A 144,179-nucleotide genomic window follows, 5' to 3' on the forward strand; every position below is an offset into this window, starting at 1 on the left:
GTTTGGATACCAATGGAGTCAAGGGATATGAGGATGGGCCACGAAAGTGGATTTGACATAGATGCTCTGCCAATGGCCTTATTGGATGGCAAAACAGGATCAATGGATTCTGATCTTATTTCTTATGTTCTCGTGGAATACCAAGGGTTGGAGGGTAATTTTATAGGTTTCTTTCAGGATTTCTTTCACAGTTGTCAAAGTAACCTCAGGCCTCGAGGTCAAAGGCTGGTGGCCATTCTTGCGCTGCTCTAAGCCTTTGAGGTGCATCTCTGACTGTCTCCACTCCTTGGGGTAACACGTTGCTGGGGCATGGTGGCATAGGGAAGAAACTGTACTGGGTGGCACATTGGGAACATGATAATCACCTAATCCCAGATATGTGGGCGGATTCAGGTCACTGCGAGTGGAATGTAACTTCACTTAGCCCATATGTGCCAGTGTCAAGGTCAGTGGAAAGTCAACTCGAATGTTCCACTAGGAGCTTTTTATTCAATTTACTGAACTGGGCCTGACCCTAAGAATAATTGGCCACTATCAAGACAACAAATGGAACAGACAGAATTTCCACCTTGCCAAAATTTGGAAAGAAACTTGGGCCTAGTGTTCTTTCTTAGAATAAAGGCCTTATTTCTCTGGGTGGTGTCAAGTCAGAAAGGTCAATCAAAGTGTTCCTTCAAGATCTAAATTAGATGGCCTTATGCTTAATTCTTTTTAAAGCATCAAGGTAAATCCACATTTGAATGCTCAACTAGTTCTTCAAATTCTTGCCTTGAATTGCACATGATTGGATCATGATTAGGCAAATTTACAGTGAAATGAAAACCCCACGAGAGTTTGGCCTGGAACTGCAAAGAAACGAATGCCAAGAAAGGAGCTTTTAGCAGTTATTTTTTCCCAATTCTATCTTGTGGTTTTTGCAAAGATAACAAGAGCTTTGGGAACAAAGCAGTTAATTGAAATTCAATATTAGGTCCTGCAATGGTTTCATAAACATTTGCAAGCAACAAACTGAGAGATAATTGCAGGTTTATTCAGCTAAAGAAGCTCCTCTATCCAATAATTGCACACTTTAACGTGTTTGTTATGCTTTAAGTTGGAAGCCTTTTCGAGGGCTGAACTACTCGAAGGTTCAGCTTTGTGCACCCAACTGAACATCTTGAAAGGCCTGAATTCAATAGATTTGCAATAATTTGTTTTTATCTCATTTTAATCTGATTTCAGCCCCTTATCAAAAAACAAGTAGATAAGTATCTCTCCACACATTGATGTTACAATTTTCATTCTTGGTCACCATTAATCTCAGCAATTAATGGGCAGTGGTGCATAAAAGGAGGCTCCAATTACCCTAAGAGAAGATGTTGAGTGGAGTACTTGTTCCCTGACGATAGGGGGTCTTTGCATATGGAATCCCTCTTTACTATATTGGAATGTTTGCCTTCAGTGGTTCATTGTGGGAATGACTTTCAGCACAGAATGAGATGTCCAATCTTTTTGCATTTTACTTGCAGCATATGAGTTCATTGTGTATCCGCATAATTACAATAACTTGTATTTATACAGCACCTTTAATAAAATGTCCCAAGGCACTTTATAGGATTGGTATAAACAAGATACAACACTGATCCACATCAGCAGATATTAGGACAGCTATAAAAACAAAAACAAAAAACTGCGGATGCTGGAAATCCAAAACAAAAACAGAAATACCTGGAAAAACTCAGCAGGTCTGGCAGCATCGGCAAAGAAGAAAAGAGTTGACGTTTCGAGTCCTCATGACCCTTCAACAGAACTGAGTGAATATTAGGAGAGGGGTGAAATAGCTGGTTTAAGTAGGTTTGGTGGGGGGGGTAGCGGTGGGGTGGGGGGAGAGAAGTGGGGGGGTGGTTGTAGGGACAAGCAAGCAGTGAAAGGAGCAGATAATCAAACGATGTCACAGACAAAAGTACAAAGAGGTGTTGAAGGTGGTGATATTATCTAAACGAATGTGCTAATTAAGAATGGATGGCAGGACACTCAAGGTACAGCTCTAGTGGGGTTGGGGTGGAAAGACTAACAGGGCATAAAAGATATAGATTTAAAAATAATGGAGATAGGTGGGAAAAGAAAAATGTATATAAATTATTGAAAAAAACAAAAGGAAGGGGAAAGAAACAGAAAGGTGGTGGGGATGGAGGAGGGAGTTCAAGATCTAAAGTTGTTGAATTCAATATTCAGTCCGGAAGGCTGTAAAGTGCCTATTCGGAAGATGAGGTTTGTTCCTCCAGTTTGCGTTGGGCTTCACTGGAACAATGCAGCAAGCCAAGGACAGACATTTGGGCAAGAGAGCAGGGTGGAGTGTTAAAATGGCAAGCAACAGGGAGCTTTGGGTCTTTCTCGCGGACAGACCGCAGGTGTTCTGCAAAGCGGTCGCCCAGTTTACGTTTGGTCTCTCCAATGTAGAGGAGACCGCATTGGGAGCAACAAATTCAATAAACTAAGTTAGGGGAAATGCAAGTGAAATGCTGTTTCACTTGAAAGGAGTGTTTGGGCCCTTGGACGGTGAGGAGAGAGGAAGTGAAGGGGCAGGTGTTGCATCTTTTGCGTGGGCATGGGGAGGTGCCATAGGTGGGGGTTGAGGAGTAGGGGGTGATGGAGGAGTGGACCAGGGTGTCCCGGAGGGAACGATCCCTACGGAATGCTACCGGGGGGGGTGGTGAAGGGAAGATGTGTTTGGTGGTGGCATCATGCTGGAGTTGGTGGAAATGGCGGAGGATGATCCTTTGAATGCGGAGGCTGGTGGGGTGATAAGTGAGGACAAGGGGAACCCTATCATGTTTCTGGGAGAGAGGAGAAGGCATGAGGGTGGATGCACGGGAGATGGGCTGGACACGGTTGAGGGCCCTGTCAACCACCGTGGGTGGAAAACCTCGGTTAAGGAAGAAGGAGGACATGTCAGAGGAACTGTTTTTGAAGGTAGCATCATCAGAACAGATGCGACAGAGGCGAAGGAACTGAGAGAATGGGATGGAGTCCTTACAGGAAGTGGGGTGTGAGGAGCTGTAGTCGAGGTAGCTGTGGGAGTCGGTAGGCTTGTAATGGATATTGGTGGACAGTCTATCACCAGAAATTGAGACAGAGCGGTCAAGGAAGGGAAGGGAAGTGTCAGAGATGGACCACGTGAAAATGAGGGAGGGGTGGAGATTGGAAGCAAAATTAATAAATTTTTCTAAGTCCCAACAAGAGCATGAAGCAGCACCGAAGTAATCATCGATGTACCAGAGAAAGAGTTGTAGAAGGGGGCCGGAGTAGGACTGGAACAAGGAATGTTCCACATACCCCATAAAGAGACAGGAATAGCTGGGGCCCATGCGGTTAGCATGACATAGCATTAGGACAGCTAGCTTGGTCAAAGAGGTAGGTTTTAAAGAGTATCTTAAAGGAAGAGAGCGAGTTAGAAAGTCAGAGAGGTGTAGGGAGGGGATTCCAGAGCTTGGAGCCTAGGCAACCAAGGGCATAGCTACCAACGGTGGAGCGATTAAAATTGGCCAGAATTAGAGGAGCACAGATATTTCAGGAGGTTGTGGGGCTGGAGGAGATTACAGACATAGGGAGGGGAGAGGCCATGGAGGGATTTGAAAACAAGGATGAGAATTTTAAAATCAAGACCTTGACCGGGTAGGTCAATGAGCGTAGAGGTGATAGGGGAACGGAGTTTTGGATGATGAAGGGTGATAGTGTATGTTTCCTTAAAGCATTCTCCAGCATCACACTGTTGGATAGATAATCTGCCAAGGCATTTGTTCGCTGGGGGGATGCACCTACTCTGATAATTTCACTTTGGAGGATGTTTTTTATTCTTTCATGGGATGTGGGTGCCACTGGCAAGGCCAGCATTTGTTGCCCATCCCTAATTGCCCTTGAACTGAAGAGCTAACCACATCACTGTGGGTCTGGAGTCATATGTAGGCCAGACCAGGTAAGGAAGGCAAATTTCCTTCCATAAAGGACATTAGTGAACCTGATGGGTTTTTACAACAATTGAAGGTAGACTTGGAGGGAACATCCAGGTGGTGGTGTTTCCACACAACTGCTGCCTTTGTTCTTCTAGGTGGTAGGGTATGCATGTTTGGAAAGTGCTGCCGAAGGAGCCTTGGTGAGTTGCTACAGTGCATCTTGTAGCTGGTGATGGAGGGAGTGAATGTTTAAGGTGGTGGATGGGGTACCATTCAAGCAGGCTGCTTTGCCCTGGATGGTGTCAAACTTCTTGAGTGTTGTCAGAGCTGCACTCATCCGGTCAAGTGGAGAGTATTCCATCACACTCTTGACTTGTGCTTTGTAGTTGATGGGCAGGCTTTGGGGAGTCAGGAGGTGAGCTACTCTCCACAGAATTCCCAGCCTCTGACATGCTCTTGTAGCCACAGTATTTATATGGCTGGTCTAGCTCAGTTTCTGGTCACTAGTGATCCCTAGGATGTTGATAGTGGGGGATTCAGTAATGTTAATTCCATTGAATGTCAAGGGGAGATGGTTAGATTCTCTCTTGTTGGAGATGGTCATTGCCATTGAGATGATAATAACGTGTAGCTGGATGGCCTCATGTAGAGAGAAAGTGTGTCTTAAATCTGACTATGTAAAAAGTTTTTCCTGAAGTTTTCCTCAAGCCTTTTCAAAGCAAATTCAATGAATGGTGGTGTGCTATTGATCACTCAAGTCACCCAAGTTGCTGTGGCAACATACACTTTTACAGGCATGTTGCAGCCTGGAACTATGGACAGTGATGGCAGAGGCTCCAACATTCTTTCCGTCTCAGGAATCTCTCCCATTCTTACCGCCTGCCATTGTGTGCCTCAGAAGGACTTGCAGGTTGACAATTAACCTGTTTGACTACGTTATGAACACACATTCTTTGGCGCTCAAGTCCTGGACTGTAACTCAAACCTAGAACTTCCAGACAGAGGCACTACCCACTGTGCCACACGATCTCATTCAATGAAAACACTAGAATAGTACTATTCAACCTTGACGGGTGGATGTCATGGTTGGAAATCCATGGTGTTAACAGTAAACGCACAGCTCCCTTAAGATTATGTGATCATCTATTTCCATACTTTTCCTGGGATAAGGTGGATTTACATTGATCCCAGTGTCTTCCGGTGCCTTCTTTTACCAGGCAATCTGCCTGTTTTCTTGTCATCTTCAATTCTGAGACATGAGGCAGAAACTAAACCTTGTTCTGCCAGTTTACAGAGTGTGAAATGGCCCAAAATCATGGGACAGTATTCTGCCCCCTAAAAGTGCCTGAAATATAACTGATACCATATTAGCTTGATTGATCCTCATGTTATCTAGCTTAGCAAGCATTAGCGCCCTTGTATTAGCACCCTAATACAGGATTCGATGCTGTTTTAAGGATCTCATTCTATAATTGGTCATTGACGAGACTATGTTTCCAGTGCACAAGTTCTGATTAGCTTTTCCTGCTCCATGGTGGCCTAACCCAGCAGGCATTAAAGGACTGCTGACAATAAGAGAAGCAAACCATTTTTGTTCACCATGTGGAGTCAGAGGAGTAGATACATTGCTGGCCCACCCTCGCCCACCTCCTGTTTGTCTTCCTGCACACTTGCACCAAGTCGAGTGGAATGCCTGAGGCGGTGGCTGCGGCTGTGGCTAAGGTCGGTGCGTCCCACACAGCGTTGAAGAAGTTGCTGACTAAAGTCACCAAGAAGCTGCCCAAGAAGCGGAGGAAATCTTGCAAGCAGAGCTATTCCACTTACATGTACAGGGTACTGACCCAGCTCTAACCTTCCACCAAGATCTCGTCTAAGGCCATGAGTGTCATGAACTCCTTCGCGGTCGACATTTTCCAGCACATCGTCTCTGAGGCTTCGCACCTCATTCACTACAACAAGCGTCACACCATCTTGGCTAGGGAGATCCAGAGCGTCGTCTGCTTCATGCTGCCAGGGGAACTGGCCAAACAGGCTGCCTCTGAAGGCACGAAAGCTGTCACCGAATACATCAACTCTGTTTAGGTCGACCATTCTAAAGGTTAAAAATACTCACCCAACCATTAACGGGCCTGACAGAGCAGATGCTGAGAAAATGTTTGCCCTGGCTGAAAAATCTCAAACACAGGGTCACAGTCTCAGAATAAGTATTGGTCATTTAGGACTGGGCTGAGGAGAAATTTCTTCACTCAGAGGGTGGTGAATCTTTGAAATTCTCTACCTCAGAGAGCTCTGAATGTTCCGTCATTGAGAAAATCCATGGCTGTATTTGATCAATTTTTATGCACTTAGATAATCAAGGGGTGTGGGAATAATGCAGGAAGATGGAGTTGATGCAGAAGATGGGCCATGATAGATGATAGAGCAGGCTCAAAGGGCCAAATAGCCTACTCCAACTCCTACTTATTATGTTCTCATGTGAATGAAAATGGAATCTGCATCAATCCCCACTCCAAGACTCTCAGTCTTAGAAAGCTATTTCTCAGTGCTACCATGCTACGCACACAGTCTTAACATGTTTGAGTCCCGGGAACATTCTTGCTCCGCTCTCCTTGCCCAAAAAATCAAAAGGTTTTTTGAAGTTGCCCAAATTGCACATAACATTTCATTCCGACCTTATCAATGCGTTAAGCAAGGTTAGATTAATCTGTTTGGACGTTTCATCAAAAGTCCTTGAGCTACATCTCTATAACTTGATTAATCTCCTTGACAACAGTCCCATCGATTGGATACTTTCAATGAATGATAGGCAATCACACAAACCCTTTCCATCTTTCCTGTACCAGTATGAATTAATTTAGACTTTTCTGGATTAGAATCTACTGCACAACTAATTTATCTAATTTATGCAGCCCCTCAAGCTTCAAAGAACAGGTGCTCACGCTAAGAATGAAGACGGTAAACCTTTGAAGGGAAGGCAGATTAAAAGTTTTTGCAGATTTGTAAAACAACTCACCAGGAAAGGCACTGGAAGCAGGTAGTGTCAATGGAATTCAAGAAATAATTAGAATATAGTTTTCATTCTGGATGATATTGTCATACTATTGGTTAAATCGTTCATAAGGCATTCTCTGCTTTTTTATCTCAATGGAAGTGTTAACCCATTTACCTCAAATGGATTAAAGCCTTTTTTCAAAATTGTAAGCAGGCACGGGTACATTAGTGCGTAAAGCAGGTGAACGTTATACGGCAAACACCAAATTCTAGATTTAAATGCATTTCTGAAGCTAGGTGGATTGAGGGTTAAAGTGAGCAAAGAAGCCAATCAGCAACACCAAGGCACCAATTTATATTGAAATACCATCTTTAATGGGATAAAACATGCTGCGGCACTTCACAGGAGCATTATAAAACTATATACAGCACCAAGACACATAACGAGATATTAGGGCAGATGACCAAAAGCTTGGTCAAAGAGGTAGGTTTTAAGAAAAGTCTTAAAAGTGGAAAGGGTGGTAGGGAGGCACAGAGGTTTATGGAAAGAATTCCAGAGCTTACAGCCTATGGAACTGAAGGCATGGTGGCCAGTGGTGTAGCGAGGAAAGCCCGGAACCATTGAAGCTAACTGCACAGGGGACTGTTCAGCCTGATGGCCTACCTTTCTTCTGCAGTAATATCTGCACTCAGGTGCCCCTGGGGAGGGAGTGTATGGTAGCTGCCAATAGGCTTGAGGCCTACTGTGGCCAATGAGCACCAGAAGGGCTGGAGGACACAATCAATGTGGCCAAACACATTTTAATTTAATTTGCTACGATTCCTTGACGTGATAACTTATTGGTGGCAATTATCATTCTAATTGGCAACATAAAAGACTTTTACTGAACAGAAGGAGGCCATTCAGGATGTCAGACCTGAGTTAGTCTGCTGGAACAAATACAGGGTGAATGTCCTTTTACTAATTGTGATACTTTCCAGATTATTGTTGGTGCACTAACAAGGAGTTAACTTAGGTTATTGAGAATTATACTAGCTTAGCTGTGCCTTGCCCCTGCCCAAATCCTGCAATCCTTCCATTTAATTGTTCCTTGGAACTGTACTTTAGCACCTCTGTGGTGTGTCAGCAAGCAAAGGAACAGAAACCCTCATCTGACAATCAGCTGTGAAAACTTATTATGGGCAGAATTTTCCCATTGGTGAGCGGGGGCGGGACCCGCACGCCGACACATAAAATGGCGCACGGTGATATCGGGCGAGCGTACCAACGTTACCAAGCGCCATTGCGATATTTCGTTGGGCGGTCGCGTGATGATATCTGATGAGCGCCCGTCAATAATTAACAGGCCACTTAAGGCCCTTGAGGCGCCAATCAACAGTGATTTTTCGGCGCCTGTGCGACCTTCAGGTTAGCGCACGGACGCAATGGGCAGGCAGGTAGGGCACATTTGTATAAACCTCATCCACAGACGGGATAAGAGGGGTCTGTGGGGTCGCGAGTGTGCACTGTCAAATATTGATTTCTCTAAGCTACTGAAACTTGCCCGTGGAATCTGCAATACTTCAAAACACATACCAGCTGCTTTTTCTGGACTCACAACCTTCAGGTCAGCACTCTGCAGAGAGGAATCTTTTCTGGGCCTGCAGGTTTCAGGAAGCCTTCCCTTAGCCTGGGAATGGGAGCTGAACTCTCCACTGGAGGCACCCCTCTGAGGAGGGATGGGAAGGCTAGAAGGGGGAGGAGGCCAGGAGTCAACATTCAGCCTCCAAGATAGCCACCTTTGGGAGGACAGGTGCTGGCATAAGGGGCGCAGGGCCAACAGGAAGTCCAAGGCGGAAGAGGCCGCAGAAGACGCCACTATCCTGCTGCCAGGATATACAGGCAGCGAAGCAGCTACCTTAGTATGACTGAGGTGCAGTGCCAAAGGAGGCTCCGGCTCTCAAGGGAGACAGTCAGCTATATCTGTCAGATGATAGGCCCTGAAATCTCCACTAACTGTGGACACCCTATGCCAGTGGCTCTAAAGATCACAGTTGCCCTCCACTTCTATGCCTCTGGCTCCTTCCAGAGCTCGGTGTGTGATCTTTGCGGTGTCTCCCAATCAGCTGTCCACACTTGTGTCAAGCAGGTTACAGACGCTCTGGTCAGACGGGTATCCACCTTCATCCACTTCTGTTGGGACCAGGCAAGCCAGACACAGGGAGCCAGAGGCCTTGTGGCCATTGCTGGCTTCCCCCGCGTCCAGGGTGCTATAGACTGTACACATGTGGCCATCAAGGCACCAGCAGGTGAGCCCGGTGCCTTCGTCAACAGGAAGGGCTTCCACTCCATGAAAGTGCAGATAATGTGTGATCACAGGATGCTGATTCTACAAGTCTGTGCAAGGTACCCAAGCAGTTCCCACGACGCCTTCATCCTCAGACACTCCCAGGTGCCAGGTCTCTTCAGTGCTCCAGCCCGGCTGGATGGATGGCTGCTGAGTGACAAGGGCTATCCCCTCAGAAGGTGGCTCATGATGCCTCTCCGGCATCCAAGAACAGAAGTTGAGCAGCAGTACAATAGGAGCCATGGCATCACAAGGTCTGTGGTGGAGAGAGCCACTTGTCTCCTCAAGATGCGCTACTGATGCCTGGACCACTCGGGGGCACACTCCAGTACCCCCCAGATCATGCCTCAGTGATAGTGGCTGCATGCTGCGCTCTCCACAATCTTGCACTGGAAAGGGGGGACACAGTGGACGATGAAGATGTTGACGCAGTGGCTGCGGCTGCACACAATGAGTCCAGCAGTGAGTCCGAGGATAAGCACGCACAGGGAAATGCTGAGGGGGTAGACACTGACCCGGGCATACTCCAGGGAGGCAGGGACAGCCGGGAGGCTTTAATCCAACGAACCCTCAGCTAGAACACCGCAGATGGATCACCAGGACAAGCCTAGACTGTCGGCTCGATACTCGACACCTAAGTGCAAGATCTGCCTGGATAGGAACATTAACTAAGGGCCTTGTTAATAAAGCTGAATGTCCCACAAATCACTCATAACATTATTGGTAACCATCCAACTGCAGATGAAAAGAGGCACCCTCAGCCATGGTGACATGTCTGAATTAAAGATTACAACCAAAGGAACTTAAGAAAACAAAATGAGAAAGGTGTTAAAAATCACACCAACTCATAAAGACCTCATCTCGGGCCAACACAAAAGCACCACCTGTTCCACAGCTGGCATCTCCCCAGTCGCCGCAGCCTCACCGGATGCAACAGACACTGGCAGAGGGGCGGAGGTGGTGCCGCCCTCATCCGGAGCACCCAGCGAGATGCCCACAGAGACGACAGGCAGCGGCTGCGCCAATGTGAGGTCGTGAGGTCTCTTCAGACCTTCCTGCTCACCATGGATGGGTGGGCATCGAGCTGGGCTACTTGGTGTCCAAACCAATTCCCACACTGGCACTGACCAGCTGAGGTCAATGTCGGTCTAAGGGCTTGCTGGTCTGAGTGCATCCCCAAGAAGTCTTGATGGGTCTCCTGGAGTAGCAAATCCAAAAGAGTCACCATTCTCTCCATGGAGGATGCATGGCGCTCGGCCATGAGGCTTATTGCTTCAGCAATGGTCCACATAGACTCCTCCACCACGGAGACCATGCCAAGCATAGCCTCATGTATCTCCCCCAGATGATCCCACACACCTGGCCATATTTCCTGCACCTGCTACATCACGGAAAACTCTAGAGGCGCATCATCAGGTACCAACTGAGCATGTACCTGGTCTCCTGCAGTCCTCCAACTGCTGGGGCCATGGGCACTCTCTGTCTCTGCTAGCTCCTCCAGTGACTGTGAAGTGCCCTCATCGATGTGCCCCAGGACACTAGCCGATGTTCTAATTCCCACCGAGGTGCTAGTATCTGCGCTGGTGCCTGCCTGGCAGAGATGGTGTGACACTGGTGAGACTTCAGGCCCCTCAGGTGTGAGAGGGGGGCCTCTGCTGCTCCTCCTCCTGGCCCTGATCCACTGATGCTGAAAGGAAGAACAAGGACATTGGATCAGTTAACGTGCAGACAATGACAATGTGCATCCCTGTTCCCCGGATCATTATGCGCTCATCCTTCCATAACCAATAGTCAAGCCACGTTGCAAACTTCAGTCACTGAGCATTCAGCACTGCCATGGCTGTTGGGAGAACAATGATGACCTCACTGTTGGGCATATATACCTGGACATGGCACCCCAGCCTCACCGACACCGGTGGACCTGGGCGCATGGCGCCTCTCCAAATCCAGGGCCTCCTGCTCAAAGCAGCTGAGAATCGCTAACTGTACCAGGCTGCCACAGTCCTCGCCCATTCGGTGGCATTATGCGCATTCTTCTCCTGAAAAGGAGAGAACAGCATTGATTAGTGCAACATGTACCTGGACTCTCTTCGCGGAAGGCCCACCCCAACCAGAGTGGGACATATCAGGGCTCGAGAGCCTCCTCATCCTACTGCTACTGAACACTCACACAAAGATGCTAGGCCTGTCTCCACTAACCCCACCCCCACCACCCCCTTGACCAAATGCTGCCTACATCACATTAGGCACCACACAATATATTCTTCCATAGCAAGGAGGCACAAGCACGTGGAGCGCAAAGGGAAGCAGATCGATCAGTACCAACGCCACCTTGAAGCTCCTTTCCCAGCATCACCTTGACTTTGACATGTCCTGGATTCCAGCACTGCGCCCAGGTGCAGCTCCTCCAGGTTGCCCCCAAAACAGTCATGTGGGTCTCAGTGTACCACTTGCTGCGGAGACAGAACCCATCTCTTCACCACCCTCTCAGGGTGACCTAGGCATGGGCAATATCTGCTGGCCCACCCAGCGGAGGACACATCCCGTCAATGATTCAATGCAGTCACTAAACTCAGACTTGGGGTGGGGGCACCGGGGGGAAGCCGACCTGCTGGGTTAAGTGACCAATGCCAACATGGTCCTCACTCTTCCTGAACACAACAGGTCATTGAAGCGCTTGTGACTGCACCACGCCGTGGGAGCTCATCACCTCCACCACCTCCTCCCAGGCAGATTTGGTCATGTGGAGGGGGGCCTTCTCCACCCAACCTGGGGAACCAGCACCTCCTGCCGTTCTGCCACCTCCTCGAGGAGGGCAGCAAGGCAATCATCAGAAAAACGAGGGGCACAGTCCTCCCCCGCCCCACCTTCCTGCCTGTCCTGCCCCCCCTGTCCCACCCTCCTGCCTGGCCTGCCCCCCCCACCGCCCCACCCTCCTGCCTGGCCTGCCCCCCTGCCCCACCCTCCTGCCTGGCCTGCTCACCAGCAGTGCTCTGGGAAGACCTTCCACTGACCGGGATTCACAGCCTTGGAAAGGCTGCAGCAGCTTTTTAAACAGGCGGCCGGGTCACCATTGGACCCGGTGGTCACTGCAGTCTCACCGCTGCCCACCCACTCCCACTGTCCTCGGGAGCCGCGATTCACACTGGGCGAGCCCTAATTGGCCTGTCTGTGTAAAATGGCGGCGCGGACCTGATCGCGGATGGCCCGCACCCGCCTGTGCCCGCTCCCGCACCACCCGCCCGACAGATAGAAAATTCCGCCCTATGGGTCAATACAGTCACTGATTACGGCCGAGGAGGGCAGGCAGATGTTTAATGAGGCAACTCTGCTGAAGAGTAGAACGCTGCAGTGTGAGAAAACCCAGCTTTATCGACCAATCACCAAAAGTCATACAAGAGGAAGTCATGGAGAGAAAGGACGAACTTTATTGACAGTCCACCCACTCCTGCCCTGGAAGCGCCTGACGTAGCTGGATTTGGAGGGGGTGCAAGCAAGGCTGGAACGAGGAACCAAAAGAAGCTTCCAAAGAAAGTGCAGTTTCAAATCTCAAATACTTGCCAAGATAAGCTAACTGCACTGTTCTACATGCAAAGCCTCCGCCCCAAGTACATGCAAGAAAGTGTGAGGGAAACGCTTGCCAATGTCAGGCCATAATCTTCCGTGCACTCAGTGATAGGCGGCTGCCGTATTGGACCAGCCAGAGGTGAGAAACTGGGGCAGGAGCAGGCCACTCGGCCCCTCAAGCCTCCTTCCCCACTCATTAACGCCATGGCTGATCTTCTGCCTCAACTCCACTTTAGCCCATCCCCATGTCCCTTGATTCCCCTGGTGCCCAAAATTCCCTCAACTTCAGTCTTGGCCATGCTGAACAACAGAGCATCCACAGCCCTCTGGGGTAACGGGTTCCGAAGGTTCACCACCTTCTGAGGGAAGAAATTTCTCCTCACCTCAGTCTTAAATGGCCAATCCCTGGTTCTAGTCTCTCCGGCCAGGGGAGACAGCTTCTCGATCAGTGTGTACCCTCTAAGAATTTTATACGTTTTAATCACCCTTTGCAATTCCAGAGAACTTGCAGTCGGGTTGTGCCAACATGCAGAAACCTGATGAGAATACCTAAATATTGGTTTTGTGCCTGAGTATGGACCCTTCAGAGCCATTGATTTCTCACAGCCCCCATTACAGCCATTATTGTAACATGAACATTTGATTCCATTCCATCATGGAAGGGGAACCAAGGCCTACACTCACGCAAAAACAGCCAAAGGCTTAACACACGAGCCACTACGTCATCAGAGACTATGCCTACATGCAGTGGAGCATAAGGGCCCACATCAGTGCAACATCAGAATTTGTTGAACCCCACGCACATTATTAGAGTGTCTGGGTATGAATGCAGAAATACTGAACAAGCCCTCACCATGTCTCTAGTGATTGAGTAATAATAATAAAGACTCCAAGGATTAACCCCACGTGCTCCGTTAGATACCAGGGATTGAATCCATAAAACAACAGCACCATTGCATCAAGGAATACAGGTTCAATTGAAGTTCTGTGTGGAGACTGTGGCATCCTGATAATGTCACAGAGCTCGTCTTCCAGAGGCCCAGGTTAATGCTCTAGAGACATGGTTCAAATTGAATTTAAATTAAATGAATCAATCTGAAATATAAACTGGACTCTATGACACCTATCTGACTTGGAAATATGTCGCCGTTCCTTCACTGTCGCCGGGTCAAAATCCTGGAACTCCCTTCCTAACAGCACGGCGGGTGTACCTACACCACGTGGACTGCAGCGGTTCAAGAAGGCAGCTCACCACCACCTCCTCAAGGGCAATTAGGGATGGGCAATAAATGCTGGCCCAGCCAGCGACGCCCACATCCCATGAAGGAATAAAAAACAAAGTGACAGCAATCACAAGGAATACAAGAGTTTTTTAGGCAGTCTGGTACAGCTGGGTGATGTCATCCACATGCTTAGCAAACAAAAACACTTTTCCAAACACCTTTTGATAGATTTCAGTTGCTTAGTACGTCCGTGTAAGATCGGTGAGTTGAGGCCTCAAACTTATGCTGAAACCTAGCCCTCAATCTTTGGAGGATTAAGTTGATATCTGGCTCCTTGGCCCATGACAGCAATCTCACCTGTTATTTTAAAACAGAGATTACCTGAGCGTGCACCAAGCAAAGCCTTTCTTATTTCAACCAATCAACTCGGGATTAGTTCCAGCCTAAACCTACGCTCATCCCTACTGACAACCTTGGGTAGATCTTCTGCTCTCAGGTGCAGTGATGCACTGAACCTAAGTTGCTGCTCTGCATCGGGGCCCTGAGGAAGTCCTGACACATGCACATGCACTTGCCTGAGACGTTTGAATTTCTGATGGGATGATATGATCTGCCTGGGACCCTCCACGAATATTCTCGGGCTGGGCTAATTGTCATAGACTTGGGGCTGGATATATACCACTTGCCTAGAATTGTTGCACTGTTTAATCTCTGGTGTAACTCAGTGATTAACAGTACATCAACCCACCACTCCCAACCCAAATGCCAGCCCTTGACCCAACTACCCACCCTTCGACCCAACTACTCAGACCCCAACCTGACTACCCACCCTTCAACCCAACTACCCAGACCCCAACCTGACTACCCACCCATCAACCCAACTACCCAGACCCCAACCTGACTACCCACCCATCGACCCAACTACCCAGACCCCAACCTGACTACCCAACTACCCAGGCCCAACCTGACTACCCATCCATCAACCCGACTGCCCAGCCCCCTCAACCTGACTACACAGCCCCTGACCTGACTACCCAACAGCCAAACTGACTATGCAGCCCCTGATCCCACTGCCCATCCCCTGAACTGGGTACGCAGCCCCTGACCTGACCTGACTGCCCACCCCCTCAACCTGTCCCCCTATACCCTACCCGACCACGCATCCCTAACCCACACCCCCTCCCCCACGCCTCCTTTTCTTTGTAACCTCCTCCAGACCCACAATCCTCCACGATATCTGTGCTCCTCCAATTCTGGCTTTTTGCACATCCCCTAATTTTCATCATTCACCATTGGCGGCCATGCCTACAGCTGCCTGGGCCCTAAGCTCGGGAATTCCCTCTCTCCGCAACTCTGCCTCTCTCTCCTCCTTCAAGATACTCCTTAGAAAATACCCCTTTGGCCAGGCTTTTGGCTACCTGTCCTAATCCCTCCTTATGTGGCTCGCTGTCAAATCTTGTTTGATAATTGAACCTGTGAAGCACCTTGGGGCGTTTTACTACATTGAAGATGTGGTATAAATGCAATTGCAGTTGTTGTTAGTTAGTCAAAACAAGAGCTAAAATAGCTTAAGTATACCACTCATAGGTTGAAATTAAAGGCACTGACATCTATATTGTCAAACAGTGAAGATAGCCGAAACGACAGGAGGCATTTTTCATGCTTACTCAAGAGGTACTAATGTGATTAATAAGGGAACTCATGAAAGAAATTGAAATAACAAGCAAAAGATTAAACACATCAGTCAAGGCTATAGGACACTAATTCAACATGAAGGAAAGAATAGCTGAGAGCAGACTCATCTGACAGGGAAAATTGCGTGTTTTACGAAAATAAAAAGGTTACCCTGGTTTACATTGTTGACTGGGTTGGATCAACACTCAAGGCCTGGTAACCTGCTGTCATGCTGACAAAACAGGAAGTGTTTCTGCAGGGATCAAAGATAGATTTATTTTAATCCAGGTTTGATCTTATCAGAAAGACAATTGATTTTGTTGATCTTCTGCTCCCAGTGCTGACGCAGACAGCTTGATGTACTCCTAACATTGCACTACACACGAACATACAAATTAGGAGCAGGAGTAGGCCATTCAGCCTCTCGAGCCTGCTCCACCATTCAATCAAATGCTGCCCACCCCCAATAGCCTTTGAATCCTTCGTTATTCAGGAATCTATCGACCTCTGCCTTAAAAATATTCAATGACCCTGCTTCTACTATTGTCTAGGCAAGAGTTCCACAGGCTCACGACCCTCAGAGAGAAAAAATTTTTCCTCAACCCCATCTTAAAGGGGAAACCCCTAATTCTCAAGCTGCGTTTAAAGATAGGCCTGGGGCAGAATTTTACGGCCCCATTGCAGAGGGGGCGGGGCCATAAAATGCAGCAAGCCAATCAAAAGCCCATTGACTTCAATGGGACTGTAAAATCCTACCGGCATAAAACTCCGCCCCAGGTCTCTCCCACAAGTGGAAACATCCTCTCAGCATTTACTCTGTCAAGCCCTCTCAAGCTCTTATATGTTTCAGTCAGATCGCCTCTCATTCTTCTGAACTCCGATGGATACAGGCCCAACCCATCCAGCCTTTCCTCATAAGATAAACCCCTTCATCCCAGAAATCAGCTGAGTGAACTAATATCTGTAAAGGCGAGTCTACCAAATATGACGAATGTCCCTTGTTCATGCTGTGGGAAGGTAGCGCCAATTCTTAAGAACTCTTCCAGCATTCAATGTCACAAAGCTACTTCTGCGTTCAAGAAGTAATCGTAGCAGGAAATAGATAGCATAAAACCTAACATGTGAAGAGAGTCCAGGTATTTTCTTTCCTTAAAGACATATGAGCAGCCCTGGAAATCCAGGCACTTCCGACTATATCATTGGTGCAACAACCAAGTCAAAGGCCTCCTCCCCAAACTTAGAGCCTTGTCACGTTTCCTACTGCTGTCCCATCTCCACCTGGTCTCTCACTCAATTGTACTGTCACACCAGCTCAGATCCGTGACACACAGCATGTTGTTTCACAGCCAACAGTCAATCAGCTAACTCTTCTATTTCTTTGTGACTCCTCAGTCATACAGTCAAAACTTCCTTTCTCCACCACAACCTGAGAGAGAACAGCATCCAGCACAGTTCACAACAGCAATATCTGTTCCAATGGCACCTGTAACACAGCAAAGGTGAAATTAATAAACAAAACATGACACTGAGCCACATAAGGAGATATTAGGACAGATGACCAAAAAAACTTGGTCAAAGAGGTAGGTTTTTAAGGAATATCTTAAAGGGGGATAGAGAGAGAGAGGTGGAGAGGTTTAGGCGGGGGGAAATTCCAGAGCCTAAACCGTCGGCAGCTGATGGCATGACCACCAATGGTGGAGCGATTAAAATCTGGGATACTCAAGAAGGCAGAATTGGAGGGATGGTGAGATCCCGGAGGGGCTGTGGGGCTGGAGGAGGCGACAGCAATTGACAGGGAGCAGGGAAATTTGAAAAGAAGGGTGAAAATTTTGAAGTCTAGATGCTGGGAATGAATGTTGTTCAGAGAGAACAGGGGTGATGGGTGAACAGGGCTTGCGTGTTAGGACACAGGCAGCAGAGTTTTGGGTGACCTCAACTTTATGAGGTTAGAATGTGGGAGGCCAGTTGGAATATTCATGTCTAGAGGTAATGAAGGAATAGATGAGTGTTTCAGCAGCAGTTGAGTTGAAGTCAGGAGTAGAGTTAGATGATGTTACAGAGAAATAGGCAGTCTTAATGATGTTATAATGGCACAGAATGAGGCCATTCAGCCCATTGAATCCATGCCAGCTCTCTGTAGAGCAATCCAGACTGTTCCATTCTCCCAGTCCTGATGCTTCCAATAATTGTATTTTGAGGAAGAATGAGTCTGAAACTAGCCTGTACCTTAAAACAGGTTTATTTCCAAGACAGTAAAGTCACAGTCTCACCCTGTTCCTCCCAGACACCTAGAGTGAACTGGTTTCTTGCAATGATCCTCTGATCTTTCCCCAGTTGGGGACAGCTAGGCTTAATTACCAACTTAAATCATGTATTCTACTGCAGCACAATTTCGACATTAGTAGTCTATCCCTGTAGCTCGGCAAGTTTATTTCCCTCAAGTGTCCATCCAATTTCCTTTTGAAATCATTTAGCGTCTCTGTTTCCAGTAGCCTTGTGGGCAGCCAGTTCCAGTGTGTTGCCCTCTCATGTGCCCTCACATCCCTCCAGAAGCTCACCTCAGGGCCAAATGCGGCAACAGGGTGGCAAACAGTCTGATTCAGCCTCAGGTAGAGGGTGGAGAGCCTCCACGTGTTGCTAGCACCAGTTCAGGCACATCTGTCCCAAGGGAATTAGAGGTGGTGAAAGGAGGGTCAGGTCATGCCAGCTGCATACATCCATATTCTGGTCTCTTGCATGGACACGATGAGGCTGCTAGCGCCCATCCTCCAGGACTGCTTTCTCCCTTAAACAGCCCAACTCCAGCATAGGGGCTTCATTACAAGAGGCACAGAACACAAAAGGCAAAGAAGTCAGCCTTAACATTTACAGAACACTGGTTAGGCTGCAACTGGAGGGCTGTGTTCAATTCTGGGTGCCACCCTTCAAGGAAGCACGTCGAGGCTTTAGAGAGGGTACAGAAGAGATGTACTAGAATGATACTGAGGAGAGACTGGAGAAGCTGTGGGGTTGTTCTCCTTGGAGCAGAGAAGGCTAAGAGAAGACTTGACAGAGGTGTTCAAAATTGTGAGTGGTTTTGATGGAGTAAAAGAAGGAGAAACTGTTTCCGATGGTGGAAGGGTTGGTAACCAGAAGTCACAGATTTAAGGTAATTGGCAAAAGAACCAGAGGTGAAATTACGTGGCAGATATAAAAACAAAAACTGAGGATGCTGGAAATCCAAAACAAAAACAGAAATACCTGGAAAAACTCAGCAGGTCTGGCAGCATCGGCGGAGAAGAGCAAAGTTGACGTTTCGAGTCGAAATGTCAACTTTGCTCTTCTCCGCCGATGCTGCCAGACCTGCTGAGTTTTTCCAGGTATTTCTGAAATTATGCAGCAAGCTGTTGTCATATGAAATTCACTGCCTGAAACAAATTCAGTAATAACTTTCAATGGGGAATTGGGTAAATTCTTGGAAGAAATAAAGTTACCGATCCATGCAAGAAAAGTAGGGGAGTGGGACTAATTGGATGACTCTTAAAAAAAATCTGATGAAAGTTGAAGTGTTGCACAGTTTGAGTGAGGAATCTGGATTGGCTCCTCATTCTCCGGCACATTGCTCCTTTCTGTTTCAACGCCAATTATACGGCTGGCCTGGCACATTTCTCCCATTTGAAAGGAAAACAGACTTAACAAACGAGACCGAACAGAAAAAAATAGAGGTCCATTTCCTCTGTGTAAAATTAGGCAGAAGTCGGTTGGAGATCTTTCTGTTTGAATCATTTCAAACCACTTAAATGTTTCCTCTCAACACTTTCCGTGCATATGATTTGTCATTAAAGAAACAATGTCCAATTTTGTGGGAATTGCCAAATGTCAAGTTCTCCGCTGTCGGAGGGAGGTTCACCTGCCAAAACATATACCGACAATTCCGAGAGTAATTTTGACTGCAAATGCAAAGTCAAAAAGAATTACGCATTTAAATTAAATGTTAAAAGACCTGAAGAGGCTCTGCAAAGTGATGAGGCCTGTGAAGAGGAATAGGCTTCAGCCGCCCTTGGTAACAACAGTCATTTGGAACAATTCTTCATTGCTGACTGGATTGATTCCTTGGAAGAAAAATAAATCTCGACTAAGACCTATTTCAGGAGCTGCTAGGCAGGCATAAAAAAAAAATTGCGCTGTCAGAGGCCTTGTGATGAAGGAGGAAAAATATTAATGTGGGGACCTTTACAACCCCACCCAAGGGCCAAACTACCTTGTTGACAATGCTTGTCCCCATAACGACAGAGAAAAATGGAAGGCCAGAATTTTTTAAGTAGGTTTTATTTGTAGTCACTGATGATTTACTAAACCCTCCCAGTTCAGGTTGACTGTATATTCAACACTTTGCCAGTGCACTTAGAACGCAACGCTGATTTCCCCCTCCCTGCTGAACAGGTTTCATTTGTGTTATGACCTTTTATTAATGAGAACTTCAGACAGCTGGAGGGCTGTCGGGACTAGGTTAACCTTTGGTCCTCGAGGTATAGAAATGGGTGATCATGAATTGCTGTTTTGTTGGCTCATTTCAGACCCCACTCCCCACGAATGCGTGTTTTTTTTGTGTAGAATATTCACATGTTACTCAGGCTGTTTGCACAGCAGCTAATTTTTGCGGTGACAAAGCTAATAGAAGTACGTCTGTCACAGTTTTCTCTTTAACACGTTCTTCTTAAGATTCAGGAGCAGCAGATGGGGAGATTGCAACAACTTCAGGCATTATCCTGCAGTTAATAAATTTATACATTTTAATTATTATTATTTTTATTTAACAATAAACATTAAGCCTCATGAGTTGTTTACAAGATATCATCTTTCTTGACATTCATTCACGGGATGTGGGTGTCACTGGCAAGGTCAGCATTTGTTGCCCATCTCTAATTGCCCCTTGAGAAGGTGGTGGTGAGCTGCCTTCTTGAACCACTGCGGTCCATGTGGTGTCGGTACACCCATGGTGCTGTTAGGAAGGGAGTTTCAAGTTTTTGTCCCAGTGACAGTGAAGGGACAGTAATATAAAGGCCACTTCTCATTTTAGATTTGAAGAAGCTGGAGAGAGGGCGCCTTCATCTTGGGGCACCTCTCCCTCACTTACTTGCCATGGCGACCTACTGCTGATTCCAAGGCCTCCCATTGACCCTCCAGTTTTCAAGAGCCCCTCCTCCATCTTCCGCTGGATGGTGAGCCTGCCTCTGGCCGTTAATTAGCCAATGTGACGAAGATCACAGGCACGTGACTGTTCCCCACATGTCCTGGGCTTTGACCCCCATTTGAACCTGACAATGAGAGCCTGAATCCTGTGGGGGAAAATCGTGTCCTTGCTATTGAAGTAAATGGAACAGATTTTATTAATATATAGCTCACTTAATCAATCTAACTGTATAGGGAGAGCAGGCTTTCCGTTTCTATCTTCCATGTTCTCCAACTAATTGTTTGGGTTCATTTTGTAACTTGGCTTCCTACATAAAAGGTACATTTTCACAGATAAGACCACATGATGTATTTGCTCCTGAATCCTTTGGAAACTGCCTATTTATGTCACCATGTGTGCTGGTTTGCTTCAAGGATGCTTCATTGAAGCAAGGCTTCCTGACCTAAATGTTCTCAAACCCTTTGAGGAATGATTTTATTCATAAATTATCTTTCTAAACACTTCTGAATAAGTTGAATGAACTCTCAGCATTTGCTTATGACACTAACAACTGAAGAAATACTTTAATCACTCACTGTCGCTGTTGGCCCAATCCCTTGTTTCCATGCTGAGTCATTCTGCTGCGACCCTGTTTATTTTGGAAAGCTTTTTGCTGCCATGGCCAGCGATAGTCCTAGAGATAAGTTTGATTTTTAATCCTTAACTCTTCCAGGATGTCCAGCAAGCATCACTAATAATAGTTCCACACACGCTCAGGGTCACACTTATGATACAAGATAAAGGATGACTCACATTTAAATGGTGCATTTCATGACCTCAGGATGTCCCAAAGTGCTTTATAGCCAATGAGGTACTTTGGGAATGTTTCGTGGAATGAATCAAAAGGATTCACTGTGCCACAGGTTTCCAGCTCAACTAGGTCATTTTTTAAAAATTTGTTCGCAGGACCTGGGTGTCACTAGCTAGACCAGCATTTGTTGTCCATCCATTATTGCCCATGAGAAGGTGGTGGTGAACTGCCTAGCTGAACCATTGGAGAGCCTGTGGTGTAGGTACACACACAGTGCTGTCAGGGAGGTATCTCAAGGATTTTGACCCAGCGACATTGAAGGAACAGCAATATATTTCCAAGTCAGGGTGGTGAGTGACTTGGAGGGGAACTTCCAAGTGGTGGTGTTCCCATCTATCTGCTGCCCTTGTCCTTCTTGGTGGTTGTAGTTAGTGGGTTTGGAAGGTGCTGTCTAAGGAGCCTTGGTGAATTCCTGCAGTGCATCTTGTAGATGGTACACACTGCTGCTACTGTGCGTCAGTGGTGGAGGGAGTGAATGTTTGTGGATCGGGTGCCAATCAAGTGAGCGGCTTTGTCCTGGATGGTGTTGAGCTTCTTCAGTGTTGTTGGAGCTGCACTCATCCGGGCAAGTGGAGGATATTCCATCACACTCCTGACTTGTGCCTTTTGGATGGGCCACCAGGGTTGGGGTGGGGTGGAGGGGGAGGGGTAGGGCGAGGGCAGTGAGCTTCTCTACAGTGTGGACTAGCTGTTGCTGCACCCACACAGTGGGGGGAGGGTGTGGGGGGCCTTATTAGAAACCTGCCTGCCCCACCCACCCCCTCCCCCCAACCACAAGTCTGCCACCTAGAGGCCACCCTGATCCTCACCCCCTCTACCTGTGGGAACCTGACTGGAATATCCCAGCTGACCTTAGGCATTAATAAGCTTTTAAGTGCCACAACTGGCTATCTGCTACATGTGGGCAGGTAACACTGCCAGCACCTATCCTACCTCTAGCTTCCCCCTGTACTCAGGGAACAAAAAGTGAATTTTTACACCTGCTATCTGGAAACTAGCAGGCACCAGCTAGGGATCCAGTGCATGCATCCTTCGTCCTGTTAGCCTTGCTCTTGTGTATTTTTCAGCAGAATACTGCTCCCCTGTGTGGGCAGAAAGCAATCCCACAAAATGCTTGAGCAACAATGCAGGCAATCAGTGGAACACTGAAACCAAAAGTTTGGCTCCCTGGCCTGCCTCATATCCCAAATCCCAACATACACCTGAACGCTAGAACACTTAGAGAGTTTGACAGCATCAAACCAAACCCAGAATTGCTAATCCATGACGACCTTCAGAACCTACCGAATATGCGACTCCATTCACGCAAACCTTTCTGGAGCTCTCCGAATGCATTAAGGATCGCAGGTTTGACAAAAAGGACAAATGGCACAACACCTGAACTGACACCCACATCGTCAACAAAGTTCTGGTGAGTGATTCGACAGTAGAGCCTTTCAGAGCTCAAACTGCCTTAAGAACATTTGTCTACACCCAACAGGATCTGCGCTCTCCGTGCAAGGACACCACACCTCAAGGACAGGCCAGCGTGTAACTGTGCTCACCCAGATAAGACTGTTCAGACTTGTGAAAATTTGCAGCGGGTTTCAAGGCAATCCTTAACTGCACCCAATGCCCGCACTTGGCCGCCCAACTTAGACTCAGGCTTGCTAGGCTGCAAGCTGTCATGCATAAGAAGTAAAGTTAAAAGCAGGGGTACGCTAGCACATCGGTGTTATTACTGGACCAGTAGTCCAGAGACCTGGACTGGCAATCCAAAGACAAGTTTCAGTTCTGATGAAAAGGTCTTTGGCCTGAACCGTTAACTCTGTTTCCTTCTCTGCTGACGCTGCCTGGCCTGCTGTGCGTTTCCAGCATTTTCTGTTTTTATTTCAGGTTTCCAGCATCTGCAGTATTTTGCCTATGGGTTACAGTCATCATTTTTTATGGCTGTTTAGACCTATAGTTTGCAGTAGGACCTCAGCTGCCAGACAGCACTGTAAAAATAAGCCGCAGCGAACAGGAATCATTTTTTTTCCCCGTTGGCGATAAGGATCCAATCTTCACTCACTTTGTCTGGCGTCACACTCCAGGAGGGTAACCTTTCCTCCCTTCTGTAATAGCTCTGCTACTTTACCACAAGCCCAAAGAGAAACTTGTGCTGAAGCTCAATCACTGGCACGATATCTGAAATAAAACATCAAATCGAGCAAACAGATGGTGCTGTAATCCCTAAAGAAAATAAGATACTTGTTCGGAAGCATTGCAAAACATCTTTGTGTTCAGTAAAGTGCATGTAACATGGAAGTAGGATTAAACTCCTCTCCCACATTTGACACAGCCCTAACGCAGCCTTGATCTAAAGAAAACTATCTTGTTAACGTGTACATATGTTCCTTGAATACCAGCAACCCGTACCTCAATTTTTCACCACAGTGCATGGTTCATTTATGGCTGTAGAATCAATCCCAGGAATTATTTATATTTGTTTTCGTTTTGGATTTCCAGCATCCGCAGTTTTTTGTTTTTATCCCAGGAATTATTTGTTTTCCGGTGGATGTCCTAGTCCTAATGTACCTCAGATGAAAACAGAATTGAGACTGACGCCATCATAACTCATTGGCACAGCTTAGAAGCAGAATTTGGTGAGGAGAGTAGCTTAAAGTTGATTTATTATCCTGCAATGTTAATGAAGGCTGACCCGCGTCATGCACTAATTTATATTTGGTTACTCTTTGACAAACATTGCATTTCTTTCCGCATGGTGAAATCACTGCAAACTGTTTCTTTCAAGTAATTAAAAGCTAATGCTTAATTCCACAAACATTCACTCCCTCCAGCACCGACACACAGTGTCAGCAGTGTGTACCACCTACAACAGGGGTGGGGAACTTACCGCCCATGGGCTGGATCTGGCCCATTGCTCAATTTCATCCAGCCCAGAGCAATATTTCTAAAAATATAGACCTATGTCGGTAGCAGCCTTAAAATAACATTTACCATCATCATTATGAATTTACTTTGGATAAAAGCATCAGCTAAATTACTATAATAATACTTATCAATATGATATTGAAATTTAGCCATCGTATTAAAACAACGGGTGAGTTGAACGTTTCTGTATTCTCTCTAAAAATAACTAAATTCAGGTCATTTTTATGGTGTGTCTCGCCCGTGACTGATTTTGTGTATGAGTGAAAGGCTCATGATGGAAATAGGTTTCCCACCCCTGATCTACGGGATGCACTGCAGGGATTCACCAAGGCTCCTTAGGCAGCACCTTCCAAACCCACGACCACTACCATCTAGAAGGACAAGGGCAGCAGATACATGGGAACACCACCCCCTGGAAGTTCCCCTCCAAGCCACTCATCACCCTGATTTGGAAATATATCACCTTTCCTTCACTGTCGTTGGGTCAAAATGCTGGAATGCCCCCCCCCCCCCTAATAGCACTGTGGGTGTATCTACCTCACATGGACTGCAGTGGTTCAAGGAGGCAGCTCACCACCATCTTCTCAAGGGAAATTAGGGATGGGCAATAAATGCTGGCCCAGCCAGCAATGCCCACATCCCATGAATAAATTTTAAAAATTGAAATTCTTGTTTTCAATTCCCCTCCATATCTTTGTGACAACCTCCAGCCCTACGCCCATCCGAGATCTCTGCACTCCTCCAATTCTACTCTCTTGCATGTCCCAGATTTGGCGGCCGTGCCTTCAGCTGCCTCAACCCTAACCTCTGAAATTCCTTCTCCAAACATCTCTGTCTCTCTACCTTGCTCTCTCCTTTGTAGGCACTTCCCTAAAGCCTACCCCGATTAGGCTTATGCCCATCCATCCTAATATCTCTTAATGTGGCTCAGTGTCAAATTTTATTTAATAACACTCTGTGTTACTATGGTAAAGGTGCTACATTAACACACGTTGTTACTGAAGTGACAAACAGTCTGACTATTGTCTACTATAATTGTAGTCAAATTTACTCCCACCAATCTTGTTTAGTACAACATATGACAGTTTTTATTGGACCTACTTACTGCTAGAACTTAGGCTAGAAATTTCACTCATGTTTGCACTGAGAAATTATGAGTACCATTAATGTTTCCACTTGTGGGGAAGAGCAAAACTGGAGGCCGCCAATATAAATTAATCACAATGAAAGGTGATAGGGAATTCAGAAGGAATTTCTTTACCCAGTGGGTGGTGAGAATGGGAACCTGCCACTGCAAGAGGTGCTTGAAGCAAATGATATGGAGAAAGCTATATCAGCACATGAGAGAGAAGGGTCTACAAGGGTTTTGCTGATGGTCAGATGAAAGGAGATTCGAGTGAAGCATTAATGCCAGCATGGACTGGTTGGGCTGAATGGCCTGTTTCTATGCCATGTATCCCATGTAGAAAGACCTGTGTGTAATGCTGCTGTTTCTTCCAGGATTATAGCTGTCACGGCAACAGTGATTCACTCAATTACCCATTCCTTATGGATGGCAAAGTGCATCAGGTGATGGTGGTGGTGGGTTACAATTCACTCAAGGACTCTGAGTTGCTGTGGCAACATGCACTCGTACGTACATGTTGCAATCTGAAGCCATGGATGGCGTTGGTAGAGGGTTCAATTTCCTTTCCATCACATGGTTGACCAGAACCTCTCCTGTATTTACCACCTGCCATGGGTGTGTGTTGGAAGGATTTGCAGGTGGACAATTAACCTGCTTAACCATGTTATGAACACATAATCTTTGGCCAGCAAGTCCTGGGGTGGGACTCGAAACCAGAGCTTCTGGATCAGAGGCAGGGAGACTACCCACTGCACCACAGGACCTCCAAAAGGCATGTCAGGGGTGTCTCTAATCATGTCACCACCTCTTGTCCACATACGTACACGTTGTGGCAGGTTTCGCTGGCTGATAGTTTTATCCGCTCTCTAGCATTGTTGCTAAATGCAACACTTCAATTGTAAAAGTGTGATCTGTTAATTCAGCACAGAATGAGGTTTGAACTGTGGGAAAATGTTAATCATTAATTTTGAGCAGACACTTTATTTCCTGTTGTTACTGTTGGATTATACGCAGGAGATGCAAAGTTCTCCTTCAACAGGCACAAAGATCTATCGCATGCTATGATAGCACTTTGATAGTAGCCAAGCGTGAGGCAGACGATTTATCTCTCTCTCCCTCTCTCTGCCTTGACACTCCTCAACCATCATTAACACAGTAAAGTTAAATGATAAATTCAACACAAAGTACGGATGGGAGTTTGTTAGCTTTCGATATACTGTACTAGTCCACCGACCGGAGTGGCTATAGTCAAGGACAAGAATGTTCCCATCCCCATCGATATCAAGCGACCACCTGGTGGAAGGCCCAGTGTATGGGTGTCAGGTTCCTCCCCCAGTGTCAACTCAGAAATGATTAACAGGACTGGATTGTCAGCTCTGTCTGGGATCACAGGCGGACGGGGTGGGTGGGAGGTGGGGGGAGGGTAAAGCTAACCAAACTGGCACAATGTGCCGGTTCCCCGAACCCACCCTGCCTCCTGGCCATTTTTGTGGAAGCCAGGTCAGGGCCAGCGGAGCTAACCCACCTGCACTCGGCGGGCAGTTTCTCAGGGCCATTAAGAGCCATGTTTTCCAGTGGGCCTCCAGGTTCCCACAGGCAGCGCAGGGCCAGATTAGGTGCCTGGAGGCGGGCACTTGGCCCCTGACCAAATGGCGGGGCAGTGCTCCGGACAGGCCTAGAGGCCCTCCCTGCCTGCCTGGGGGCAGAAGCAGCTACAGGCTGCCCTGGAGAGAGATTCCACTCCCTCCAACTTCCACATATGGCAGTGGCCAAGCTGCCGAGTCTATTTTTTAATTGAAGATTTTAAAAATTGGAGTGGGGGGTGGGAGGGTGGTGTGCCTCCATTCTGAAGTGCCCTCACTTTTACTTGCCTTCTATTGCAACCTAATGCTCCTTTCAAGCTGCAAGGTCTCTGATTGGCTTTCCAGCTTCAAAAACCCACTATTGTCCTTAATTGGACAGCAAACCCATTTCCAGGCCAATTAAGGAGGCACCCATGTGAAAATCCCAACATGCGACTGTTTCACCCAGGGCGGGTTCTGTGCCTGGAAATAGTTCTGGCCTCTGTCTCCCACCCCTGGAGAGAGTATGAGTCAAAGCATCCAATGGTGCACCAGAATTTGAAACAGCACCTTGCACAACCAATGCTTGGACATTCCGTGGGAAGTATCAGGCAAGTCGTCAGACTGCCTCACCCCACCATACAAGCCTCACACTGGAGACATGTTTGGGGCAATTTGAAGCTATCTGAGAATTCTGTCAATCATGCCCTCTTTAAGACCAACGGGACACACGTTAGATGACAGCAGGTATGTGGTCTTGTAAAGGCCCAAGGAAGACACAAGACAAGAAGAAATAGATGCCTTATGGGGTGATGACCTCACCAAATATCTGCTTACGTTCCCTTGGAAACTTTACAACAACATCAGTTTGCATTTATATGGCACCTTTAATGATAAACACATCACAAGGAGCGATTATCAAACAAAATATGGCACTGAGCCACATTCGGAGATATTAAAGAAGATGATCAAAAGCTTGGTCAAAGAAGTAGGTTTTAAGGGGTATCTTAAAGGAAGAGAGAGAGGTAGAGAGGTGGAGAGGTTTAGGGAGGGAATTCCAGAGCTTAAAACAACAGCTGAAGGCATGTTTTAAAACTAAAATCGGAGGCATTCAAGAGGCCACAATTGGAAGGACGTTGCTGAAAAAGAGACATATCAAAGCTTTTCATCTTGCACTCATCAGAAAGCTTCGGAAGAATACCAATATAAGGGGAAAACAATAATTTATACTGTATGTGAAGAGAGTGTTGATTGGTTGGCAAGACATTCTGCCTATCCCACAAATGAGTATTGTAGTATATGAATTTCAGTGCCAGTATGATGCTAGGTATGTAGGCCGTATGTCCCAAAGACTGGCGGATTGTATCAAATCAGCATGTCCCAGCCGCTGTTCTCAACGTGCAGGGTGTAGACTGTACCCAACCAGCCTGTACTTGTAAAACTCAAAACACAGTGTCCAACGTTAGGTGTGATTCCACGATTGGACAACATTTGCTAAATAATCCTCAGTGTGCTAAGAATTAGGCTGACACCCAATTCAAGATTGTCATTTGGGCTCACAGTGTGGCGCATTTGCGTGTACTGGAAGCTACATATATTAATACACGGGGCCCTGATCTTTGCAGACAGAAAAATCATGTACACACATTGCACCTTTTTCAGCTAATAAAAATAAGTGACAGCCATTTGCTGACTCATTCCCCATGGCAATGTCTTGACCAATCAGCGTCAAGCTGCCTGGTTTAAATTTCAGACAATGTTTGGCAGTTAACCGTCATTAACCATCAATTGGTGCATTCCCCATGGCAACGTCTCTACCAATCAGAGTCCACTTGACAACCAATCAGCACTCTTTTTTCATACAGTATAAATTGTTGTTTTCCCCTCATATTGGTATTCTTGTGAAGTTTCCTGATGAGTACAAGATGAAAAGCTTCGACATGTCACTTTTTTCAGCAATGCTCAAATTCTGTACTGCCAAATGACTCGTTGGAAGAACATGGCTTTTGTACTGATGTCCATCATTGGCTCTTGATCAGCTTTAGGTGAGCACCACTCTGGTTTTATTTCTGGGGGGCACCCCTGGAGAATCTTTATTGGTGCAGACTGCCCACCCCCAGCCCTGAGGGGTGGACCGGGTCGCTCTTACCAAATGAAACGGTACAACACAGAAGGAGGCCATTCGGCCCATCGAGTCTGTGTTATCCCTTTCAAAGAGCAATCCTGTTGCGCCCACTTCCCCCCTTTTACTGCAATTGGCTCCCCTTCAAGTATTTCACCAAGTCCCTTCTGAAAGCTGCTGTTGATTCTGTTTCCACCACCCCATCGGGCAGCGCATTCCAAACCCTAACCAATCATTGAGGAATAAAAGGATTTTCCTCGTGTGAATCGGTCAACATTCTCCGACTCACCCAGATTAGACATGTTACTTTGAAAGGTGCCAGTGTGGACCACACATTAATGATTGCAGACATTTTTCTCATCCTTGTGATTCCCTTCATGTTTCCACTACCTCCATTCACAACCCCGGGAATTTTATTTAATGGTCATGATTTATGCAGGGATTCAAGATGGATAATCTGGCCTCCCAAGGGCTCGGTTAGCTTCCCGGGGCAGTGCATAACCACAGGAAATCTAAGGTTTTATTCCAGAGAATTGTCTCCGTTTATTAATTTCTGGAAGAATAGGACTCCATTTAGGCCAGATTTTGCAGTTGGTAGCGAAGGAATGTTCACCTTGCCTACAGCAGCCCACAGAATTTTCATGAATTTTTGTGCACCAGCACTCAGAGATCCTTCTCAGTTTAGCGCCTGCTACAGGACATTGGTGGTACATGTGAGCAGGGCAACAACAGTGTGGTTCTTCAACGAAGCTGGTTGAAGAATCCTCATTGAGACAAGCAGGGCCCAATTTTAACTCTGTGCAAATAAATGGGTTTTGATGAGTTATGATTGTACTAACAGAGTCTAAACCAGGAAGTAAAAATTAAAATATTCAATTCAATGAAATGTCATTTTCAGAAAGCAAAATAAAAAGAGTGAAAGAATGACGGGAGAGATAATAGAGTGTCACGGCTGGAATGTGTGGGCTTGGCGGGCTTGGCAGGAGCGGGCATTTTACACAGGCGGGCCAATTAAGGCCCGCCCAGCATAAGACACAACCGGTAGCGCTCAGCGCTACCTGTGCGGGTGGTGGAAGGAGGGAGAGTCGGGGCCAGTGCTCTTTCACGCATGCGGGCAAAAGGTCCGTGCCTCAGGGAGATTGAAGGGCTTCTGAAATTGTGCAATAAAAGGTTTATAAATTTATTTAAACATGTCCCCACATATGGCTGTGTCATATGAGATGGGACATGTTTTTATTGATATGAGAATTTATTTATTTATTTAATAAAAGTTTTAGGAAACCCCATCCCGCTCGTCGATGAGGTTTGCTAAAAAACATGAAGGCTGCTTGGCCTTTATGCCTGCCCCGCTAACCTTAAGGTTGGACGGGCAGCGTTAACAAGTACTTCAATTAATTTATTAATGGCCTTAATAGGCCGTTGACATATCGGCAGGTGCGCAGCCAACTCCAGCGTGTGCCCGCCGAACGAAACATCACAGGACTGCTCGATGACCGTTGGGACTGTGCCTGACATCATCGCACATCATTTCATGCATTGGCATGTCAGGCTCACCCCCGCACACTGCTCTATATGTATCCTTCCCATGACTCCAATGAGAAAGAAAATTTCCAAGGGGAGGGCCCACCATCGGTGATTAACTAAAATATGGTGTTTCCTTTCCTGCAACAATTAAACTAAATCCTTTGCTCTTCACCAAGATCTTCCTATTTCCTGCCTTTTATATATATATATAACCTGAAAGAAAACAATTATAAATCCAGTGAGTTACCTAAGTGTTGTGACATTTTTCCATTGCATTGTGTGAAGGCTTAACTATGATGCTTTACTGGGCTAATTCACAATGTTTTGTTCTTCCACAGTTTACTTAGTTTATTTAACATATGTGCAATGTGTTTGCTAATCATAGAGCATAACAAAACAAAAGCAATAAAGTACAGTGCAAACAGCACTGTTAGACTGTTGAATAAATTACCTGTTGAGTTGAATGCCAATAAGAACTTTAATTCATGAGTGCATTGAAAGTCATGATAATTAATCTCAATGCAATTTAATAGAAGCTATTAAATTATATTACTATAAATGAAACAACTATATAACGTGCCACAACTCTCTCCTTTTAATTGTAGCTACTCATTAAAAGTTTAAGCAGTGTAATGCATTTGTGACCCCACTAAATTAAACACTGACTTAATATAAAATAAATTCTGAAGATGAGAGTAACATGCAAAGTGGTATATTGCAGACAAAATACAGCCGCTCATGTTATGGACAGGAGGTGGGGGGTTAATTTAAAACAGCCCTGATTTCTCTCCTCAATTCCCGTCCATAAACAGAAGGTTGTTTCTTGATTTCCCAATGGCGGTGTACTTTCCCTAATCCCTCAGTTTTGGAGTGATCCAATCCTCTATTAATAACCTGCACAGCAAACTCAAGATAGTGCAAAGTCAGAGGGTTCGTTTATTTCGCACACTCAAAACATGGGAGGGGCTGTCGCTCTGTAGTCCCTGGTACATTCACACAATAAAAGAGGGATAAGAGAAAGAAAGAGGTACAAGGCAAAGACCACAGGCAAAATAAGAATTATTGTTTCATGTGATTCCGGAGATCAGAATCAAAAGCCCAATGGTGTATTCCTTCAGAGGATAGCAGGCTGAAGCTGATGTGGGGTAATCCACTTTTCCAATAGTCCTGACTTCCACAATGGGAGAAGCACACAGAGATGAATTAGTCTTGTAGTACGCACTGGTTCAGAAGTTCAGATGTTCCAGTAGAAACAGTGTAGATGGGGGCCAGGCAATTTAAACCTGGACAGAGCTCTGGTTCTGCTACTGTTTGGTTAATGGAAGATGGTAGACTGCCTTTTTCAGCTCCAAAAGGCAATATTACAGGATCTAATAGATTGGGGTGGAGGGGTGGTGGTGGGGGGGGTGGTAGAAGAAGTGGGGGGAGAAGGGAGAGGCCATGTGAAATAACTCCAACATTTTCCCCTTGGTTGGGACAAAGGATGTATATTCCTGGTCTGGATTCTTCAGATGGTTAATGTTTCATCCATTAATAAGGTTACCAGCGGTTTCAGGCTCCTTTGTCCTCATAGGTGGGCAGTTTCCATTGGCCAGTGCTTTGCCTCAGAAATTGCGCATTTCCTTGAGATTTGATTTCTGCAGTCATAGGGGGTATGCCTCTTTAGAGATAACAAGGTCACTGCTGTTTTCTGAAGGCTAGAAATTCATTTGTGTGAGTCATGGCTTCAGTCACTGTAAAGCCGTTGTCCATTACATTTGAAAACTAATAATAATTTTATAAAGTAGCCAGGATTTCTTTTTTTTTTTCATGTCTTCTTGGCATGACACATGGAATCTTAAAGTCAATATGGCACAGAAGGTGGCCTTTTAGCCTATTGAGTCCATACTGGCTCTCTGTGGAGCAATCCAGTCAGCCCCATTCCCCCGCTCTATCCCTATAGCCCTGCAAGTTTATTTCCCTCAAGTATCCTTCCAATTTCCTTTTGAAATTATTGACAGTCTCTGTGTCCACCGCCCAGTAGGCAGCAAGTTCCAGGTCATTGCCACTTGCTGCATAAAGTAGTTCTTGTCCAAAACCTTAAATTTGTATCCCCGAGTACTTGCCACAGTTCACCAAAATGATTTCCTTATGCTAGAATTATTTTATAGAAATTTTGAGGCTTACGAAATATTAATGCACAGTAAATGTATAAAAATAGTCAGTGATCTGCTTGGGTTACACTCCATTAAAGTCACATTGGATACAAGTTGGATGAACTCGTGCTCAACTTGAACAAGGCCTTCAAAGATTTAGAATTTGCCACTGTTGGGATTTAGTTCACTCAACAGGCTTTAATAATTGAAGAAACAGCCATGAGTTTATCCAAAGTGTAGATGAGCCATGAAAACTGCCAGGTTCCCGTATTTCTTCTGTGGTGACTTATCTCCCTCGAACACGGGAGGGGGGGTGGGGTTTGATGAAGGTGTTAATAATAAGTGTCAGTGACCCAGGGTTAATTGCTAAGGATCCCTGCCCCTGATCCCTGACTAGAAATGCGAAAACTGGGCTTGGTTCTGCCTGCCAACACTAATTGCCAAAGCCCATTTATCAAGGTGGGACCCTAGGCAGTTACCAGGGTTTACCACAAGTAAACTGGCATAGCTCTTTCAAAGTGCCAGCATAGGCATGATGGACCAAATAGCCTCCTCCTGCACAGTATCAGTCTATGTATCCCAACAGTAATTGAAGCTTTCAGGCGATAAGAATGTCGGTGGGGGGGGCGGTTGGGGGGGGGGGTGGAATAAATGACAGACAAAATTAGCCCCAGGAGTAAATCAATGTCAGAAGCCAACCTGAGCCCTCAGCTTTCCTCCTAGTGGAAAGAGGCAGGCGTTTAGAACCATGCAGCTAGACTAACGTTATACAGGTCTATCGCCTTGTATCCCAAGGTGAAAGGAATAGTTTCATAGCAAACTGTGATTAGAGAATTGCATTCAGTATCATTCAATTTTAATTTGTTTTTATAATTCAGCTGAGAAGTCAGAACATAGTGGAACGTTACAACTGCGATGTAACACTTTTAACGTGAAGCTGCTGTAATGTATATTTAAAGCAATGTGATTTTCTTTCACTCTATTGGAATTTGAGGGAAGCTTGTGGTGGAATTTAGCACTTGGAGACATTAGGAAATTGTGTTTTATGGGGTTTAGCCATTAGAAAAATGCATTCCTACATTTAATTAAAAATTTTAAACTAACATTTCTATCAGTTGCCATAATTTTATTGACCCAGAGCTTCCAGTCTCTGGATCATCAGATGCAATACAGGACCCCTTGGAAGTCCCAACACACTCCGTGGGAATTGCCCAGGAAGGTTAAACTTCCAATGGGCAATTCCCCTGCTCCACGGGACCCTCCGATAAAATTCCTCGACTCTGAGTTAGAGTTGGAGAATTCGGGCAGTTCCAACTTACCTGGATGATTGAGGACTATCAACTATCCCAGGAAATGGTAGACAGAAAAATCTTAGTTTAATACCTGGGTAACTATGCAACTGACACCCATGACTACCCCCCTTGACCCTCTGACTACATGCCTGACCAAGATGTTGTTGCTGTATAAAATGGGCCTTAAGTTACATCACAAAAAATTGCAATCCAGGCAATGTTAATTCACCGGGCGGAACTTTGCCGTCAGCGAGCAGGGGGTGGGGCCCACTCGTCGACACATAAAATGACGTGGGATGATGTCGCGCGGAACCCCCAATGTCACCCCGCCCCATTTAAATCTTCAGGAAGGCGGGCGCGCTGCAAAATCAGCTGTGTGCCCGCCGACCTGTCAATGCCCAATTGAGGCCATTAACAGTATCATTAAAACAATTAAAGGACCTGCCCGTCCAACCTTGGCGGGCAGGCCAGGAGCCCCAGCAGTGAATTGAAAAAACATGAAACCTCATCCACCAGTGGGATGAGGTTTCATGCAGGGTTTCAAAAATTTTAATAAAGTTATTGTGTAAAATTATGAACATGTCCCATCTCATGTGACATTGTCGCATGAGGGTGACATGTTAGGGATTTTTCTTTTCTATTTTTAATATTTTTCAAAGTGGAAGTGATCTCCCTGAGGCTACACTTAGCCGCAGGGAGATAGCGTTCTTTCGTGCACATGTGCGAAAGAGCACACTCTTGATTTTAGGGACTCCCCCTGCCCACACAGGAAGCAGATAGCGCTTTCTGCTAGAAGTCACACTGGTCGTGCCTTAATTGGCCCGCCCATGTAAAATGGCGGTGCGGCCCGCTTCTCCGGCGGGGATCGGCTCCCCGCCCGCCAGAGATTGGGTCGGGCCCACCCGCCCGACATGCAGAAAATTCTGCCCACTGTGTCTTTATCGTTGTGTGTAGCTATTGTTATAAATACCTAGTTTATGGTTCATAGTAATATTTTAGAAGTAATTTTTAGCTCTGAAAAGATTAAAGTTTAAACTGTAGAAACTGGGATAAATGCAACCAAAGCAGTTGGAAGACTATTACACTTAAAAGGTTGGAGCCATGTTGACTTAAGGGGTTAACAGCTAGAAAGGCAAGACCATAAAACAGCAGGTGAGGTTACTTAGTTGGAGAATCTGAGATGAGGTACGAAATGCAGCCCAGGGAGCTATTTTGTTTTGGGAGTTAGAGCTACAATGAATTTAAAAGCATTCAGTGAGCCCATCATGGAGATGGGTGGAGCTTAAGAAACTTCTAGGGTTTCAATTTATCTCCGTGTTCGCTAGGGGAGTGGGTGTTCTGCAGCAGGGAAAAGGCCATACCAAAAACGGTGCTGATGATAGCAGATTCCAGGCAGCCAAATTGTTGCTGTTAGTTGGCTCTGTGCCGTTAAGACTCAGGAGAAGTCCAATGGAGCTGAGAAGAAAGTGGCAGAAAGTCACTGGTTCCTTGCTGGAAAGGGGTAGGTCTCTGAATAAGCCCTAGAAGCCATATAGCTTGGTGTAACTGAGGAGATTGGGTCTTTGTGAAACTCAGGGGCAGTGTGAAGCTAGCCAGCTATTAAAAAGCTGAAATTGCGGGAGTCAGTAGAGGAGTAGAGGCTGGAGCGCAGACTCAGAAACCTAGGGAAATGGAGTCACAGGAGGTGAGATTGAAACCCTGGGCGGTGTGTTGTCGCTGAGACAGTGTGAGTTGGAGCGGCTTTGAGGGAATTCAGAGGCTTGATCTTCAAAAGTGAAAAGTTTGGAGTCCCTTATGAGGGAGACAGAGTTTCAACAAGATTAGTTTACTGATGCCTGGGTGGGTTGCTGAGAAATCTGTGGGATCTGTCTTGGTTGCATTTACTATTTATTGTGTAGCATTGTGTGTTCGACTGCAGTTTGTTGTGTTAATTCACAAGTACCTCATATTAACCCTGAGTGCTAGAGTTTTAGATAGATATTGTAAATTGCTTTATCTTTTTGATCTTGTACAGTAAAGCTTATTTTTGTTTGTTCAAAACTCGCGGAATCCTGTGGCTTTATTCACTGAGCAAGTGTCTTGAATCTCAAACTGTCTACTTTAAACAAAACGCTATTGGTCCTTAATCGGATCTTACCAAAAACTTGGGGGGTCGGGTCTAGGGTCATAACAGTATCCATCTGGCTGTCATACTGGGTCCTCAAGATAAACTAGCAGTGTTGTTTGGCAGGTTTCCTATACTAAAGCACCTAAAAAAGCTCGTACGCCTGAATCTGCCGTTGTGAAGTAGGGGGTTACAGTTGTTTTGTAATGTCGAATACTTCTATGCTTTCACTCTTCCAAATCAGACAACTCACTACCGCAGAGAACACTTGAGGTGACAAGCGTAGGTGCCTTTAAGGGAAGCTAGATAAGCACATGCAAGAGAAAGGCATAAAGGTTAGGCTGATAAAGTGAGATGAAAAGGGGTGAGAGGAGGCTCGAGTGTAGTGTAAATGTATAAATAGTATAAATGAGTGTAGTATAAAGGTAAATAAACCATTCAGGCTGAACGGCCTGTAGACTCAATTGTTCCACATTGGGAGAATGTTCAGTTGACCACTGATTGGATATTCAACTCAACAGGTAATTTATTCAATGCCATGGTGGGAATCAAACCCAGGTCCCCGGGGCATTACCCTGGGTTTCTGGAATAATAGCCCAGTGACAACACCACTATGCCACTGCCTTCCCCTTGTGAAAATGGTGGTGAGCTGCCTTCTTGAACTGCTGCAGTCCATGTGGTGTAGGTGAACCCGCAGTGCTATTAGGGAGGGAGTTCCAGAATTTTGACCCAGCAACAGTGAAGGAACGGTGATATAGTTCCAAGTCAGGATGGTGTGTGTCTTGGAGGGGAATGGTGTTCCCATGTGCCTATTGCCCTTGTCCTTCTAGGTAGTAGAGATAGTGTGTTTGGAAGGTGCTGCTGAAGGAACTTGGCAGGTTGCTGCAGTGCATCTTGTAGATGGTACACACTGCTGGCACCATGCATCGGTAGTGGAGCGAGTGAATGTTTAAGGTGGTGGATGGGGTGTCGATCAAACAGGCTGCTTTGTCCTGGATGGTGTTGAGCTTCTTGAGTGTTGTTGAAGCTGCACTCATTCAGGGAAGTGAAGAGTATTCCATCACACTCCTGTAGATGGTGGACAGGCTTTGGGGAGTCAGGGGGTGAGTTACTCACTACAGAATTCCTAGCCTCTGACCTGCTCTTGTAGCCACGTTATTTATATGGCTGGTCCAGTTCAGTTTCTGGTCAAAATGGGATTGGTATTCACCATGCAATTCTCCTTGAACATTGCAGTTGGTCTCCTACAACAGGTATGGGATCCTGTCTGGTATATTTAAACAGCCTCCCAACTATCTGAAAGTGATTCCGGTGGTAGATGGATTCCCAACAACAAGAGGAAATCACACTGAGCAGGTTTGATGATCATCCGATTTTCTCCAACAGCTTAAATGGACCACCTCTGCTCACATGATCAAATGCCTTGGTGAGATGGACGATATATCGGGCCCTCCTTTGTACATGGCCATTTCTTTTGCAGCTGCTGGACTGAGAAGTTCGGGTCCATTGTAAATCTTCCAGAAATCAGACTGGGATTCAGGGTGGTTGCATTCAGCTAGGATCTGCAGTCTGATAAGGGCAAGGTGGGCAAATATTTTTCCCCCAGTGGCCAGTGGGGAGATGCCTTGGTAGCTGTTGCAGTCCCTGTGGTTGCTCTTGTTCTTGTGCATCATGCCCAGAAGGTAAAGAACAGTTTGGACCAGTACTCTTATTCCCCAGTTTTTACTGGTGTTTTATTTTAAGGTATACAAGACCAGTTCAGACCAGTATTCCCAATTGCCAGTTTTTACCCTTTTTTCCCCCTTCTAGGTGGGGCACTGCCCCCTCCCTCCAGCAGGGACAGATGCTGCAGGAGCGCTGGTTTTCCATGCTTGATGAGTTCAGACGGTATAGCATCAGCATCTGGAGCTTTGCCCATGGCAAGCAAGTCGATAGCTGCTCCACTGTGGGTTCGACATCTAGCTCTGCCATGACAGGCTGCTTAGAGCTTCTTTAGTGAGCATTCTCCCCAGAGTATGACTCAAGGTGGTGTTCCACCCATCCCTCCAACTGTTTACTGCAGTCGGTGATAACCCCGCCTGTCTTTGTCTTCAATGGAGCTGGAGTATTGTGGCCAATTCTGGGCACTGTACTTTAAGAAGGATGTCAAGGGCTTACAGAGGGTTCAGAAGGAGATTTACTAGAATAGTACCAGGCTGAGGGACTTCAGTTACGTGGAGAAGTTAGGATTGTTCTCCTTAAAGAAGAGATGGTTGAGAAGAGATTTCCTAAAGGCGTTCAAGATCATGAAGGGTCTTGATATGGTAGTAAGGGAGGAACCGTTCTCACTGACTATAGAGATGGGAACCAGGAAACACAAATTTAAGATGAGTGGCAAAAGAAGCAGAGGATGTGAGACATTTTTTCACACACAGAGTTGTCATGATCAGGAACAAACCTCCCCAAAGGCTTATGGGAGCAGAGTCAATAGTAACGATATACTTGAAAAGGCAAACAAACTGCAAGGCAATGGGGAAAGAGCAGGGGAGTGGCACTAATTGGATAGTTCTTTCAAAGAGCCAACATAGGCAGTGTGGGCTGAATGGCACTCCTCTATGCTGTACCATTCTATGATGTGAGAGAATAACTCTTGACCAAGAGCATCAAATATTCCCTGCAACTTTATGGTTCCTGTGCTGGAGCAGAGGGAAGAGATGTCACCCGTAGGCAGTAATAGGTCAGGGTGGAATAGTGAAGAACTGGAATTTTATTTCATTATCTTTGGGGATCAAGGCATTTTTATTGACATGGAACTGTCTCAGGAGATTGCTTATGAGATGGTAGGTTGCATATTACACTTAGAAGGATTAGACTCGCTGGCCCTTTTTCCTTCTTATTACTGAAATCTGTAAGTGCTCCTACCATTCTTCAAAATTCAGAGGGTATTTCAGTCTAAGTAAATTTGCATAAGGGTAGGAGTTCTGCAGTTTGCGTGGGCATGGAGCTGGGGTGCTAATCCAGCAGTTTAGAAGGGATCTGCTGGACTTTCTGCCCAATCGAACAGTCAGTTATGGATTGTAATGTGAGAGAGAGCTAGATGGACAACTCTTCCTCAGGCAGCTCCTGTATCACCATTGAGGAAATGTGGGTTTCAGTGGGCATTGGGTAGCGGGGAGGAGAGAGCATCTCTGGTGCCAGTCCCATACCTCTCTGGGAGATGTACACATCCTGCTCACGATAGGCCCAGTGTCAAACCTGCCTATTGACAGCAGGCCAACTGAATCCCCTAACACAGAAATGGGTTGCCAAAGAAAGACTTGCATTTATGTAGCTCTTTTCACAACATCTCGAAGCTATTTACAGCCAATGAAGTACTTTTGAAGTGCAGTCACTGTTGTAATGTAGGAAATGCAGTAGCTAATCTGCACACTGCAAGCTCCCACAAACAGCAAAGTGATAATGACCAGATAATTCGTTTCCTTGTGCTGTTGATTGAGGGATAAATATTAGCCGGGACACGTGGGAGAAAACGCCTGATCTTCTTCAACATAATGCCATGATATCTTTTACATTCGCCCTTTAGACCGAGGGGGCCTCCATTTAATGTTGCATCTGAAAGACAGCACCTCTGACAGTGCAACACTCCCTCAGTACTGCACTGGAGTGTCAGTCTTGACTTTTGTGCTAAAGCCCTGGAGTGGGACTTGAACCCTGAACCGGGTGATTTATAGGTGAGCAATCCAAGCAATGGTCGACTTAAGCAGTGGTGCAGCAAGTTAGTCCTCTGAATTAGGCACCCATTTTCCTTCAGCCAGTCAGGCCTTCTCAGAGTGACAGGGTGACACTCCACATTACAGCTTCTCGGTCTGGCAGGAGCACAATAGTTTCGCAGGCCAGGGTTTGGGATGGGGGTCTGAAGCAGTGGAAAGCAGGAGGTGAAAAGCTCTCCCTGCTGGCCCCCTGCGCCTCAAAACAGGTTCATTAAATTTCTCGTCTATAATCTTCAATCCTTTTTCTACCCATAACACATTTCAGAACAAGGGAGAAAGCTCCAGACCATACAGAAGCAGAGAAACGCTGGGCAGTCTGTCAGAAATAGCTTGTCTGCTGAATCATATGGTTTTGCTTGACTCTTTTCATTAAGAATAAGCAAAAGGGATGATGACATTCCAACTCTTGTGATGGTGTTCAACATCTAGACTAATCTTATTCATTGAAAGGTCAGACTGTAATACTGGGATTTAAATATCACTGTCCTTTTTTCCATTTGATTAAAACCTTTAGTACAAAGCTTAGGTTATTTGTGTAGGGTAGACTTGAAGTGCATAGAAATACAGAGGTTCTTGAAACATTCAATACTGCTTATCATGGATACAAGATTGTGCGAGATTCTCATCTCTGGGTCACAAAGTTTATTCTCAGTTACATCAGCAAAGAAAGATTAAAAGCAGGGATTGAATGTCAGCAATGATCAATAAATAGAAGTTAAGGAACAGAGACTTCAGCTTAAATGTTGACGCTATGGTCCTGTAGAGCAAGGTGATGTGATTGATGCAGTTGTCTTTACTTTCCACCAGCTCTTCAGGAAATGAATGCCGATGACAGGGAGCAGGGAAATTCCTATCAACAAACTGGAAGATGGGATTTTGTCAAACTGTAATGCCAAGATGAAATCCATCACCCCTACAATTCCAGAAGTTACTAAAGATCATGAGGAGCTTTTGAATGCCTCAACAGGCCACCAGTTTAAGTCAGTGATCATATGATGACCCTCAGGTGTTCTGCTCTTGCCTCCACCTGGCACTTAGAATTGGAGTGAATATCTCCCTGTCCAAACACAATAACCTCTAACACCGACAACTCCCCCCCCACCGGCACCCAAGTTCTCTTTTTTGGCAGCCTTGACCTTACTGCCTGCTCCTCTCAAGTCATCCAACATGGGGACCATACTATGCCAATACCTTCTGATCCCTTTGTGCTTGGCTGCTGACTCAACATGGCCGCAGGAAATTTAGGGAGCAGGGTAGGGCCCTGTCACCTTGTTTCCAGGACAGCTTCGGACTTGTACCTGCTGCAGGCTCAAACGCTCTGTCTTCATTTCGGAGGGGGGTTGGGGACCGGGTCCACATGACATTCCTGAGCAATGCAAAGTGGAAAGGGAACCAGAATGGGGAGTATTTGTCTCTTTTCATCCTTGGTGCTTAGGTGCAAATCAAAGGAGGGTATTGGAGTCTAGAAATCATCACAAACATTCAGAAGACAAATGTATTCAGAAAATATTGTTGGTTTTGGGATATTTTGATTTTAGTTATGATTATATAAACAGTTAAATAAAATTGAATAATTGTCATACTTTTAGAAGCTGAGATCCTAGAGCCATTTGACACAAACAGTTCATGACAAAGCCTCCAATATTTAGCTGAGTGGTGATTTATTCTGTTCTACTTGTAATGCATGATTATTTTCATCATCATTTTGCATTTACTTCCGAAACGGATAAAATTGTTCCCAGATTGATGTTTTAAATTTGTAATACTGCAAGGGAGTTCTTGTGAAAATGTTTTTTAAAATGTTTCGATGTGGAGAGATGTTACGTGGGTGATGCAGTATAAAGGTGAACGCTGTTTCTTAGCTAAACCGTAAAGTGAAATAGATGCAAAGGGTTTGAGAACATTTTAAAAAGGTCAAGGAAACAATAGCTCTCTCTGTTTCTTGATCCCTCTCTCCTGTCTCTCTGCTTAAGCTCCCTCTCTCTTTATCCATCACACTCTCTGGGTGGAATTTTATGGCCTTGTTGTGGTGGGGTGGGGTGGGGGCGCATAAAATGCAGCAAGACATTCAAAAGTCCATTGACTTTGGCGGGAATCCCGCCGGTGTAAAATTCCACCTGCTGTTTCTCCATCACCCTCTTTATTTCCCCATTGCTCTTTGTTTCTCAGTCTATCCCCCACCACCTCTCTCTCCCTCTCTCTCTATCTCCCCACCACTCTCTCTTTGTCCATCACTCCCCCTCTTCCTCCATCGCTCTCTATTTCTCCATCACATCCATTTTCATGGTGCACTGCAAAATTGAAAGTGTGTCCCTTCCAAAGACATTTATAATGCAGTTATTGAGAGCACCAGATGAATTCATCCCCCTTCAAAAGTAAAGAGGCAGAAGGGTTTCACTTCCCACAAGAGACTTGCTCAAGACCTGTAAGGATGAAAGGTAGCATGTGTTTGGATTTTGCGTGACTTAGTTTGTGTGCTTTTGTGAGTATTTCATTGCAATAGGAAATACAACAGCCAATTTTCTGCACAGTAAGATCACACAGTCAACAAGAAGGTGATAATGAATAGATAATCCTTTTTAGTGATGTTGGTAGAGGTAGAAACAATGGCCAGGGCAGTAGGGAGAACTCTCCTGCTCTTCCTCATTTGAATGCCATGGGATCTTTTGCATCTACCTGAGGGAGCAGATGAGACCTTGGTTTAATATTTCATCCAAAAGGCAGTGCCTCCAACAATCCCTCAGCACTACACTGATTTTTAAGCCTAGATTTTGTGCTCTGGAGTGGGATTTGAACCCACAACCTCAACTCAAAGGTGCTTCCAAATAAGCCATGGTTGGCAATTCTATTGTAATGCACTACCTCACCCTACAGTTCCAAGATGCTACCTGCATGGTTTCACCACCTCATCTAAGTTGTATATTTTACAGTGAAAACAACTACAGAGAGCCCTACAGAAAGTCCAGTGTAAATATCTTTTATGAAATCAAAGTTAATCAATATTTGAGCCATGTGGTGAAATGTCTTTGCCCCTCCACCAAAATCATAGTTTCAGGCAGCAACAATGATTGTTTCCCTTTTCATATCTTAGTTATCTTTTCAGGATGCATATAATAGGGAACTTTCCATGCTAGTAAAAATATTACTAGCACTCTCCCGCCTATCTGACAACAGAACGCTGTTGTGACATAAGCAAAATTTAATACCCCAAGGTTATTAAAATCTAATTGAATTCATGTGAAGGATGTGGCTGTTGCTGCCATTTATTGTCCACCCCACTTTCCCTTGAGAAGGTAGTGGAGCGCTACCATCTTGAATATAACAGAGTTAACGTTTCAAGTCCGTATGACTCTTCTTCAGAGATACTTCTGAAGAAGTCATACAGACTCGAAACATTAATTCTGTTTTTCTCTCCACAGATGCTGTTAGATCTGCTGAGCTTTTCCAGCATTTTCTGTTTTTGTTTCAGATTTCCAGCATCCGCAGTATTTTGCTTTTATCACTGGATAAGTACTATCTTGTTTCGTTTTTTAATGATGCACACAGGCCGTTGACATTGTAGCTGAGCTAACGTTATTGATAACACATTTTCCTAACACGAACAGTGTCTGAACTCAAGCAAGACAGATTCCAACATGTGCTATCTAACCTTCAACCCCCAGGTCGGGTGACCCCATATATAATACAGAGTACCGTATAGTATCTAATACTGGGGTCCACAGCCACAATCAGCTATCATCATGACAAGTACTTAACACTTATAAATGACAATGTTAGGAATGCAGGTCCCTTTAAGGGTACACCAGGACAAACTTAAGAGTGAGTTGAGAGTAAGTGATGCTCATTGCAGCCTGTATTGAAGAGCTGGGTTTTTCCCCATCAAGGGGGTTTTGCTTCTGGGCAGAGAGAGGATGCAAAAGAAAAGAGTGGAAACCGGTTTTTGTACTGAACTCTAGTTTAACAATGAAACAGTTGTGATTCACAGAATGTCTTCTGCTGCCTGATTCAGTAAATGGATATCCATCTATTAAACAATAAAAAACAGACATAGAGTTCTCTTCTTTTTAAAATGTTCCTGAGATGTGGGTGCATTTATTGCCCTTCCCTAGTTGCCCTTGAGAAGGTGGTGGTGAGCTGCCTTCTTGAACCGCTGCAGCCCATGTGGTGTAGGTACAGCCAGAGTGCTGTTAGGGAGGGAGTTCCAGGAAGGAACAGCGATATAGTTCCAAGTCAGGATGGTGCGTGGCTGAGTGGTGTCCTCAAGCATCTTCTACATTTGAAGTATACATCATACGGTTATATAATGCAAAAGACTCCCTTTGAATGTTGAAAAATGTGTGAACCATAGACATAGCAGATTTACGTGATAATGATCTATTAAATTTAATTAAAATGAAGAGAATATTAACATTTTGCTTAAGAACCTTAAAGTGAGAAGAGCTTTATCTCAGGTTAGAAAGCATTCTAGCATTGTATTCAGAGTTTCTCCATCATCCAAAATTGGGGTTTACAGCCTAAAAGATTCTTGTGCTCCCAGTAACTATTAGACTCAAACCTGCTGGTTATCTGTTTCTATCAAATACACAACCACTTTTAAAAAGTGGGCAAACACCTTGCAGGGACTTTCAAACTCTCCAAAATTGAAGAAGAATGAATTGGTCAAACTGCGTAGAGGGAAGATTATTCCTTAGCACAAGCCAGCGCTGCATGATAAAAAATAAGACTGTTTTACATTTTAGCTGAAGATAATCATCCCCTGCACTGTTAGACTGGCTGAATTAATGTGATTATGAAGGAATGATAACAGATTCATCCTCAACCCTCCACAGTTTTTAAGAACAAAAGTTTGATGTCACTCGGACATTACGTCTTGAGTTATCTGCCCGTCCCTTCTAATTTCCTCAAATATTTTAGTGTAGCACAGCTCAGGCCATTGTCCTTCACCTACATTTCTCAAAGGTAACGTCAAGTTAAACTCTGCATATAAAACTAGCACAATCGTTACCTCTGCCAGAGAGGAGTGAAGAATCTTCAGCAATTTAATGATTAATGGACTTATTTCTGGTTCTATAAACTTCATCAAATGACTTAATTTCATCAACTAAGAGTTTATCAAGCTTGTGCATTTCTCTTATGCAGACTTGTCCATGGTACAAAACGTGGAAGCATTGTGAAGTTCAATGCAGAGAAGTGTGAGGTGATGCATGTTGGTAGGAAGAACATAGAGAGATCATATAAAATAAAGACCACAGTTCTAAATGGGATGGAAAAGCAGAGGGACCTGGGTGTGTATTCGCATAAATCATTGAAGGTGGCAGGACAGGTAGAGAGAGTGGTTAATAAAGCATACAGTATCCTTGGGCTTTATTAATAGGGGCATAGAGTACAAGAGGAAGGGGTTTATTTTGAATTTTATAAGCCACTAGTTTGGCCTCAGCTGGAATATTGTTCTGGGTGCCGCACTTTAGGAAGAATGTGAAGGCAGAGGGTGTAGCAAAGATTCGCAAGAATAGTTCCAGGGATAAGGAACTTCAGTTTTGAAGATATATTTGAGAAATTAGGACTGTTTTCCTTAGAGAGAAGAAGGTCAAGAGGAGATTTGATAGAGGTATTCAAAAATATGAGGGATCTGGACAGCATAGATAGGGAGGAACTGTTCCCATTCGTGGAAGGATCAAAAACAAGAGGCCACAGATTTAAAGTAATTAGTAAAAGAAGCAAAAGTGATACGAGGAGAAACGTTTTAGCACAGCGAGTCAATTGAAGCATTCACAAGAGAATTAGATTGTTATCTGAAGAGGGAGAATGTGCAGGGTTACGGGGAGAAGTAGAGGGGTGGGAATGATACCAGGTGGGTCGTTCATTCAGAGAGCTGGTGCAGACACGATGGGCTAAATGGCCCCCTTCTGTGCTGTAACAATTCTGTGATTCTGTGAATTAGCTGGAGCACTCTGCCGAGATCCTGCATTTACTAGTGATGTGTAGCCAGTATGGGAAGCTACATCGTGTCAGTCAGAAGGCTACTTGCATGGATTAAGATCATTGTGAGATTGGCCTGATTCTGCAAAGTCCCAATTGGTTTATTGAAACAAGGGATTTAATTAAGCTTTTGTAAAACACAGGTTAGTGATATAACCTCAGCTGGATACAGTAGGATGATACAATATAAAATGGCTTTCAAAATGTATAGGCAGTAAGTCAAGACGCGTGGTTGTGCTTAGAGTGATTATGAAAAGTATTGTAATATGAAATACCGTCTTCAGAGAGATCAGAGCTCCAACCACTTATTGGGCTTCTTAGATTGTTTTAAGTAAACACATTATTATCTCTTGGTTGATTGATTAGTCACACCTACCCCTGGTACCATGTGAGCACAACTGAATAATAAAATAAGAAAGAATTAGGAAGGCTTGCATTTATGTAGCGCCTTTCATGGCCACAGGACATCTAAAAGTGCCTTGCAGCCAATGAAGCATAGTTGCTGTTGGAACGTAAGAAACTTAGCAGTTAATTTGCACGCAGCAAGCTCCCACAAACAGCATTGGGATAATGGCCTGATAATCTGTTTACGTCATTCTTTTTTCATTCAGGGGCATCGCTGGCTGGGCCAGCATTTATTGCCCATCCCTTGAGAAGGTGGAGGTGGTGAGCCACCTGCTCGAACAGCTGCAGTCCACAGTGGCGTTGATCGAGGGATAACTATTGGCCAGGACAGTGGGGATAACTCCCCTGCTCGTCTTTGAAATTGTGCTATGGGATCTTTTATACCCATCCTGAGAGAACTGGCTGGACCTCGGTTAAAATATCACCAAACATTGATTTTTGTAGTCAAATCCTCAAGCACTCAGCCTTCAATGTCAATGAGGGCCACCGGCTGAGCCTCTGCTGACTAATGTGCAACACTAGTCCCCAGTAAACAATGCTGTGCTGGGGACACAGTAAAATAATAGAAACCAGCCTTTCAGAGCAGTCGTAGTATCATAATTATGCATTAAATTGCAAATGCTGTGAAAGGAAGCATTCTTTTAACAAAGGTATTTGCAGCACACAGGATGAAATGGAGAGTCTTGTAATCCATATTGTCAATATTCAGTCCACAGATTGGATGAGAAGCTTTAAATAGACTCAGCACTGGTTCCAAAACGAGGATAAACTAATATAAACCCATTATATTAGCAGCTGCTGCATGAAATATAATCAGAACTACATTAACTACCGCTGAAGGACAAAAGATTTGCTCTTTTAAATATTTATATAATATACAGACTGACTTGTGCCTGGCTTCATACTGTTTCTTTCATAAATTTAGGCCCAGTCGCATAGAATTGAAATGTTAAAAATGAGATACCAGAGGGTAGGTACAGAGAAACCACTTCTGCTGGTGCAGAAATCCAGAACAGAGAAGAATAACATTAAACTTAGCGCTAGCCCATTTGGGGGTGATGCCAGGCACCACTTCTTCACACAAAGGGTGAAGGAAATCCGGAACTTTCTCCAGCCAAAAGTCAAAAATTGACTATTTCAAAATGGGTATTGACGTAGTTTTGTGAGGTGAGGGTATTGAGGGTTACGGAAACGAGGCAGGTGGATGGAGTTAAGATACAGAGCAGTCGTGATCTTATTGAATGGCATAGCAGACTTGAGGGCTGAATGGCCTCCTCCTGTGCCTATTGTTCTATGGTCCATCTAATGGTAGCTGAAAATTGCATAAGGGCACTGATTTAAATATTCAAATAATCCTAAGTTCACAAGTCATGAGTGTGGAGCCCCCCACGCCCCCCCACCCCCGAAAATAATAATATCCCATTGTACCCATGTTACAGTTACGATGTCAATGTATTCAGGCATCGCTAGTAACTTTCCCATGGTGGGCTGGACAGGGTTGGGGGGGCTGGGGTTCATTCTGAAAAAATGGGAAACACTTTCCCAACATGCTACATATTGCCCTTATTATTCACCCCGAGCAGCCAATCATGGGTGACCTCCCACCCGACCCCTGATCGCCACAGGGCATCCCCAAGGCTCCCTGGTTGTGCCCACCTCCCACTAGTTTACCACCCCAACAGCTGGCTGCCAGGCAGTAAACAGAGGAAAAGAAAATGATAATGAGGGCCCTGCCATTAAGTTGGGCAGGGCCCTTTGGCGCTCCCAGTCATGCCAGGTCCTTTGCCTGTTCTCTGTCACCCCCCTCTCCCCGCAGGCACTCCCCTGGAAACATTGCAACTTTAGTTTCTCAATGTTGTAGTTATGCCATAAATTCAGCCAGAATCCTGAACTATCAGGTACAAACCTCAGAACAGGAAGAAGTGAGGTACCCAGACACAATCTGCCTCACTCCATGTCACTTCAGTATCATTTTGGGTGATGATAGCTGATGTACACTTCACATCAAGGCAACGTTTGTTTGAATATAACATGTCACTCAGATATTCTGCCTGTCCGTCAAATTATTCTTTCTATTTTAAATGTCCAATGCCCAATGTATTACAAAAGTACCATATTTAAGATATTAATTCCCAATTTTATTCTTCTTTAGTAACCCTTGTTACTATATCAGCTGCGATTCAGTAGGCAGCACTCTCTTTCCTGAGTTTGAACGTTCTGTGTTCAGTCCCAATGTACAGACTTGAGCGCAACACTCAGGTGTCTTAGGTGCTGTCTTTTAGGTGAGATGTTAAACCAGTGTTCTTCATTGTAAAGCCCTCAAGCAGTGGCGGCTCTCATCGACACTAAGTGCGGCTCCCCGATTCCATCCATTAATTTTCAGTAACAGCTTTATCCTCAGAGGGTTGCAGTGAGTTGGAGCCCAGCCCAGCATTATGTTCCTATTTATTTTATTTTTAACATTAAAAAACGTGGAGCGAGCCTATCAAAAGGCAACCTCCTTTACATGTCACGTTGACCACATGGTACATAGAAACATCAGGAAAGGAAGGCTTAGGTCATTCGGCCCTTTGAGCCTGCTCCGTCATTCAATATGATCTTGACTGATCCTCTACCTCAATGCCACCCTCCTGCACTCTCCCCATATCCCTTGACCTCTTTAGAATCCTGAAATCTATTTCCTTCTTAACTATGTTCAGTGACTTGGCCTCCAGAGCCCTCTGTGGCAGAGAATTCCACAGGTTCACCACCCCCTGAGTGAAGAAGTTTCTCCTCATCTTAGTCCTAAATGGTCTACCCCATGTCCTGAGGCTGTGACCCCTCATTCTAGACCCTCCAGCCAAAGGAAATGTCACCACTGCATCCAGTTTGTCCATCCCTGTCAGAATTTTATACGTTTCAATGAGATCCCCTCTCATTCTTTAAACTCCAGTGAATACAGGCCTAATCGGCCCAATCTCTCCTCATACGTCAATCCTGCCACCCCAGGAATCAATCTGGTGAACCTTCACTACACTCCCTCTATGGCAAGTATATACTTTCTTAGGTAAGGAGACCAAAACAACACATAGTACTCCAGGTGTGGTCTCACCAAGGCTCTGTACAGCTGCAGTAAGACATCCTTGCTCCTGTACTCAAGTCCTCTCGCAATGAAGGTCAACATACCATCTTGCTTCTTAACTGCTTGCTACATCTGCATGCTTGCTTTCAGTGATTGATGTACAAGGACACCCCTGTCCCTTTGTACATCAACATTTTGTACAACGTGCACTAATAAGTATATTTAAGTACCTGTGTTGTATAGTAACAGTTATATTACCATAGCAACCACCATAGAACTAGCAGAGCATTCAACCGTTGGTGTTGTGTATTTTTTGGCCCAAGTGAGTTACTGGAGTAGTAAGCAATGATATGCTGTCACACTGCAGGTTTTTTGCTAAAGTGGGCTTGCTTGAAAAACAGTGAAGACAACTGCATTAAATCTGTTCTTTCAGATAAACATGGAAGATCCCATGGCACTATTTCAAGGAAGAGTAGGGGAGTTCTCCCTGGTGTCTTGGTCAATATTTATCCCTCAAACAACATCACAAAAAAAAATTATCTGGTTGTTAAAACATGGTTGTCTGTGGGAGCTTGCTGTGGGTAAACTGGCTGTGGTGTTTCCTACAACACAATGGGGACTACACTTTACCAGCACTCCATTGGCTGTGAGAAGATTTGAGATAACCTGAGGTTGTGAAAGGCACTATCAGAATGCAAGTCTTTCATTCTTTAATTGTATGTAGTTGTTGATCTGATCTGGCCCACCCCTCCCACCCTAGGGCAATTAGGGATGGGCAATAAATGCTGGCCTTGCCAGTGTTGCTCATATCGTTTGAAAGAAAAAAAGATAATTTGCCATTTTATGGTCAGATTCATGGCTTGAGTGATCTCCAGGATTAGTTTTGACTACCTAGGTGGGGGTGTGAGCAGGGGTGGGGTGGGGGTGTGGGGCTACCATGGGATGTCGGAGTGAAATTTCTCAAAATCTTTTTCCTAAATTTGCCTGGGGCTTTTTATCTGTTTTTCCCCTTCTAGGAGATCATGACTTTTGGATGGGGTGAGGAGGGTATATATTATGACACACAAGTCATTGCAACGGTGTAAATGGGCCAGAGGATCTTTTCCTGTTGGTCATTGTTTGACAATATGTTTATGTGCAGCATCCATGCTCTATAAATGCCATTGGCACAAGTGCAAAAAGATTTACGGAAGCTGAGAGATTATAGCCATCGCAAAAGGTTGAACAAGTTTTTATTTTGAATAGAGGAGTCCTGATAGAGGTCTGGAAAATTCTGAACGAGTTGGACAGGTTAGATGCTGAGAGAATGTTTCCACTTGTGGGAGAATCCAAAACTAGGGGCCCTAAATACCTGATAGTTACTAATAAATCCAATAGGGAAATAAAGAGAAAGGTCTTTACTCAGAGAGTGGTTAGAATGTGGAACTCACTACCACTGGGAGTGGCTGAGGCAAGTATCTTAGATCAGGGCTGTCCAGCCTATTCAGTTGAGGGGCCGTAATTCAATTATGTTCTCACTCAAGGGACAATGAGCAAGTATCAGAAAGATAAGTTTTGACACAACATTAAATAAGAATTTTTTGAAATGTCAATGTTAAAGCAATAAATTGATAATTTAAAAAAAAGGCTAATTAATAAAAATAACCATTAAAAAGTGGCAAGCAGCAGAGCTAACCAATAAAACCTTTTTGCCTTTTTGCTTAAGGAGCAGAGCTAGAGAGAGACAGACGAGGCCCTGAGCCCTTGTCACCAGGGAAGGGGCGGGGACTGGGGCTGAGCTAAGGAGTTGCATTTAACTAACGCCGACCTTGCGTTCACCTCTGGTGGCACACTCTTAGAGCTGGCCTTGGCAGAATTCATAGGAAAGTGGGGGTCAGAAGCAGGTTGCCTTTCAGCCTGGGTTTTCCTCCCCTCCCGGCCTGCTTTGTGGATAGGTTTTTGGAGAGGGAGGAGGAGGGGAAAGTGTGTGTGCCACATTCACTCCCAGTCTCAAGGTTCTTGCTCTCACACACACACATAAATACACACATGCACATGCACACTAACACAGACGCTCACACTCCCTCGCACTGACTCACTCACTCACACAGTCTAAAAAGCTCACACAGACTCACACAAACTCTCACACTCATTCGCACTGACTCACTCACTCACACAGACTAACACACTCGCACAGACTCACACAGACTCTCACACTCATTCGCACTGACTCACTCTCACACAGACTAACACACACACAGACTCACTCACTCACACAGACTCACACAGACTCTCACACTCATTCGCATTGACTCACTCTCACACAGACTAACACACTCACACAGACTCACTCACTCACACAGGCTCACATAGAACCTCACACTCACTCGCACCGACTCACTCTCTCAAACAGACTCGCTCACTCTCCACCTGGGCCTGCCAGGTTTGGACAATTTATCGCCGAGGAGGAATTCAGGACGTTTGTGAAGGTGCCAGGATGTGCTTCCTCACTCCGCCCCACCTGAAATGCCAGCTTCCCAGGGCAGGGTGGGGTCTGGGCAGGTGCAGTTGCTGCAGCTACTGTTCTTCATGGCCTCCCCAACCCAGTCCACCATCTTAACCCCTGTTCCCCTTTAGGAGCCCAAGCCTGCACAGCCAAAGGTGGAGAGAGATTCACCATGGTCACCTACTTTAACACTGCTCACTGCTCCCCCAATCACAGACTGTTTCTCTCCCACAGATAGAGAGGTGTGGCGGGCCAAATTGTGGCCCGTGGGCCATATGTTGGACAGCTTTGGCTTAGATATTTTTAATAGGAAACTAGATGATTACATGAGAGAAAAGGGAATAGAACGAAATGCTGAAAGACTGAGATTAGGCAGATGAAATAGGAGGAGACTCATGTGGAGTGATAAACACCAAGCACAGTTTAGTTGGACCATGTAGATTGTTCCGTGTTGTAGATTCAAAGTAATTCTAGGTAACATAAATTGAATGGCATTTTTCATTCTGCTACACTCAGGCCAGTGAGCTGCAGATTTACACTCAAGGTGGTCACAACGCCTAATAAATATGGCAGCGAGGGTAACGTCAGAATATGTTAGCCTCTGATTTCAACATTCAATGTTCATTTTCATTTTTCAATATTAATCCCAGTTGGCTAACTCTGTTTCTTAATACTAGAGCCAAATTCTTATCAAAACTCCAGCAGCTTAAGTGAGGACAGACATGATGTGAATTTATTTTATCCGTAGATCACTTTTTAAGAAGCAGATATTTCCATTTTAAAATAAAACAAAGCTGATGGGATTACTAAGGTACTTGTAACACGGTTCATTTACACTTGCTGGAAGTGACATGCATGCATACGCTGGGATCTGCTCTCTGCAAGTTAAAGGAATATGTTCAAGCCTTGTGCCTTTTTCAAATTCCCCAAGAGCTTGGGGAGCCTAAAGTTCCCCATTGCTTTCTCCATGGCAATGCCTCAGCCAATCAGAGCCCACTTGCCGACCAATCAGCACCCTTTGTCTCCTGTAGTATAAATCGTGGTGATCATTTGAAATTTGCTATTCTTGTGTTTGTCCTGATGAGTGCAAGACAAAAAGCTTCAGCAAAGTGACTCTCTTTTCAGCAATGTTCAACTACTAGGGAAGTAACACCTGCTCTGGGCATTTGTTTATTCTTTATTTATACAAGTTTTTCTTTTAACAAAGAGATGCTTGAATATGTTTTCTGCAAAACCTGGGAAGAAAAATAAGCATTGAATCTCAGATCTGTATTCCAAGGATTGCCTTATCCTGAGGAACAGCTACGTATTGTGGAAATAAGCCATCAGTATTCTTGGCATGCCTTGCTTCTTCTCCCAGGTTGGAATAGTGGAATTTCATCCAATGAATATGTAAATTCTTATCTTGCTCTTGTAACCTTATTTTTGGCTTGCACTTTGTATATCAATCATTTTGTTCTTGTTTGAGCAGAAAAGGGACTGGCACAACTCCCAGAGGATGTGACACTGGCAGTACTTCCATTTATCCCTGGTGCAATAAAATGAACGCGTGCACAAATTATTTTTGACTATGTTGCACAGATCTACCTTTGCTGTAACCTTGCAGGGAAGACAGACAAATTGCAATCTCTGGCCAAGTTCAATAAATTGGATTTATAATCGCAATGATTGTTCTGTGTATTTGATCAAAGCAGCATTTCATAGCAGGCTTTACTTGTGACAAAGGTCTTCTATTTTTCACCTTGGAATGTTTTACAGCATTATTGGGGTCTTGGCAGTCCTGGGGCACGCAAAACCTATTTGTACAGAGGAACTCCTGATGTAGCCAAGGGATCCCATCTTCGTCTCACCTTTATGCATCAGCAGTTGTGCCCTGTATGTTCCTCTGACCCCACCCCCCACCCAATCACCTCCACCACTGCACCCCACCCCAGTTTTCAAATTTGTAGGTTAACGCAAAGTAAGCAAATAGCCTTCCTCGATCTTGCCCAAGGTAGCACTCTCACCTCCAACCCAGAAGGTTCTAGGTTCAAGTCCCACACCAGGGTCTTCAGCCCAAAAAGCAAGGCCGACGCTCCAGTGCAGTACTGGTGGAGTGCGATGCCAAATCGAGGCCCCATCTGCATGCTCGAGTGGATGTAAAAGATCCCATGGCTCTATTTCGACAAAGAGCAGGTGAGTTTTGCTGGATGAACTGACTAATATTTATATAAAAACAAAAAAACTGCGGATGCTGGAAATCCAAAACAAAAACAGAATTACCTGGAAAAACTCAGCAGGTCTGGCAGCATCGGCGGAGAAGAAAAGAGTTGACGTTTCGAGTCCTCATGACCCTTCAACAGAACTAATATTTATCCCCCTCACACACACACACACACACACACACACACAGGTTAGCTGATCATTATCACATTGCTGTTTGTGGGAGCTTGCCATATTTCATACATTACAATAACGACTGCACTTCAAAAGTACTTCACTGGCCGGAAAGTGCTTTGAGATGCCTGATAGTCATGAAAAGCACTGGATAAATGTAACATTTTCTTTTTCTCAATCAAAACATTTGGGCTGGTGGTGGCTGGGAGAGTCATTTTGAGCTTCTGCATTGGTGTAAAATGATGAATCATTTCAAATATCACCCCAGCTTTATCCCAATTTTTTTGTCTTTTGTGGGATTAACACTCAGGAGCAATGCTAAATGAGCAGCTGATTCATTATCATCAGTTTGCACTATCAGAGGAACCCAAAATCTACCGCCTTTCAAAATCAGTGTTTGTCAACATTAAAAAACACCTAAAATGTAGCTTTCAAAACTTGAAATCTCTTTACAGAGATGAGGAGAATTTTTTTTCTCTCAGAGGGTCTTGAGTCTTTGGAACTCTCTTCCCCAAAAGGCAGTGGAAGCAGAGTCTTTGCATATTTTTAAGGCAGAGATAGACAGATTCTTGATTAACAAGGGGGTAAAAGGTTATCGGGGGTAGGTGGGAATGTGGGGTTGAGGTTACAATCAGATCAGCCATGATCTTATTGAATGGCAGGGCAGGCTCGAGGAGCTGAGTGGCCTAGTCCTGTTCCTAATTTGAATGTTCCTATGATTCTTTTATATTAATTTGTATATTGCTGAAAAGAGAGACATGTTGCCAAACCAGTCCATGCTTGCAAAACCCAAAACAAAATGCCTACTATTAGATGTGATTCTGTGATTGGGCAGCACTTGCTGAACAATCCTGCGTGTGCTAATAACTACACTAACAACGAATTTAAGATAATCATTTGAGCTCCTAACATGTCTCGTTTACCCTTACTAGAAGTGACACACATTCATATGCAGGGACCCATTCTCTGCAAATAAAAGGAATAGGTTCAAGCCTTGTGCCTTTTTTGAATTACCTGGGAGTTTGGGGAGCCAAGAATTCCCCATTGCTTTCTCCATGGCGACGTCTTGTCCAATCAGAGTCGTCTTGCCAACCAATCAGCATCCTTTTTTCCTGCAGTATAAATTGGCATGATCATTTAAAATTTGGCATTCTTGTATTTGTCCCAATGAGTGCAAGACGAAAAACTTTGGCACCATGTCTCTTTCTTCAGCAATTTTCAAGATCTGTAATACCAAGCGGCTATTTATATTAATTTGTACAACGTTACATTTCCTAATCTGGTATTTTTATGAGCTTTTTAGAAAATGAAAGCAAATTACAGTGTGTAACCCTTATTTACATCAGATTGGATTGCTGATTCATGTGCCAAGTAACATGAAAAATTTTTAAATATTCATTCCAATTTTTACATAATGAATATTATCAGGGCCAAACCAAAATGTCACAATTAAGCAACAGGAAACAATGGGCAGAATCATCCCAGATTTGCACTAAGTGCAGTAGTGGGCAGGAAAGCAACATTTTATCTGCCAAACCATAATGGCGGCTACTCAAGCCGTATCCTCCCAAGCCCGCCGCATTAATTATGTGTTCCTCGGAAACATGCCATGCCGTGCCATCACCTCGCCACTTCATCACACCGGGCACCCCGTTTAAAGTGCAGCTGTGGGCACACCTCTCAGTACTTCCAGCCCAGGGCTGCTGCAAATAAGACATGGCCCCAAAAGGCAAGGACACTGCAGCCCCAGGTTTAGTGACGTGTCCCTCGAGTACCCTTTGGACAGTAAGGAGGCCTGCCATGATGTCCTCTACCCCCACTCTGGCCACAGCAGGGGCAGCAACATCACCATCTGGCTTGGGAGGCAGTGGCAGTGGTGATCATTGCCAATGGTGCACAGAAGAGGTTGGCCATCCAGTGCAGAAAGAGGATGAATGATCTCATCTGTGATGCCAAGGTATGGCAGCCATCCCATCATTCTAAACTCACACACTCACAAGCTCATCACACACTCACTGGCATCTCACCCACTGCCAGCTCAAGGGACATCACCACTCACTCTCTCACACACACCCTCACATCTCCATCTGGCCTCATCTCCTCTGGAGACTGCCTCCTCAGCCCTCACCATCTTGAGGCCACTTGTATAGATCAACTTATGCCCCCACACACACACACCCTGAGATATGCCCCATCCCCAGTCCCCTTGCCCTGCAGCCTTTTCCCTTGCCTGAGGTCACTTCTCCCCCTTCCCCAGGCAAGCCCTAGCCCTGCAGCCATACAAAGCCTCCCCCACCTTATGGCTGATCTGGTAGGCAGAGACCTGCCCATGAGTCCCCCTAAATATGCTGTGGTGCTGCCTGTGAAGCCTGGGGCTGATGACTGTGAGACAGGCAAACAAACCTTGAAGTCCTAAGTGAAGTGGAGCTCACCAGGTACATGTCTTATGTGCAGTTGCGAATCATGTGGGCGTGCAATCATGCCAACATAGGCAGACGATCCAGCATGGGGGATGAGTCCAGCAGGCTGGCCTTGTAATGTTATGCAGATGTATTACAATGAGGTTCCCGACGTCCGATGGCAGGAAACACAGTCAACCATCGGCGAGCTGAGCGGACGAACACCAACTGGTTTTACGCCATCGTGAAACCGATTTTTGGCCTTCTCACCATATTGTCCACTCACACCGCCAAGCACACCTGATGCCAGCGGGCATGGACAATTCCGCCCAATGTCTACAGTCCAGTTTTTCTAGGTGGCAGAGGCCGTGGGTTTGGGAGGTGCTGCTGATGGAGCCTTGGTGCGTTGCTGCAGTGCATCTTGTAGATGGTGCACACTGCTGCTACTGTGTGTCGATGGTGGAGGCAGTAAAGGTTATTATAGTATTAAGGTAAGATATTAAAGTAAATAGACAAATATGCATCAGGAACTTGTTAATATTTTCAAGACAACTCTCTGTACTTTACAGAAGTTCAAAAAATTTAGTATTTTTTCCATACTAAAGAACAGACTGTACATGCACAGAAACTAATTTTGAAACAGGGACAGCATTGCCAATTCACTCCAGAGATGAATCGTAATTGGAAGTTCACACATACGACCTGTATAAATGTGAGGAGTTTCCAACAAGAAAGATTTAACTGAAGATCAGTTCTCGGTAGACACGACTCTTGTTTCTTTCAGAACACCAAATATATTGAGTTCCATGGGTGCCATGTATGCTATTAGCACCAGCACGAGAACTGACATGCAAAGCAACATTACTTTGGAGTCGAGCAGATTCGTGATGGGAATGACATAGCAAACTGGGACTGCTTGAAAAATTAAGTGGGGGTGGGAGGGTGGTTGTAAAGCAGATGGAATTTTAATCTCTCTTTTTAGTCGCTCTTTTGCCTTTCTCCGTCAGGATTTTCGAATCTCTCTTATGCCTTGTTCACCTTCATTGCTTTCCATTTCTATCCTGGTGTTTGACAAGGTGTTTACTAAAACCCGCTTTCACAGCCATATCTCCTTTCTCAGTGACTGTCTCTGTCTCCGACTTACCCCACATGGATTTCAACTGAAATGCCATCCCTCATGTTTCGAACCCACCCAGGATTACAGGTATCTCCGGGACATAAAACGTTTCTCGGACTGTAGTTCCCGTTGCATTCTGAGATCCACACTCAGTGCCATGCGCCGCCATATGAACACACTCGACCTCTCCCTCCAGCAGCACCGCCGTACCCTTTTTCAAAGCTGCGCGTGCCTCCAATTTCATTTTATTCTTCGTCTCATCCGACGCCTCAACAAGAAACTTTTTCTCTTTCTCTCAAGTGCTAAGGAACGCAAGCTCCAACAACTCATCGACACCAACGCCAATCCAGGACCCTGCACCCCTGCCTGTCCCTCTATCCCCACCCCATCGCCCAATCCCAGCCCCAGCCGTGTATTGACTATACCCCCTGACCTTCCCCTTTCCGACGCTGAACGTTCAGTGCTCAGCAAAGGACTTAGTTTCATACCCTTACGCCCTCATCTCAATGAATTTCGGGCTCGGCACGATGCTGAACTCTTCTTCCGCCGCATTCATCTCACTTCTTTGGGCAGGAGTCCTCTCCTCGTTCAACGGATCCTTTTACCCACCTCCAATATTTTCCCTCCACCTGGACCCCTCCCTCTGGATTCTTACCTTCTCTTGATCTTTTCAGTGAGAACTGTCGGCGTGACATTAGTCATCTCAATTTCTCAGCTCCTCTCATCCATTCCAACCTTTCTCTCTCTGAACTTACTGCACTCCGTTCTCTCAGGTCCAACTCTAACATTGTCATCAAACCCGCTGACAAGGGTGGTGCTGTTGTTGTCTGGCACACTGACCTCTACCTCGCGGAGGCTGAGCATCAACTCACAGACACTTGCTCCTACCTCTCCCTGGACCATGACCCCACCACTGAACATCAAGCCATTGTTTCCAGAACTGTCACTGACCTCATCTCCTCTGCAGATCTTCCTTCCACAGCTTCCAACCTGATAGTCGCCCAACCTCAGACAACCTGCTTCTACCTCCTACCCAAAATCCACAAACAGGACTGTCCTGGTAGACCGATCGTGTCAGCCTGTTCCTGCCCCATGGAACTCATTTCTCGCTATCTTGACTCCCTTCTCTCTCCACTTGTCCAGTCCCTTCCCACCTACATCTGTGATTCCTCTGACACCTTACATCACATCAACAATTTCCAGTTCCCTGGCCCCAACTGCCTCCTCTTCACCATGGACGTCCAATCCCTCTACACCTCCATCCCCCATCAGGATGGTCTGAGGGCCCTTAGCTTCTTCCTTGAACAGAGGCCCGAGCAATCCCCATCCACCACTACTCTCCTCCATCTGGCTGAACTTGTTCTCACACTGAACAATTTCTCCTTTAACTCCTCTCACTTCCTCCAAATAAAAGGTGTGGCTATGGGTACCCGCATGGGCCCCAGCTATGCCTGTCTCTTTATGGGGTATGTGGAACATTCCTTGTTCCAGTCCTACTCCGGCCCCCTTCCACAACTCTTTCTCCGGTACATCGATGATTACTTCGGTGCTGCTTCATGCTCTTGTCGGGACCTGGAAAAATTTATTAATTTTGCTTCCATTCTCCACCTCTCCATCATTTTCATGTGGTCCATCTCTGACACTTCCCTTCCCTTCCTTGACCTCTCTGTCTCAATCTCTGGTGATAGACTGTCCACCAATATCCATTACAAGCCAATGACTCCCACAACTACCTCAACTACAGCTCCTCACACCCCGCTTCCTGTAAGGCCTCCATCCCATTCTCTCAGTTCCTTCGCCTCCGTCGCATCTGTTCTGATGATGCTACCTTCAAAAACAGTTCCTCTGACATGTCCTCCTTCTTCCTTAACTGGGGTTTTCCACCCACGGTGGTTGACAGGGCCCTCAAACGTGTCCGGCCCATCTCCCGCGCATCCACCCTCACGCCTTCTCCTCCCTCCCAGAAACATGATAGGGTCCCCCTTGTCCTCACTTATCACCCCACCAGCCTCCACATTCAAAGGATCATACTCCGCCATTTCCGCCAACTCCAGCATGGGGGTGGAGAATGGAAGCAAAATTAATAAGTTTTTCCAGGCCCCGACGAGAGCATGAAGCAGCACCAAAGTAATCATCGATGTACCAGAGAAAGAGTTATGGGAGGGGGCCGGAGTAGGACTGGAACAAGGAATGTTCCACATACCCCATAAAGTGACAGGCATAGCTGGGGCCCATGCGGGTACCCATAGCCACACCTTTTATTTGGAAGAAGTGAGAGGAGTTTAAGGAGAAATTGCTCAGTGTGAGAACAAGTTCAGGGGCCCAATAGCAGGCGGTGGTCGGTTTCTTGGCCCCTCCCAGACCTGCCCGCCTGACAAGGGCAAAATTCTGGCTCCATGTAAAGATGGCAGATATCCTTCCCTCAAGGGACATAAGTGAACCAGATGGGTTTTTATGACAATCAATTCATAGTCACCATTACTGAGGCTAACTTTATGTTCCAGGTTTATTTATTTATATTCCAGATTTATTTATTGAGTTTAAATTCTACCATCGGCCTTGGGGGATGTGAATCCATGTCCTCAAAGCATTAGGCTGGGCCTCTGGATTACCAGCAGCATTACCATTATACCACCACCAGCCAACTCCCCAGAAGTTGGCTGGCCTTTAGCATCTTATCTGTTCCCATTGCAAACTGCCAACAGTTTGGCGCACAGACAGCAAAATCAGTTCAAATATATTTTGTCACTGGATTCAAAGCTGTAGAACCTCAAAGGAATAGCTAATGTTAGATCCTACCCTTTGAAAAAGCTCAGAATCTGATGTACAAAATGTCAGATGAAGTGAATGCAGATGGAAAAATAAACAAGTTCTTCTGAAGACTTCGTCTCCTCACAAGAAACTCCATTGTATATAGGTCATATTCCATATGCAAAATTATCACTTTGATTCATGCCGTAACATTTTATGTAGTAAGCCTTTCATTGCCACCACAAAGCCAATTTGATATATGTTCCATTAAATGCAGTACTAGGAACATGCATGTTAGGACTAGGGAGCACTGTGTTCTCACTGTTCTGTGAGAAACCTTTGGCAAGTTCTCAATCACGGCATGAACATGGAAGGAAGCATCAGGTGAAGCTAAGATGTTTCCTCAGGGGATGAAAGGGAAAATAGGATCACTAGACAACCCATAGAAAACTTGTGCAGTTCCCAGTAATGATTCAGGAACAACAATGGCGGAGGCCTGGTACCAGTAGTGGGAACCATCAGCAACACACGGACTGTGATAATGTGGCAGAAGAATAATTGGTAATATATAGGGATTCAGTTTCTGTGTTACTCTTATGTTTAGTGTTGTGGACATATTGTGATGAAGAGAAACGTAGTCCAATTCACCATTCAGCAGCATAACAAAGGAGTGTGTGTGTGTGTGCGTGTGTGTATATGTGCATGTCTGTGTATACGTGCATGTGTGTGTGTGTGTACATGCCCATGTGTGTATGTGTGTGTGCATGTGTGTATATGTGCATGTCTGTGTATACGAGCATGTGTGTGTGTGTGTACATGCCTATGTGTGTGTGTATATGTGCATGCGTGTGTGTACATGCCCCTGTGTGTGTGTGTGTGTGCATGTATGTCTACGTGTAGACACGTGTAAAATGGAATGTGCAGAAGTGACAAAATTTAAAGTGCCAACTTAACATTTTCACAATCACTGCATTTGATGAAGATGGATTTAACTCAAAAGTACTCACCTTGGGAGGTTTTTTACACGCTCTGTAATCTCTTTTTGAGACGATGGAATCTCCAGTTAGAATTTCTTCACCCTCTACTGATCAGATTTGAATTGCGCTATGAATATATCTAGTTCAATTGAAATATTTTCTCATTTGTAGGTGTATTACAATGCAAGAGATTTTTGCAGATGTGGCTTAAAAAATGGGCCCAGCAAACAAAGGGAAGTTTTAACTGACTTCATTACTGAAAAGATCATTCATTATTGTGAGTGCTATGTGACTCTATCAAAACGTATTAGTCAATAAATTAATGATTTCAAGGGATTGATGCACACACAAGGCCCGATGGACAACAATATGTATGTTTTCCATCAAAATCACGATTGCATTCCATTGTGTATCTGTTTGCTATGCATTTCTGAAATTCATTTCTATTTTAATAGGTTGAACTTATATGGCATATTCAAATTAGGCACGCCAAGAAGTGAAAATTGCCCTCTTGGGCCTTGGGCTGCATCGCACGGTGAATTAAAGAAAGGCCATAGAAGACATTTCCAGCAATGAGGCAGAGTCTTCAAGGAGGAACGCCCAGTGACTGGGATTCAGGGTTCCTCACAGCTAAAGGAGCAAGATCAGTTTGTTTCAGCCGATGGGCTTTCTGAGAAACATGGACAGATTTTTTTTTAATGTAATTTAGAATGAGGATAGAAAATAAGAACACAAGGAAAAGATCTGAGATGGTGGTTAAGTAAAAGCTCAACCAAACGGAAACTCTGTTGATCTGTAGCTCTCAGCCTAGAAAGCCATTGCAAGCTGTTCCACAAAGAAAGAACAGAATTGATACCAAACGAATGACCCTCAAGCAGCAACCAAAATGAGCGCCAAGTTTCTTTTGCAGACGAGGTCAAATCGGGATGTGTAGTTCGGACTGAGGAAGGAGTGTGACAAAGTACAAGAAGGAGAACAGCAACAACAACTGGTGTTCAAATAGCACCTTTAACATAGTATTTATTTACTTGGCGTGTGCATAGACACCGAGCCAAGCAATAGCCTTGTCAGTAGCTAGATGGAGTACTTTAGACGCACCTTCAAGTTTAGGCAGTGGACACCCCTCGACAATGTGAGTCATTGTTTGTACTGCGCCACAGCTGCAGCCTCGATGGTCTTGGTGACCCTATTGATGTTGGGTGGCTGCACAGAGGTCTTGACCAGTACAAAAACGGTTTAAAAGAAATCACTCTCGCCAAGGGACATCAAAGCCAGGAGGGCAACAATGGGATCCACAATGAGACAGGGGTTTCTGGTAGATGTTTTCTCCTGCCAATCCACAGGTCCTCAGTTGTTACTCCTCAGAGTGGTGGTTTGATGTGAGGGAAGGCGTACTGCTGGTGATTTGAGGTTCTTGAATAAGGGCAGGCTTGGATTGGAGTAGACCTTCTCCAGTAGTTAGCCTGTTGCACTTATCTTCCTGATGTGGTGAGGTAGGTGGTGGGGGGGTGGGGGAATCAATGTTGCCCAGGACTGGGAACCAGGGGAGGTGAGTTGGTTGAAGATTACCTATGGTGATGCACGTTGTTGAGTTGAATCGCACATCGATAAGTTTTGTGTGGACAGATTGGTATCATACTGGTGGGCAGTATTTTGCAGTTGAGTACTTGAAGGCAAGAGCAGGAGCCCTCAGAGTCTTGCCCTGTGATTGCCATGAAGTACCAGTAAATGCAATTTTAATTCGTCCTAGTAAAACATCTCAATGTGCTTCACAGGAGTATTATCAAACAAAGTTTGACACCAAGCCAAGTAAAGAGATATTTAGACAAATGATCAAAGGCCCGGTCAGAGAGGTAGGTTTTCAGGAGCATCTTAAAGGAGGAGAGAGAGATTTAGGGAGGGGATTCACCAATAAACTTGCATAATGGATCTGTTAATGGAACATGAATTCCAATATAGAAAAGTGCAAGATGGTCCAAGATGCCACTTTCCTATTATTTAAGAATAATATTACCATGAAAACGTGCTCCATTGCATTCAAAAGCAAAAGCGTGAAGCAAGAAAATTGCAGAATCGTTACAAATTAACGCTAAAGATTTTTTCTCTTACAAATACGTATTCAGAATGAAGTGTGATGTTAGATGACACCAGGAAATAATTAGCAAAGACTTTTCTTTCTAGCAAGTGTTTTCCCAGGCACTAATTGATTCCCAGTCTATTTAAATCAATACAGACAGTTTCGGCTTAACAGAGATGACTTGATTTTCACCAGACTGACAGGCTTCTGTTATGTTCCAACGAAATTGTTTGCTGTGGATCCAAGACAGAATCTTTCAATCCTCAGGCGTGAGACAGGAATTAACTTTGTCCTCATTTAGAAACTCTGGGTTAGTTTTGTCAATCAACTTTTCTTCATAAAGTGCGGACTGGAAGGTGAATGGTAATCGGGTCTTCACAATACAAGTAGCCTGCCTCTTCACCTTAAAGCATATATGTTCCTTTAAATAGTGATAATGTGCCTTTGCACGTTTTTTTTAAAGATCTCTGTTAATCCATAGGAGCATAGTCGCTTTAGTCATGTGTTTAGCCTGAGGGGTTATACTGTACAACATCAGCGTAGCTAAAAACAGAAAATGCTGGAAACACACTCAGCACATCAAACAGCATCTGCGAACTTCAATCAGAACTAAAGGTATTAAAGATGCAAAGTGTCAAACCTTTGTGCACTCAACATTGAGTTCAACAATTGCAGATCATACCTACTGTTCCTGTTCATTTAGTTGTAGGGAATGATTCGGCTGTTGCCATTTACACCTCCTGCCGATCTTTTGTTCCTTTACTTGTCCCACTATAGCCCCCTTTTGGTCTTGCAACATCACCCCTTCTGTCATTTAATCTCTCCTGCCTTCCACCCTATCACAGACCTCCCCGTCTCTTCCTCGAGCTCTCCTCCCCTGCCCTCCCATCCCTGTCGCCAGACTTGTTTTAAACCCCGTCACATCTGGCAGCTTTTCCCAGCTGTGATGAAGGGGCCATCAACCTGACACAATAACTCTGCTTCTCCCCTTCAACAGATGCTGTCAGCATGTCTTCAGCATGTTCTATTTTTACTCACGTCGTTGTGAGGCTGCCATAAAAAAAAGCAGTTGAAGGAATTCTAAATGATATCACAAGGGATAACAATAAACATCAATAAAACCTTATTGAGACCACAGTGCTGTGTGCTGCATGGGACTGCATATTGTAGGAAGGATATTGAGGCTTTAGACAGTGTATGATGTAGTTTCACCCGGATGCAGTCCGGTCTGAGGAAACACAAACAGAGCTTTGGAAAATTGGCTCTTTTTCCAATGGAACGTTGCAGATGCTGGTTTAAAAGTATGAAAGGATGGGATAGATAGAAGCAGGGCTGGTACTGGTGGCTGAGGGGGTCTAGCATGAGGGTCTGTAGATTCAAGGCGAGATAAATGAGGTTCAAAATGGAGCACAGATGGAAGTGCTTCACACAGAGAGTTGTGCTGCTATACGCAATCAACTTAAAGGCTGATTTAGAAAATACGTTAACCATCAAGATTAGATTGGGTAGGCAAATGAAGTCAAAATGCTTGAAGGAATGTGGGAACAGGGCAGATAAGCGCTATTAGGAATACTTACTCATAAAGAGGGGTAGACACCATCTCAGACTGGTTATAGGCCCAATGGCCTGTTTCCCTATTATACCTTCCAACTATTTCTCTGACTCTGTATGAGCCAGTGTATGTTACAAGCATGTAACACATTGAGAATTCAGCTACTATGGTTGCTAGTACAGATTGTGACTTGGTGAGCAGCACCCGCAAATATCTAAGTCTAAAGGTTGTGGGTTTAAGAACCACACAAGACTTGAGGTACAAAAATCTAGCCAGATAAGCCGGTGCAGTATTGAGGGAGTGCTGCAGTGATGGAGGTGCCCCCTTTTGATGAAAACTTTAAACCGAGGCTCTGTCTGCCCTACCAGGTGGACAAAATCGGGACAGTGGCACTATTTTGAAGAGGATTCCCGGTGTGCTGACCACTATATCTCCCTCAATCAAATTCACTGAAATAAACAGGTTACCTGGTCATTGTCACATTGCTGTTTGTGGGAGCTTGCTGTGCACAAGTTGGCTGCCGCCTTCCCTACAACAGTAACTACACTTCAGAAAAGTGCTTCATTGGCTGAAGAACCAAATGTGACCTGAGGAAAACCTTTTTTTAACACGAGTGGCTAGGATTGGAATGTACTGCCTCAGAGTGTGCTGGAGGCTGATTCAATTTTGGCTTTCAACAGTGAACTGGATAAGCAGCTGATGAGAAAAAAAAAGGTGCAGGACTCCATGAACAAGGCAGGCTATTGGCTCAGTTGCTCTTGCACAGAGCCAGCATGGACACAATGGGCCGAATGGCCTCCTTCTGTGCTCTCACCATTCCCTGGTTCTATAACTCAGTTTGGAATGCCCTGAGGTTGCAACAGGCGCTATATAAATGCAAGTCTATCTTTTCTTTTAAAACCAAAAGGCTGAAACTCGAACAGTTTATCAGCATTGCTTGCACCCCTTTCCCTTTCATCTTCGCATTTTTATAGTGCATATTTATTATTTTATAGTAGTTATCATTGCACAAAGAAGCAGAGATTTGGCCGCATGTGACTATATCAATTAACCCAAGCTGCAGTGAGATTGCAGCAGGAAATTGACACTGGGGGTGAATTCAACTTTTATTTCACTAAATATTGTGAAGAACAAAACTTAAGAGATGAATGAATGATATCACCATTAGGTATTTGAGATAATTGGAAAACGCTGTGCGCAATCGAAATACAAAAGGGAGACGTTTCTCAAACTCAGTGGAAACTTCTGGAATAAACGAGGGTGCTGGAACCGTTGGAAATCAAGCTGCAATGAGATTTGAGGCTATACTGATATGATATAAACAGAGTGTGACTACATCTTAACCACTTCACTCCCCGGCATTACTCCAGTGTTAGCTTCCATACAAGTGACTACAAACAATGGACCTAAAAAATTCAGCATGACACAATTTTCTGCTATGAGCTTTAACACAGAATTTTACCCAGCCACTGTTGTACTCGATCGTAGAGTCATAGAGCCATACAGCACAGAAGCAGGCCCTTCAGCCCATCGTGTCTGTGCTGGCCATCAAGCACCTATCTGTTCTGATCCCATTTTCCAGTGCTTTGCCCGTAGCCCTGTATGCTACTGCATTTCAAGTGCTCACCTAAATACTTTTTAAATGCTGCGAGGGTTCCTGCCCCTACCACTCCCTCGGGCAGTGTGTTCCAGATTCCAACCACCCTCTGGGTGAAAAAACTTTTCCTCAAATCCCCTCTAAAACTCCTGCCCCTTACCTTAATCATATATTGCCTCACTATAGGTCAGCCATGGCTCAGTTGGTAGCGCTCTCGCCTCGCTGTCAGGAAGTTCTTGTTTCAAGGCCGGCCCCAGGACTCGAGTGTGAAAGTCAAGGCTGACACTCCAGGGGTGTATTTCTAGAGGTGCTATCTTTCAGGTGAGACATCAGATCTAGGCCTGTCAGCCCCCTCAGGTGGGTGTAAGAGATCCTGTGATGCTATTTTGAAGAAGAGCAGGGAGCTCTCCCCTTGGTGTGCTGGTCAATATTTAATCCCTCAATCAACATTAGGAAAATCAGATGATCTGGTCATTACCTTGGGGAGCTTGCTGTGCACAAATTCACTATGGCTTTCCCCCATTACAACGCTGACTAAACTTCAAAAGTACTTCAGCGACTGTAAGGTGATTTGGGATGTCCCATGATTGTTAGAGGTGTTAGAAACAGACTCTGGAGTATGAGTTCTGTTGAAGGGTCATGAGGACTTGAAACGTCAACTGTGCTCTTCTCCGCCGATGCTGCCAAACCTGCTGAGTTTTTCCAGGTATTTCTGTTTCTGTTTTTGTTTTGGATTTCCAGCATCCGCAGTTTTTTGTTTTTATCTCTGGAGTAGGCCTTTCAGCCCTTCGAGTCTGGAATGCCTTTCATTACAACCAAGGCTGATCGATCTTCTTCTTCAGCCTAATTACCCCTTCACCAGTTCAAAGTTCAGGTGGCACTGTGGACTGAACAATACAAATTTCACAACTGGGCCCCCTTGGGGTGAAATTCAAGATGAATTTTACCAAATTCTTAAAGGATTAACAGACAATGCAAGCATCAGAGATAACATCAAAGAATACTGACAGCTCTCGGGTAATTAAAGCAGGCTGCTATCAGTGATAGCCCCGATTCTTGTTTGAAAAAATCAAGGCAGGATTTAAGATGATAAGAGGAAGGAATAAAATGTGAGATCGCTGCACATCTCGCCTTGTGTCTCTCCCTGTCAATTCTTCCTAGGAACATCTATGTGCCATGTTTGACTATATTTAGTAATTATACCCCCCCCCACCAAAGTCTTCTGGAAGGTATGGGAATATTTCATACTGATTGTTACATATTCAGAAATCCCCAAACAGCCCACAAGTTTGGAAGTTAAGGTGAAGAATAGAAAATTATCCAAACTTGTCTTACATTAGGATATTGTCCCTGATTATCTGGAGAGAAACTGAGAATGACATCAGCCGTTGTTAAGTTGTTGATCTATTGCACTGGCATTGACGAACTTCGACATCGCTCTATTCTAACCATTGCATTTATTTTTATATTCATCGCACACAGGTAACGTTACCAAAAATAATAAAAATGGGTTGGCTGGGTAGAAGTAAAGAAAATATTTCTATTTGGGTGGAAGTCTAGAGCTAGGGGACGCAGTTTAAAAATTAGGGACCTCCCATTTAAGACAGAGATGACAGGAGGTTTTTTTTCTCTCTCAGAGGGTCACAAGTCTTCAGAAATTTTCTTCCCCAGGGAGCAATAGAGGCTGGGTCATTGAATATACTCAAGGCTGAGTTAGACCGGATCTTTGATTGACAAGGGAGCTGAGGGTAATGGGGGACAGGCAGGAGGGTGGAGTTAGGGATACGGTCAGATCAGGCGGAGCTGCCTCGAGGTGCCGGATGGCCAACTCTTGCTCCTATTTCTCATGTTCCTGAGGGACTCGCCACGTGAAATTTTGATGCCCGGCTATGCCTTCGCTTGTAGATGCAGAGGCAGGGGTTCGCTTCCGGAAGCTGGCTGTCGTGTCGCACACAACAAAAGGTAACTGGTGAAAATCCAAATCTCAATACCCAATATCAATTTGTCCCCCTCCCTCCCACCGGCCCTACCCACCACCCCAACCCCACCCCCCGGCACCGCTCCAAAGCCTAGGTGACGTGGGAAGACTGAACTGGCAACCAAACAAGGTCACTAATAAAAAATAACTTTGCATTAATATGCCACCTTCCACAACCTCAGGACAACGCTATCACGCCTTACAGCCAACCAAGTTACCTTGAAAATGCAGTCACCGTCGTATTGCAGGAAACACAGCAGCCAATTGGCGCACAGCAAGCTCCCACAAAGAGCCATGTGATACGGACCAGATAATCTGTTTTATTGTGATGTTAATTGAGGGGTAAATATGGGCCAGAACCCAAGCTGAGAGAGAGAGCATCCAGGGCCTCAGTTTAATGTCACATCAGAAAACGGCACCCCCTCCTGTGCACAGGACGAGCTGAATCTGTTAAATAGGTCACTCTACATCCTAAATTAGGCTGGCTGGTTCCTTGAAGCACAGATGTTTCAACCTTTCAGAGACTCTGGGTTTCACAGCGCCTGCCATTCTGACCTCACTCCAGATATCAATTTCTGGGCTGCGGGTTTGAAAGGGTCACAGTTCATTGGTTTCCTTGGAAACCAAACTGATGATCAGGAAGCAGGTTTTAGTAACTGGGATTTTGCAACAGCTTCAGCTTTTCCCTCTCTGCAATCAGAAATTCACCTCAAATTACTCAGTCGGTGCGTGCCAACCAAGAAATGACCCACATCATGGCCCATTGTCCAGCTCTTAAAAGCCCACAGTCATATACCGATACGTGTACAGATTCTGTCTCCGCACCCTTCACTTCCTATTTCGCCACAGCCAAAACTATTGCAAATAATAACAGAAAATGCTGGAAGTACTGTGAAAATGCCAGCATCTTGTGGAGAGAGAAACAGAGTTAACATTTCAGATCGACGGCCTTTTCTCAGTTACACGTTGTGGCAGCCCGAGAGTCATTGTCCAACTCCGTGTCAACTGAAGGAAAGTCTAAATCCGCCACAAGTGCACATCAAAAATTCAAAGTACACGCTGGAGGGAGGCTCAGTCTCACACACCCATCCCTCCTGCTCATATAATAATTTTGATTTTATATTAACATTTAAAATTAAACAGGGAAACCGGGAAGTAGGAAATGATTGGAACTCTGGAGTGTCTCTGTGGCGCAGGCCAGGGAACTGGGAGATACAGAGCTCAGGGTGCAGTTACAGAGTTGGAATCAGTTATTCTCTCCTAAAAGAGCAAAGCTGACATTTGAATTTTCAGATCCGGGACTGAGAGCCCTCACATCGGGACCATCTCGGGGTCCTGACCCCGCACCGAGTCAGCGTCAGTCACGAGGTGCGATTTTCAGTGCATGGGGCCCTAATTGGCCTAGAGGTGAGTTTGGGGCCCAATTATGGGCGATGGGCAGAGGGAGGCGACGGGAGCTAGTTTTGGAGGTCGATTCTAAAAGGCGAACAAACAGGCCTGACTGGGCTTGCTGTTGCCTGGAGGACCAGAGCAAGCAGGAGAGGAGAGAGCCAGCAGCCTCATGGTCAACACAAGAACCCAGACGCTCACCCCTCAAGTACTCAAGCTGTTCAGCTTATGCACTGGCAACTTTGTACCGCTGCACAAGCACCTCAGATTGATTGTCCCCAAGATCTTTAATCAGTGACCACAGTCAATATTGACTGCTGACAGCTGTCCACGAACATGTCCCAGGTCCTTCACCCTTTCCATTGTTAAGGTTGAAAATTTGATTCTGTTCCTCTTCAGCCTGTCCAAAAGCTCTTATACCAGCTTAACAGCAAGTTAACTGGAGGTGTCCGTCTTGCTGGTTCCACCCCACTGGCCCCCACCCTCCCCAACCAAAAACTTCTAAAATTCCAACACCCAGCCGAGGCATCGAAAGCCTGTCCCGCCAAATCCATGTGCTCTGTTTTCAGACCACACCTGCACCTAAACTCAGCCCCCGCCAGCAACTGAAAAACCCGCCCATACTTTGGGCATGAATTTAACTCGCTCGAATCCCACTTGCAAAGGGTTAAAATGGAGCCCATTAACAATGTGTGACAGAACCATGACAGGGGTGGTGGTGGGGGGGGCGGTGGCAGGAAGATTTTGTGAGTAGGCAGTGCGCATGGACTGAAGATTTTTAATATCAGTGGGTGTCCGCATCACATTAAACCTGGCGAGTGATCCACGTAGGCATTAGTACCGCAAACTTCTGTTAAAAATTGGTGGCATTGCAAAACTGAAGGAAGCATTGGATTAACGCAGTGCACTATCACCTTCAAATCCCCAGTTCAATTATTGGGATAAAACTTGTTCTCCACTTGCTGGGTATTGCATAAAAATGCACCAGTTCTACATAAGTATTGTTAATAAATGCTAATCTGCCTGGCTTTCTTTATTTAGACCAAGTGAGTTGTAGGATTACACTATTGCTCACCTGCTGTAAGTAAAGGAATTCATAAGACAACACAAAGTAAATTTGCAGATGAAAGCTTTTTAGATGTGTATTGATGGTAAAAGTTACTAATAAATATGCATGCTGGCCCATTTTGTTCACTTTTGATGTTGAGCATTCTGATTCTGGCTGGTGCCTCCTAATTGCAATCTGTGATTCCCATCAGTCAGGATATTAAAATTCAGGCTTTGATTTCCTTCAATTTCCCACACTTTGATGATCTAACATGCTTTAGATAAGAGGTGAGATCTTCGACAGTGATTCCCAAACTAACAGCAACTGGGCAACTGGGCAACAGCAATCTTTCATGATCTGGCCCTCACGTAAACCTCTTCAGCCTCTCTCCCTCTCTCTCGTCCTTTAAAACACTCATTCAAACCGACATCTGTGAGCAGGTTTTTGGGAGATCTCTCCAAATATCTCATGATGCGGCTCAGCGTCAAGTTTTGTTTGTTTGATAGTGCAGCACATTCCTGGCTGGTCTCCCACATTCTACCCTCCGTAAACTTGAGGTCATCCAAAACTCTGCTCCCATGTCCTGACCCACAGCAAATTCCATTCCCTTATCACTCAGCCCCCTGTGCTTGCTAACCTACTTTCCCAGGAGGAAAAAACAGTTATCATCAAGTCCTGGTCAAGCCTTGATTTTACAATTCTCATCCTTGTTTTCAATTCACACCCCCCCACCCCCCCCACCCCACCTCCACCCATCCTCCCTCCTACACCTATCTAATTCACTTTCCTCCTTTGACACACTTTTTAAAGCCTATCCCACAAGCCTTTGGTCATCTGACGTAATATCTCCATATGTGGCTCGGTGTCATACCTTGTTTTATGAAGCTCCCGTAAAGCACCTTGGGACATTTTATTACATTAAAGGTGCTATATAAATGTAAGTTTTTGTTAAAATCATTGAGTACAATCTGAGGGGGGAAAGTGTTCTTGCATCTGTCAATTCTATTTTATCCACCACTCCAAACTTCCCATCTTTTTCAACTGGGAAGATGGGAAGAGACAAGACACATTGTGTACGGTATTAGTCTCCTTATATAAGGAAGGATGTAAATGCATTGGAAGTAGTTCAGAGAAGGTCTACTAGACTAATATACGGAATGGATGGGTTGCCTTATGAGGAAAGGTTGGACAGGCTGGGCTTGTATCCGCTGGAGTTTAGAAAAGTAGGAGGTGACTTGATTGAAATATATAAAATCCTGAGGGGCTTGACAGGGTGGATGTGGAGACAATGTTTCCTCTTGTGGGAGAATCTAGAACTAAGGGGTCACCCATTTAAAACAGAGATGAGGAGAATTGTTTTTTCTCTCAGAGTTTCGTGAGTCTTTGGAACTCCCTCAAAAGGTAGTGGAAGCAGAATTTTTGAATGTTTTTAAGGCAGAGGTAGACAGATTCTTGATAAGCAAAGGGGATGAAAGGGTATGAAAGGGGAAGGCAGGAATGTGGGGTTGAGGTTAAAATCAGATCAGCCATGATCTCATTGAAAGGCACAGTAGGCTCAAAGGGCCATGTGGCCTACTCCTGCTCCTAATTCATACGTTCATATTGTCTTCCCCATTGTTCCATATTGACCAACGGTGGAATTAAAGGCTCTGTGTCATTTTCTGTTTCCAAATAGGACGTTCCACCAATGTCTATTGCTCCACCTAGTGACCATGGTATGAATCATCAAAGCACCAAACAGAAAGTGAGCATGTCATTCTTGAGGCCTTAGATCTACTTTAGTATTGCTGAAAAAAGAGACTTGTCAAAGTTTTTCATCTTGCACTCAATAGGACACTTAGCAAGAATACCAGTATAAGGGGAAAACAACAATTTATACTCTATGTGAAGAGAGTGCTGATTGGTTGGCAAGTGTCATTTCCATGGAGGATGCACAAGTGATGGTGACTGACAGCTGCCAAGCATTGTTTGAAATTTAAACTAGGCAGCTTGAGCCTGGTTGGTCAGGCATTGCCCTGAGGAATGAGTCAGCAAATGGCTATCACTTATTTTGGTGTTTTCCCCTTATATTGGTATTCTTGCAAAGTGTCCTGATGAGTGCAAGGTGAAAAGCTTTGACATGTCTCCTTCTCTCAGCAATACTCAAGTTCTGTACCACCAAACGACTATTTAGATCTTTCTTTCTTCCCAAGAATCTGAAAGGTCATCGTTAATAAGGGTCTTATCAGCAAATGAACACTGACCAAGTCAAAGGCCACAGAGAAGTCAAAGAGGAGGAGGGGGTGGGTGGTGGGGAACTGCGCACCATGGTCACATTCACAGAAAATGTTGGTTGATATTTACACATTATCTTTTCCATGTTGTATTATTTACTGTTCCAAATTTTTTAGGGTCCTAAGAGTTGAAGTAATCAGAGTCAGGCTGTTCAATGAGAAAAGCTAACAGTCACATCTTCGTGCAAAAGGAGGTAGAAGTGTGGAACTCCCTCCCACAAAAAGCAGCAGATGCTGTAGTGATCAATGGTTTAATTGTTCTGTGTTTGGTTGGTTTTTCTGCTTCACTGATCCTTGTACCCCTGCTTGATTGCTTAAGCCTGTAGCTGGAGTGAGTGAGTTAAGTACTGGCATCACACTGGAAATGTTCCAGAAAGGATCTGGGACTCCCTGTAGAGACCGTGCGTGTGTACAAATCCTTTAAGTTCTGAGATGTTTTAAAGTATAGTAAATAAAGATTTAGAACTAGCATCATCGCTGCATTGTTCTGAGATAATTCAGTCATCTAAGATACATAGCAACCCAGTGCATATGCAACAGATGCTAGCTCAATTATTGCTGAAAAGAGAGACATGTTGCCAAAGATTTTCATCTTGTACTCATCAAGACAAAAGCAAGAATGCCAAATTTCAAACTATCACAACAATTTAGACTACAGGAGAAAAGGATGCTGATGGTTGGCAAGTCGACTTTGATTGGCTGAGGCATTGCCATGGAGAAAGCAATGGGAAACTATCAGTTCCCCAAGCTCACAGATAATTCAAAAAAGGCACAAGCTTTGAACATATTCTTTTGTTTACAGAGAACAGGTCCCTGTGTATGAATGTATGTTGCTTCTAGCAAGCATAAATTGATAAATTTAAAATTGAAAACAATAGATCTTTGCTAGCTAAGGCTCTTAAGGAGCCAAGATGGGTAAATGGAGTTAGGATAAAGATCAGCCATGATCTCACTGAATAACAGAATAGGATCAAGGGACTGACTGGATTACACCCATTCCTATGTGATATTTGAATTCAAACCAACAGACGTGTCTGAAAGCTAAAATTCGATTTAAGGAGCTTCAACAATAAAGGTAAAATGAAACTTGTAAAGGAATGCCAGGAGTGAAGGCAGTACATGTTGCTCATCCATTGTTCCATAACAATGGAAAGCATTGGTTTGATCTACTGAAGCACCCCTCTCAGCTGCTGCTGGAGGCAAGTGTTAGATTGAACCAAGTGCTGCTTCAGTTTGGGGGGGGGGGGTGGTGGGTGCAGAGGGGGAAGGTATTGACTGGGGAGATAACAAACAATTAATATCCTAAAATTCAAAGAAGGTTTTTATATACTTTCAGAACTTAAACGATACATAAATTTCTCAAGCTGCATTCTCAGCATCAATAAGTCATCTGAGGTCCCTTGGCAAATTGAGGATGTTGTTGGGCTTCATGGGAGGGCAAATTGTGTGTAGCAGGTCAGTTTTGTTTTGGCCCATGATTGTGTCTCGTGGTATCCAAACCTCTCAGGAACGTCCTTCTGTGGGAATACAACAAATAGGGTCAGTTAACGGGTAAAGGTCTCACTACTCGGGCAGGCTGCCCAGCAAACACTGTCAGTTCTGCCAGCAACCTACTGGGATTGGATGGGATGGATCCCTCCTTCATAGGCACTCTGTGCCTGACTGAGGGGCCCAGCATCAGGAAGAGACCCCTGCCCTTCATGTTGACCCCCTCCAACCCTCATCAGCAACCCTTCCCTGCAATCCCTATCCAGTCCACATTCACCCCTATCTAGAGATCCATCCCCAATCCCTCTGCAGGCCATACTGTAGTACCAGCAGTGGCCACCTCTCCCACCTCTGATTGGCTGACAGTTCTTGGGGGCAGGATTGCCACCTAACTGGGGCCTTAATTGAATGGGAGGCCAAACACTGTCCAGGTAAATGCCTGATTTCCTGGCAATTGCCTCAGGCATCCCAGAGACAAGCAATTCAGGATTCCCATCAGTTCTCCAACCAATGGTCAAGGCCTTATCTCATTCATTAAATTGCATATAATGTATCTTCCAAGCATCTTTCATTATTCTTTGAGGTTCAGAAATTAAGTTTGAAACTGCGATATAAACAAACTTGACAAAAAAAAATTAACATAAAAATATGTGGAATGCTTTTTATAATAATGGAGAAATTTGATATTCCGTGAATATGAAATGAGGTTTTCAGGGCCAGAGAGGCTGTTCAGAAGTAAATTTGAAATTAGTGCATGGTTAAAACCCCAGTTACACCTCATTCAGCAAGGTGCAATTTTTTCAAGGGTCTCTACAGTGAGGCTAACAGCATAAAAGTGGAGTTCTCATCAATTTTGCTTAGGGGTTGCAGTCAGGGAGACCTCAATAACGCACCCTCTGGAAAAGCATTGAATCACTGATGCTGACTGCTGGATTGTCACAATGCTCTGCACACTGGGATTCCCTCCCTAACAGCACTGCGAGTGTACCTACACCACATGGACCGCAGCAGTTCAAGAAGGCAGCTCACCACCCACCTTCGCAGGGGCAATTAGGGACGGGCAACAAATGCTGACCTAGCCAGCATCGCCCACATCCTGAGAAAGAATAAAATAAAACATTCAGACTCCAGGAGTTGCTGTCACATTGAGTGAAGTTATGACGGCGAACACTCACAGTTTCACCGTCGTTTCTACCGCGCCAGCTATCAAGCGTCACGGCGTAGCTTCTGAATGCCACAAACCCCACCGCCCCCTTCCACCTTCATCCCCCCCACTCCTCCGACACCCACCCACCGTGTAAACATTCTCCCTGCAAAGGTTAATAAAAACCTAGCAGACAGAAAATTAGACAAGTTTAGGGGGAAAACGAAACTCAGCTCCGACTCCAAAAGCTGATGAAATAAATTCGTGCTTCAGATCTTAGAAACATGCAGCATGGGAGGAGGCCATTTATCCCATCATGCCTGTGCTGGCCCTTTGAAATACCAGTCATGTTAAGTCCCACATCCCAGTTTTCGTCCATAACCTACTCTAAGATCCTCATTTTCAACTATCTGCCCAGCTTCTTTTTCAAATGATCTATGGTAGCAGCTTCCACCACCTCAGGCAGAGTATTCTACTCCAGTCAAACCCATGGACATCTTGAAAACTGCTTTTCGACCACCTTTCTGTTGTCTCTGTTCTCAAGGATATGGCAAGAGATCTCACAACCTTCTATATGTTTTTACGATGGCTGCATTCAGGGGCTGATCACAAGAACTAGGAGCCGGCCTATTTGGCCCGTCAAGCCTGCTCCACCAGTTAATAAGATTATGTCTGATCTGCTTGTGGCCTTAACTCTACTTGGCTCCCTTGTCGATCAAAAATCTACTTGACTCGGCCTTGAGTTTGTTCAATTTAGGGAGAGGCAGAGGCCTAGTGGTATTGTCACTGGACTAGTATTCCAGAGACACAGGGCAATACTCTGGGGCCCATGTTCAAATCACACATAGCAGATGGTGAAATTTGGAATTAATAGCCTAAAGATGACCACAAAATCATTGCCAATAGTCGTAAAAACCCATCTGGTTCACTAATGCCCTTTAGGGAAGGAAATTTGCCGTCCTCACCTGGTCTGGCCTACATGTGACTCCAGACCCACACCAATGTGGTTGACTCTTAAATGCCCTCTGAACAAGGGCAATTAGGAATGAACAATAAACGCTGGCCTAGCCAGCGATGCCCACATCCCATGAACAAATAAAAAAAATACCCAGCCTCCACTGCTCTCTGGGGAAGAGAACTCCACAGACTAGCAACCATTTGAGAGAGAAAAAAAAACTCTCCTCATCTCCTTAAAAATGGGAGACCCCTAATTTTTAAACTGTGTTGCCTAGTTCCAAATTCCCCATAAGAGGAAGCATGCTGTCGGTATCTACCCTGTCAGGTTCCCTCAGAATCTTATATGTTTCAATAAGATCACGTCTCATCCTCCTGAACTCCAATGAGTATAGGCCCAGCCTGCTCAAAGGTTCCGCACAAGACAAACCCCTTCAACCCACGAATCAGTCAAGTGAGCCATTCCAGCTCCCCTTTGAAAGCTTACACACTTCATGCGTTGATATAAACTCTGACAGCTCTTAAAATTAAAGTGCTTTTGAACAGGACTCGGAAAAGAGAACAAGCTCAATTGAACCAAAAGATTAAAAAAAGTAATAAAATATTTAGCTGCCGCGAAAGGAAAGTTATTTTCAGTGAAAAGCCTTTTGTGATCTGGAGAGTATTTGGCTTGGTGCCAAACTGCTGACAGCAATTTTGTTCAGTCTGGGGACTGAAAGAAATATCCAGATACATTATATATATATATATATAAAAAAAGACAAGGGGAGTTTAACCGACAAACCAATTACCCACTTGAGCGACAAAGCAGATAATGGACAGTTACTGGGAACAGTATCGCTGCACCGAATTTGCTGAGAGTTTAGTCAGTGAAGGAAAGAGCGGGCAGAATTTTTAGCTGGATGTGCTGGCGCATGCCCGACCCACTTGAGCGTAAAATAGTGCACGACGGCGTCGGGCGGGCGTCCCCATGTCATCCCGCGCAATATTTCAGTCGGCGGGCACGCGCAGAAGTCGGAAGCGTGCCCGCCGACAATTAAGACAGCCGTTAAGCCCAGTAAAGTCCCAGTTGTCCCTGATTTTTCATGGTCCGTCCAACCTTACAGTCTGCCAGGCAGACTTTGCATTTTTGATGAAACCTCATCCAAGGGCTGTTTCCGTTACTAAATTTTTTAGAAATTAAAAATGTACGGACGGAATTTTCATTGCGTTTATGTTCAGGCAACTGATTCTGATCCGTGGGCGTTTTTTTTTACGGATTTTAAAGTATTTATTTATTGCTTTTAAATTCTTCAGCTCCGAGGCAGCTGTCTGCCTTCAGGGATCTTTCATTCTGCGATCCCCCCGCACCCGCTCTCCCCTGCCTCCACCCTCCTCCTGCCTCCACACCGGTAGCTCTGAGCATTCCAGTGCTGGCTGGCCCTTAATTGTGTGTTATTCTGAGAGCTGGAATGCGCAGGAGATGGATGCCCTCAGTGCCACATTGCGTGTAACTGACAGAGCCAAACTCTTATAATTAAGTTTTGCCAGTTGTCTTAAAGAACACATTTGGTCATTAATTACATTATACTTCATCATGAAGTGTGTCTTGTCACGTAGGATTAATGCTACCAAAATAATATCCCTTCATAAACGTGTCGTTTGGCAAAAATTTACATTTAGCTGTTAGAGCTACTGAATTTTCCTTTGAGCAATGCCCAGGTTTTCTGATTTTCAATGAATAATTTGTTCCCTAAAAAATGATCAAACAGAAAATGGGATAGATAGTTTTTCCCACCGGACGGCTGTTACTTTTTTTTGCTCTGTTGGTCGGATTCAGCTTCTTTTTTTGAGTGTTTTTTTTCAAAATTACTGAAATAATCTGCTCAGAATTTGAACTGCACATCCCTTCTTGTGCTTTCAGTCTGTTCACTTCCTGAAATTTAATTAAATTCACTCCTTTAGAATTTGCTTGCAGCCTTCGAGAGTTTGTTTTTCTGTCCCTGTTTAATTTATAGCAGAGCTACCCCTGTTGCCCTCCTCAATGTTGACCCCTCTGTTAACATTACTAAAATAGTATTATTTGGTCATTATCACATTGCTGTTTGTGTGCAAATTGGCTGTCACTTTCCTACATTACATGGGTGCCAACATTTCAAAAGCATTTCATTGGCTGTAAAGTGCTTTGGGATGTCCTGAGGTTCTGAAAGATGCTATACAAATCCAAGTCTTTCTTTCTATTAACTGTTACCAACCAGAACTGAAGTATCCATGGTGGTTGCTGTACAATAACAAATGAGCTCACCTAAACCCCACCAGATGTTTCGCATGTCCCTTGAGCATTGCATAGTAAAGGTTTTCAGTAGGCATTTCTTCCGATCTCCGGCCGGAGTGTTGTTTGAAGAATGGAGAGTATATCTAAAGCAACTTCCAACAAAGCGAGGAAAAAAAATTCAGGAAAAAATGTTGAAGGGGTCAGGTGGTTGATAAATGCATCCCATGTCAGATGGCAAAGTACGAAATGATACACAAATCCTTTTCTTGATAATAGGTTTAGTTACAGAATTCAGCATTACATATGTCTGCCTCCAATTTACTAACACCCAGTGTCCCAGCAGTCTCTCTTTATAAGGGCTCTAAGCACTTCGTTAAACAATGCCTTCCGCCCGTGTAATTTAGCAATATAATTAACATACCATGAACACTTGTGATCCTGAATGGGGCCTGTATCTGTTTGCAGTGGACATGGCAATGTTGCTGAGGATTATCAGGTGAAATTCGGGGGTTAACCAGGGGCTCACTCCAAAACTTGGAGGCACCTGAACGGTAGCCAGGTGAAGTATCCAAACCCCCACCTCCTCCCCCATTTCAATTCAAATTCTTGGTGGCACAGAAACTAGAAGGTTCTGAATTTTGCCCCGATTACAGCCTTCGCCAACCCTTTGCACCCCCCCCCCCCCAAACCCCCCCACCCCTTCCAAATGTACCCACAATTGCACACCCTAGATTGCTGGATTCCCGAACTGATGCCTGAAAGATAGTCAGCCAGTGGCACGCCAGTTCCTGTGGCAATGCATGGGTCAGTGGCATCAGGAATCAGGGACAAAACAAAAGGCAGAAACTAACCTGAAAGAGCATTTGAACATATTTCATGTTGGACCTGCCCAAAGTCGGGGTCGGGGGCAGGGTGGTGATGATGTGTTGTTGTTGTCTAAAGCAAAAGGAAGAACAGGAGACACTGTGTGCTGGTTGAAGTAGCACAAGGGAATGTCAAGATGGCCACTTCAGAGCACAGCATCCCCCACACCTGAGCAGCCTGATCCTTTTTCTCAATTGGAGGTGTTTGGTTGTGAATTGACTGTTCAGAGGCAAAGCCAACAGATGGTATATTTGCAACCAATTAAAGAATTAAATACAGAAACGTTCAATGAATGAAGTGGTACACGAAGGGACGATTTCTTGAGGGTCTCACATTTCAGATACTCCGACGAATGCAAAAATCAAGACAAATGGAAGAGAAAGTAATAAGAAACGTCCTCATCTGTGCTTTCACAGGTTTATTCAAGAATAACTATCAATTTTGAATTCTCCAAGGAAATGATTTGTTTCTATTATCACAATTCCCATTTTTACAATAGACATTTTGCTTCCAGTGTGCTGAGTAAGTAGACAGGTTTTAAGTGACTCCATGAAGCTATGTGGAGCCGTAGTTAACAAGTAGTTAATAACTTAGAGAGCCAAGAGCATTTTGGATGCCTAGATAAAGAAACCTGTTTGTACAGAGGGCGGGGTCCGACACAGAATTAGGACCCGGGGTATAAAATTAGGCCCTACAAAATCTTTGACCATCCAACCTTCCATTGTGTGGGTGTGAAAATTTCGCTCTAATTCTGTGCAGGGTAAGACTTCTGTCTCACTAGGGACTAATCTCAACATTGTAACCGCTGGAAGCTGAATCTGTAATGAAATCCAGCCTGTTGCTGACCCTTGACTCTGGAACTCGGTCCCCAAGGCATAATGTATCCAATCTAAAAAGAGATCTCTGTAAAGACAGGCATAGACCTTCAAACAGTTCAGTGTACAGAAAGAGGTGCGTTTTGGCCTTTGAATAAAATCAATGCTCACACGATCGCGTAGCTTGGGACTGACAGTCTTGTGCGCTCCTTGAGATCCTATCTGGAAAGAAATCTCAGGCTATCTATAACCGAGGGAGATAAAGATCGTTTAACATTGTATGCAGCTGTCTGACACGTTCAGGAGTCTTTCTGAGGTGAGGGCATATCTCTGACGTACCCCGGTGACCTCTGGACAGTATCTTGTGGATTGGAATTAACTTCAAATAATAGAGTCAGCAGCAGCAGCTGTCATCAACAAAGCCACTTCATTTCTTTGCACAAAATTAAGCCAACTGAGCATACCCCACCACATTTCCAATTCACAGCACTGTGCCTTTCAGGTGGATGTCAAAGATCCCATATGGCATTATTTTGAAGAAGAGCAGGGGATTTCTCCACTATCCTGATCAATATATTTATCCCCCAAACAACAGCCAAAAATAGATTATGTGCTCCTTATCCCTTTGCTGTTTGTGGGAGCTTGCTGTCTGCAAATTTGTCTGCTTCCTACATTAAAACACTTCAAAATCACTTCATTGGCTGTAAAATGTTTTGGGAGGTTCTGAGGTAGTGAAAGGCATTACATAAATGCAACATTTTTCTAAGACCACTTTACATTCTATCTCAGAGCAGTTAGGCTTCTGGGAGAGTTACAACAGGATCTCTTTTCCCTAATGCGAGATTCTGCTGTAGACACTCTGGACATTAATTGGGTAAATGGAGACCAACTCTACCACACCTGTATATGTGTTGTGTGTGTGTGTGTGTGTGTGTGTGTCTACGTGTGTGTGTGTGTGTGTGTCTGCATGTGTCTGTGAGTGTGTGTGTGTATGTGCTTGTGTGTGTGCCTGTCTGTGTGTGTGTGTGTGTGTGTATGCGTGCATGTGTGAGAGCGTGTGTGTATGTGTCTGCATGAGTCTGTGAGTGTGTTGCGTGTGTGTGTGTGTGTATGTGCTTGTATGTGTGTCTATCTGTGTGTGTGTGTGTGTCTGCACGTGTGTGTATGTCTGCTTGTGTGTGTGTGTGTGCGTGTGTGTGCATGTGCATGTGCATATGTGTGCGTTTGTGTCTGCGTGTCTGCAAGCATGTTTGTGTGTGTGTGTCTGCATGTGTGTGTCTGCTTGTGTGTGTGCCTGTATGTGTATGTGTGTCAGTCTGTGTGTGTGTGTATGTGTGTGTGCATCTGTGTGTGTGTATGTCTGCTTGTGTGTGTGTATGTGCATGTGTGCGTGTGCATATGTGTGCGTTTGTGTCTGCGTGTGTGTGTCTGCTTGTGTATGTGTCTGCATGTGTATGTGCGTGTACATGCGTGTGTATGTGTATGCGCATGTGTGTTTGAGAGCATGTGTGTTTGAGAGCATGTGTGCGTGTGTATGCTTGTATATGCATGGTGCAACTTAGCATTACGATGCACACAGCAGGCCTCTTACACTGCTGTGTGTCTCTACATTACCCTTTACATTATTTGTGATGACCATAAAGTACTAGAAGTAATTAGGTTTTTTTGAATGTATTGGCAGCACAGTCCTGTTTCCTTTTCAATCTTCAGCTTTTTATAAAGGTTGCCAGTTTGAACAATGAACATGTGTAGGTGTGCTACAAAAACGCTTGCATTCATATAATGCCTTTAGCATAGTAAAATATCCCCAAGGCACTTCACAGGAGCAGGATAAAGCAAAATTTGCCCGACCACATGAAGAATAAGAAGGAGGTTTTAAGGAGCATCTAGGATAGTGAGATGAAGAGAGGTGGAGAGGTTTAAGATGAGAATTCCAGAGCTTAGGGTCTGGGTAATTGATGGCACAGCCACCACGGGGGGAGTGATTCAAATTGGGGAGGCACTAAAGACCAGAATTGGAGGAGCGCAGAGATCTTGGAGGGTTGTAGGGTTGGAGGAGTTAGAGAAAAGGCAAATTGGAGGTATTTGAAAAAAGGATGAGAATTTTAAAATCCAGGTGTTGTTCAACCAGGAGCTAACAGAGTTCAGCAAGCACAGGGGGTAATATGTGAACAGGACTTGGTGTGAGTTAGGACATAGACAGCAGAGTTTTGGATTGCCTCAAGTATATATCAGGGTGGAAGATGAGAGGCTGTTCGGTTCGAGTCTACAGGTAACATAAGCATTGAAGAAGGTTTCAACAGCGGATGAGTTGAGACAAGGGCAGTGTTAGACAGCGGTATAACAGAGATGGAATCAAGCAATCCTGTGCTAATGCCCTGATGTTGCTCCATGTCTCAAACAGGAGTGCTCAGGCATACGGAACTGTCTCCCTGTGTTGTGCACAAGGCAGGGCAGAGTCATTCTGTTAATAAAAAGCCTGCAAAAATTGCACTGGCACTGCTGTCAGTTGCAGAGAGGTCAATCTTTTCACTTTGTGGGGTGCTGTTGATTGTGGCAAGAGATAGAAAAAGAAAAAGAGAGAGAGAGAGAGAGAGAGGGACAGAGGTAGAGAGATCAAGATCAAGATGGAGAAATAGCAGTCACTAATAAATAAGTAAGGTAAAAGCATTTCTGCTGCCACGTTGAACCATAAGACAGACTTACATCAGACACTAAACAGCTGAGTCAATGAGAAAGAGATAAACATGGAAAAATATACACAGTTGCTAAAGCTGGCTTTACTAAGTGAACAATGTTCCCCTTCCAAGATTAACCATATCTGGCCCTCAGCCTAACATGCATGTCTATGTTATTGATGGCCTGTTCTAGGAGATGTGACATTAATTGGATCAAAACAGTAACATATTCAGCCAGTAGCATTCAAAATCAGAACTGCACGTACTGTTAAAACATGGTTTCCTCTTTATTTATTCCTAGACCCCCTCTACTGGTACATGCGTGTATGGTAGCCTTAAGTGAACAAACTGCACATTGCAATTTTTAATACACTACAGGAGACAGGACCAGTGTTGATTCTGCAGTCCTTTTTTCTAACCTAGCCAGCATAATTGGGATAGAACCTGTTACTATGGTGAAGTAGTCCGTATTTTCCAACAACAAGAGACTAATTTCACCAATTTTGAACTGGATTTTCTCCCTAAAGCTAGCCGAGTTGGAAACTGGTGCAAGTGAATTCTTCCACCAGCAATCTTGCTGAAAAGCCATTACTTCAATACTTCACCCAAAAGACTCTTGTCATGATCTTACTAATGGCCAATTCATGAGGGCTCCACCATGCTGACGTATCTGAGGGCATCTATTTTATCCTAGGCTTAATTCAAAAATAAAATGCTCTCTCTCCCCAGGTTGGATAAAGATTTCTGAATTGATGAAGTTAAAATCGCGGGTGACCTCATAGAACCGAGGGTCAAGGAGTATTATCGTATGATCTTACAGCACAGAAGGGGGCTATTTAGCCCACAGTGCCTGTGCTGTCACTTTGAAAGAGCTATCCAGTTATTCCCACTCCTCTATTCTTTCCCCATATGCCTGCAAATATTACCTTTTCAAGCACCTATCCAGCTCCCCCTTTGAAAGTTACTGTTGAATCAGCTTCCACAGCCCTTTCGGGCAGCGCATTCCAGATCACAACAACTCACCACATAAAGATGCTCTTCTTACCTCACGTCCGCTTTTCCTTTCCAAATATCATAAATCTCTCTTGCTGACCCACCAATGGAAACAATTCCTCCTCATTTACTTATCAAAATCCCTCTTCATTTTGAACAAATCTACAAAGTTGTCCCTTAACTCTGTTCCAAGTTATAATTCGGTTGGAACTAAATTCTGGGCCTCTCTGATGGATGCATCTTTCACATTATTAGAGTTAAAAAGACAAACGGACACATCCAAGGACTTCATGCTTGGAAACTTAAACTTTTGGAAATAATTGAGCCAACATCACTTTTATTGGAGGATATATCATTTAGAGCACTGCAAAGATTTTTATGACGCTTGGAAACTTGAGGCTTTTTTAAAAATAAAACTACATTAAATGATTGATTGACCTCCAATGCAAGAGAAATTTCAAATACACGACATCTAAATTAGTTCCTGGTCTCAGTTCCTGCACACTTTAAGTGCAGCTCTGTGCAGATGCTGTGGGATTAGATTTATTAACAGTCCCTGACAATGTTCACCCCTAAATCAAATTCTGTTTCCAGGGGCTTATATCCATATTAAATCTTTCACTTTTTACCCAAATTAACTTCCCAGTCGATCAAGAAACTCAAATTACCCTCCAGCCAGCTGCAAATCTGTTCAGTGGGTTTCATAGGAACAAGCGAAGGCCATTCAGCCCCTCAAGCCCCATTTAATCAGAGCATGGCTGATCTGTATCTCAACTACATTTATGCAACCCTGTCCTATATCCCTTAATGGTGGTGGTGTGTTACAGATCACTCAGGTAGTTCGAGTTGCTGAGGCAACATGCACTTTATCATGCTTTTTCTTAGTGATTGGTAGAGGCGCCGACATTCTTTCCATCACATGACTGACCAGGAGTCCCTTCCGTTCTTGCTGCCTGCCACTGATGTGTGTCGGAAGGATTTATGAGTTGATACGCAACCTGTTTGGCCGTGATATCAGTGCCCTTTCCTTGGCCATCAAGTCCTGGTGTGGGACTTGAACCCTGAGCTTCTGGCTCAGAGGCAGGGATGCTACCCGCTGCACCGCAAGACCCCCATCTTGATGTTCTTACCTAACAAAAATCTATTCTTGAAAATTTCAGTTGACCCCTAGTATCCACAGCCTTTGGGGGTGAGGCGGGGGGAGGATAGAGTTTCACATTTCAATTGTCCTTTGTGTGAAAAGATCTTCCCTGATTTGACTCTGAAATGACCTCATTCTAATTTTGAGATGACACTATCTTGTTCTAGATCCTACCACCCGAAGTAATAGTTTATCTGTATCTACTGTATTGAATCCTTTAAACACCTCAACTAGATCATTCATCAGCCTCCTGTATACATGGGAATATAAACCTAGCCTATGCCACCTGTCCTCATAATCTAACCTGTTCAGCCCTGTTATTATTCTAGTGAAACTGCAGTGTACCCCCTCCAAGGCCAATATATCTTTCCAGAGAGTCAGTGATCCAGATGGGGTCTGATCACGGTTCTGCACAATGAAGTGTTAATTTTGAATTCCAACTCTCTTGAGATAAAGTCCAATGTTTCAAGAGCTTCTCTGATTGTCCTTTGTATCTATGTACCAATTGTAATTGACCCGTGTATACAGACACTGAAATTCCTTTGCTCTTCCACAGCTCCCTGACTCTCTCACCATTAAGATATTGTTCTGACTATCCCGTGACAATAGCACAACAGCTGATACTGAAGTACTGAAGGTGTGGTATAAACATGATTGTTAACTCTCAGATATAAAAACAAAAAAACTGCGGATGCTGGAAATCCAAAACAAAAACAGAATTACCTGGAAAAACTCAGCAGGTCTGGCAGCATCGGCGGAGAAGAAAAGAGTTGACGTTTCGAGTCCTCATGACCCTTCGACAGAACTTGAGTTCGAGTCCAAGAAAGAGCTGAAATATAAGCTGGTTTAAGGTGTGTGTGTGGGGGGCGGAGAGATAGAGAGACAGAGAGGTGGAGGGGGGGTGGCTGTGGTTGTAGGGACAAACAAGCAGTGATAGAAGCAGATCATCAAAAGATATCAACGACAATAGTACAATAGAACACATAGGTGTTAAAGTTAAAGTTGGTGATATTATCTAAACGAATGTGCTAATTAAGAATGGTCCATTCCGCCCCCCACACACACACCTTAATCCAGCTTATATTTCAGCTCTTTCTTGGACTCGAACTCAAGTTCTGTCGAAGGGTCATGAGGACTCGAAACGTCAACTCTTTTCTTCTCCGCCGATGCTGCCAGACCTGCTGAGTTTTTCCAGGTAATTCTGTTTTTGTATTGTTAACTCTCAGTCTAAACAACCCAGCATCAGTCACAATAGAGAGGGGAAATTCATTCACACTACATCAGATATGAAGACATTGCAACAGGAGTAGACCATTCAGCCACTCAAGCCTGTTTAAGCATTCAATGAGATCACGTCTGCTCTCTATTTTAAATCCACCGAATCACCTTGGCCCATATCCTTTATTATCCTTGCCCAGCTAAAAAAAACAATTGCCTAGCAAGACACAGGCCTGGATTTTCTGGTCCCATTTGCGGCAGGCATCATAGTGGGCAGGAGTGGAAAATCTCAGGAGATCACAAAAATCGGTTTCATGTCGTGAAGCCAGTTTGCAATCGTCCGCTCCGCCCGTCAATGATGGGCCACGTTACCCACCATGGCACATTGGGAAACTCATTTCGATGCTTTAGCATCTCATTATAAGCCCTGCTCACCAGAATCATCCCCCTACCCCCCACCCCACGCTGGATCATGAGCTCACATTGGTGTGATTGCACACCAATGTGTTTCACATCTGTACATAAGCGACATGCATCTAGTGACTTGCACTTCGCTCGGTACTTCGAGGTTTGTCTGCCTACCTTGCTTCAGGCAGCACTCGCATTCATCAGCGCCAGACTTGGCAGGCAGCACCACATCACTTTTAGGGGGCTCATGGGCAGGTCTCTGCCTACCAGACCAACCGAAAAGCAAGGGTGGCTTTTCAACAAGTGCAGGGCTGGGGCTTGCTTGGGGAAGTGGGGTATCGGAGGGTGTGTGTAGGGGCACATGTTGATCTGTGCAAGTGGCCCCAAGATGGTGAGGGCTGAGGAGGCAGTCTCCAGAGGAGATGAGGCCAGATGGACATGAGAGGGTGTGTGTGTGAGAATGGATGATAATGTCCCTTCAGCTAGCAGTGACTGAGATGTGAATATGTGATGGGCTTGAGTATTTTTTTTATTCATTCACAGGATGTGGGCATCGCTGGCTAGGCCAACATTTATTGCCCATTGCTAATTGCCCTTGAGAAAGTGGTGGTGAGCTGCCTTCTTGAACCCCTGCAGTCCATGTGGTGTAGATACACTCGCAGTGCTGTTAGGAAGGGAGTTCCAGCATTTTGACCCAGCGACAGTGAAGGAATGGCGATATATTTCCAAGTCACGATGGTGAGTGGCTTGGAGGGGAACTTCCAGGTGGTGGTATTCCCATGCATCTGCTGCCCTTGTCCTTCTAGATGTTAGCAGTCATGGATGTGGAAGGTGCTGCCTAAGGAGGCTTGGTGAGTTTCTGTAGTGCATATTGTAGATGGTACATACTGCTGCCACTGTGCATCGCTGGTGGAGGGAGTGAATGTTTATGGATGGTGTGCCAATTAAGTGGCTGCTTTGTCCTGGATGTTGTTGGAGCTGCACTCATCCAGGAAAGTGGAGAGTGTTCCATCATATTCCTGCCTTGTGCCTTGTAGATGGTGGACAGGCTTTGGGGCGTTAGGAGGTGAGTTACTCATCACAGGATTCCTAGCCTCTGACCTGCTCTTGTAGCCACATAGTTAGATGGCTAGTCCTATTCAGTTTCTGGTCAATGGAAACCCCAGGATGTTGATAGTGGGGGATTCAGTGATGGTAATGCCATTGAACATCAAGGTGCGATGGCTAGATTCTCTCTTGTTGGAGATGATCATTGCCTGGCACTTATGTGCCACAAATATTACTTGCCACTTGTCAGCCCAAGCCTGGATTTTGTCCAGGACTTGCTGCATTTAGACATGGGCTGCTTCAGTATCTGAGGACCCCCATTTTTAAATTGAGGCCCTCACCCTGAATGACCTCTGGTGTGATGACCTTCTTCTTTAGTTCTCTACCTGAGGTCAGGCCCTTGGTGATTACTCACCTAACCATATGACAAAGTACTGTGATTTTTTTTTAACTAGGAGGCAGGTCCTGAGCCCACCTCAGCCTGAGTGGGGTAATTGAACCCCGTGCTGCTGGTGTTAATCTGATCCACATGCTAGCCATCTAACCAACTGGGCTAACCATGCCACTACCTCTCCCCCTCTCCCACCCGTGGCTACCAACCCTCTCTCATTCACTCTTTGCCCTCCTGTTCTCCATCCTCAGTGCTAGCCCCACCATCGTCAGGCACTACCCCCATTGACCCCTTTCCCCCTCCCGCTGGCTGTCTCTACATCCGCCTCCTCTACAAACAAATCATCAAAAAGGTCAAATAACGAACAGACCAAATTTCTCCCGCTATCCATGCACATTCATCAATTTTTAATTTTTTTTAACAGAAAGGACAAACTGCTGATGGGAAGAAAATGTCATGCCATCATGCTTTCCTCTAAATCGATTCCCACTCAGGTTTAGCTACCTTTCATTGCTGCTTGTAAACTAGGCAGTAAATGTTGTGACTTCCAATAGTTATTCTGAAATCCGAAACAATAAATCCACCCTGGGTATCACAGCTCAGCAACAAGACATTTACCTTATCCCCAAATTTAAACAGTGTAGCTTTTGACCTGATTTCAGTTTCAGAGTCATGCTATCCTTTATCAGTTAAAAGGTCAGTTCTTTTAAATAATGAAACAAAAGATTAACGGCAATAAAGCCAAATGTGAATTCGGCGTTTAGAACTTTCATACTCAAACTCTACAGTGATGCAAATAGTAGCAACAGATTATTTTCAACGGTAATAGGTAGATCCCAAGCTGATGGGGCTATTTTTTGAACCTTTGACACTTACTGTCCATAAATGGAAAAAGCATTTGGCACCAACAATCCAATTCCTGGTAGTTCACAGATTTTAAAGGTTTTTTACTGTAAATTGCACCAATTCCCGTTATTGTCTCCCTGACCTAGTCTCCAGCTGAGAGGAAGGACAGATGGTAATCAGAGTCCCCATGGGTGGCCACACTGTCACTTAACAAAAACAGAATTACCTAGAAAAACTCAACAGGTCTGGCAGCATTGGCGGAGAAGAAAAGAGTTGATGTTTCGAGTCCTCATGACCCTTCAACAGAACTGGGTGAATCCAAGGAGAGGGGTGAAATATAAGCTGGTTTAAGGTTGGGGGTGGGGGGGGTGGGAGAGAGAGAGAGAGAGACAAGTGGAGGGGGGTGTGTGGTTGTAGGGACAAGCAAGCAGTGATAGGAGCAGATAATTAAAAGATGTCACAGACAAAAGAACAAAAGAACACAGAGGTGTTGAAGTTGGTGATATTATCTAAACAAATGTGCTAATTAAGAATGGATGGTAGGGCACTCAAGGTACAGCTCTAGTTGGGGTGGGGGGGCATAAAAGATTTAAAAATAATGGAAATAGGTGGGAAAAGAAAAATCTACATAAATTATTGGAAAAAACAAAAGGAAGGGGGAAGTAACAGAAAGGGGGTGGGGATGGAGGAGGGAGTTCAAGATCGAAAGTTGTTGAATTCAATATTCAGTCCGGAAGGCTGTAAAGTGCCTAGTCAGGAGATGAGGTGCTGTTCCTCCAGTTTGCGTTGGACTTCACTGGAACAATGCAGCAAGCCAAGGATAGACATTTGGGCAAGATAGCAGGATGGAGTGTTAAAATGGCAAGCGACAGGGAGGTTTGGGTCATTCTTGCGGACAGACCGCAGGTGTTCTGCAAAGCGGTCGCCCAGTTTATGTTTGGTCTCTCCAATGTAGACGAGACCGCATTGGGAGCAACGAATGCAGTAGACTAAGTTGAGGGAAATGCAAGTGAAATGCTGCTTCACTTGAAAGGAGTGTTTGGGCCCTTGGACGGTGAGGAGAAAGGAAGTGAAGGGGCAGGTGTTGCATCTTTTGCGTGGGCATGGGGAGGTGCCATAGGTGGGGGTTGAGGAGTAGGGGGTGATGGAGGAGTGGACCAGGGTGTCCCGGAGGGAACGATCCCTACGGAATGCCACCGGGGGCGTGAAGGGAAGATGTGTTTGGTGGTGGCATCATGCTGGAGTTGACGGAAATGGCGGAGGATGATCCTTTGAATGCGGAGGCTGGTGGGGTGATAAGTGAGGACAAGGGGGACCCTATCATGTTTCTGGGAGGGAGGAGAAGGCATGAGGGCGGATGCGCGGGTGATGGGCTGGACACGGTTGAGGGCCCTGTCAACGACCTTGGGTGGAAAACCTCGGTTAAGGAAGAAGGAGGACATGTCAGAGGAACTGTTTTTGAAGGTAGCATCACCGGAACAGATGCGACGGAGGCGAAGAAACCGAGAGAATGGGATGGAGTCCTTACAGGAAGCGGGGTGTGAGGAGCTGTCGTCGAGGTAGCTGTGGGAGTCGGTAGGCTTGTAATGGATATTGGTGGACAGTCTATCACCAGAGATCGAGACAGAGGGGTCAAGGAAGGGAAGGGAAGTGTCAGAGATGGACCACGTGAAAATGATGGAGGGGTGGAGATTGGAAGCAAAATTAATAAATTTTTCCAAGTCCCGACGAGAGCATGAAGCAGCACCAAAGTAATCATCGATGTACCAGAGAAAGAGTTATGGGAGGGGGCCAGAGTAGGACTGGAACAAGGAATGTTCCACATACCCCATTAGGAGAAAGGCATAGCTGGGGCCCATGCGGGTACCCATAGCCACACCTTTTATTTGGAGGAAGTGAGAGGAGTTGAAGGAGAAATTGTTCAGCGTGAGAACAAGTTCAGCCAGATGGAGGAGAGTAGTGCTGGATGGGGATTGTTCGGGCCTCTGTTCGAGGAAGAAGCTAAGGGTCCTCAGACCATCCTGGTGGGGGATTGGATGTCCATGGTGAAGAGGAAGCGGTTGGGGCCAGGGAACTGGGAATTGTTGATGTGACAGAAGATGTCAGAGGAATCACGGATGTAGGTGGGAAGGGACTGGACAAGGGGAGAGAGAAGGGTGTCAAGATAATGAGAAATGAGTTCTGTGGGGCAGGAACAGGCTGACACAATCAGTCTACGGGACAGTTCTGTTTGTTCCTCTGACATGTCCTCCTTCTTCCTTAACTGAGTTTTTCCACCCATGGTCATTGACAGGGCCCTCAATCATGTCCGGCCCATCTCCCGCGCATCTGCCCTCACGCCTTCTCCTCCCTCCCGGAAACATGATAGGGTCCCCCTTGTCCTCACTTATCACCCCACCAGCCTCCACATTCAAAGGATCATCCTCCGCCATTTCCGCCAACTCCAGCATAATGCCACCACCAAACACATCTTCCCTTCACCCCCCCTGGTGGCATTCCGTAGGGATCGTTCCCTCCGGGACACCCTGGTCCACTCCTCCATCACCCCCTACTCCTCAACCCCCACCTATGGCACCTCCCCATGCCCACGCAAAAGATGCAACACCTGCCCCTTCACTTCCTTTCTCCTCACCGTCCAAGGGCCCAAACACTCCTTTCAAGTGAAGCAGCATTTCACTTGCATTTCCCTCAACTTAGTCTACTGCATTCGTTGCTCCCAATGCAGTCTCCTCTATATTGGAGAGACCAAACGTAAACTGGGCGACCGCTTTGCAGAACACTTGCAGTCTGACCGCAAGAATGACCCAAACCTCCCTGTCGCTTGCCATTTTAACACTCCACCCTGCTATCTTGCCCACATGTCTGTCCTTGGCTTGCTGCATTATTCCAGTGAAGTCCAACGCAAACTGGAGGAACAGCACCTCATCTTCCGACTAGGCACTTTACAGCCTTCCGGACTGAATACTGAATTCAACAACTTTCGATCTTGAACTCCCTCCTCCATCCCCACCCCCTTTCTGTTTCTTCCCCCTTCCTTTTGTTTTTTCCAATAATTTATATAGATTTTTCTTTTCCCACCTATTTCCATTATTTTTAAATCTTTTATGCCCCCCCCACCCCCACTAGAGCTGTACCTTGAGTGCCCTACCATCCATTCTTAATTAGCACATTTGTTTAGATAATATCACCAACTTCAACACCTATGTGTTCTTTTGTTCTTTTGTCTGTGACATCTTTTAATTAACTGCTTCTATCACTGCTTGCTTGTCCCTACAACCACACCACCCCCTCTACTTCTCTCCCCCCACACCCCCACCCCCAACCTTAAACCAGCTTATATTTCACCCCTCTCCTTGGATTCACCCAGTTCTGTTGAAGGGTCATGAGGTCTCGAAACGTCAACTCTTTTCTTCTCCGTCGATGCTGCCAGATCTGCTGAGATTTTCCAGGTAATTCTGTTTTTGTTTTGGATTTCCAGCATCCGCAGTTTTTTGTTTTTATCGCACTGCCACTTTGTGGTTGCTGAATGAGGGAGGATGCTCGGGGGTGAACTGAGTCACTGCTGCAGCTTAGAATAAACAGAATGAAAGGACAACTTCCATTTCTGTTGAGTCTTTCACAATGTTCAGACGCCCTGAACTGTTTTGCATTGCATCCGCTCCAGCTCTTTGAAGTAGTTAAAGAGAGGCTGAAGTGTGTCAGCACCCGTGGGCAAATGATAAATTTGAGTCGATCAGAGTTTTCCGAAACAGAATCCGGATTGTTCCATGGAATAGGAGAATTCCCTCAATGTGCTTTGGAATAGTGCCATAAGCTCTTTGCATCCACCCAGCTCAGCCTCTGTTTAACGCCTCATCAGAAAGGTAGCACCTGAGGTATATAAGCTCATGAGCAGGAAGTATGGTTACAATGGTAGATTTAGATGAGAAACGATGGGAGGAAACTCAAATGGAGCATAAACACTGGCATGGACTGGTTGGGCCAAATGGCCTGTTTCTGTGCTGTATATCCTATGTAATCCTAGTCTATGTAATCCTCTGATAGCGCAGCACTCCCTCGGTATGGCACTGGAGTGTCAACCTTTATGTTTTGTTCAAGTCTTATATCTGAGTCAGAAGGTTGTGAGTTGTAAGCACGCACCAGAGACTTTGACTACATAATCTAAACTAACATTTATATGCAATGCTGTGGGAGCGCTGCACAGTCCGAGGTGTATTTTCAAGATGAGATACAAAGTCCGCTTGGGCTCTCAGGTGAATTTGAAGGCTCCTATTATTCAAAATAGAGCTCCCCCTATGTCCTGGTCAACAATCATCACTCAACAAACACCAGAAAAACATTTATCTCTTCACTGGATGCGAGACTTTCCTGTGTGAAAATTGGTTGGCGTGTTTCTTCACGTTATAACAGCGACCACGTTTCAAAAAAAGTGCTTCATTGGCTGTGAATTTGGGACCTCTTGAGATCACGAAAGCTGCTATATAAATGTAAGTTCTGCCGTTTCATCTTGTATGTTTTACCTGTTCAAGATGAGATCACCTAGTTGGCAGACTATTGCTGTGGTAGAGGAATTTGGATATAGATCTTACAAAGAGAACCAGCAGACTAAAAACATGGCTGAGAATTCCCAGAAATAACACAACGGGCAGCTTGTGCTAAAATTTCCTGAGAATCTCAGTCACACATACCAGTACGTAAAGCCTGGATCAAAGTCGTAGAATTCATGGCCTGAGGAATATGCCAAACCAACGCCATATTGCTTCTTTATGCATGAAAGTTTCATTGTGAGACTATCTAACCAGCATTTATGTACATCAGGCAACAACAGCTTGCATTTATGTAGCACCTTTCATGTAGTAAGACATGAAGGCTCAAGATATCAGTAGCCGGTCACCTAATTTTTCACACAAGAAATCAGTGGTGGGTGATTGGGAGCCTTGACCATTAAACTTGGAGGTGAATGCATCTCGTAATGTTAGTGCTTCTTGCATTTTATAATCTTGTATTTTTAGTATCTGTCCTGGGTATGTGAGCATCACACAAGTTGGCCAGATGGAATAGAAATTAACAGATGGATTTAAACGTAAGTAATTGTAAAGCAAAACACATTGGATCAAAAAAATGTCTGAAACGCGGCTCACAAAGTTTGGCACGAGTCTCATGAGGAGATAATAGAGCAAGAGGGAGGTTTGGAAGAGCATCTTAAAAGACAGAGAGGGACGTGGAGAGATTAGGAAGGGATTTCAGAGCTAAGGGCAGAGCCGCATGTTTAAAATATCAAATTGTGGGAGAGTTTATAGACATTCTGATGTCATGAAGATGCAACCAAAGGTACTAAAAATACATTTAAAGCCACATTAAGAAGAAATTAAACTTCAGAGGAAAAAGCTGAAAGAAATCATCTTAAAACATCAAAGATATAACTTTGTGTTCTTTTGCACCTAAAATTATAAGCATAAATTTACAGCCCACTCAGAACAGGATGTAAATGCATTAAAGCAGTTCAGAGAAGGTTGACCAGACTTAATACCTGGAATGGGTGGGCTGTCTTATGGGGAAAGGTTGGACAGGCTGGGCTTGTATCCACTGGAGTTTAGAAGGGTAAGAGGCGACTTGATTGCAACCTTTAAGATCCTGAGGGGTCTTGACAGGGTGGATGTGGAGAGGATGTTTCCTCTTGTGGGAGAATCTAGAACTAGAGGTCACTGTTTAAAATTAAGGGGTCACCCATTTAAAACAGAGATGAGGCAAAATGTTTTCACTCAAAGGGTCATGAGTCTTTGGAACTCTCTTCCCGAAAAGGTGGTGGAAGCAGAGTCTTTGTATATTTTTAAGGCAGAGCTGGAAAGATTTTTGGTATGCAAGGGGTTGAAAGGTTATCGGGTGTAGGTGGCTTGCAGATTTGAGGTTACTATCAGATCAGCCACGATCATATTAAATGGTGGAGCAGGCTCGAGGGGCTGAATGGCCTACTCCTGCTCTGCGTTCAAAGAAAAAACACAATGCAAATCCATGTGAGCTCCTGTTTTCCATGAGAGTGTGATACCACTGGCAATGAGTGCGGAGGAATTTAGACAAGCTTTTGTGAAATCCGTGTGGAAGATCAGGGAAATTTTGGCGAACTTTTAACATAATAAAATGTTCCCAGATGCTACATCTGAGCTCCTGAGATGCTCTTCAGGTTGCAACAGCAACAGTCGATTAACAACAGTGAAGACATGTCCTTGTGATATTGTTCTCAAAGATGAGCATAGCAATAAGGAACTTAAAAGTCAGGGTTTAATGGCCCTTCCCATTATGGATATTATGGTCCCACCAAACTGAATGGAGATTTAAATAGCTCACCACATCCAGAGCGGGTAGTTTTGGGGTGGGTGGGGAGGGGGTGACTCGCTGCAGCAGGGCCATAAAATCCTGGCCCATGTGTATTCATCACTGAGTGATGTAATTATCACACTAGAGTGATGGCATTGATGGGTATCAGCCACTTAGGATATCAACCCTTGTATCTAGTGGGGTAATGGTTGGTGTCTTCACCGTACTGACTCTGATCAACCAGCAGTACCTCGGTAGCGAACTGCTTTCTCCTCCCTGCGCTGTGGCTCAGCGGGTAGCCCTGACTCAGAACGTTGTGGGTTCAAATCCAATTCAAGGACATCAGCACACAAAAAAAAGCTAACACTCCCAGTGCTGTGTTGAAGGAGTGCTCCACTGTCAGAAGTGCTGTTTTTCAGATGAGGCATGAAGCAATATAGACCTGTGTGCTTTTTCAGGTGTATACAAAAGATTCCATGGCACTACTTCAAAGAAGAGCAACTAATCCCCAATGTCCTGGCCAATATTTATCCCTCAATTAACATCGTTAAACAAATAATCTGTTATGGGGGCTGAGTGGTCTCCTCCTGTGTTGTATTACTCTCCTAGACTCTCCGCTTATTTCTCAATGTTCACACTGCGGCTTTCCAAAGGAATCAAGAACAAGGTGGGTCAAGGTTCAGGATAGGGGGTCAACCATTTAGGACTGAAATGAGGAGCAAATTTCTTCACTCAGAGGGTTGGGAATGTTTGGAATTCTCTATCCCAGAGACCCGTGGATGCTCAGTCATTGAGAATATTCAAGACTGAGGTCGATAGATTTTTGGGTATTTGGGATAGGAGGATAGAGTGAGAAAGTGGAAGTGAGGTAGAAGATCAGCAACATCTAATTGAATGGTGGAGCAAGCTCAAAGAGAAAAATGGCCTATTCTAGCTCCTCTTTCTTAGTAATGCTGACAATTCAATATCCACCACTTCCTCACAAAGCATGACAAACATTTTCAACTCTGTGGAGAGGGAAACAGAAAACATTTCAAGTTGAATATGAAGAAGGGTCATTTTTGGTTCAAAGCATTAACTCTGTTTCTCTTTCCACATTTGCTGCCAGACCTGCTGAGTTTTTCCAATACTTACTGTTTTTATTTCAGATTTCCAGCATCCTTTTGCTTTCATTTGCAACTCTTGTCTTTGTTTTGTAGGTCAATTCGACACATTGGAAACAAAAAACGACACTCGCCACGGCCAGAGCAGCTGCCGCTGTGGGATTTGATATCGAGAAATCAGGGAGATGGGTTGCAACAAGCATAGCAAGTTATTGGAGCTGAATACAGCTTACGGTAATGCAAAAGGGCAGCCAGAAAAAGGTGGGTCTCACCGAAAATTTGCTGAGACTTGTTTGAAAGAAATGATTCCTTTTCATGCAAAAATGAGACCCTGGATCCTTCAAATACAACTGAAATACTATTAATAGGAATTTAGAAAATAGAAGCAGGAGTAGGCCATTCGGCCCTTCGAGCCTGCTCCGCCATTCAATATGACCATGGCTGATCGTCTATCTCAACTCAGTACTCCTACTCTCTCCCCAAACCCTTTGACGCCTTTAGAGTCTAGAAATCTATCTATTTCCTTCTTAAATATATTCAGTGACTTGGCCTCCACAGCCCTCTGTGGTAGAGTTCCACAGGTTCACCACCCTCTGAGTGAAGAAATTTCTCCTCGTTTCAGTCATAAATGATCTACCCCCTATCCTGAGGCTGTAACCCTTGTTCTAGACCACCCCAGCCAGAGGAAATATTATCCCTGCATCCAGTCCGGCCAGCCCTTTCTTATATAACCCTCAGAATTTTATATGTTTCAATGAGATCCCCTCTCATTCTTCTAAACTCCAGTGAATATAGGCCTAGTTGGCCTAATCGCTCATCAAACGACAATCCTGTCATCCCAGGAAGTAGCCTGGTGAACCTTCGCTGCACCCCCTTTATGAAAAGTATATCCTTTCTTAGGTAAGGAGACCAAAACCGCCCTTCATTTTCGAGTTCTGCTGCAACAACCAGAAACATTAACTCTGTTTCTCTCTCTTGCTGAGCATTTCCAACATCGCTTGTTCTTATGTCAGGTTCCCAGCATGTGCGATTTTGTGCCACTTTTCTTGAATGGGAATTTGGGATGTAGATAACTCCGTACAGTCTTAAAGTGAATGCAGGAAGACAAGGGAAGTGTTGTCATGCTAAAGGCGAGGTTTAAAATATCCTTTCCCCTTCACTAGTGACAAGGCAGGTAATTTTAGCCTTGAGCAAAAGTGTCAGATGGGCATGGATCAGCATTCTGTTGAACACCTCTCAGAATTTTCAATTCTGCTATGTCTTGATAAAAGTAAATCCGACTGATTTTATCCAATATTTTCCTGTCAAACGGAAAGTGCATTTGATATATGGCAATAATATGATACTACACTTCAAGCAAAAGAGTACCCAAAATGAACAAAACTGGCTCAGTAAACAAAAGTGAAAATAATAGTGGTGTTCCATTCTAATTCTTCAAATGTCTAGATTTGTTACGGGAATATATAGTTAGAAGGCTATTATAGTAGTTGAAATCACGTTGGCAATCCCTGGGACACTTTCCACAGTTATTTATCAAAAATGTGAAGCTGCAAACAGATGTTAACGGTTTCGCCCAGTGAGTACATCTCTAGGCAAGATCCTGTGTTGAATAATTCCCTTCTCCCCAGTAAAATTCTTCCACCTACAATATTTCACTTATGTATCGAAAGTCCCACTTTAGGGGCAGAATTTTCCCGTTGGCATGCGCGGGCGGGTCCCGCACACCCGCACATAAAATGACGAGCGGTAACATTGGGCGAGCGTCCCAAGGTCACCGCGCGCCATCGCGATATTTGGGAAGGCGAGCTGCTATGAGTTTGGATGCGCACCAGCCATCAGTTAACGGGCCAGTTAAGGCCCTGGAGGCAGCGATTGATCTCAATTTTTTGCAGCCTGTGTGATCTTCAGGACGTCGCACGGGCGCAACGGCCAGGCCGGTAGGAGGCATTTGTATAATCCTCATCCAGGGGCAGGATAAGAGGGGTAAGTGGGGTCGTGACTGTGATCTTTCAGGTATTTAAGTGTGGAAGTTACTGATACTTGCCTGAGTGAGCAGGAAGACTTCAAAACTCATACCAGCTGCTAGGACAGGAGTAAAAGCCTTGGTCAGGAATCCACAGTAAAGATCATTTCTGGGGCCTGCAGCTTTCAGGAAGCCTTCCCTTAGCCTGGGAATGGGAGTTGTGCTCTCCACTGGAGGCACCTCCTCTCAGGAGGAAGGGAGGGCCAGAAGGGGGAGGAGGCCAGGAGTCCACATTCAGCCTCCAGGGGAGACACCTTTGGGAGGTCAGGTGCAGGCACAATGGGTGCAGGGCCAACAGGAAGTCCAAGGCAGAAGGGACCTCAGAAGATGCCACTATTCTGCTGCCAGGGTTTACAGGCGGTGAAGCAGCTACTTCAATATGTCTGAGGCGCAGTGTCAAAGGAGGCTTCGTCTCTCAAGGGAGACATTCAAGTTTATCTGTCAGATGATTGGCCCTGAGATCTCTGCAAACCATGTGGGTGGACACCCCATGCCAGTGGCTCTGAAGGTCACAGCTGCCCTCAACTTCTATGCCTCTGGCTCCTGCCAGTGCTCGGTGGGTGATCTTTGTGGTGTCTCCCAATCAGCTGTCCACACTTGTGTCAAGCAGGTTACAGACGCTCTGTTCAGGCATTGACCTTCATCCACTTTCTTGGGACCAGGCCAGCCAGACACAGGGAGCCAGAGGCTTCGCAGTCATCGCTGGCTTCCCCCGTGTCCAGGGTGCTATAGACTGTACACATGTGGCCATCAAGGCACCAGCAGGTGAACCCCGTGCCTTCATCAACAGGAAGGGCTTCCACTCCATGAACGTGCAGATAGTGTGTGATCACAGGATGCTGATTCTACAAGTCTGTGCAAGGTACCCAGGCAGCTCCCATGACGCCTACATCCTCAGACATTCCCAGGTGCCGGGGTTCTTCAGTGTTCCAGCCCGGCTGGATGGATGGCTGTTGGGTGACAAGGGCTATCCCCTCAGAATGTGGCTCATGATGCTTCTCCTCCATCCAAGAACAGAAGCTGAGCAGCGGTACAATAGGAGCCACGGCACCACAAGGGCTGTGGTGGAGAGAGCCATTGGTCTTCTCAAGCTGCGCTACCGATACCTGGACCGCTCAGAGGGCGCACTCCAGTACTCCCCAGATCTTGTCATTGTGATTCTGGTTGCATGCTGCACTCTCCACAATCTTGCACTGGAAAGGGGAGACGCTGTGGACGATGAAGATGTTGACACAGTGGCTGCAGCTGCACACGATGAGTCCAGTAGTGAGTCCGAGGATGAGCACGCACAGGGAAATGCTGAGGGGGTAGACGCTGACCTGGGCATACTGCAGGGAGGCATGGACACCCGGGAGGCTTTAATCCAACGAGCCTTCAGCTAGAATACCACAGATGGACCTTCAACACATGCCAGGGCTGCAGGCTCCACACTTGATACCTGAGTGCTAAATCAGCCTGGATAATAACGTTAACTAAGGCACTTGTCAATTATGCTCAATGTCAAACAGCTCACACATAACATCATGGCTTCCTGTGCACAGGCAGAAGTAAGGAATCACCCTGAGGCATGGCAATATGTCAACATTTATTGAATAAACAAAAGTAAATTCATAACGTAAAACAAAAATGCTGTTGGACATCACATTGAGTCTTCGACTAAGTACTACAGGCCAACATAATGGCACCAGTGAGAAAGCCATGGTGTGCCTAAGGTACCTTAAATTTACACTTACAGGTGCCACGTCTTGGTGCTGCCCCCTCGTTGGCACTGGCATCTGAGACAGCCCGCTCACTCTGCTGTCCTGTTGGCCTCGATGACCTTGGCAGACGTCCTCTGGCCCGCAGAGCATTTGATGGCCCCACTTGGTAAGGAGCGGCCAGTTCCACTGCTGGCATCTCCCCAGTCACCGCAGCCTTATCAGATGCCATGGTCACTGGCAGAGGGGCGGAGGAGCTACTGCCCTCATCCGGAGCACCCTGAGAGGAGCTCACTGAGACGCCAGGCAGCTGCTGCACCGAAATGAGGTCGTTTCAGACATCCCTGCTCACCATGGATGGATGAGCACTGAGCTGAGCTACTTAGTGCCCAGACCATCTTCCACACTGGCACTGACCAGCTGAGGCCAATGCCGTTGTGAGGGCTTGCAAGTCCGAGCGCAACCCCAGGAGGCCCTGATTGTTCTCCTGGAGGATCCTCTCCATGAGACTTGCCACTCTCTCCATGGAGGAAGCATGGCACTCGGCCATGAGGCTCATTGCATCAGTGATGCTCCGCGTGGACTTCTCCAGCACAGACACCATGCCATGCGCAGCCTGATGTATCTCTGCCAGATCGTTCTGCACACCCTGCTGCACTTACTGTGTTCACTGCCTCACAGACGACTCCAGAGCCACATCATCAGCCACTGACCGAGCAAGTACCTGGTCCCCAGCAGTCCTCTGATGGGCGGTGCCCTGGGCACTCTCTGTCGCTGCCCACACCTCAAGTGAGTGTAAAGTGCCATCACTGCCATGCCCGGGACACTTGCCAAAGATCTAATTCCCACCAAGGTGCTAGTATCTGCGTTGGTGCCTGCCTGGCAGAGATGGTGTGATGTTGGAGAGTGTATTTGCTCAGGGGCTTCAGGGGTGAGAGGTTGACCCTCTGTCTCCTCCTCCCGGCCCTGCTCCAGTGATACTGAAAGGAAGAAAAAGGACATTTGATTAGTTACAGTGCAGACAGTGTCAACTTGCATGTCCCTCCACCAGATCATCATGTGCTCATCCTTCCATAGTGAATGGTTAACCCATGTTGCTAACTTCAATCACTGAGCATTCAGCAGTGCCATGGCTTCTGTGACACACATGGTGACCTGACTACTCACCAAACATACCTCCCCGTGGCACCCCAGCCTCACCACCACCGGTGGACCTGAGAGCATGGCGCCTCTCCAGATCCATGGCCTGCTGCTCGAAAGCCATTAGGATGGCCAAATGGGCCTGCCTTCCGCCAGTCTGCATCTGTTCCGATGCATTGTGCGCAGTCTTTTCCTGAAAAGGAGAGAGGAGCATTGATTAGTCCAGCCTGCACCTGAATTCCCATCGCGTCCCTGCCAACGCAGCCAGACAGGGACATTGCAGAGCTCCAGTTCTTCGTCACCCCGAGGCTGCTGCACACTCACCCAAACAAGTCAGGGCTGGCCTACGCACCATTGGCCAATTGCTGCCTCCTTCACATGTGGCACCACAAGGTGTGACTTTGCTAATCAAGGAGGCACAAGCACATGGAGCGCAAAGACCAGCAGATGGATTGGTGCCCCACCACCTGGAAGCTCCCCTCCCAGCATGTTAGCATCCTGACTTCGACATGCTTCCCAGTTCCAGCTCTCTGCCTAGGTGCAGACCCTTGACTTTCACCCCCATTCTTTACTTTGGATGTCAGTATCACACATGCTGCAGATGCAGAACACATCCTAGCTCAACCCTGTCAGGGTGAACTGGACATGGACAATCCCAGCGAGGGATCCATGCCCTGAGGGGTTCAATGCCATTATTGTACACAGAGTTTCTGGGGGTGGGAGAGGAGGGTTGAGGGGAAAGGTTGACGTCTGCATTTAGCGACTTGATGCAACATGGTGCTCATCCTTCCCAAGCGCAGGAGATCATTGAACCCTTTGAGGCACTGGAGCCATCTGCGCTGCACCACATCATGGGAGCTCACACTCTCAGCCACCTCCTCTCACACACATTTGGTCAGGTGGAGAGGCCTCCTCCTCCCGTCCCTCGGAAGAAGGACCTCCCGCCGTGCTGCCACCTCCTCCCGGAGAGTAGCTAGGCACTCTTCTGAGAAACAAGGGGCACACTGCCCCGATGGCCTACCCTCCAGCTTGGCCTGCCCTGATGGCCTACCCTCCGGCCTAGCCTGCTCCAATGGTCTACCCTCCGGCCTAGCCTGCCCCGATGGCCTACCCTTCGGCCTAGCCTGCCCCGATGGTCTACCCTCCAGCCTAGCCTGCCCCGATGGTCTACCCTCCAGCCTAGCCTGCCCCGATGGTCTACCCTCCGGACTTGCTTCACCAACATGGCCCGTCTGTAGAGCCCTTCTCCCAGCCAATGTGAGCAGCCTTTCCAGTGGTGCCAGGCCTTCCTTTAAACAGGCCGTTGGGTCGCCATTGGTCCCGGCAGTCTGAGTGCGCCCACCGCCGCCTGCCCACTCCCGCTATGCAAGGGAATCATGAACTACCCTGAGTGAGCCTTAATTGGCCTATCTGCAGAAAATGGTGGCACCGACCCCAATCGTGGGTGGCGGTCGATCCGCGCTCTCCTGTGCCCACTCCCCTATGGCCCGTGGGGAAAATTCTCCCCTCAGACTTGATGGCCACGGAAGGTACGTGCATGATGAGGCCAGACAGGTTGATTATCAGCCTGTAAATCCTTCCGATACGCCTGATATCTATAATTGATGTATTACTTTATATTTATGGCCCCTAGATTTAGTCTCTCACCCACAATTGGAAACATATCCTCTCTCCATCTACCCAATCAAACATTTCCATAATTTTAATGAAGGGAAAAACTGGCAAGGCTATAGAGGAAAGAGCAGGAGGACTAATTGGATGGCTCCTTCAAAGAGCCAGCACTGGCAGTATGGGCAGAATGGCCTCCTTCTGATTTTATCAAAGAAAATAAGACTTCCATTTTTACAGCACTTTTCATGACTTCAGGACACCCCAGAGCACCTTACAGGCAACCAAGTACTGAAGTATAGTCTCTGTTGTAATGTAGGAAATGTGGCAACCAATTTGCACACAGCAAGTCCCCACAAACAGCAATATGATAATGACCAGATAATCTGCTTTTGTGATATGATTGAGGGCTAAATATTTGGTCATAACACCCAGAAGAACAGCCCTATTCTTTTTTCAAAATAGTGGCATAGGATCTTTTAGATGCACCAGACAGGGATGACAGGGCTCTCAGTTTAACTGAAAGACGATGCCTCTGACAGTGCAGCAGTCCCTTGGTACTGCACTGAAGTGTCAGGCTCTGTAGTGGAATGGCACCCACAACCCTCACTCAGAGATGAAAGTGGTACCCACTGAGCCACAGCTAATTGTGGAGTAACACAGTCTGAGATTTTTACCTTCCCGGCTAATCCTCCTCCTCCTCCGGGTGCCATGCCCTAAGAGGGCATTGATGACCATGGACTTCCATTGGATTGGTCCATGATTATGCTTGGCAAAATACTGCAGTGGTTTGCTGTTGCCTTCCGCAGTATGGCTGACCAGGAAACTCTCCTGCTCTTACCACCTGCCATCAGTTGTGTTAGAAGGGTTTACAGCCTCATAATCAACCTGTTTGTCCACATTATGAACACCCCTTCCGTGACAAAGTCCTGAAATGGGACTCATACCTAGAGCTTCTGGACCAAAGGTAGTGACACTACCATTGCACCACAAGACCCACTGACTCCCCAGCTAAACAAAAGGACATAATAAATAGATGTTAGGCAATTAAAAACACTCAAACTGATGTGGTTGTGTAGGGGCCATGCAGAAATTTAAATCAATAAACTATCTTCAACTTTTATATGTGACAAACAATGTACCCTTTCCCACTTTAGCTACAGGTTTATCAAATAGGGCATCATAGATAGCATCATAAAAGTCATACATTGACCTAGACTTTCCTGTTACATGCATGGTAAAATAGGGCAAAGTCAGCATGGTTTCATCAAGAGGAGGTCATGCCTGACAAATCTGTTAGAATTCTTTGAGGAGGTAACGAGTAGGTTAGATAAAGGAGAGCCAATGGATGTTATCTACTTGGACTTCCAGAAGGCCTTTGACAAGGTGCCGCACAGGAGGCTGCTCAGTAAGATAAGAGCCCATGGTGTTAGAGGCAAGGTACTAGCATGGATAGAAGATTGGCTGTCGGGCAGGAGGCAGAGTGGGGATAAGGGGGTCCATCTCAGGATGGCGGCCGGTGACTAGTGGAGTTCCGCAGGGGTCAGTGTTGGGACCACAACTTTTCACTTTATACATTAATGATCTAGTTGAAGGAACTGAGGGCATCCTGGCTAAGTTTGCAGATGATATAAAGATAGGTGGAGGGACAGGTAGTATTGAGGAGGCGGGGAGGCTGCAGAAGAATTTGGACAGATTAGGAGAATGGGCAAAGTGGCAGATGGAATACAACGTGGGGAAGTGTGAGGTCATGCACTTTGGTAGGAAGAATAGAGGCATAGACTATTTTCTAAATGGGGAGAGAATTCAGAAATCTGGAGTGCAAAGGGATTTGGGACTCCTAGTCCAGGATTCTCTTAAGGTTAACTTGCAGGTTGAGTTGGTAGTTAGGAAGGCAAATGCAATGTTGTCATTTATTTCGAGAGGACTAGAATATAAAAGCAGGGATGTGTTGCTGAGGCTTTATAAGGCTCTGGTCAGACCACATTTAGAATATGGCGAGCAATTTTGGGCCCCATAGTTCTGGCCCTGCAGAGGGTCCAGAGGAGGTTCACGAGAATGATCCTAGGAATGAAAGGCTTAACATGTGAGGAACGTTTGAGGACTCTGGGTCTATACCCGATGGAGTTTAGAAGGATGAGGGGGGATCTGATTGAAACTTATAGAATACTGAAAAGCCTGGATAGAGTGGATGTGGGGAAGATGTTTCCATTAGTAGGAGGGACTAGGACCTGAGGACACAGCCTCAGAGTAAAGGGAAGACCTTTTAGAACAGAGAAGAGGAGAAACTTCTTTAGCCAGAGAGTGGTGAATCTATGGAATTCATTCCCACAGAAGGCTGTGGAGGCCAGGTCATTGAGTGTATTTAAGACCAAGATAGATGGGTTCTTGACTGGTAAGGGGATCAAAGGTTACGGGGAGAAGGCGGGAGAATGGGTTTGAGAAACTTATCAGCTATGATTGAATGGCGGAGCAGACTTGATGGGCCGAATAGCCTAATTTCTGCTCCTATGTCTTATGGTCTTATGGTTACCAAAAATTGTGGAGACAAATGTTTTCACAGAGTTGTACCTAACAATAATGGGAAGCAATCGGTAGAACAATTTTCTCACAGGTGTTAATGCTGATGGTAGTGACTTATTGCTGTTGGGATAGAATACTCTAACAGGGGTCAGTTGAGGGGATACACCAACCAGCTTTTGGTTTTGTTTCATCAGAAGCCTGTTCCTTTTGCTGCAAAATGAAAAAAATGGTCCCTTATCTCTCCCATCGAGCTGTGGCTCTGACCTCCACACTGCAGTAATGAATTGTTAGCCCATGTAGCAACAGGAAACCTAACCACTAATGTGGAATTAGTGATGTGTCAAGGTTATTAATGTAAAACTTAGATTGGACTGAACCTTGATTGTGCTACATTATCACGCAGAGCCCGGGTGTTAAAAATATGTATTTCATCTGTCTATTTTTCAGTCTGTCAGATGTGATATTAAACTAAGTGCCTCCCCCCACCCACCCCTCCCTCCATTTGCCCTTACAGGTGAATGCAAATGATTGGCATTATTTCGAGGAACAGTGCAGGCGTCCTCTTAGTGGCTTAGCCAATATTTATCACCCCATCAGCATCACTGGAAACAAAAAGGATTATCTGGTTGTTGTTGCATTGCTGCTTGTGGGAGTTTGCTGCCACATAGCCCAAATTACAACAGTAGCTACACTTTAAAATTATTTCATTGGCTAATAGAATATTATCATTTATTGTGAGGCGAATTGATTACAAAAGTAGGGAGCTTGTGCTTCAGTTGTACAGGGCATTGGTGAGATCACATCTAGAGTATTGTGCACAGTACTGCTATCCTTATTTAAGGAAAGGCATGAATGCATTAGAAGCAGTTCAGAGAAGGTTTACTAGACTAATACCAGGAATGGGCAGATTGTCTAATGAGGAAAGGTTGGACAAATTAGGCTCGTATCCACTGGAGTTTAGAAGAGTAAGAGGTGACTTGATTGAAAGCTTTAAGATCCTGAGTGGCCTTGACAGGGTGGATGTGAAGAAGATGTTTCCTCCTGTGGGAGAATCTAGAACTGGGGGGGCGGGGGGGGCACTGTTTAAAAATAAGGGGTCGCTCATTTAAGACAGAGATGGGGAGAAAGTTTTTCTCTCAGAGGGTTGTGAGTTTGGAATTCTCTTCCTCAAAAGGCAGTGGAAGCAGAGTCTTTGAATATTTTAAGGCAGAGCTAGCTATATTCTTGATTAACTTGGGGGTGAAAGGTTATCGGGGGTAGGCAGGAATGTGGGGTTGAGGCTACAATCAGATCAGCCATGATCTTATTGAATGGCACAGCAGGCTCGAGGGGCCGAGTAGCCTACTCCTGCCCTAATTCGTATGTACCTGTGGACGTTCTTAATGTGCTTTGGGGGCTCCTGAGGTTGTGAAAGGTGCTGTATAAAGGGAACTCCTTCTTAGTTCAGCTAAAAACATGGATACTAACTCTGACCTGTGCTGAATCAGCAGCCACTGCCCGTGCAACAGTTCAGCTCTCTGACCCTGCCTGAATCCAGGAACAAAAGTGGCACCCACTCCTGACTATGCAAAAAGGAAGGAAAGAAATACATAAACCGAACTGTTTGAGAAAAGCAGATAAATCTTTCGAGGTCTGCTTAAATCCTAGCTGACATATATGAATATTTAGTTGCCTTTGCCGAAAGTGCAGCCCAGGTACTGTTTCCATCACGTAACTCACTTCAGAATAATTACAGATACACAGTAAAGTTCAACAGGGATGGGTTTTTAGATAAAATAATGAGTCAGTCAGTTTAATAAGCCAGATCTCTAAAGTCAGAGCTGGAAATTTGTCTTCGAATCCTAATGCCATCATTAGTGAACATCTGAAAAGCCGTCATGTTGTATTTGACTCATAGGTTCAGTCGGGAAACTCTTTGATATGTTATAAAATTGCAGGTGTTTCTCCCTGGAAGATAGACAAACCATCTGGAAAATTATACACTCGCATGAATATTAATGATGCAGTGCAGAAGAAGGCCATTCAGCCCATCATGCGCTGTCAGCTCGTTGAAAGGTTGGTCCCACTCCTCTGCTCTGTCCCCATGGCCTTATATTCCTTTTCCTCTTCAAGTATTTACCTAGTTCCCTTTCAAAAGGGGAAGAAATGGAGGCCTCACATTAAGCAGTCAGCGCTGCTACCAGGAAACAGTCCCATGCCTATGTCAATGAGATTATTATGGGTATTGCTCTGACATATCTTCCAAGGGTTATGGTATGGTAACTGGCTATTGTCTCCCACTCTCAGGGGCAGGGTGAGGAGGCAGATCCCAGGCCTACCTCAGCCAGAATGGGAATCAAACCCATGCTGTTGGTGTCAGTCGGACCCATATGCTAGTCATCTAGCTAAGTGAGCTAAGTATCCCCTTTTTGGGAGAATTACCAATGGTCTACGTGTGGCTCATGTTTACCTCATTTGAGTCTGTCGAGGCCCAAGGGGGAGATGATTTTGGACCACAAATGTAAGAAGTGGGTCTCTATGTTTTCAAAATTTGTTTTGCCCTAAGAACTAGCACAGGAAAAAACCTTGTTGCTATTTTCGACATTTCAAAGCAGCTAAGAAACTTCTGTAAATGTGCTCTTTACACAGAATGCTGTTCTATCAACTGTCTAATGTCTTTCGAACCTGAGCTTCAGTTTGATAATATATATTCACACCCCAAACAAAGTGATTCAATGGCAGCTCACAACATATTCAAATGATACAGTCGCAAAGAATTCTCTGTTCAACCTTGGACTGGCTACATCTACTAGATAGCGAGCTCTGACTCTGACTCACTCTGCTTCATAGGGAAGCTCCACTACTGAAATGAACCCAAAGTAGCACATTGAGCAAACATGAGAGTGAAACGTTTCACCCTGACCTTTGAGAATTCTGACCAAGTCCTTTGCTGCCCTAAATGAGGAGGCAGTGGCGTGGTGGTAATATCACGAGACCAGCCATCCAGAGCCCCAGGCTAATGCTTTGAGCAATCATGGATTCAAATCCCAACCATGGCATTTATATTCAATTAATAAATCTGGAACTATAAAGCTGGCTGCAGTAATGGTGAGCATGGTAATTTTTTAAAAATTTACTCTCTCCTTTAGGGAAGGAAATCTGCTGTCCTTACCCGGTCTGGCCTACATGTGACTCCAGGCCCACAACAAAGGAATGAAACTGGACAGACCACCTGTAATTAAACTAGGCACTGGAAATAAGAGCGTTGTTGACCCTGCAAAACCCTCCTTACCAACATCTGGGGGCTTGTGCCAAAATTGGGAGAGCAGTCTCACACACGAGTCAAGCAACAGCCTGATATAGCCGTACTCATGGAATCATATCTTACAGATAATGTCCCAGAAACCACTATCATCATTTCTGGGTATGTTGTGTCCCACTGGCAGGACAGACCCAGCAGAGGTGGTGGCACAGTGGTATACAGTCAGGAGGGAGTTGCTCTGGGATCCCTCAACATTGACTCCGATCCCCAGGAAGTCTCATGGCATCAGGTCAAACATGGGCAAGGAAACCTCCTGCTGTTTACCACTACTGACCGAGCTGGCCTAAAGGGCAAAGTTGCCAGACTGGGACTGCAGCAAGTGGTGAGGGAACCAAAAAGAGGGAAAAAACTACTTGACCTTGTCCCCACTAACCTGCCTGTAAAAGACGCATCTGTCCATGACAGTATCGGTAGTGACCACCGCACAGCCTTTGTGGATATGAAGTCCCGCCTTCGCATTGAGGACACCCTCCATTGTGTTGTGTGGCACTACCACTGTGCTAAATGGGATAGATTTCAAACAGATCTAGCAACTCTAAACTGGGCATGCATGAGGTGCTGTGGGCCATCAGCAGCAGCAGAATTGTGTACAACCACAAACTGTAACCTCATGGCCCGGCATATCCCCCACACCCCTATTGCCATCAAGCCACAGAATCAACCCTGGTTCAATGAAGAGTGCAGGAGGGCATGCCAGGAGCAGTACCAGGCATTCCTAAAAATGAGGTGTCGACCTTGTAAATCTACAACACAGGACTACTTGTATGCTAAGCAGCATGCAATAGGCAGAACTAAGCAATCCCACAAGCAACGGATCAGACCTAAGCTCTGCAGTCCTGCTGCATTCAGTCACAAATGATGGTGGATAATTAAACAACTCACTGGAGGAGGAGGCTGTACAAATATCCCCATCCTCAATGATGGGGGAACCCAGCACATCAGTGCAAAAGATGAGGCTGAAGCATTTGCTACAATCTTCAGCCAGAAGTGCCGAATGGATGATCCATCTCAGCCTCCTCTGGAGGTCCCCAGCATCACAGAAGTCAGTCTTCAGCCAATTCAATTCACTCCACGTGATATCAAGAAATGGCTGAAGGCACTGGATACTGCAAAGGCTATGGGCCCTGACAATATTCCAGCAATAGTGCTGTAGACCTGTGCTCCAGAACTTGCCGCGCCCCTAGCTAAGCTGTTCCAGTACAGCTACAACACTGGCATCTACCCAGAAATTTGGAAAATTGCCCAGGTTTGTCCTGTCCACAAAAAGCAGGACAAATTCAACCCGGCTAATTACCGCCCCATCAGTCTACTCTCGATCATCAGTAAAGTGATGGAAGGTGTCGTCAACAGTGCTATCAAATGACACTTGCTCAGCAATAACCTGCTCACTGACATTCAGTTTGGGTTCCAGCAGGGTCACTCAGCTCCTGACCTCATTACAACCTTGATCCAAACATGAATAAATGAGCTGAATTCAAGATGTGAGGTGAGAGTGACTGCCCTTGACATCAAGGCAGGATTTGACTGAGTGTAGCATCGAGGAGCCCTAGCAAAACTGGATTTAATGAGAATCCGGGGGAAAACTCTCCACTGGTTGGAGTCATATCTAGCACAAAGGAAGATTGTTGTGGTTGTTGGAGGTCAGTCAACTCAGTCTCAGGACATCACTGCAGGAGTTCCTCAGGGTAGTGTCCTCGGCCCAACCATCTTCAGCTGCTTCATCAATGACCTTCCTTCCATCATAAAATCAGAAGTGGGGATGTTTACTGATGGTTGCACTATGTTCAGCACTATTTGTCATTCCTCAGATACTGAAGCAGTCCATGTCCAAATGCAGCAAGACCTGAACAACATTCAGGTTTGGGCTGATAAGTGGCAAGTAACATTCACGCCACACAAGTGCCAGGCAATGACCATCTCCAATAAGCAAGAATCTAACCATCGCCCCTTGACATTCAATGGCATTACCATCACTGAATCCCCACTATCAACATCCTGGGAGGTTACCAATGACCAGAAACAGAAGCAGACCAGCCTGTGGCTACAAAAGCAGGTCAGGGACTAGGAATTCTGCAGCCAGTAATTCATAAGAACATAAAAAAACATACGAAATAGGAGCAGGAGTAGGCCATTCAGCCCCTCAAGCCTGCCCTGCCATTCAATAAAATCATGGCTGCCCCAGGCCTCAACTCCTCTTTCGTGCCTGCTCCTCATAACCCTCAACTCACCGATATTTCAAAAATCTATCTACCTCCTCTTTAAATACTTTCAGTGATCTAGCCTCCACAACTCTCTGGGGTAGAGAATTCCAGGCATTCACTATCCTCTGAGAGAAGACATGAGTTTAAAATGTGTCCCCTTATTCTGTAACTATGTCCCCTAGTTCGAGATTCCCCCACTAGTGGAAACATCTTCTCAACATCTACTCTGTCAAGCCCCCTCAGAATCTTGTACGTTTCTATAAGATCACCCTTCATTCTTCTAAACTCTGATGAATAAAGACCTAAACTGTTTAGCCGTTCTTGATAAATCAACCCCTTCATCCCAGGAATCAGCCTAGTGAATCGCTTTTTATCTGCATGCATATCCTTTCTTAAATATGGGAACAAAACTTTACACAGTGCTCAGAAGTACTACTACTTATATAGTAAATTAATAAATACTAAATAAATAAATAAACACTACTCACTGTACTTTCACCTCCTGTCTCTCCAAAGCCTATCTACAAAGTATAAGTGAGGCGTGTGATGGAATACTCCCCATTTGCTTGGATGAGTGCAGCTCCAACAACATTTAAGAACCTTGACATCATCCATAATAAAACAGCCCACTCGATCAGCAACCCATCCATCACTTTAATCTTTCACTCAGGACCTACAACTAGCTCATCAAATATGTCAATGTATTTGTAATTGTATTTCTGGTAGGAGCACAACATCAGGTTGAAAATCTGACTTCCTTATTTCCACATGTAGCTGGTCACAAGATTCTAATTTTGAGTACCATTCCCATTTACACACAATTAGTACAAAATCAGAAATGAAAACAGAAAGTGCTGGAAAAACTCAGCAGGTCTGGCAGCATCTGTGGAGAGAAAAACAGAGTTAACGTTTCAAGTTTCAAGCAACTCTTCTTCAGTACTAAATCAGTCCTCGGTGAAACAAAATGCAGTTGACAGATGCTGAGAGAACTTAAAAAAGGTTTATTAACATTTTCAATGAGCTGTGTAGAGGTGCTGAACTTGGGAATTCCGTCCCTAAACCTCTCTGCCTCTCTACCTCTCTCTCCTCCTTTAAGACACTACCTAATACCTACCTTTTTGATCAAGTCTCCTGTTCTAATATGGTTTGGTGTCTAATTGTGTTTGATAATGCTCATGTGAAGCACCTTGTAATATATTAAAGGTACAAAATAAGTAGAAACTGCTGTTGCTTTAACTTTCTGAAGGCATTCTGAAAAGTTTGGATTTTTTAAAATCTCTAATAAATCTGAGGATGATTATTTGAGTAATTGCCTATTGAGTTTTGTCTATCCCAAACCATCATGATATTATAATGTTTCTTTACTAATGTTGGGATTAAAATTATGGATATTCTATATTCCTCAAGCTTGCTGTGGCTCAGTCGTTACTGTGGTCAAGTCTCACTCCAGGGTCTGTGTGCAAATATTAAGGCTGTCATTCCAGTGTAGTGCTGAGAGGGTTCTGCACTGTCAGAAGTGTCATTGCTTGCATGGAATGTTAAGCTGTGACCCCAACTGCCTTCTCAGGTGAATGTAAAAAATTCCATGTAATATTTAGTGCCCTATTTATCCCTCAATCAACATCAAAACAGATTACCTGGTCATTATCACATTGCTGTTTGCTAAATTTAAAGGGGAGGCTGTGTATCTTACATAATAACAGTGAATGCACTTCAAGAAGTACTTCACTGTCTTAAATGGGGTTACCATTGACCAGCAAATGAATAGGACTAACCATATAAATGCGATGACTACAAGAGCAGATTAGAGGCTAGGAGCCCTGCAGCGAGCAACTCACCTCCTGACTCCCCAAAGCCTGCCCACCATCTACAAAGCACAAGTCAGGAGTGTGATGGAATAGCCTCCACTTGCCTGGATGAGTGCAGCTCCAACAACACTCAAGAAGCTTGACACCGTCCAGGACAAAGCAGCCCACTTGATTGGCACCACATCCGCAAACATTTACTCCCTTCACCACCGACACACAGTAGCAGCAGCAGCAGCATATACAAGATGCAATGCAGGAATTCAACAAGGCTCCTTAGACTGCATCTTCCAAACCCACGACCACTACCATCTAGAAGGATTAGTTCAGCAGACACATAAGAACTCTACCACCTCGAAATTCCTCTCCAAGTCACTCACTATCTTGACTTGGAAATATATCACCATTCCTTCACTGTCGCTGGGTCAAGATCCTGGAACTCCCTTCCTAACAGCACCATGGGTGTACGTCCACTACAGGGACTGCAGCGGTTCAAGAAGGCAAGCTCACCACCACCTTCTCAAGGGCAACTAGGGATGGGCAATAAATGCTGGCCCAGCCAGTGATGCCCACATACCCTGAATGAATAAAAAAAGGGCTTTGAAATGCCTGAGGTTGTGAAAGGTGCTATGGAAATGCAAGTATTTATTTACATAATGAGCACCTAGCCCATTATAGGATAAAACTCATAGTGGCACGCTGGGGCAAAACAAAACGCATAGGGGCAGAAGCCCTATATATGAGGAACATTGGTTATGGCCACCAGAATGCGTCTGATATCAAAGATTTCCCTAGCTTTAAAAGCAGCACTTTTCTGAATCTGTCCAAAGCTGTTCTCAGCAGTAAACACGCTTGAGTTGTGACCAGATTTTCTAACACATTTCTGCAACGTTTCTCAATATATCTTTCTTTACTTTGAATGCATTGCTAAGTCAATGAGCTGCCACATTAATTAATCCCAGAGCTTTCTTCCTGCATCCAACAACAGTGAGAGGGAGAAAAGTACATTTACCTTATTAAAAGGTCACGCTCTGCAAGACTCCAATTAATCCAAGGCGGCACTCAAAATAGATTCATTGAGTCAGATAGCACGAAAGGAGGCCATCTGGCCCACCGAGTATCTGCTAGCTCTCCATAGAGCAATCCAGTCAGCGTCATCCACCCTGTAAGTTTGTTTCCTTCAACTGCCCATCCAATTTATTTTTGAGCAACTCTGCTTCCACAACCCTCATGGACAATGAGTTCCAGGTCCTTACCACTCACTGCGTGAACAATGTTCCTCACATCCCCCCTGTACCTCTTGCCCAAGACTCCTACTCCTTGTGCCCTTAATTAATGGGAACAACATTTCTTTGACTCCTTTATCTAAACCTTTCATAACTTGCTGCACCTCTATCAAATCTCCCTTCAATCTCCTGTGCTCCAAAGAGAACAACACCAACTCCTCTAACTGAAGTAATTTTATTTCTGATAAACGTAGGACTTTAAGAATATCCTGTGTTGTAAGATCACATGATCTGTGTAAAACAATGGGTTAGCGGTACGGGGAACTCTAAGGGAGAGTTCTTCTTTAGTTATAGAGTGTAGCTGCTGCTGCTGTCTTGTAAATAAAGTTCAATGTTTCCACCAAGAAACATAGCCTGGAAAATCAACTCTATAACACCAGCCAAACCTTGCAACTAAAATCCCTTGTCCCTTGAACCAATCTAGTAAATCTCCTCTGCACCCTCTCAAGGACATTTGCATCCTTCTCAAAGCATGGTGACCAGGAATGCGTGGAATACTCTAGTTGTGGCTTAACCAGATCTTCATAAAACTTCAGCATAGCTTCCTTGCTTTTGCACGCAATGGCTGGGATTTTCCAGCCCTGTCGTGGGTGAGGCAGCGCCCCAGCCAGAAGTCCATTGACTTGCGGCGGGACTGGAAAATCCCGCCCAATATCTCTATTTATGAAGCCCAAGGTCCCAAATGCTTTTCTAATTACTCTCTCAATATGTGCTGGCACCTTCAAAGATCCAGGAACTTCTGTCCCTGCACACCCTTTGGAACCATGCCATTAAGACATATTGCCTCTTCCGAGCTCTTCTGCAAATAAGTTGTGAAACCCACTCCAAAGTACTAAGCTTTTCCACCGCATTTTATTCTAAAACAAAACGGTGAATTTTTGCGATGAATATGGGATATCTTGCTCTCTGGCCAGAAAGGTTTGTCAGTCGCTACACAGAATTCAAACAATAAGCCAACATCTTAAAGCCAACACCTTGGTAAGACCCAGATTTAAGCCAGTAATTCACTTCAGGACAGCTACTTCTACAGCCAGACATCCAATTCAGTGAGGCTTAGGTTGGATCATTTATGTGTTGCAAACATTCAATTTATTGTGGGATTGGACTGGAGTTTCAGCTGGGAGATTAATTTTAAAAAAACACATTTTGACAGGATCCATATTTCCGTTTTACACCTTAGCCTGGGATCTTGCATGTTATTGAGAAAAAGCCCGGTGTTCGCCAAGAATTCACAGCAGTAAAAAGGATTATGTCTGAGCTTTTCCAATATTTACTTAGTTTTTTTATCTCTTCCTTTACTGAACCTATCAAGGACTGGACTTATTCTGTTATCATTTTGGTTTAGTCAGTGGATATAGCCTCCCAGCTGCATTAACTGTCTATCACCACTTTAAAAGATGTCCTACAATTATTGACATTTACTGTCAAGGGAACATAAGACAGCATTTATCAATTTAACCCCTTGCCCTCATGGTATTTGTCATCAACAAACCATTCATTTTGATGAAACCTTTTAATATGCTGAGGACATGAACCAAAATATTTACTGCACACTCAACAATTCTTCAAGCGTGACTAAAGAGATGAATTCTGGGCAGGGTTTCTAAAAACATGGGGAAGTGCAATGGCTCAGGGAGAGAATTCGAGGGCCTAGGACCCAGGCAATACATGGTTCTTCCACCTACGGTAAGAGAAAGGGTGAGGACACCTCAAAGAACAGGGCTGGACATATACACAGAGCCGGAAGAGATTGAGAAAGAGTAGCACGGCAGTGGATCCATGTGGAAAAAAGATGGCTAAAACCTTGCAGATTCAGGAGGTGACTGTACAGGGAAGGAAATGGAGTAATTGATGGAGATATGCAGGCTACGTCTGGACAGACAGGTTAAGAGAAGGCTCACTCGGCTGATTCCTGGAATGAAGGGGTTGCCTTATGAGGAAAGGTTGAGCAGGTTGAGCCGATACTCATTGGAGTTTAGAAGAATGAGAGGTGATCTTATTGACACCTATAGGATCCCGAGGAGGCTTGACAGGGTAGATGCTGAGAGAATGTTTCTCCTTGTGTGAGAGTCTAGAACTAGGGGACACAGTTTAAAACTTAGGAATCTTCCATTTAAGGCTGAGATGGGGAGAAATGTTTTCTCTCAGAAGGTCTATGGAATTGTCTTCCCTAGGGAGCAGTGGAGGCTGGGTCATTGAATATATTCAAGGCTGAGTTAGATGGATTTTTGATTGACGAGGAGTTATGGGGTCAGACTGGAAAGTGGAGTTGAGGCCACAATCAGATCAACCATGATCTAATGAATTGGTGGAGCTAGCTCAGGGGGCTGAATGGCCGACTCCTGTTTCTATTTTTAATGTTGTTATGTAACCATTCAAGGCCATATTAAGAAGTTATATGCCAGAGGACAACTATCAGAAGAGGTGAAGGAGGAGAAAGCAGGATAATTCAGATGGTCATGGATATCATTCATGGCTTTGGCTGGGGCCATTTCAGCATTGATCCATACTGTCAGTACAGTAGCAGTATTTTAGGATTCAGCCCAATCTAATACCTAAGCAAAATGGAAAGAGACTCCCAAGAGGCAGACATCATGTTCTGCTTTGCTCCACAGCTCAATCCAGCCTTCAACATTGGATTTATACAGCACTAACTTAACAAAGCTGAACTCACTTTGCACCATTGTGTAAGTATATTGCGAGTTGACCAGGTGATCCTTGGAAGCAGCATGTTCATTTCCCTTCTGGGTCCATGGTTGATCAGGATTAAATAATAACATATTTTAAAGTCAGATGGTCAAGCTTTGCGCGATGGCAAAAACTGTAGAGATACTGAGTTGACAGTCTGTTTTACATCAAGGCTGACACTCATGTGCTGCACCAATGGAGTGCTGAGCTGTCAGGGTGCCATCTTTCAAATGACACATTAAAGCGTTTGCCTGCTGGGGTAGATGCACAAGATCCCGTGGCACTGCTTCAGTGAAAAGCAGGACTCTCTTCAGTGTCCTGGCCAATATTTATTTCTCAATCAACAGCACAAAAAATACAGCTCGTTATCAAATTCCTAGCTGTGGGAGCTTGCTATGTGCATATTGGCCACCGCACTTCTTTCATTGCAATGGTGAATACAGTTCAAAATGTACTTTATTGGCTATAAAGTGCTCTGGGGCGTCCTATGGTTGTGAAAGATGCTATATAAATGCAAGTCTTTCTTTTTCACCTAATTTCCATCTGCATTATCCTCCCATGTCTGCATTATCCTCTCATTTATTAGAGAATATGGTATCATGCTCTAACCAGAAATATTATCCTGGTATAGTTAATAAGAAAAATTGCAGAGCATAGATCCTTTAACCTGTTACATCAGCTGACAGAGCAGCAGAAATAAAAACAGAAAATGCTGGAAATACTCAGCAAGTCTGGCAGGAGCTTCACTGTTTCTGCATCTTTTAATTAGGCACTTTACAGCCTCCTGAACTCAACGGTGGATTCAACAATCTCTGCCCCCATTCTGTTTCCTTTTTCTTTGCAGGTTTCAATTTTAATTTGTTTTTCTCTTGTTTTTGCTTTCAGACAGCAGCTGTTCATTATTTTGCCATTCATGCCTCCTCTAGACGCACCTCTTTTTTCTTCACTTGCCCCAGTACCTCTCCCTTTGGCCTTGCACCATCAGCCCTTTTGCCATTTAACTTTTCCCGCCCTCCACCATATCACAGGCCTTCCATTTTGTTCTTTTTTTTTCCCCCACATTCCCCCTTCCACTTGCTCAAAACCTATTACAAATTGGCAAAATTGCAGCATGGGGTTAGGATCTCGATCTCAGTCTCGATCTCTCTGAGGGTGTGCAGTGGAGCCAGATTCAATCATGGCTCTCGAAAGAAAACTGGATTGTTTCCTGAAGAGGGAATGTCAGCTGGGCCTCAGGGTAAAGGCAGGGGAGTGGGACTGGGTGAATTGCTCTTACGGAGAGCCAGTACAGGCATGATGGGCAGAATGGCCTCCTTCTGCACCATAAACACTCTATGATTCTACGATTTCTAACTTTTCCCAGTGCTGATGAAATGTTGCAGGCCTGAAATATTAACTTTGGGTGGAATTTTTACACCAGCGGGATTTTACGGTCCTGTCGAAGTCAATGGAGTTTGGAATGACTCACCGCATTTTACAGCCCCATCCCCGCCGTAAAATTCTGGCCTTAATTTCTCTCTCTAACCGATGCTTCTTGGCCTGTTGAGCATTTCCAGCATTTACTGTTTTTATTTCAGATTTTCAGCATGGGCAGTACTTTAGATTTCGTGCTGGAGGTCAACAGTAACTTGCGTTTCCGGTGAGGTCACTCTCAGCATTGCTCGGCGAGTCGTCCAAATATGTTTTCATCAATGATCTGCTGCCCCCTGTCGAGAAATTTTTGAAACAAAAGAGCAACTCGTTGCCCTAAATAAATAATGAAGGAAAGCAAATCTCTGTTCATTCTATGTCTGAAATAGAAACTCTCAGCGGAGTTTCAAAGGAACTGGCTCACACCATAAATTCTCATGTTAAAAGTGTCGTTTGTCAAGCCAGGGTAGCTGTACCACCACAAGCAGTACTTAATGAAATCAGAGCAGTGTTTTGAGCTGTACAAGGGGTGATTCATTGCCTTTTCTTGAGTGTGACTCTCGTTCCCTCTGACTAAGCCTCTCCCAGACTGCAGCAAACCAAAGTGACATTGCAACTCTCAAGGTGGCAACTTCATTCAGCAGATCTGACCCCTTCGCGGCTCGCCCACCAGTGGCATGTGTCATAATGTCATTGGGCTCACTTCCGACACTGAAATCATTCAGTCAAAATGAGCTTGCTGCAATTTCTGCCCTGCTCCTCTCCGTTGAGCACTGTGACATGCTTTTTTTTTCATCCTATCAGCATTCATCACTCCTGGTGCTGGCTGTACTTCTCAGATCTCATGAATTAAACCCACTGTAATGCTGGGTTAAGCCCATTCCTTTCTGTCGTTTGAACCAATGCCATCAGCAGCCTTCAATCATGCACACGTCACACTGTTGATTAAATTCAGAGTGGAATATCTAGGCCATGAGGGAATGATGCAATGGATGATCGTATCTCGTGATACTTTCTGTCATATCTTTAATTGAGACCTGAAATATCCCAATGCCGTGAAGGTGTTAGAGAGGGTGCAGAAAAGATTCATGACAATGGTTCTAGGGATGGGGAACTTATATAGATATAAAAACAAAAAAACTGCGAATGCTGGAAATCCAAAACAAAAACAGAATTACCTGGAAAAACTCAGCAGGTCTGGCAGCATCGGCGGAGAAGAAAAGAGTTGACTTATATAGATAGTTTGGAGAAGTTGGGACTTGTGGTAAAGTGAGGTACCCTGTCCTTTTAAGAGAATGCATGTGTACTGATCATGTGACAACACTGACAAATCACTGTACGGTGCAGGCAACTGGAAACTGTAAGTCTAGTTTTGGAGGTTTCTGAGTGAGCATGTATGATTTGGTGCTCTACACTATGCTTCAATAAATCATCACTGTTTATTCTTACATCAGTCCCTCCCCATTATTGATTGCAAGCAGCAATTGATGAGAACATACATGCAGTTAGAGTTTGGTTGGGCAGCCAACTCATTTACCCAAGACATTAAAGGACTGTTCCCCTTGTAGAAGAGAGAGCTGAGAGGCAATTTGATAGAGCTATTCAAAATCATGAGGGGTCTGGGCAGAGTAGATAGGGAGAAACCGTTCCCATTGGTGGAAAGATCAAGAATGAGAGGGCACAGGTTTAAGGCAATTGACAAATGAAGCAATGGAGATACGAAGAGAAACTTTTTCACACAACGAGTGGTTAAGATCAGGAATGGGCTGCCTGAGAGTGTGGTGGAGGCAGGTTCAATCGAGGCATTCAGAGGGAATTGAATTATTATCTGAGAAGGAGGAATGTGCAGGGTTACAGGGGGATGGCAGGGGAATGGCATTATCTGCATTGCTCATTCAGAGAGCCAGCACAGACATGATGGGCCAAATGGCCTCCTTCTGTGCTGTAACAACTCTGATTCCGATGCTGAAACAAATGCAACACCAACTGTAATATGAGCTTGCTGCCATGGTGAAAATAGTGGCATTCCAACCATACTGCCTTCACCACCTCCATCTACGCTCCATCAGTCGTGTGTGAACTGTGCCTCCATTGGTAGCACTCTTACCTTTGAGTTACGTGTTTCTGGGCTCTAAGGCTTGAGCACAAAAATCACGGGTGAGACTCCAAGGCAGCACTGAGGGGGTGTTGCGCTGTCAGAAGCTCAGGCGGATGCAAAAGGTGCTATGGCACTATTTCAGAGAAGAGCAGGCACGTTCTCCCTGGTATCCTGCCAACATTCCCCCCACCAAATCAACATTCCAAAAATAGATTCTGGGTCATTATCACATTACCAGTTGCGGGAGCTTGCTGTGCGCATATTGGCTGCCACATTTCCTACATTATTACAATGACTACACTTCACAGGTACTTCATTAACTGTGGAGCGCTGTGAGATCTCCGGTTCTTGTGAAAAACGCCTTATAAACGCAAGTCTTTCTAAAACATGTATTTCGTTTGTAGTTCCACACTCTGCACAAGTTGTATTCATGTACAGGGTAGAAGTGTTTGTGTTTCCTTGGCATGCTATTGAAGCTTATTAATAAAGGAGGAAGTAACACTGGGCACGACTCAACTTAAAAGCATTAAGGATTTTCTACACAAAGTCCCAATCTTTTTTCAATCAATTACCCAAGTAATCAAAATAATATTAAAAAAAAGAGATAGCTGCTTGCATCAGCTAAACTAAAAGTATCATTCAGCAGTTTATAGGAAGTTACATTTACATTTTTAGCAAACAAAACCAAACAGAAAATGTCCAATTTTTTTCTGCATAATTAGTAACCCAGTAAGTGAAATCACAATGACTTGCAACTTTAAAATGTGTGACCTTGGAGACCCTGATTTCATTATCAGGCTGTTAAGTAGACGCAAATGCGGATGCTTTTAATTAAAAGAGGAATTTAATTATTTGCTGGCATTCTCACGCTCACACGACAAATTTTGCTTTGCAGCAGCTAAGGTGACCAGCAGGGGGTGCTGATTGCCAAAAGATATGACAGTCATTAAAATATAGGTTAGAACAACCATTTGTGGGATTCACAGAATTTAAGTTAGCTCGATAATGTTTACTCCATACATTTGTTAAAAGTCTGCTGGCTAGCCTGCTGAAGTTGGCATGTGGTCATGTCGGAAATGCAGCAGCCAATTTGTGCACAGCAGGATCCCACAATTTGATAATGACCAGATCATTTGTTTTTGTGACTTTGATTGAGGGACAAATATTGACCCAGGACTCCGGGGATAATTGCCACCCCCCCCCAACCATACAACACAAGCATTCCGGCTCCTCTTTCAAATCGTGCCATGGGATCTTTTACATCCACCTGAGAGAGCAGATGGGGTTTCGGTTTAATGTCAAGGGGTTAGAGGAGAAACCTGGGCAGGTTATCCAGGCTGGTCATTAAGTCATGCCTCCATGTGGGAGCTGTTGAGATGACCTAAGAGCAGCATGACGGTCCACCCTCCTGATTACAGGAACTTAAATCTTGGTGGACTAAAAATAAGAATAATGTATTTACTTTGGAGATGTGAGATATGTGGATAATGCAGGAAAATGTCTGCCAGGAAGATATAATCATTCTTATAATATTATTGGAATTTATTGTAAAATAATGGTATTTGTGTTTATATGTGTCTGTGTGTGTGTGTGTGTGTGTGTGTGTGTGTGTGTGAGAGAGAGAGAGAGAGAGAATTAATTGGATTAAAGGATGCTGGTCTGAAGGCTTTGATGTAAACATTGTAAACATGGGGAAGTTTAGAAACATAGGTGTCAAGGGAACATTTGCATTTTTAAATAAACCAGGCTAGATTGTTTTCGAAAGAGGGAGTGAAATGTGATACCTAGCCAGGTGAAGTTTAGAAACAGTGTGTTTATTTTTCCCAAAGATTACTGGTTAAACTTAGTGCTATGAGAGATTTTTATTTTCAGAAAGATAAAGTCCAAAGACATACTGAAACAATGGAAATGTGCATTCAAAGGGGAAAATATGTATAAAGGAGTGAAGGCTATGTATAAGGGTAGGCATTTTAAGATCGAACAAGTGTGAAAAGCCTTCAGCATCTATGCCTCAAGCTGCTGTCTTCAAAGAACTGAAGTAAGGAAACTCACTTTGAATTTGACTGGTTCAGGGTATTGTGTGTCACCTTGCCTGGGTCTTTTAAAGTCTATGTGTCTTACTGTTGCCTTAACAAAAGTGTTACTGAGAGTCAGATTGAGTAGGGGATTTAGAAGTTATCATAGCAGCAATTTGTAGATGTATATATGTGCTTAAAAATCATTTCTCTTATAATAAATATTTAATCTAGTTTTGTAAAAACCTATAAGACTTGGTGGTCTTATTACTACTGAATTCAAGATGCGCATCTCAAAGTTTATGCAAACTGCAAAACAGGTTGTGGCAGTTGTTTCAGGTTTCCCTTTGGGATTTGAACAACTCAGCAATTACCATTAGCTGTGCCATAACAATGGCATTAAGGTGGAAGCTCAGCCATCATCATATTGGATGGCAGAGCAGGCTCAAAGGGCTGAGTGGTCCATTCCTGCTCCTATTTTCTAAGTTCCTAAATTGCCAATAAATAGATACACCTTTTTAGCTTTTAGCTTACATCTTTTTAAGAGTTGCGTATAAGGCAATGATGATAAACTACTATCCAATTTGCTCAACATGTAGATTTATCCCCCTTTCGTGTGCTCGAGTTAGCCTTGTATTTGTTGGTACATCAATCCGTGGCTCCGATTTTAACTTTGGGCTGTTTAGGGCAGGGGTGTTAGAAAGCCTTATCCTATATCCTCTAGCTGTAGTTTAACAACAGTTTCTCACTTAAATCCTGCCCGCGGACATGCCAGGTGAAGTCAGCGGGAAAAGGCAGAGAGCTACCCACTGCCGACAGTGGTGGGATCAGCTGCCAAGACATTCTATGGGAGTGCAATCAGTGGCCGGGGAGAGGGGGTTAGGGAAAGGGGTGGGGGGGCCTGTGCTATCCTGGCTCACCTGGGGAAAGCCTGCCAGCCCCCAAAACAAAATTAAAAAAAGAATTAAACTCACCTTTGATCCTCACGCTGCATGTTTGGCCTGGCAGGAAATTCACTTCCCATTCAGAGTCAGTAGTAAAACTTTCAGTCATAAGGGCAACAACAAAATCCCATCTGGTTTCACTGATGCCCGAGGAAATCTGCCAACCTTACCTGGCCTGGCCTACTTGTGACTCTAGACCCACAGCAATGTGGTTGACTCTTAACTGCCCTCTGAAATGGGCTAGAGTTCAAGAGCAGTTAATGATGGGCAACAATTGCTGACCTTGCCAGGGGCACCCACATCCTGTGAATTAATAAGTTAAAAAAAGGGAGATGGTGGCTGGGTGGCAATGTCACTGCTCCAGTAATCCAGTTGCCCAGGCTAATCTTCTGGGGCCATTGGTGCAAATATCGCCATCCTGCATGCAAATTTGTCTTTTGTTCGCTAGGGAAAGGGGGATGCTTGGGTTTTGAAATGCAATTATTACTATTTTTTCACCCAGAGGGTGGTTGGAGTCTAGAACAAACTTCTTGAGATGGTGGTGGAGGCAGGTTCGATCGAGATATTCAAAAGGGGATTGGATTGCTACCTGAAAAGGAAGAACATGCAGAGTTACGGGGATAAGGCAGGGGAGTGGGACGAGGTGGAATGCTCTTTCAGAGGGCCAGGGCAGACTCGATGGGCCAAATGGCCTCTTCCTGCAATGCAAAGATTCTGGGATTCAGCTGGTGGAATTCAAATTCAGTTAATAAACCTGGAATGCTAAGCTAGTCTCAGTAATGGGGAGCATGAGACTGAAGGATCCTGCTTCGGACATGATGAAGTAGGCTTCATCGACTTCAGTATATTAACAGCAAGTCTTTATTAACAACACATAACTATGTACATATTTACAGTAGCAGGTACAGCATGGAAAAGGCTCCATCCTAGGTGTTTACACTTCACTGTCCATCTCTAGAATGACTCAAGCTCTGGGTCATGTGCCTTCTTACATCACTGTGTGGGCGGTCCTGTACGCAGTCCCACCTCAACCCTTTGGGAATCAGACCCTACCACTATAGAAACTATCATCGATTGTTGTAAAAACCCATCAGCTTCACTAATGCCCTTTAGGGAAGGAAATCTGCCATCCTTACCTGGTCTGGCCTACATGTGACTCCAGACCCACAGCAATGTGGTTGACTCTTAAATGCCCCTCTGAAATGGCTGAGCAAGCCACTCAGTTCAAGAGCAATTGGGTTGGGCAACAAAAGCTGGCCTTGTCAGCGACGCCCACATCCCATGAAAGAATAAAGAAAAAAAAGGAAAATAACCCAACAACTTGCATTTATGTAACACCTTTAATGTAGTAAAATAAAGTTATTTAAAGGAACAAATATGTAACAAAATTTGACACTGAGCCATGTAAGGAAATATTAAGACAGGTGACCGAAAACTTGGTCAAAGAGGGAGACTTTAAAAGGAGCATCTTAAAGGAGGAAGGCAAGGTAGAGGGGCAGAGGGGTGTAAGGAGGGAGTTCCAGAGCTTAGGGCCTTGGCAGCTGAAGGCACAGCCAGAAATGGTGGAGCTATTAAAATAGGGGGATGCCCAAGCAAGCACAGAGATCTCAGAGGGTTGTAGGAGATAACAGAGATAGGGAGGGATGAGGAGTTCATGGAGGGAATTGAATGCAAGGGTGAAAATTTAAAAATTGAAGCTATTGAAAGCCAGTGAGCACAAGAGGCTCTGTGTGAATGGATCTTGGGACACAGACAGCAGAGCTTTTGTTGAACTCAAGCTTACGGAGAGGTGAAGATGGGAAGGCGGCCAGTTAGTTCCAGTCTAGCGGTAACAAAGAACCAACGTGAATTTGTTAAAAAGCACCCGCTGGCTTTGGGCAGGTAATAATCCAAACCCATGGGTCTGCAATGTCTCCAGGATGTGTGAGAAAGTTGAATGACCATCAGTGCCTGTCTCGCCCCAAATCCAGGTCTCTGATGAATTCCCACCCTCGTCTCCCACCCGTATCTTTTTACCTTAGCGAGAAGGTTGTGTTGTGAGTTACTTTTATCCTATCTCCCATTATGAGGCCCTATAGTGCTTAGAAAGGGATCCTTTTTAATCTTTGACACTTTAATTCTAGGTGGCTATTTACGGTGCGGTTATTAAAAGTTTCTATGTTTATTGGCACTGCATGTTAAGACCCATTTGTTACAAGGCAGCATGGTTCCTCATTAAAAGTGGTTCTTCAATGACTGGATTCACTAGCTCCTTTACTGCTGTGCTCATACATGTAGGTCAGGTAGCTGATTTGCATGATACAAGAAGTGAAGTTTACAACAGATTTATCTCTCTCGAGGGCTAGGTGTTTTTGTATATTCCCTACTGCTGAACAGATCCAGAGGGATTTGAACAACTAACATTTACATTTATATAGCATCTTTAAGATGCTAACACATCCTAATGCTTCACAGGAGCGTGATAAATCAAAATTTGACTCTGACCCACAGAAGGTGAAAATAGGGAGTGGACAAAAGATGTGGTTAACAAGGTGGGTTTTTTAAGGAGTGTCTTAAAGGAAGAGAGAGAGGCAGGGAGATTTAGGAGGTAATTTCAGAGCTTTGGGCTCAGACAGCTGAAGGTACGGCTGCCAATGGTGGAGCGATTAAATTTCGGAATCCACAAGAAGCAAGAATTAGAGGAGTGCAGAGATCTCGGAGGGTTGTGGGGCTGGAGGAGATTACAGAGATAGTGATGGAACAAGGCCATGGAGAGATTTGAAAACAAGGATGAGAATGAACTATATTGGCTTTAATAGCTGTTTGGTAGTACAGAACTTGAATGTTGCTGAAGAAAAGAGACATTTTGTCAAAGCTTTTCATCTTGCACTCATCAGGACAATCGCAAGAATAACAATGTAAGGGCAAACAATAAATTTATACTGTATAAGAAGAGAGTACTGATTGGTTGGCAAGTGGACTCTGATTGGTAGAGGCCTTGCCATGGAGAATGCACCAGTGGATGGTGACTGACAGTTAACTGCCAAGCATTGTTTGAAATTTAAATCAGGTAGCTTGATTGTGATTGGCCAAGGCATTGCCATGAGGAATAAACCAACAGATGGGTGTCACTTATTTTGTTTAGCTAAAACAGGTGCAATGGGTGTGCATGTTCTTTCTGTCTCCATATCTTGGCTTTGTTCATTTCTCACAGGTGCACTTAAGAATAGGAAAAGTCTGGATGTTGAAGGATCCCCTTTTCATCACGAATAGGGTTTCTCTGGAATGTCTGGCCATCTGCTGGGTGCTGACTCTCTGTGCCGCTTTCAAGAGGGAGCTGGACCAATTTCTGTCTGGGCCAGAGATCGTATCATATAGAACACATGATATAGACAGCACGCAACCCCTGTGATCTCCTGAGAAGGATCAGAGAGGAGTTTTCCAGGATATTGTTTTAACTTGGGTTAGTTATGGGTTTTTCTTTAATCTCTACTGAGAGATTACATGGGTGGGTGTGAGGTTGAGGTGAGAGAAGGTTGGGGGAGAGAAGAAATATTTAGTCATAATTCCCCATCTCTAATGATGTTAGCCTTGATGGGCATGATGGGCAGAGCGGCCTCCTTCTGTGCCTTAAATTTTTCTACGTCTTCTAAATATCTTTTTTTTTCTTCATTTACGTGATGTGGGTGTTGCCAGCTAGGCCAACGTTTATTGCTCATTCTTAGTTTCTATTGAGAAGGTGGTGGTAAGCTACCTTCTTGAACCGTTGCAGTCCATATGGTATAGGTACACCCACAGTGCTGTTAGGGAAGGAGTTCCAGGATTTTGACCCAGCAACAGTGAAGGAACGGCAATATATTTCCAAGTCAGGATGGTTAGTAGCTTGGAGGGGAAATTTCAGGTGATGGTGTCCCCATGTGTCAGCTGCCCTTGTCCTTCTAGATGGTAGTGGTTGTGGGTTTGGAAGGTGCTACTTAAGGAGCCTTGATGAGTTACTGCAGTGCGTCTTGTAGATGGCACACACTGCTGCCACTGTGCATTGGTGATGGAGGGAGTGAATGTTTGTGGATGTGGTGCCAATCATGTTGGGCTGCTTTGTCCCGGATGGCATTGAGCTTTTCGAGTGTTGTTGGAACTGCACTCATCCAGGCAAGTGGAGACTATTCCATCACACTCCTGACTTGTGCCTTGTAGATGGTGGACAGGCTTTGGGGAGTCAGGAGGTGAGTTATTCACTGCAGGATTCCTAGCCTCTGACCTACTCTTATAGCCACAGTATTTATGTGGCTAGTCCAGTTGAGTTTCTGGTCAACAGTAACCCCCTGGATGTTGATAGTGGGGATTCACCAATGGTAATGCCATTGAATGTCAAGGGACGATGGTTAGATTCTTTCTTGTTGGAGATGGTCATTGCCTGTGGCACGAATGTTACTTGCCACTTGTCAACCCAAGCCTGGATAATGTCCAGGTCTTGTTGCATCTGAAAAGGAGGAATATGCAGGGATGTGGTGACAAGGTGGGGGAATGACAGTACATGAATTGTTCCTTAAAAGAGCTAGCATGAACACGATGGGCTGAGTGGGTTTCTTCTGTGCTGTAACGATTCTATGATTCTATAACTAAAACCACCAAGAACAGATTATCAGATCATTTATCTGATTGTTGTTTGTGGGACCTTCCTGTGCACAAATTGGCTGCCACGTTTCCCTACCTTATAGCAGTGACTGCGCACCAAAAGCCACTTGGCGAAGGATAGAACGAGAGCCAATCTTTACACACTTTTATATTGATTTACAGAATTACAGGTTATACCTCCTAACTCAACAGCCACAGTTTCATTCTGGCCAGAATTTTACAATCCCCCCGGTGGGGCTGGCCAGCCATTAAAACCCCTGTTCATATTGGCGGGGCCAGAAGATCTCGCCGGTGTGAGGGGCTGGAAAAGTCCAGCCTCTGTGTCTATTTATGCGGGGCTCAAGTGGCTCCCCAGTAAATGCCCACCAACTGCATATAATCAAACACAATGGGCAGGATTTTCTAGCCCTGCTCGGCCCCCGGGATCATCCAGCCCCACTGGAAGTCAATGGGCTTTTGGCTGGGCCGCGCATCTCCCATGGGGGGTCCTGCCACAACAGGGCAGGAAAATCTCGACCAATGAATATACAATTAGCACACACCAGTGAAGCGCCACGCACCTCAATTCTGGTTGCAAATGCAAAACAATCTTAAAAGGTTGTGCATTTTGCTCCAGGATCATATCTGTCCCTTTAAAAAACAATGAAGCTCTGATTTACCTCCACAGCGCTTTACAGTGATTTTGTTAATGTTCACTGCGTCTCCTGCCACTGCATTGGAACAGTGAGTCGATGCCGTTGAAAGTCCGCCAACCATTTGCTGCCTCCTTCTCTGCCTTTGCTTGTAAACCTTCCACTGCCCTATTTGTCACCGCACCTCCCCCCGCCCCCCCTCCCCCACTGCCCTATGCGTCGCTTCGTTCACCATCCCTGCCTTGCTCCCCCAGCTCACGTCCGCTTGCCGTTTCACTGGGGTGGCAAGTGAAGCAGCGAGCAAAGCGCCAAGTGGGCTAGTGAGGGGAGCAGAGAGGGGGCGGGGGGGCAGCAAGTGAAGTGGCGAGAGGAGCAGTGAGGGGTGCAGCGTGGGCATGGCAAGAGGTTGGGAGTGCAGCAGTGATTGGCAGGATGTGGACAGCTACCCAGGCATTGCTGGCAGTGACGTCAAAGGCCCACAACTGCACGTGTGGTTGTGGTGGCAGCTTTTTATATCACAGCTTGAGTATCATTTATTCATAAATCCAAAAACTGAACACATCCAAACACCGCACTTTTTTCTGAACCTCATTGACATTTAGCGCAGGAAGTCTCTGACCTGAACCAACACGGACCTTGACAAAGGTACCGAACCTTTGGCATGGGAATCTAGTTGTTTGTCTGCACATCAGCTTTCTGAATCTTCTCCTACTAGCAGAATCGCAGAATGACCCATAATGCGGCTCATTTACACTTGTGAGAAGTGACCTACATCCGTACCAGGAACCCATTCTATGCAAGCAAAAGGAATATGCTTAAGCCTTGCACTATTTTTGAATTAACCTGGGAGCTTGGGGAGCCTATAGTTTCCCTTTGTTTCCTCTATGACAATGATTAAGCAGAATCAACTTGCCAACCAATCAGTAACCTTTTCTCCTGTAGCATAAATTGTTGCGATAGTTTGAAATTTGGCATACTTGCATTTGTCCTGATGAGTGCAAGATGCAAGGCTTCAGCAAAATGTCTCTCTTCAGCAATATTCATGTTCTGTAGTACCAAGTGACCGCTTTTTATATTACATTTACATGCCAGAGGGTGAGATTTCCAAATCACTACTGAGCGATCTCAATTGAGAGCATGAACAGAAGGACGCAATGTGACAGTCCAACAGCCCCACTAATGCCCAACTGCAAATAATGGTGACTTGGTGAGCATACCACATGGCCTTCCAGTGCCCCGAGGATCCATAGAATATTGGGTCATTGCCTCGAGGTGAAGAAGGGAAATTAGAACAAATTGACAGAGAGTCAAAGAGAGAATAAAGATAATTACAGAAAATAAGAACTAATGGACCATGAAGAGATAAACTGGAGATATTTGGTTTACAGAAGCACTATGAGATAAGTGTGAAGAGATCAGAGGAATAGCTCAGTGCTTGGGGTTGATCATATGCCAGTACTTGCATTTAATTAACTGTTAGAGCAATACAAACTCCAGCCAGTCATGCAAGGATCAAAGGGGGCTCCATTCTTTGCTAACTACTAAGCTCAGGGTAATAGGGTTTGCTGATGTGCTACTACACAGAAAACAGAGGACAATAAAGGGACCCCCATTATAGGACATAAGTTGGATTATAACACTGAAAGTGTTAGAAGGTGGGCTGGTATTTAACAGTCCCAATATGACAAGTAAGTTACAATATGAAACCATCTGATAATAAAGATCGAGAGGACGAGTCTGCTGAAAATAGTACCCATGTCAACTGTGGCTATTTTTTGGAACTGGCAGCAGCAATCTATTTTTAATGTTTTTTTTTGATTCACTCAGGGGATGTGGGCTCTGCTGACTGGGCCAGCATTTATTGCTCATCCCTAATTTCCCTTGAGAAGGTGGTGGTGAGTTGCCTTCTTGAGCTGCTGCAGTCCCCATGGTGTAGGTACACCCACGGTGCTGTTAGGGAGGGAGATCCAGGATTTTGACCCAGCGACAGTTAAGGAACGTTGACATATTTCCAAGTCAGGATCGTGAGTGACTTGGAGGGGAACTTCCAGCTGGTGGTGTTCCCATCTATCTGCTGCCCATGTCCCTCTAGATGGTAGTGGTTGTGGGTTTAGAAGGTGCTGTCTAAGGAACCTTGGTGAATTCCTGCAGTGCATCTTGTAGATGGTACACACATGGCTGCTACTGTGTGTTGGGGGTTGAGGGAGTGAATGTTTGTGGATGGAGTGTAAATTCAAGTGGGCTGCTTTGTCCTGGATGGTGCCAAGTTTCTTGAGTGTTGCGGGAGCTGAACTCATCCAGGGAAGTGGGGAGTATCCCATCACACTCCTGACTTGCACCTTGTAAATAGTGGACTGGCTTTGGAGAGTTAGGAGGTGGGTTACTCGTCACAGGATTCCTAGCCTCTGACCGTTGTTGTAGCCAGTGTTATATGACTAGTCCAGTTCAGTTTCTGGTCAATGGTAACCCCCCAGGACATTGATAGTGGGGGATTCAGTGGTGGTAATACCATTGAATGTCATGGGGCGATGGTTAGTTTCTCTTTTGTTGGGGATGGTCATTGCCTGGCACTTGAATGTTACTTGCCACTTGTCTGCCCAAGCTTGGATATTGTCCAGGTCTTGCTGCATGTGGACATGGACTGCTTCAGTATTTAAGGAGTAGCGAATGGTGAACATTGGGCAATTATCAGTGAACATCCCCACTTCTGACCTTATGATGGAAGGAAGGTCATTGATGAAGCAGCTGAAGATCGTTGGGCTGAGCACACTACCCTGAGGAACTCCTGCAGTCATGTCCTGGAGCTGAGATGATTGGCCCAACAACCACAACCATCTTCCTTTATGCTAGGTATGACTCCAACCAGCAGAGGGTTTTCCCCCTGAATCCCACTGACTCCAGTTTTGCTAGGGCTCCTTGGTGTCACACTCGGTCAAATGCAGCCTTGATGTCAAGGGCAGTCACTCTCACCTCACCTCAGGAGTTCAGCTCCTTTGTCCATGTTTGAACCAAGGCTGTGATGGGGTCAGGAGCTGAGTGGCCCTGGCAGAACCCAAACTGGGCGTCAATGAGCAGGTTATTGCTAAGCAAATGCCACTTGATAGCACTGTTGATGACACCTTCCATCACTTTACTGATGATGGAGAGTAGTCTGATTGGGCAGTAATTGGCCAGGTAGGGTTTGTCCTGCTTTTTGTGTACAGGACATACCTGGGCAATTTTCCACATAGCCAGTATTGTAGCTGTACTGGAACAGTTTGGCTAGGGGTGCGGCAAGTTCTGAAGCACAAGTCTTCAGTACTATTTCCGGAATATTGTCATGGGCCATAGTCTTTGCAGTATCCAGTGCCTTCAGGGTTTCTTGATATCACATGGAGTGAATTGAATTGGCCAGACAACATGATGGAGGGTATCCTCAATGTGAAGGCGAGACTTCATCTCCACAACGACTATGCAGCAGTCGCTCCTACCGATACTGTCATGGACAGATGCATCTGCGACAGGCAGGTTGGTGAGTATGAGGTCAAGTATGTTTTTCCCTTTTGTTGGCTCCCCCACTGCATGCTGCAGACCCAGCCTAGCAGCTATGTACTTTAGGACTTGGCCAGCAATGGTGCTACAGAACCACTCTTGGTGATGGCCATTGAATCCCCCCACCCAGAGTTGCTATGAAAGTTTATGGGGTCTGTAGTCGATGTTGAGGACTCCAGGGCAATTCCCTCCCCCCAGTGTGCTGCCACCTCTGCTGAGTGATGGGATGGTGATGGTGGTGTCTGGGACATTATCTGTCAGATATGATTTCCTGAGGATGACTATGTCAGGCTGTTGCTTGACTTTTCTGTGAGACAGCTGTCCCAATTTTGGCACTAGCCCCCAGATGTTAGTAAGGAGGACTTTGCAGGCTCTACAGGGCTGAAATTGCTGTTGTCATTTCCAGTGCCTAGGTCGATGCCGGATGGTCTGTCCAGTCACATTCCTCTTTTGAGGTTTTGTAGGGGTTTGATACAACTGAGCTTGGCTTGTTAGGCCATTTAAGAGTCAACCACATTGCTGTGGGTCTGGAGTCACATGTAGGAACATCAGATGAACCAGATGAGTTTTTATAACAATCGACAATGGTTTCATGGTTATTCAATTGAATTTATATTCCACCTGCCATGGCAGGGTTCGAACCCAGGTCCCCAAAGCATTACCTTGGGTCTCTGGATTACTAGTCCAGCGACAATACCACCATGCCCATCACCTCCCCTATGTTTCCTTTCTGTTGGTATTTGACTGTTGTCATTGTGTTATTGACAAAATGCCGCTAAGGCTAAGGATGGGAGCAGAGTTCAATACATACATAGAAACTGAATTTTCCCAAGCCTCAAGAGCTGGCTTTGGAGATGAGGGTGCTGTTGGGAAGGTGTTGGTTACAGAGTGGTATATCTTAAAGAAGTCTTCGTAGTCTTCAGTAGGTTTACTGTAAGTCTTTATTAACTACTGGAACTATTTACACATGTACAGTAAAGGGTACAGGCTGGGAGCTATCTCCATGCTTAGGTCTTTACACATCTCTGCTCACCACCACAGTGACCTTGGGTCTGGGTTATTTGCTCTCTTACAACACTGTGTGGGGAGTACTGCACTCAGTCCCACATTAACCTTGTATGTGCCAAACGCTTAGACTACAGATGTGAGGAAATTTAGAAAGATGTCATCAGGTAGGCTCTCCAAAGTGTTCCCATCTTTTCCCAGAGGCTGACCAGTGGGTTTGACAGTGACCTGTCTGGCAGCAAAGGGAAACCAGTTAAGGATGATAATAAAGTCACTTACCTTCAGTTTTCCATGATTCAAGGGATTTTCCCAATGGCCGATTCCCTGTGCTCACTGACCTAGTTTGGCTCCTGTTTAACCAGCACCTCCAATTTTAAAATCCTCACCGTTGTTTTAATTCTGGCTTCTGATATACCCTGATTTTAATCGCTCCGCCATTGTTGCTTGCACTTTCAGCTGCCTGGGCCCTAAGCTCTGAAATTCCCCCCTAAACCTCTCCAACTCTCCTTTAATTCATTCCTTAAAACCAAGCTCTTTGAACAAGCTTCTGACCACCTGTCCTAATATCTCCTATTGCGATTTGGTGTCATATTGTGTTCTGTGAGGCATATTGGAACGTTTTACTATGTCAAAGGCGCCATATAAATGCAAGCTGTTATTTAAAGTCCTTTGAAGGTCTCGCAACCTCCCCCAGTCTATTAAATATCAAAAACCGTAACATCTTTTACAGATTTCACTAGCTCTTTAAGCAAAAAACAGCTTTATCAAAAAGCCTTTCGCTCAGGCTACAATCCTTTAATTTGACTAATTTGGTGTTCATATTCAAAAAAACCCACCAGTTTTGATTCCCAGTTAATAAATAATTCAAGCTATTAATAACATACCTTTTATCATGAGTCATCCAAATTGAAATTCAATACATATTTTCGAAAACCACTTTATTTACATTCCATTAAACTAAAAGGTTTCACAGTGCAGCACCATCTATTCCACCAATGTTGGAAAATTGTCAAAGCGTTTCCCCATAAAGATTTGTCTCTTTCTACTGCTGAGGTGCTCCTGCTCATTGATTGTGTCATAAATTAGGCATCATGGAAATGTATTCCTCCGTATAGTAAATTAAACCAGCCCTTCTTACTCTCCCACCCCCACGACAAACCACAGAGAAAAAGAATTGCATTTGGCAATTTTCCAGCTCTTCATCTCCCTCCACTGAAAATCGCAGCTCCCGCAACTTGCCAGAGCTGCTGTGAGGATGAACAGCTCGAATGCCTGTCACATTCAGTCAAAGTCCTCCCTCATGGCCTGCAGGTATTTCTGTGAACATCACTATCCTCCCTGTCATTGCCTTTGTTACAGCATTTCATCTCATTCCTGTGCGGCGTGAAGTCACTCGGAGTTACTGATTACACCGACTTCCCATTTGTCCCTCAAAACGTCCAGAAAACACAGCCAAGTCGGAGGCAATGAAAAGCAAGAAAAAAAGGTTAACCTTTTACACCCAGCTGAGCTTAGCAACAACAACTCGCATTTATGTAGCACCCTTTGCGCAGCTTCACAGGAGCATTACCAAGCAATTACATTTGACTTTGAGCTACATCAGGAAATATTAGAGTATGTAACCAAAGCTTGGTCAAACAGCTTTTAATGAGCTTAAGATGGAAGGAGAGAGTGGGAATGGGTGAGGGGATTCCAGGGTTTAGGGCCTCCGCAGTTGAAGACGCTGCCTTCAATGATGCAGGGATTAAAATCAGGGGTGCTCAAGGGGCAGGAATTGGAAGAGCACAGAGATCTCAGAGGGGTTTAGAGGAGGAGGTGATGACAGAGACAGGCCGGAGAAAGGCCATGGGGAATCAATGGGCCTGGAATTAGGCAACTGATGGAGGGCTAAGACTTATCCAATACCTGACCTCGGGCCTAGTCAGCATGTTTCTGCTGAGCCACAGGTGCCAATTTGGCTTCAGGAGGTTTCTGCCTCGCTGACATAAGCTATCAGGCAGAGGTAAGTAGCAGTGGCAGGCGTTGGGTGCGTGACAATCAGGAAGGGGGGCAGGAAGGATGAATCTTGGGGGCAATCAGGCTTAAAGAGTTGCTGGAGGGGCAGGGGTGGGGGGTTGCAGGTGGGTAGTTGGAACGAGCAATCAGAAGGTGACCGGGACCAGCTACCAGGCTCGGGGCTGCTGCATCAGGTGAGTGCTTAAAAGAAAAGTGCTGTCCTGGTGACAACCTCTCGCAGTCCCATTACAGAGCTGCCAGCTGGGCCCCGCACCAATTGAGGACAACTGTCTACCACTGTCTGTGTTCGGGCAGCCCAGCCTGAGGATGGGAGCCTCAACAGATGTTAGAGCCTCTAATAGCATGTAGGCAGGCAGTCTAGGGCCTGTTTCATGCTGAACATCCACACTGGGGGCCTTCAACAGTATGGCGAACAGCACACTTTTACCTCAGAATGTGCGTCTTCTTTCCTCCCAAAATATTGGACGCTTTTACACCTGTTGAACAGATGCAGCTTCAACATTTTCTGAGCCCATAATGTTTACACATACAAGGGCTGAAAATTCAAGCAAAGTGACCTCCCGATCAGGGCCTAGGTCACTGAGTGGCGAGTTCTAATTAATTTACTTACAAGCAGTGCTGGGGAAAGGAACACATAACTCCGAGTTCAGCCACCCAGCCTCCACGCAGTTAGGTGAAATGCAGCACCATTCAATGCGGTGGTATTGAGATGGACCACTTACTGTGGTGCCAACAATGTGTCTCAGGCCCAGCCCCACAAGAGTAGCCCTCACTTCATCAGCCTGGTATTCTCCAAAACCAGACATGCCTGTTGCCTTTTGTTGAACGAGACTGTGAGCTTGTCTCAATTGGAATCAAAGCTGAGACTGATCAAAGCTTCCAAAACCACAATCTCTACCACCTAGAAGGACAAGGGCAGCTGATAGATGGGAGCACCATCACCTGCAAGTTCCCCTCCAAGCCACTCACCATCCTGACTTGGAAATATATCACCATTCCTTTACTGTTGCTGGGTCAAAATCCTGGAACTCCCTCCCTAACAGCACGGTGGGTTTACCTATAACGCATGGACTGCAGCAGTTCAAGAAGGTGGCTCACCAACACCTTCTCAAGGGCATTTAGAAATGGGCAATAAATGCTGGCCTAGCCAGCGGTGCCCACATTTTGTGGACGTAGCAACATAGGAGCAGGAGTACATCAAGCCTGCTCTGCCATTCAATTATGTCATGACTAACCATCTACCCCAATCCCACTTTCCCACACTATCCCCATATCCCTTGATGTTAATTAGTATCCGGGATTGGATATTGATTTCTGTCTTGAACATGCTCAATGATTGAGCTTCCACAGCTCTCTGGGGTAAAGAATTCTAAAGATTTACCATCCTCTGAGTAAAGAACTCCCTCCTCATCTCAGTTCTAATCACAGAATCACAGAATTGTTACAGTGCAGAAGGAAGCTATTCAGCCCATCATCTCTACGCCGGCTCTCCAAATGAGCATTATGACTCAGTGCCATTCTCCTGCACATTGTTTCTATTTAAATAATCATCTAATTCCCCCAATGAATGCCTCAATTGAACCTGCCTCCACCAAACTTCCAGGCAGTGCATTCCAGACTCACACCACTCACTGTGTGAAGAAGTTTTTTCTCATTTGCTTCTTTTGCAAATCACTTTAAATCTGTGCCCTATCATTCTTGATCCTTATATGAGTGGGAACAGTTTCTCCCTATCTACTCTGCCCAGCCTCTTCATGATTTTGAACACCTCTATCAAATCTCCTCTTTGCTTCCTCAAGGAGAACAATCCCAACTTCTCCAATATATCTTCATAACTGAAGTTTCTCATTCCCGGAACCATTTTTGTAAACCTCTTCTGCACTCTCTCCAATATGTTTACATCCTTCCTATAGTGTGAACTGTACACAATACTCCAGCTGAGGTCTAACTAGTGTCATATACAAGTTCAGCATAACATCCTTGCTCTTTTACTCTATGCCTCTACTAATAAAGCCCAGGATACTGAATGCTTTATTAAACCCGCTCTCAATCTGTCCTGCTACCTTCAATGCCTAATGCACATATACACCCCGGTCCCTCTGCTCCTGCACCCCCTTAAGAATTGTACCCCTTATTTTATATTGTCTCTCCATGTTCTTCCTACCAAAATGAATCACCTTACACTTATCTGCATTGAACTTCATCTGCCACCTATTTGCCCACTCCACCAACTTGTCTATGTCCTTTTGAGGTTCTACACTGTCTTCCTCACAGTTTACAATGCTTCCAAATTTGGTATCATCCACAAACTTTGAAATTGTCCCCTGCACACTAAGATCTAGATCATTAATATATATCAAGAAAAGCAAGGGTCCCAATACCAACCCCTGGTGAACCTTCCTCCAGTCCAAAAAATATCCATTGACCGTTACCCGCTGTTTCCTGTCTCTCAGACAATTTTGTATCCACGTTACTACTGTCCTTTTTATTCCATGAGCTATAACTTTTCTCACAAGTCTGTTGTGTGGCACTGTATCGAGTGCCTTTTGGAAGTCCATGTACACCACATCAGCAGCATTACCCTCATCAACTCTCTCTGTTATCTCTTCAAAAAACCCCAGCAAGTTAGTCAAACATGATTTCCCCTTTGGAAATCCATGCTGGCTCTTCCTAATCAACCCATATTTTTCCACGTGACTATTAATTCTATCCTGAATAATTGTTTCTAGAAGCTTCCCCACCACCGAAGTTAAACTGACTGGTCTGTAATTGCTGGGCTTATCCCTACAACCTTTTTTGAACAAGGGAGTAATGTTTGCAATTCTCCAGTCCTCTGGCACCTCCCCTGAGCCTGGGGAAGGCTGAAAGATTACGGCCTGCCCCTTATTTTGAGACTGTGTCCCCTGGTTTTAGACACACCAACCAGAGGTAACATCTTATCTACATCCACCCTGTCACGTCCTGTAAGAATTTTGTAAGTTTCAATGAGGTTACTCCCTCAATCTTCGAAACTCTAGAGAATACAGACCCAGTCTCCTCAATCTCTCCTCATAAGACAATCCTGCCATCCCAGGGATTAATCTGGTGAAAAAACCCATTTCACTTTGAGACATTACAGGCAAGGGACAAGGCAAATTCTCATCACATTGATTTGGATGGGAATAATTTTATTTCACAAGTAAAAGAAAATCATTTCTAGGACGCATGTATCAAGCTGAAAATGTAAGGGTAAAACTCGTAGTATCTGGTTAGCTTAAGAGATATAGCTTTTATCCAGAGCATCATTAATGATCAATGGGGGACTGTTAGTATCATCTAGATAATGTGTATCTGCAGCATTAAATGTGAACAAATTGATTTTTTTTACCTACGCCTGGTTCAATTCAATAGGATTAATTTACCACCTTTCACTGTATAGCACTGAAATTTACTCCTTGAATTGGATTTTTTTTAACTACTTACCCCTGATGAAATTTAAATGGTTCTTATTTTGTTTAAATTTACTCATCTCATTCGTCTGTTTATTGGTGAATCCCTGCATGTACATGAACTCTGCTGATTAACCAGAATCCGATTGGTCAATTATGCAGCTCAGTGTGCAAGAGATAATCAATAACATTGGTGGGGGGGCGAGTGGTGGTGGTAGCATAATGTTAGTATTACTGGACTATCCAGACACCTGGACTAATGTTGCAGAGATACGAGGTTAAATCCTGTTGTGCCAGCTGATGACATTTAAATTCAGTTAATTAATAAAACGCTAGCATTATTAACAATGATGATGAAATATTGGATTCTTGTAAAAACCCATCTGAATTCAGATGGATGAAATCTGCCATCCTTACCAGGTCTGGCCTACACGTGACTCCAGACCTGCAGCCATGTGGTTGACTTTTGACCAGCCCAATGAAACAACTCAGCCTGTCACTCAGATGAAAGCAAAATGCTGCAGATGCTGGCAATCTGGAAATAAAAACAGAAAGTGCCGGGAAAACTCAGCAGGTCCGGCAGTGTCTGCGGACAGAGAGAGAGAAACAGAGTTAAAGTTTCGAGTCCATATGATTCTTCCTCAGAGCCGTGAGGACTCAGAACGTTAACTCTGTTTCTCTCTCCGCAGGCGCTGACAAGTCTGCTGAGTTTTTCCGGAATTTTCTGTTTTTATTTCAGACTGCCACTCAGTTGTATTGTATCAAACCACCACAGGAAAGAAAGCACTGTGGGAGTACCCAGGACAGATGGACTGCAGCATTTCGAGAAAGCCGCTCACCAGCAACTTCTCAAGGGTGATTAGGGATGGCCTTGCCAGTGTCACTGACATCCCAAGAATGAAAGGAGAAAACATGTTGTACAATACATCGTACAAGAGTAGCCTCTCCTGTTATGATAAGCCCCCCCCACCCCCACCCCTCCCCCCACCAGGGTAAGCAGCCAGGGGTTTAAAAATGCCCATAAACTGAACTCTGGCCTTGGATTACAGTTGAATTATGCTGTTGGTCCACTCAAAAACACACTACCCTTCAGGACTCACTGGAGAGTGATCAGAAGCATGGACTCTGGGTGTGTCCTCCCCACCCCCTCCTCTGCCCCTTTCCCCCATCCCCAACCTAACACAACACTGAAAGAGTGAGAGCGATAGCAACACCTCGACCACAACAACCTTCCCACGCTCCCAGCCCTAACCTCAAACCCCAACCCCCAGCCCAGGCACTTCCCCCAACCCCAACCTTACCATGGTCTCAGTTCCACCATATGGAGCACAAAAATAATTTTATAGCATCTTTCTAAGCAGCAGCATTCTCTCCTTGCCTATGCCTGGGCCCCAAAAAAAGGTTAAGAGGAAAGAGGGGGAGAAAATCAAGATGTAACAATTATCCATCAAAATGTCCATCCTACAACAGACATCGAAACATCAGTCAGAACGTACAAATGCTTCAGAGTGAGTTGTTAACATTTGCATTGTCTGAACAGATGAATGAGACCAACAGGACACCTAATACCAGTACAGGGGCAAACCCAGGCTCACTGTTTATTCCATACACTATGACATTTATTTTTTTTATTGTTCATCCATGGGATGTGGGCATTGCTGGCTAGGCCATATTGCCCATCCATAATTGCCCTTGTTCAGAGGGCATTTAAGGGTCAACCACATTGCTGTGGGTTTGGAGTCAGGCATAGGACAGACTAGCAAATTTCCTTCCCTAAAAGGGCATTTACAACAATCGTTTAATGGTCATCATCAGGCTTTTAATTCCAGTTTTTGTTGGATTCAATTTTCACCATCTACCATAGTGGGATTTGAACCTGGGTCTCCGGAGACCCAGTGACAATACCACTACACTATCGCCACCACTTAAAGGATAACATATGCCCTTTGATCTCAACAAAAAAGGTATTAACAAATTTCACTCTCTATCCACATATTTCAAGAATGCAGAATTTCAACCAAGCCATAACATTATGAGGGGTATAGACAGAGTAAATGCAAGTAGGCTCTTTCCACTTAGATTAGGAGAAATAAACATGAGAGGACATGGCTTTAGGGTGAAAGGGGAAAGGTTGAGGGGGAACATTAGGGGGATCTTCTTCACTCAGAGAGTGGTGAGAGTGTGGAACGAGCTACCATCTGACGTGGTAAATGCGGGCTCACTCTTAAGTTTTAAGAATAAATTAGATAGATACATGGATGGAAGAGGTCTGGAGGGTTATGGACTAGGTGCAGGTCAATGGGACCAGCGGAATAATATTTCGGCACAGACTAGAAGGGCCGAAAGGCCTGTTTTCTGTGTTGTAGTGTTCTATGGTTCTATGGTTCTATAACCTTACTTTGATTTTTAAAAATTATTTCTAACCAATATTTTAGTTAGATCGTTTATGTGCAGTGACAAAGTGACCTGGATGTTCATTTGTATAGATTTTTGAAGGTGGCAACATTCTGAAAAATCGGTGAACAAAGCATGTGGGGTCTTGGGCTTCATAAATAGAGGTGTTGAGGACAAAAGCGGGGAAGTCATGCTGAATCGAGTATTGTATTCAGTTCTGGTCATCATGCTTTAGGAAGGATTTGCGGGTCCTCGAGAGGGTGCAGAGGAGATTTACCGTATGTTTTCAGGGATTGGGGACTTATAGTTATAGGTTAGGTTGGAGAAGCTGAGGTTGTTCTCCTTGGAGCAAAGGAGACTAAGGGGAGATTTGATTGAGGTGTACAAGATTATGGCAGGTTTAGATAAGGTGGACAAAGAAAAGCCGTACCCATTAGTTGACGGTGTGAGGACAAGGGGATGGATTTAAGGTTTTGGGTAAGAGATACAGGGAGGAATGCGAGCAAGAACTTTTACACAGCGAGTGTTAATGACCTAGTACTCGCTGCCCATGAGGCAGGGGTGGAAGTGGAGACGATTAATGATTTTGAAAAGAAATTGGATGGGCAGTTGAGAGAAAGTAAATTGCAGGGCTAGAGGAATAGAGCAGGGGAATGGGATTGACTGGATTGCTCTACAGAGAGCCAGCAGGGACTCTATGGGCCAAATGGCCTCCTTCTGTGCCACAATGACTCTATAAGATCCCCCTATAAATAATGTGCCGGCAGTAAATATAAATAGAATGTTTTACATTCAGGTCAATAGTCAGCTGCGTGGGAGATTCTGACAGATTTATGTTGTTTTATAAGCCCACCCACAGACTCATTCACTGCTTGAAACCTTTTCGCTAGTATTTACTGCTCAAACAGAAACAATTAAATTAATCTGTGCTTTTCATAAACTGGGACTCACTGTCAATCTGCAGCAGAAGTATTGGTGATTCGAAATGCTCAGCAAATGATAAAGTCCTATTTCAAAGTCACTACTCGGACTATAATTAATCACAGATGTAATGCATTAGTGTAGATTGAAATTCCGTCAAACCGCTATTAATACACCCACTAAATATTGTCAGCTCAATCCAGTATTATACACTTGTGCAACAAGTTACAATTGAAGTATGGTTAAATCATGTTCACAGGGTCGATTAGCTATGTTACAGAATCTGATGGTGGAATCCACTATACTCTAACTGATAAAGATATCACTACTTGACTTCTGCTGGGCCAGCGTCGCTTTAAAAAGTGTTCGTTTAAAAGCTGTGGACTCAACAAAACTGAGAGGTGCATGTGTAGTGTATGCTCCATGCAACTGATGTCGGATTTGGAGCAAGGGTCCTGAAGCAGGTATTAGGACACTGAACTGCAAATTCATGATGTTATGCACCAGTTTTCACCTGTTTCACCTGGATACCTGGGCACTTGATTACTTAGGCACCTGGTGGACAGCGGGAAACTCAGACACTTGGGAACTCAGTCACCTGAACACCTGGAAACCCGAGCACCTCAACACCAGACGCTTGGATACTTTAAAGTTGCCAGCTTCTAATTTGGCAGGATGATGAGTTATGTGAAATCTCTCTTGCAATTTCCCCTGCACCCACCCCTCCAGGACTCTCACCTTCTTGGATTTCATTAACATTTCCTGAGGCACTGCTGCCTAGGTCAGATTCGCAAACTAGCCAGGAGTCTGGCCAAGACAGAGAGAGTGAAGTTTCCCCTCTCCCTGATGGAGATCTAGGTGTTGTGTGGTTTGTCAGATTTGTTCCTTCATTCCATTTGTCTGAATCAGAGTTCAACCTGAGTCCAAGTGATACTAAGTTCCTTAAGAGTTCCATGCTAATTGAATGCAGCAGTCTTTCAATCAATTATAATCATAGAATAATTCAGCCGTGTCCAATCACATCCAGCAAAGGTAGCGAAGCATTGCTGTAGAGCGTTTCTCAGTGTAGAATAGCAATTAGCTAGTAGGCAAAGTTTGCACTGTAATTAATACCTGTTGGCCTAGAAGTTTGACAGCGTTGTTCCAATAGGGAATTCAGAAGAAATTTCTTTACCCAGAGAGTGATGGGAATGTGGAACCCGCTACCACAGGGAGGGGTTGAAGTGAATAATGTAGATGCATTTAAGGGGAAACTAGACAAGCAGATAAGGGGAAGGGAACAGAGGGTTACGATGGTAGATTTAGATGATGAATGATGGGAGAAGGCTCGAGAGAAGCATAAATACCGGCATGGACTGGTGGGCTGAATGGTCTGTTACAGTGTCGTATATCCCATGTAATTTTATTTTACAGATGTAACAAGGAGGCAAAAGAATCCAGTACAACAGGTGGCATGCTCACGCACATTCTGAACCAAATAAAGTGAACACACTTGAAACAAGTATTAGGCCC

The sequence above is a fragment of the Carcharodon carcharias genome, chromosome 2 (assembly GCF_017639515.1).
Source record: "Carcharodon carcharias isolate sCarCar2 chromosome 2, sCarCar2.pri, whole genome shotgun sequence".
NCBI lineage: Eukaryota > Metazoa > Chordata > Chondrichthyes > Lamniformes > Lamnidae > Carcharodon > Carcharodon carcharias.